The 102,008-nt window shown below is 37.5% G+C and overlaps 2 protein-coding genes across 2 annotated transcripts; one reads left to right on the top strand and one right to left on the bottom strand.

Annotated features, from left to right (window-relative positions):
- Positions 1-24,846: 24,846 nt before the first annotated feature.
- On the top strand, positions 24,847-79,187 carry PLCE1 (phospholipase C, epsilon 1; the record flags this gene model as incomplete). Its single annotated transcript, XM_009874935.1, has 31 exons — positions 24,847-25,163; positions 38,222-38,367; positions 40,178-40,436; positions 41,117-41,325; positions 43,835-43,876; positions 45,527-46,193; positions 46,682-46,864; positions 48,319-48,436; positions 48,810-48,963; positions 54,329-54,451; positions 54,537-54,673; positions 55,545-55,783; positions 56,839-56,900; positions 57,021-57,186; positions 58,972-59,079; positions 59,506-59,622; positions 59,705-59,863; positions 60,860-60,983; positions 63,355-63,396; positions 64,154-64,278; positions 64,984-65,101; positions 69,238-69,369; positions 70,433-70,723; positions 71,515-71,678; positions 72,533-72,794; positions 73,687-73,805; positions 74,964-75,092; positions 75,849-76,058; positions 77,824-77,985; positions 78,153-78,371; positions 79,008-79,187. Coding segments are annotated over 31 exons (5,483 nt in total), but the record flags the coding sequence as incomplete, so codon positions are not given.
- Positions 79,188-85,825: 6,638 nt separating this feature from the next.
- On the bottom strand, positions 85,826-101,426 carry NOC3L (nucleolar complex associated 3 homolog (S. cerevisiae); the record flags this gene model as incomplete). The annotated part of the gene is made up of 20 exons (XM_009874934.1): positions 85,826-86,070; positions 87,395-87,479; positions 89,343-89,440; positions 90,237-90,365; positions 90,587-90,768; positions 91,649-91,720; positions 91,809-91,872; positions 91,950-92,022; positions 92,487-92,587; positions 93,116-93,196; positions 93,565-93,696; positions 94,142-94,270; positions 94,477-94,652; positions 94,857-94,950; positions 95,654-95,815; positions 96,448-96,578; positions 97,602-97,658; positions 97,775-97,932; positions 100,705-100,828; positions 101,222-101,426. Coding segments are annotated over 20 exons (2,382 nt in total), but the record flags the coding sequence as incomplete, so codon positions are not given.
- Positions 101,427-102,008: the final 582 nt, after the last annotated feature.

Raw genomic sequence — 102,008 nt, 5'->3', positions numbered from 1 at the left:
TTCCAGCCTAGGCCGTTCTATCATTCTATGATTCTATGATCTTAAGAAAGCCTACTTCATTCACCCCTAAGTATTCATAGATTACTCTATTTCTGTAATCAGATTTTGCCATCAGCAAAGCTTGGACAGCAAACAGGACCAAAGTCTCTGTGTTACGACCATCTAGAATGAGGGAAAAAGCCAAATAAGCTGAGATTAAGACCTGAAAAGACAAAACATATCTCAGGCTGAGAATCTATGGTAGGAAGATGGGTCAGGCAACGCACGACAGGAGATGAAATAGAGTACAGGAAGTCAGTCAGACAGTAAGTAGATAATGGGACTTGGGGCTGGGGTGTGAGTCAGGAAACCAAGGGTTTCCTGCTACTCTGTGGGTTCCAGGATGTAGGTCAGGAAGACCGAGAACAAGTGCAGGTCACCTAGTTTGGGGTAGAATTAAGAGTGACATGGCAGGAAGCATAGATTAAGGCTAAGGTAGCAGAAAGGAGGAGAAAGCCAGGGAACACCTGGGGCCATCTGAAGCTGGTTACAAAGGTTGTCTCTGTAAGCTGGGAGAAGGGAAAGATCACCACAGTCAGTCTGGCAGACCTGACACCGTTTGGTCAGGCCTGGCTGCAGCCAGGTTCATCACAGCAAGGGCAGTAGGAGGGGGACTTAAGGAGGATCCTTGTCGACATTAATTTAACAAAAACTTTCTTTAATCCAACATATTTAATACATTGTAGGCATAAAGAATTAAGTTTTGCCAGCATAGCTTGTCTCATCCTTATCTTCCTCTTTCTGGGTTCAGTAAGATATATTACTGCAAGATGAAAAGACAAATAATTGTTCTGGGCAGTAGATTGATGTTTACTAGCATAAGCAAGCTAAGTAGAAAAAGTAAAAATATTTTTCCTCTGTAAAATTGCTTCTTTGGACAGAGCAGGTATCATACTCATGGTGCAGGAAGGTACATGTTTGTGTGGATCTGGATATCCTAGAGCTAAGCAGTTAAGAAGAAAAATTGAGTTTCAGGTGGTTTTGTTTAGATTTTAGGTCCAATAGTGTTATGTGGCAGTTTGGTACGCTGATGATCCTTTAACTTGTGTAGCTGAGTCTCTGCCTATAGCAATATTTTTGTTGGTAATCTATAGCTGCTGTTTCCACTGGAAGAAAAAAGAATTTAAATTCATAGAATTAGTCTGACTGCTATTAGAGCTTTGTTGTGAAGAACAGGATGAAGGACATACTAATGTCGGTGGATGAAGGCTGCGAGAGCAGAAGTTTGTGTGATGCTAGTTTTAAAGTCAAACTTCTTATTTTTTTATGAAGAGTAATTAGTCTTCAGGAAAAATGAAATGGGATTCTAAGTGAGATAGTTAATCCCTGAACTACTTATTATTGTTTATTATTTTAAAGTTCTCAACATTTGTTTGAATGGACCTCGTAAAAAGTAGTGTCCATGGGAACTTTTAAAGTGTAGAATGGAACTTTTTTGGTATGTTTATGTTAGCATGTCATTCATAAGCAACAAACCCCAAGGATATCAAGCCTCAAGATGAGTCAAGAGTCATCTCTTAAGATTCCCTTGAAGTTTTGTTTCTAGGAAACAAATTGGAACAAAAATCAACCTTTGTAGGGTAATGCTGTTTATTTATATCTAGACACATTTTTTGTTAAGTTCTAAGATACACTGTAGAGTTTTCTTTGTAAAGTCAAGAACATTTCGATTATTAGCTTTAGATTTTCAAATATTTCCTTGTTATAATCAGTGGAAACTTCTTTAGTATTGAACCCTATAATGATGAGAAGTGTTTAATCCAGTGGTTTATTTTATATTGTTGTAGGGAGATAGCGGTAATGAAATTCCTATTTATAAATAAAAACGATTTAAAAATTCTACACTCTATCCCCACAGGAGTCCTTACATTATAATATTGAACATGAATTGTTCAGAAATCTAAGCATACTGGTTTTCACCTGGAAGTTTGAAATGAACACTAAATTGTCATTCTTCCAGTTAAGAAAGAATATGCTGGTATTGTCAATGAAAAAATCATGGTACATTGGCCACGTTCCACGATCGTCCCTCCGGTAGAGGTTTTTCAGACAAGACATATCCTCACGGTATAAACAAAGTGACTCGGCGTGTACTGCTTGCATTCCAGTTCTGTACGGATCGCTCTCTTGGACTTCCTGGGGAAATGGAGAAAGGTTTCTTGTGGCAGCATATTGTTTTTCACTCTCGTGTACTCTAGCAAATTTCGTAACTAACTTTTCAGTGATGTAGTCCTGCTGCTTGTAAAAGTGATGTAAACTGCGTGTAGGCAAGGCTAGGGTCAGAATGAAGAAAAAAAGTGATAAAAATGCCAGAGCCTGATATTAACGGCTTCTGGGATCAAGGCAGAGTTTTGGTGTCAACTTAGTTTATGAACATAGATGCAGTCTGAAAGGCTATGGTGTCTTCTTAGATCCCTCTATTTGTAATTTCTTTACGGTTAATCACATTGCTGGAAGCCTCGGAGAGGCTTTTTCTGTCTTTGCCTCAAAGAAGCTTTTTTGGATTGTTGCCTAAGTGATAGCCCTTTGTCCCATTAGAGCTATTGCTATTGCCTTTTATTAGAGCCTCTAGTGCAGAGTGCATAATAGCTGTAAAGGTAGGGCATTTGCTAATAAAGTAACCCATGTTTTTGTAATGCTTCAGCTAAGTTTCCTAAAACAAAACTCTGTTTATTACTTTTGGCCTGTTTAAACAACACTGATATAAATATAACTCGTACAAAAGCTTGGGTGTAGGCTACTTTATTTCTTAATATATTTCAAGACAAAAATCCAGCAGAATTTAAATTGCCCTTGTTTATAATTCTGCTGTCAAAATCAAATGCTTTTAGTCTTCGCAGGATGTGTGCTTGTCCTTAATTTCTAAACTTCCTTCCATTCGAATCCCAGTGTTTCAGCTTTTATCTGGGGAGGTGGGTAACCTGACCTTTCAGTGAGCCAGCCAAATGCGTGTCTTCTTCATGGCTTACACAAGGCACGTCAGTTATGCATTTTGCCACACTTTGTAGCTTTAAACTGAGCAGCTGTTGCCTGACTGTTAGTTTGGACAAGTGCAGCGTGCAGACTTTTTGTGCTATTGGAAGTACCTGCTCTTCTGGCATTGTAGGAGGAATGTAAGATTCAATGGAAGACACGTTTGCTGGTAAGATTTGCATTTCTATCACCTATAGTATGTCATTCTGATTAAAGCCATAGTTTTATTTCCAGAGTTCGAAGCAGATTAGGTGTCTAATCTAATGTTGGATCTATAATGTCTGTGTTTAGTAACAGTGCTTTAAGGACGCTTAAAACTGTTGCTGGGTGGAAAATGAAGGAAGAATTTAATATAAACAATATGAAATATAAAGTCCCCTCTCAGTCTTAAGTGTGTATTTTGTACTTCAACTTGTTTGAAATGGAATGTTATATAAAATTTGTAAGTAATGTAGGTATGCTTTGCATTTATTTTGTTCACCTTGCGACTATTTTGATACCAAATTATGTCGTGGGACATTCCTGTTATTCTACAAAAGTAAGTGACTGTTACAAAAAATGCTGCACAAAATATAAATGTCAGATATAATAGAAGTTTTTAAAAGTAGTGCAACCACGTAATTATTTTTTTCCCCTGAAGTTTATAAACAACTTAAATGTTATAAATTAGTAGCGTATTTTTGAAGGTGAATCCACTGCTGCTTTTTCCTTTAGCAAGCTTTGTTCTTGGATCTTCAGTATAGAAGTTTATAATTTGTAACTAATTTGCGTTTTGTGGATACTTAAGGCAGTTAATTTTTTACCCTTTCTGAATGACATGAGTGCACAGCAGCAAGTAAAAGCAATGTTTTGCTGCTAACTGGTCATAAAGAAACACCTACATTATTTTTTTTAACTGACATATGTAACTTGGATGAATGTTCATAATATTTTACCTTGTTAAAGGAATGTCTTTTATGTGCTAACCCTCCCATTTCCCTCATCTGGCTGTTAGCTATAGGCTCTGACAAACATTCACCGTTCAGAGAGGCAGTATGCCATTGCAACAGAAAGACTGTATTGCTTGTCAGCACCTTTATTTTCACCCCAGTGATGTAGGCAGCACAGAAAAAAACCCAAACCACAAACCCCTGACATCAAGTGTATCTGTGTTGCAAAGTAATTGTGTTTTTAGTCACTTTATTCAGTCAGTGATAACCAATCTGAGATAGCTAGCAGGATTACAAGATATGGGGGGAAAATTTAGATAATTTCAGAAATGGTAAAAGTGTAAATTCATCTCCGACTCTGCCTTTGATAAGCTCTTTCTTTGATTTGAAATGGAACAATGCAAGTATTTTCTGGAAAATAAGCTGATATGAGAGTTTTTGTTACTACATAATGTGTTTAGTTTTTAAGGGACTTCATATTGACATAGTTTTCTAATGTTTAAGTAGTCATTTGGAAATAGTTGATATATATAAAAATGCATTATTACACATTTTATTATTTGCGAAATAAATAAATTACCAGTGAGATTTGTCAAGCACAAATTGGAAGTATTTTGCCTGCAAAATACCAAAACAATGATAAAAGAACTAGAAATACAATTTGATGCTGAAGGTACCTTCAGTTACTTCTTGTGATTAATTTGATGCACTTTGCACAACTGTACAGCAATTAGATATTTTTAGACTTGGTATAACAGATTTTGTGCGTATTTTCAGCTTTCTTTATAAAGTGTTTGTCTAGAAAGGGGATAAATCTCTCTTCCCTGATCCATCCCCCGCTGAATCACCATTTCAGTTTCTCTTTCCTCTGATAATTTGGAGTAAAGCACTGATAGATAACTTTTCTTAACTATATTGCCACAGGCAGAAAGGTGTCTTTCGGGAGTATTTTTCTTTTTGGGGAAAAAAGAAGTCCCATAGTAGAAAAACTATAGTTTTGAATGCCTTTTAATATGTTTTTGTTGGATTTGGAGAAATTTGATCTGAAGTTGTTTGCCTGTATTTGCTTGTTTAAAACTAAATTGCAAAGCTCTGCAGAGAAATGGAACAAAGATTTCTTTAGCATGGCTATTTCCTTATAAAAGTGGAGTAGTTATTGAAGTATCATAAATATGTCTGACATTTTCTAAAAATTTTTATAATATTTTTTTTTTCAAATAAATTGCTCTTCTTCTGAGTTTCTGGAAGTTTCAGATTAGAATTCAGAAGAATTCGGACTGGAAACATTCTTGGTCTTTGAGACCCGATCCTGAAAATAACTATACCTATTATTATACAACTGTTAAACAACATGGATTTTTTTTCCTGCTACACTTTGATTTGTAGAATATTCGTAGATAATGCTAGCATTTTCTACTACCTCCAGCTGTGGAACTGCAGCCACTGGAACCATATTGAGACTTCTGCAAATCTCAGAAGGGTATAATATGCTGAGTGTCCAGGTTTATTTTCATGTACCCAACCATCCTGAGCTGCACAAGGTCATGCTAGAATTTGTAGGTGAAAGACATATTTTTAGAGATCTTCAAAATGTCTTGTTTATCGATGGATAAATTAAACAAAAATTGGGTTAACAAAGCCCACAGTAAACCATTATGGCACTAATAATTCAATCTAAAAAAAGGTACAGTAACTAATTTGAACTTTAAAAGATTAAGAAAATGGTTAGTGTTGTCAAAAAAGAATATTTTTGCCATATTTGCTGAGAAGAGTTACATCATAGTAATTAGTTCTGGTTTTGTGTCAGTGTAGGAACTTTCTTGAATGAGAAGACATAATTAGTATTTTATGAACTTATTTTTGATGTCATACATTAAAGCACCGTGAAATAATTTTGTTATGTAAGTTTAATAATGTCTTCAGTTTGAGAGAGAAAATGAACCTTAAAAGCAGAATTTTTCTTCTAGGTTTCAGATCTTCGTAATATGCTGTTCTGTAACTGCCATGAAGTGAAAAGGATCAAATTAAATCACATAGTTCTTGTGAATGTAAAACCTCATAAAAACTGTCAACATCCATTCAAATATGTGCATGGAACACAGAAAGAGGTGCTGGCTTCAGGTACTGAGTGTTTTGAAGATAATGGTAGGATTTTGCATACAAGCCTAGTGTTCGTGAGGAAAAAGCTTCATTTTCTATAACCATATATAGAGTGAATTGCTTAGAAAAACCAACAGGGGAAAGCTAAAATTATTTAAAATTCCTGTATGCAGAGTGTCCTGGATTTGTATCTAGGATTTCTATTTGTTCTCCAAACCAAAAAGCATACTAGCTTTCTTACTTTTTTTTTAAAGAAACAGCCGAATCCCTCCAAAACCAAAACTTCTTTTGAACATCAAGAGGAAGAAATAGTCTTGTTTTGTGTATGTGGGACTGTATGATTTTAAAAGAGCAAATATTGATATGCTTCAGAATGAAAAGTTGATACTTTTGAGAATGTAAATTTTGCAAAAGCTATCAACTAGTTGGCCAAAACATTTGAATAAAGTCTCTCTAAATTCATAAACATTTTAGTCACACAAATATGAAATAACTTTTATGTAGATTTTGTGTTCAGATTTGATATTTAACACGCTCGCTTTTGCAAAAATATGTTTTTAAAATTCTTTTTATGTATAAAATGTTATATCTTTAAAAAAATAACTGTTTTCTTTGTGTTTTCTATAAGCCATGTAAAAAGAATGAAAATTGTAGTTTAACATTCACATTTTATTTGACTTACAGCAGACTCTTGCAGACTATGTTGCTGCATATTTGATATTCTCTCATATGACTGAAAGTTAAAGAACTGCAAACATGCTGGGTTTCACAAAAAAAACAACCCCCCAAGATTTGCATAGTTTAGAAGTTCACTACTGTTTTTAAAAGGGAGACAAAATTGCTCTTGTTACATTACTTTTGGCCACCACAATGAATGGAAGTTGCAGCCATCTGTTTGATGGTAGAATAATAGCTACATAGAAATTTGATAATTTGATGGTAAAGTAATAGCTACAATAACAAGATTGATGGAGTCATGAAAGTAACAGAAAATTTTATTGGTTTTTGTGCCTGTGTGGGAGAACCAGTGAGAAACAGCCTGCAAAAAAGCACTTGTTAGTTACAGTACATCACAAGCTGTTTGTTGCTTAAGTATGTCGTATTGTGGTAGCATGTTTGCTGTTTGACTGGAAGCAAAAATAAGCCATATGTAAAAGCCATGCAGCAGTCCTCTCAGTCTTGTCATTGCTTACTATCCAGCTTTGAGCACTTCTGTAGAGGGAAGTTCAGGAGATACCTGGTAACCTTCAGCTAGATAACAATTACTGTAAGGAGAGAGTAAGCAGTTGTCCTTTACACCTACTGGGAGAGGGGCAAACACCTTCCGTAGGTATTGTGTTACAAGAGAGGATTGACAGGGGACAGAGGGGCCCAGTCAAATTGAAGAACTTCTTTTAAATGTCGCGTGGAGAAGGTGGACACTGGTGGTGTTGGCTGGCATAGAACTAGCAGGATAAAAGCAGCAAAGGTGTTGAGAAGAGGTGGATGTGACTGAATACAGAGGGGCTAATTTCAGAAAGATCTGACAGGAAAGGGAAGGCTTCAGAAGCAAAAAATAGAGTTTAGTGATTGCATGGATGATGACACACCAAATTTTAAGACAGGAGGGCAATAAGAGCATGTTCTTTGGGAAAGTAAGACAGCTCGTAGAATTGCAAAGCCTAATGTCAATGGATTCCTCTAGGTATAGTCTGACATCCCTTTCAGACACTATTTACTTAAACCCAGACACCTCTATTTTAAGCTCAGTAGTTGAAAGGCAGCAGTACTAATGTACAGCCTTCAGAGGATGCCTTAGAACTATCACAGCTTTTTCCAGTAGTTAGTGACACTCACAGTCAAAGGGGAGTGACTTATTTCTGGTTTGAGTTTGTCTATCATCAATGACCAAGTGCTTGTTCTTGTTACGCCTTTTTAGTGCTGGATTAAAGTCTTTAAAAACTGATGCATTTTCCCTGTTGGGGATACTTACACATCGACTACAGTCAGGTCACCTCAACTCTCACTTCATTGAGCCGAAGTTACGCATTTTTGACATAAATATATTCCTCCAGATCTCACTATTTGACCCTGGCACAATTTTATAGCTTTATTCAGCATGCTTTGTGGTTTGTCTGTGCCTTTAAACACATCTAAAAGATTATTGGTGTCATTGGTGATTTATGTGGGGGAGACCTGTTTTCACCACCTTCTTTTGGCCACCTCCCCCTCTTAAAACCTCCTAGAAAACATTTGGATTTAGTGTCCTGTTTCCGCGTTGTCACCTTTAGGAAAACAGAACTCCATCCCATACCCAGGATCCCCATTTCTTGCGTCTAGAGTGCTTCCTATTTCCAATATCTCTAAAGTGCATGCGCTAACGTGACTACTTTTCGCTTCGTGGTTAAAGTGATATTTAATGCTTTGTAAGGTAGAATGCTAATCTGCCATGCAGCAATCCTGGAATAATTTGGGTTGGAAGGTACTGTGCAGGTCATTCAGTCCAGCTTTGCTCAAAGCAAGGCTTATGTATTTGATTTTCTTAGTTGTTTTGTTTTCTTACTATGTGAACAAAATTATTGACAAAGTTGGCCCTAATTCCTTTTCAAACCTTAACCACGGTATAGGGAGCAGTGACACCACAAGGACGGGAAATAAAGATAACTTAATTTTCACTGTGTACTTTTACAGAAGGAATTAGTTGCATTTGAAGTCTTCATATTAAAGGAAATATCTTAAAATCTGAGGAAGTCATCTCAGAAGGTGCTTATTTTGCATTTGGTTTTGGATAACAAAATCATTAATTTTGAAAGTTTTCATGTTAGAAAGGTCTGCAAACACCTTTTCTAGTATAATCTGCTAAAGCTAATGACAAAGACACAATTCATTACAAAGTCTTGTGACTATTTAAAAGAGCTTTTATGTAGTAAGGGTATTAATCTTGTGAAAACCAAATGGAATAAATGCTTTCATTTTTAGACCAAGATAACTAGCTACAACAGTATAATACATATAGCTATGCTCTGTTTGCTTGAACACAATATTGTGTAACAGTATCTTTGTTAATTTAGCTTACACTAATTCCCAAGTGACATGAACTGAACAAATACAATTAGAGAAAAGCAGGATTTAGTCTAGCAGAACTATAGCAGTTCACTAGTGAGGCTGTAAAAAAAGTTTGCATGGATAAATAAGTATTTAAAACATTTCTATTTGAGGTAGGAAGAAGTAAGTGATATTGAAGCAAGTTGTAGATGTTGAAATCTCTATTATGAAGTTCAAGTTGATTTAATAGTGTGTGTAGTCGATTGTTTTACTTCTTTCAACTTCCAGACGTGCTTGTCCTGTCCTCTGCAGTCAGCTTTTATTCCACTAATCCCTTTATGGCTTGAGCTCCTGAGTCACTGCCCAGAGTTCTAAGGCTAAATCACGGGCTTCTCCACTCTGCAATTTAAACACGTCTGACGGGAAGAAACAAAAACTTTCCAGCTTTGACTTCTCAGCAGGTGTTGTTACTGTAATGTGTGCTTTCGTTAAGGACGATAGATTCTTTCTTGAACTTCACAGTTTTATTAAGCATACCAGCATTTCTGTTGAGATAGAAATCTGAGCTTTTGAGGGCATCAAGGAATTTCAGCAGGTGACTTACTTGTGTCTGTTTGTTTTGTGTCTGTTAGCCTGGTTAAATCTAACCGATTGGAATAAACTGAATTGAGAAGAGCTAACAGAAACAGAATGGAAATTTCATAAGCTAGTAAGAAGTGGCAAAAAAATGGCAATGTGGCTAACTGCTAGGTCATATCAAGAAAATATTATTAATATTATTTTTTAAATGAAGAAATAACAAATCAAGAGATAAAGACATTTGCTGTATTTTGTCAGGAAACTCACATTCTTTGAGACCAGACCTGTGTCACTTACTAGAAAACTCTACTGTTCAACAAATAATTAGTTTGAAGTATTTTTTCTCTGTTTCTTCTAAGAATTTTGCAGATCAATTTTTACCTGTTGATGTATAGCTCTAGAAATAATTTAACCAAAGAAATTACATGTACAGGATGGGAATGTTTAGTAATCTAAGAAGCAGTATCCAATAAAGTTGACTGGTGGTTCGTGTCATGCTCGCCATGAATAGTGCTTTATATAAGTGAATGCATGTACTTAAGTTCATTTGGGGCAGCTGAGAATCTTATGCCTATTTTGTTGATAGCTATAATCTACAAGAATCTGAGAATTTTCTTAAGTGGAAATTTTATAAATATATATACAGTTTATTTGTAAACTTTGTATATGTTTGTATATGTATATTTGTATTTGTATATGTTTATTCAGTGAATAGGTTCTTGGCTTTGTGAAACATTTTAAAATGTTCTAGATAGTTCAAATGGCTGTGGTTTTCACACAGGGACGTTTACCTTTTTGTAGAAAAAGATTCAAGGATTTCTAATAAGCTTAATTTTAGGTCACACCACCATATTTCATGGAAGTTAAAAAATGATCTAGCATTTGCTAACATAGGTACAGGTGAATTTTCCTTTCAAATGAGGTAATTTCATGTGCAAATTTATGAAGATTTACCTGCGCATGTTTACCAGTGCATGTTTGCTGAGATTTTTCTGCAAAGAAAGCTGTTCTACTAGCCCATCAAGAAAAACTTAAAGAGTCAAAGAGCAAAAGACATTGCATTATATAGGACACGTATGTTCAAACCAAATGGTATTATGAAGTAAAATACTAGAATATTATAGAAACTATTGTTTTTACTAGTCAGAACATTTATTTTTTTAGTTACTTGTTTGGAATAACAATTATTTCTCCTGGAAAAGTATTTTAAATGTATGCTAAAAGCTTTAATTTTCTACAGAATATAGGTAATAATTTCACAGAGAAATCTTTTTGACCAGTTACATAATCACAATGAATAATAGATTTTCTTAATATTTTCTGTGTTTCCATTTCTAGACTTGACTGTGGTGTCAAGAAAACTGTTTGGTTTGATGAATACTCTTTCTGTCATAGTTGGACACACTGAACATGAAAATCGGTTGCTAATACACATGTGCAAATTTTGCCTTTGACCTGACCAGTAACTAGCTCAGTGAGTCCTGTGTTATCCCAGCTTCTTATATGTAATTTTAGAATTTATGCTAAATTTTGAGTTGGCCTCGGTAAATTCCTTGGATACCTGGTAGCTCACCTGGCCATGTCTGTACAGCACAACAGTCGCGGCTCTCCCTGGAGAGGTGAGGTAGCCCAAGATGGCTAGGTCCTTCAGTCCTGGTATAGCCACTGAAATTAAGTGCCCTTGTGTTTGATGGATTTCTGTATGTCAGTGGAAGGACTTTGATCATATCAACCTGTGGTTTTGCTGAATTTTGTTTCTCTTTCCCCTTTTGAAATGCCTCCCAGCATCCTTTAAACTAGACTCTTGGCACAGAATTTTTGATTCTAGAAACCTTGCTGAGAATAGCTAGCTAGTAGCAATACTTTCTAAAGAGAAATACTATCATGATATAATATTACAGAACATCATAAACATGACTAACTGTGATGGGAAGTTGTAAAATCTTTTATAAAAATATTATATGAATTCCTTTAGCTTTCAATCATCCTCCCCATGGGAGAAATGGGCTTGTTAAGGATGCCTGCTGTTATAACCCTTTTGCAAGTTTTCAGGTAATTGTTATGATTAGATATTTGCATTAAAATATATGTTTTAAAATTAACTTTTAAATTGGAAATTGCATTCTAAAATGAGGAATAGCTGCTTTCATTTAATTTTGTAAATTCATTGTGCAATCCTTTTCTTCATCAGTAAATTTAGCTGTGGTAATTTGTCTTTACCAAATAGGTGTTGTACGACACTGAAAACTTGCATTCAAATTGCAACATAGGAAAAAAACATGAGACTAAAGGTAATTAAGAGGTTTGTTGCTGTTCTAGGCAGGGAGATTTGTTTTACTTTCCCAAGTTAGAGGGGAAGTAGTCTACATAAGAAACGAGCTGAATTACTTCCCTTCTGAAACAATGCTATGGGAAAAGAATTTTATTCCCCTGTAATTACAAGCTTTCATTTTCTCAGGCTGGATTCCTGGGTTATAGTTTAGCCCTACATGAAAAATACTAAGCTGACATTACTGTACACTTACAGCAATGTAGTTTTAAAAGATACTACATATTCATGAACGAGCTTGGAGAAAAGTCTGTGTCTAGGGGAAGAAGAAAAGAACATACAGTAGTTTACCCCAAAATAAGCAATGACTCTGTATGAGGAACACCGCCTGTGCTTTTCCTACCCTGATCCCTTTGCAGGTCAGGTATTGTAGTTTTATACGTGAGATAGTCTCCTGGTGTCCATGGCTACGTGCACTGGCAGGCACCATGAGTGGCTTTCAGCTTGTGTCTGTCTCCAACTGCTTGTTTCTGTGGTATTGCAGAATGTGCATGGAAGAAACATGTTGCATTACTGTGATATTTTTAATTTTTTCTTTTACATTATTTGTTAAGTAACAAACATTTTGACCTGAGAGAGAAACTTAGCCTACAATGTGGTATTTCTCAGAGAAAAACTCATTTCTAGTTCTTTGTCTTCAATTTATGCTTTTTTATTTTTTCTTTATGCCTCTCCATCACAATCAATAAATGAAGACATAGCATCAGTTTTTAAAATCACTTTTAAGCCAAAGTATCTTTTATACTACCTCCAAGTATAGTCCAATAAAATATACATGTGTAACTGCATGAGACTATGCCTCTGTAGACCAGTATTGTTTTTATGGTATTTCACGAATGCAACTCTATTAATATTACCTTTGATGATAGTCCATATTTAACTCCAACTACAAGAGAGAAATGTAAAACATACCTAGAATAAAAAATTAACTCCGCCTACAAGAAAAAATATAAATGATATCTAGAACAGAATAGTTCAAAGTAGTTCAGTTGAAAGGGACCTACAACAACCTCCATTTCTTTTAATCCAGATTTAAGAGATTGTACCTGTGTTTATCTAGGTATGTATGTAAGGATTACAACAAGGACATTGGCCCTGATTTTACCTCGGTGTTTTTGTGTGCTCTGAACAGGATACAGACAAAATAATCTTTTGAATGTAGAAACCAGACCTGGGGTAGTTCAGCTCTGGATGTGTGGGGGTAGAGAGAGCTGCCCTCCATGACAGTGCGCTGTGGGACATGTGAGAAGAGCTGAGCATCTGCTGCACGGTGTTCCCACTGGATGTTGTGGCTGCATCCAGGTTCATTGTCAGTTAATCATGTGTTCATTTTCACGTCTTAAACATCGTTCTCTCTGTTTGACCAGATGCAGTGAATACTCTTTTAGCATGTCATTCAATAATTGTATACCACTTCTTAAATAATGAAATGCAAATCCTAAATGGTTGTGATTTAAGAGTATTCTCTTTGCACTTTACCCTGTTTTGAAACCCATCAGTTTATTTCTAGTTCATCATTCTTCTCCGTTTTTGGCATATTTTTAAGACTGTATAGATCCTTGGTTCATTCATTTATTCTTATATGAGAGAGTCTTTTCATATTTTTCTTTACACAGTGTATTTTGAACTTGGAGGTAGAATTACTGCACTGTAATAACTCTTTATAGAAGTGTAGAATTCAGTGCTCTTATTAACTCTTTGTTAAGTAGCTTTCTAAACTCTGGTACTTTCCGTAACAGCACTTTCAAAGTCCATACTGGTCTTGGTAGGTTCTTCCTGCTGTACATGAATACTTTCTGCTGACATGAATAATACAGAAATACTATCACAATAGTTTTGTGATATTCCCATACAGTTTTTTAACTGATGCCTTAGTATATCACGCTACCTTCTTTTTTTGTGTCTTATGGCATTTTTTCCTGTATGTTAAATTTGCATTTTTCTAAAATGTAGATATAGTTTTCCAGGATTTTATTTCTATTTGAAATCTAAAAATCTTGCATATCAGATTAAATTATAACTGATACAATAATTCTCTCTTTCACAAAATGTCATAATCAGGGAGCATTCAGAACACACAGCAGAGTGAGCAACAGAATCCTCACCAAGGCTAAGTGGCGAAGGTGCAGACTGAAGGGTTTCTGCTGCAGTTATGCACATAAGAAGTTGAATTTGTATTATTCAAAACTGTAATATAAAAAATGTGAACAAGATTCCCTATCAGATCACATAAAGATAGTTTGAACACAAGTGTATGATCAGTGGTATTTGCTGTTAGTGGTTCTATTCTCTGCCCTTTTTCTGTGAAATAATTATGTGGCGAACAGACCTCAAGCAAACTAGAGTTATGGTTGGATTCCACTTAGGTAACTGCTGAACACAGGCCAGAATGATGAAACCTCTGAATTGATCAAATATTTTTCAAGTGCATTACATTCCTTTAAAATTCTTTTGCTGCTAAGCTTCAGGGCTTAAATTTGGAACATTTAATCAAGTGTTGTTGTTTTTACTGGATGTGACTTGGATTAGTTTTTTTTCCAGTAATCAGTAAGAATAATAACCAAAATACCTTATGCAGCAGATTTGCCTCTTTGGATTTATGTGGAAAATTTGGTAGCATCTTTCATGCATCAGATTGTCTTTTATATGATTCAAAAGGCAAGAATCATTAGTCATAAAGACTGTACACTTATCAGACCTTACTTAATTCTCATATTATTTCTTGACACGATTATAATTAAATTTAATTTCTCAGATTGGCATCTAGTCTTCATTCTGTACTGCTAACATATACGGCAGTTTTAGTATTTGCTTCACTTTGTATGACACTGAAACCATAGTGAACATTATTACTGTTTTTACCTTAAAAGACTATATTTAACGCTTGTTTTCCAAAGTAAAACAATTTTCATTGAAACAGTTCTCTGAATTTAGGCATTGCTATTTTCTGCAGTGTTGGTAATTGGACAAGATGGGAACGGACATTCCTCTTTCCCCCTTATCCTTGAAGGGTCTCTTGTCACATGTAATCTGGGCTGTAGAGTGAGACCAAAGATGCTTTTTTTAAAAAAAATAATGTTTCTGAGGATCTTAAAGCCAAAATAGCAGTTTGTGTTTTTGGTAATTGTTAAAAATTGGCGCAGCTGAGAAGCAAGATGCAGCAGATCATTGACTAAATGGAGTGTCCTCAGCCTAGCTTCAAAGCTGAAGTTCTGAGACATTGAAAATGTCTGTTGTTGCAGTTTTGCAGTTATTTACATTACGAATGCTGTATTTTACTGCAACTACAGTTTGTATAGTCTTCCAGATTTTAAAAATGCCTAGCATAAAAGAAGAAAATGTGGCAATTTGGGATCATGAGCCTCTGCTTTAATGAGTACTTAACTTTCTATACATGTTATTTTTAACATCCCTATTTTCCAAGGATATGCATGTATTCTCAAATTACAGTTTTGTTTTACTTTTCTCCTATTCTCACTGATTTGTAACAAGAGTTGTTTTGTCCTTAAAACTCAAAAATTACTTAATTACTTAAAACTCAAAAATTACTTACTTCATGCAAATGGGAAAAAAAAATTTTGATCCATCTTGATCAAAGTAGTCAAATATTGAACCTCTTTTGAGGTTCTTATGATCTGTTTAACCACTGGATATTTCCTGTTCCAGAATTAACACAATGTTGTATGCATTTTAGTTTAATTCTGTTCTGTCAGTGCACAGAAACTTCTAATTTGATTTTGGACATGCTTTGTGTCAGTTTTTGTGAGTGAGGTTAAAGCTTGGCTTCTGCTTTAACTCAGGCAGTAATTTGTTCATTTTGTGGTAAGAACTGTACAGTTCTTTTTCTAGAACACTTTTCTTCCAAAGTCAACTCATAAATCTTCCCTTCTGACCATTTCTTTCTTATGTGCTGGAATTTATCTGGTAATTTATATGTACATTTATATAGCATTTGAACTTAACATTTCATGTGCCACGCTGTATTTATATTCACTATTTTGGAAGGTCTTGAATATAGATGCTGCATAGAGGATCCTCCTGCTGGTGTGTGGCTCAAGTCAAGAATTCTGGTAGACTACCACTGTGAAAACCTTCAGGAGGAAGACTAGTGAAGAGTATGTGACAGTGGAATATTTCTGAAAACATCTCCAAGAGATGGCAGAGGGATTCATTAGGTGGGATTTCATTGCAGGAAAATAACGAAAAACCTGAAAACAGTTCAAAAGCAAATTTCTCACATTAACCTCTTTACAGCTTTTCTACATATCTATGACATCGTGATATAAAGGTGTAGATTTACAGTCAGCTGTTATTTCCCTTAATTCCTTCACGCAGGCTTCATGATGATAGTTGCCTCTGAAGCAATAAAACCTTGTGCGAGCTCTTGCAAAGCACGGGCTGTGACATGTCACAGCAAGACTGGTGGCATGTTGGTATCAAAGAGCTTTTGAGGTCTGATTTTCAGCCAGCCAGACAAGGCACTCAGTGTCTATCTACCAAATTTGTAATTAAACCTTCTTCTGGCAGGTGTTCTGTAATCAGGATATAGTTTCATGAACTGTAGCAATAGGTGAAGGTCCCCTAAAATAGCAGGGCCCAGGTGACCCGTTGCCAAACATGTGGACTGGAAGCAATAAGGCTGCCTTCTGACCAGACATGTAGGTGGTGGATCTCTTCTAGACTTTTGGCAATACACACTGCTGATTCATCTCTCCTTAATACCTATGAACATGTCTCTATGTTCAGCCAAACCTTGCATAACACGAGGTGCCCTTTGTGGCTGAGGTATCCATTTGCTACTGCTGTAGCCTCAGGGGTGATTTGTTAGGGCACTGCCTTCAAAGCTTATTATTTCAGGTGCAGAAGAAATGTGCAGATACTACGCAGATATTCTGGAGGCATTGCTAGTCATCCTGTGTCTGCATGAGGATGCAGTCCCAGCGCTCTGCTAGTTACCCTGAAATGGAAAGGAATTGGGAAATCAGCATTAAGTGGGGTAAATTTGGTTTTAACATCTACTACCATTTTTGCAGAGTTGAAATTACTTTTACAGCGCTACTGTCTGCATCTTCTCTTCTGGTGAGTATACAGCCAGAAGGAAAACCAATGCATCCATTTATAATGGGCAGGTTGGTGATTGTTTCTGTCAGCTGTAGCCGGTACCAGACAAACCGCATGAAGTGCAGGAGGTGGTTGGTTGAATGTGTTGACAATATATGGTAATTCAGAGACAAGCAGCCAAGTTCTTGTTTTGTACGCTGCAAAATATTTCCATGAATGACTCAGGCTCATGGAGTGGTAAAAGCCATGGGATACACTGCCAAAAATCTGAGCAGCAGCATAGATCTAATTACATGGGGTGACGTGTAGCTGTACACTGAGGATGATGCGAGGCAGGCACAGCAGTCTCAGGTGTGGTGAAATGATGATGATAGTTTTAATTTCTTACATATATTATTATGTCAGTGCTCATTTATATAGTTGACTAAGAGAATCTTTTGAATCCAACCACAGAGTTTAAATGGGTTTTCAAATTAATACTTGGGGGTAGGAACTTCTGAAAAATGTAAGGATTGCTATGTAATTGTTAATTTAAAGTTACTATGTTAATAAATACTTTCTGTTGATCTTCTTTAACTCAACTTTAAATTCCGAATGAATGTTTCTCTGTGCATAGCTTATACCATGTGAGAGTATTTATCCATAACTTCTGTGGTTAAAAAATTTAAATAATTCTTTCCCATGCCTTACATCTCAGATGTTCTGATAAGTGTGTAATTTGTTTTTTCAAATATTATATAGGCATCTCTAATTATACAGGACTTACCTTTTTTTTTTCCCATAGGATTTCATTTGCCTGATGCTATAATTGCAAAAGATAAAAAAGAGTGCACAGTTCAGTCTGGTTTTCAAAACTGAACCCTAATTTCCTAAAGAAAAAGTGATTTTTGCAGTAAGTGGTTGTTACAAGCCCTCCATATCTTTCTATTTGCTGACTTCCACTATGCCACTCAGTTTATGAGTCAGGATTTTGCGGTACATAATTGTAATTTAATTCAATGATACCTTAACATGATTCCTACCTTTTTTTTTAAATCCTCTCTAGAGATTTCATAACCCTACTCAGCAATAAAATGTCAGACTTGATAGAAATATCTGTATGTTATAGTTTCATAGTGATCTGCTTCTAGCAAAATTCTGTTCTACAGGTGATTTCTACATTTTTCTTTTTTCCTTTGTACTGTAGAAACACTATTGTTCTTTTCACCTGGCCCATTATGATGACTTGTTGGGTCTCCACCAGAGAAGATCAGCTTCTCCTTCTTGCTACTACCATGATCAAATTAAACTCAGAGCAGGTATTCTTAAACTAGCTGTGAAGTCTGCTATTTCTATTCCAAACCTGGAAAAGATTTGTGCCCCCGGAGTGTGTCTGTAGCATTACTTGGTGTAATAAAATATGATTTTCTGTACAGACCCTAAATTAACCTAAACAAATCTTCTTCAAGTCATCATCTGGGAATATTCCTTTGCTCAGTTTATTATCTTCTGCTTACCAATGCTCAGGTCATACTGAACTCCAATTTTATTTAGTGCAAAGTACCCTGTAGCTCCACAGCTCCCATGCTAGTAATTCACAGTGCATGTGGATGGCTTTAAGAGGTAGCTCGTATTGCCAGATTTAGGAATGTGGGGAGAGAGCATGTGCTGCTTCTGATTCTTTTATTACTTGGCTCATAATTAAATTTGAAGAAGAAATGGGATCTAATAATTTCAATGGTTTCTACAGTGAAATGGAACTTGATCTTGTTCCGTGGCAAGCGTCCCACTGAGGTTAATATCAGGCCCTTTGATACTGGAGTGAGTTGTTTGCAGTCAAAATTGATAATGGTGAATTCACGGTCATTAAAAGAGAGACAGATATGGTTTTAATTATATGGAAGAGGAACAGGAAATTAACAAATAGTTATTTGGTTTGGTTATTATGGTACTAAGATATGTTGCATCCAAGGGACAGCAAAACAATGTTATCCCACTTAACGCTGATCTGTATCTGAAGCTAGTGTTCAATTAAACTGTCATATATTACCTGTACAAGTGTCCTCTGTTTGGGGGAGTTTTTTATTGTATTCTTACTCCTTTTTTTTTAACAAAACACTTTGCTATATATATTATATATAGACAGTTGTTCACCTGTGGCTCATTTTCTATTTTTACCATGCTTTTATTTTACTGCTTTTATTTTCTCAAAGTAAACATAATCCATGTGTTCTCTGAAAGCATATGAACAGTTTGGATGTTGTCTGTAGCATGACTTGTTAAAAAGGCTTCTATTATAATCCATTTACTGTATTAACTTTTAATACCAACTGAGAAAAATAATCCATTAAGATTTTTGTGTAATTTCATGGAAGGAAAGTCTGTTATCAATAAAGCAACTGAGTTATAAGATGTTATAGTAGGCTGAATAACTACTTCTATTCCTACAGCTTATTGAAATCTGTCTTCCACTTTGGAACACACAGTTTGTCATAATATCAGGATCTTCCCTCAGTAGCCTTCTAGAGAGTGACTGCAATTTTCACTTTATGCCTTTCAAACTGCTGGGTTTTTAACGCAATACTTTTTTTTTGAACAGAATACTTTTTTCCCCCCCCCAAGTAAGTGTAGAAAGAAAAGCAACCTAGAAATAAAATTAAGATACAAATCCAGTTATCTCATTTGTGAATTCATCAAACTTTGTTAAAAGTCAATTTTCATCTTTTTGGCAGGTTTACACTGGAGATTGTATTCATTTAAAAAACATGGTGGCGTTTCCCTGAGTGTATTCCCATATGTATATCTCATTCCTGCAAGTATCAAATGTAAGAGCTGTGCCTGAGTTGGGATGAAAGTAATTCTGTGCCCCAGTCTTTACTTGGTCACAATTCACATGGAAAGTGATGTGATTTTATCAGAGTGTGTATTAATAAATTATCTGTGTGCATGATGAAATATAATTTAATTAAAAGGCATCTCTTAATTCCAGCTTTACAAGGAACGTGGTAAATATATAGACAGTTTTGCTTTTATTATCATGTCACTACTACTGTGTTTAGTAGAACATACAATTGTGGAAAAAATCTGTGAAAGATTACAGATAATTAATACTAGCCTTCTAGCAGTATTTTTCATGGGTTTATTTGTAAAAGTTTATTTGCATTTTTCTTTAAAGTGAACTCCCTGGGTTTTATATTAAAAAAAAATGAATCAACCTCTTGCTAATACAGCAAACACAAATGGAACGCAGTCCAGTAGAGAAAAACACCAGAAAAGCAGTTTTTCAAGACTGCCTTGAAGCCTTTTTTTATACACGCACAAAATTGCGCACACAGTTTTTACATACTTACATAGTTGATATATATTTTTTGAGTATAGCTTTTATAGACCCTATACATATACCAGATGTATGGAAATTTTAAGTTTTCTAATAATAAAGGGTGAGTTAATTTGAAGTTAATCTGTTGACAGAAGAGCTCCTTACTAAACCTTGAAGAGTTTTTAAAAAACAATAAAAGGAATAATTCTTGTGACAGTGTTTTTTAGAGTTTAGGCTGAATAATACCCTGAAGCAGGGTTTCCTTATTTTTCTCTCATTCTTAAAGAGATTATTCTTTTGTTGGAGGAGACCTTTTTCTTCCCACGTGTATCAGCAATGATTAAGTCAGCCCATGAGTCCTATTTTTAAAGCTAGGCACTGGTTATCTTGTTTTGATTAATAAAAGCAGTGCTTGCTGTTTAAAAGATTATCTGCTTCAGCTGTTTATCAGAAGGATAAGCAAAGCTATCAATTCCAGCTTTAGACAACTTGGAAATGAAGAGTCAGGGTCCTCATTTTCTTCCACTAGTTTTAGGATTAACTTGATGTGGTAGAGTGCAAAGAATAATACCATTTACTGCAGCAGCAGCTAAATTTAGTCCATCAAAATCTACTGTGATTCTGGCCTGAAAGCAATTCGGTTCTGCAAGTTTAATCTAAGGTCTAGGTCTTTCTTTGAAGCACAGAAGAGTATGATCTATTTCTTGAAAACATAAGCTGACATAAAACTAGAGGACTTGTGGGTAAGACTGACTATGAAGTTTTATAGCAGAAGCAGAGAAGTGCAGATCAGCTCATGGCTTGAAAAATGATACAAGTCTCAGACATGAAAAAGAGACAAAGGAATAGTCCAGAAAAACAAAAAAAACACTAGTTCAGTACAGGCAAACAAAAAGAGGGTAGAATTTACATTGTGTAGAGTGTAAATCATGGAGGATGGTGACGCTGAGAAAGGGGATCCTGGATTTTCGGTGATGAAACACAGACAACTAGAATGAGGGAAGATAAAAAGTCTTTTTAGATTTGGATCTAAAGAATCTGGAGACGTGAAATACGTCCACAACCAAGACTTGCAAAGATGTGAATTAGGGATGAAAGAAATATTTATAAGTATAGAAATAGTCAACAGAAATAAGTTATATTTCTACTTCTTCAATATTGATATCCATACTTTAGCCATGAGCTGTGAGCCTTTATAGTTCTGTTTGGCCTGTGTGCCTCTCCTTGGATATCAGCTGCACTCTTGCTGCAGCACCTTGCTCCATGGTTACATTAAAGGATCAGCACGTGTTTGTTTCTTCCTGTTTAATGGAGGATAAGAAATACCAGCTTGAAATTCAGATTTTTAAATCAGGAAAAGGATTTTTTTTTTATTTTCTACCTTCTTTCTTTTATTTTCTACCTTCATTCTTTTCCACCTTTATTCCAGCAATGCCAGTGGCTGATCTTGGTTAGCCTGTGACTTGAATCATTTTGACTTAGCTTCCACAAAATATTTTCTTCTTGACAGCTTAATTTTATTGCTGGAATGAAGCTGGCATGTGAAGCCTTTGTTATGGAAGGTGATGGTTTTGTAAAAGGTGATTGGTTTAAAGGCTTGCAAAATCCTTGCATTAGCTTTCTGCTGTAGCTGATCAACGGGCAGCCAGTCTAGTGAAATAAAATTGAAACAAAGTATTTGTAGTAGGTTCTGGCGATCTGGAGATAAACTGTGGAGCCGCCTTCTTACCTCTGGTCACTTCCAGTGAGTTGAACCTTTCTTAGATGTGAGGGATTGCTTCAAGTGGAGCCTGAAGGGTGGTCATACTTGGGCAAGGCAGTGTGCAATAGGATCATGAGCAATGCTCTAAGCCAGTTGTTGAGGTCTTAGAGCAAAGCTAGAGTTCTGAGACAATGTGGAATGTAGCTCTGTTGAAAACGTGAATGTGGGCAGATTTGTAGTCGATACTGCGATGGAGGAGGTGTATTGTTGAGAATGCACCCTTAAATCTCGTCAACAAGCAGTGCACTGGGGAACAGCTCATCTTCACTCAAATGTTACCTCTCTTCCATTAGCCACTACCTGACTGGGCATTCTGTGAGTTATGCCATCCTTTTCTACCATATTGGTATATATATAAGATGTTTATAACTGTAGTTACCAAATAATGTTGAATTTGCAAAGCACTAGTTTTTCTGTGGCATTGCATTGTCCATGCTGTTTGCTCTCATCTCCTGCATTATATGATCACCCACAGCCGAGTGATGATGTGAGCTGTCTGGTCCAGCTGTCCTTTCTGACCTTAGTGTCCTCTCCTGAGCTCGGGTGCCGCTGACAGCTGTGGTTTGTTAGCAACTGGGATGTGTTAGGTGCCTTCTGGGAGCACATCTTGAGGTGCAGTTTCATCTGAAAAGGATCCACTTTGTGTACTCCAAGACCATAAGCTAAAGGACAGTAAGTGAGGATGTTTGGGACATTCACTTCGAAAGTATTTGTGATCTAAAACAGAACTATACACCCTCAGTTTCAGCAGCAGAGCGCAGGAGCGGCCGGTACAGGCTGTGCTTTGTCTGCCTTCTCGTGGCTGGCACAGTGCCTCCTGTTTCCCAGGAGAGTCCTTGAGTGAGAAGAGCTGTCACACACATGGTGGGGTCAGCGAGGCACTGTGACTTCTGGTGAGCAGATGGGTGGCAGCGGGTGTTTGTATCATGCTTTCCATATCCTCCTCTGTCTGAGATAATGGTGGTTGTGACCGTGGCAGTTTGGTCTGTATGTGCAGAGCACTATGCAAATATACGATCCCTGTAATATAAAATGAATGTTATATTTTGCATTGGTTTTACTTTGGCATAAGCTTATGGCCTATTACAAAGTCAAGAACAGTGCAAATGAGCTTTAAGAGCTTTTGCTTACAAAACCTTTCAGAGCTGTTCCACACAGACTGAGGTAGAAAACAGAATTGGAGTCACATTTGGAGAGGAGACAGGACAGAAAGGAAGCCCAGAAGCTCACTGCGCTTCACCTGCTGCCCAAAACAGAATTGACGTATCAGCATGCTGTTCTTACCTGTCTATTTTCCCCCTAATCTTTCTTGAAGGATTTCAGGGACAAAGATTTCTTGGTATCTGCAGGTGTTATACTGCATTACTTCACTCTCCTTGAAGTTATACCTGTTCCCCACTATGAAACCAGGATATTGCTTGTTGCAAATCAAGTCCTTTACTTCGCTTTCTCTCCATTCGAGATGCAGCAACAGTTACTACTTGGATCATTCAGGAGTCTTTGATGTATCTGAAAATGTCTCAATGGGTTCTGTTAGTGCAAAGGCTTTATTTAGAGATGCTCTAATTTGTCCTTTGCCTTTTAGTAGAATATATTAAGAAAAGGCAATTTTCTGGTTTTTTAATTTCCCACTAATTCATAACAGAGTTTGCATAAAAAAGGGAAACCTTATGTAGCATATTTTATGTTTATTATAAGAACTAGAGTTGTAATCAGTCATTATGAACTTGTGGGGGGTACTTTAGAGACCAGAAAGGATACTTGCTCCCTCTGTGAACTGACAGTTTGTTGATATTAAAAAAAATGAAGTAAAAGAGAGTTTTGGACTGTACCTCCATTATATGTGAAAAAAATCTTTAAAGATATTTTGTGAAACTGTGCAAAAACATAAATTCCTTTTCCTGGAAAGGGAGAAGAATACAGAGTGTACTACTATGGCCGTCTATACATTTCAGTAATTCTTGAAAAATTACTGTTCAGAGAAGCCATTCTAAACTTATCTAGTCAGAAGACTCACACTCACTGTTTTGGAATCATTGTGTTGATGTTTCAGGCTTCCCACACGATCTTATAAAAGCTTCTTCCTTCTTAGGAAAAGTTTTATTTTTCAAGGGACACCACTTCTAGGATGTTAAAAAACTACCATCAAAGTTTCATAATAATGGATAAAGCAGGCGTACTCCCAAATACATGCATTTTCCCAGAAGAATGAAAAATGTTTTTTAACTTCGGACATCTAGTTTCTGAATGCAGTGAGCTCATATAAATTGTATCTTATGGCAAGAGGAATATGAAGAAAAATGGGGACCCATGTGGATTTTCCTTCTTGTAGCAGCAGAGTCCTAATGCCACAGTCAAGGCCTCAAACCCCTTTGTACTGCGGCCTCAAATGTGGAGGCAAAACAGAGGCACACCCTGCCTAGATGATGTTTTTGTTCGAAGTTTTGGCAAGACTGAAGCAAGCGTTCCGATAATCAGGAAGCAAACAGGTTTTGGCAGGTAGCTTAACAAACTCAGAAGACCCAGTAACCAGCTATCCAGCTAATACCAGATACAGAGATATGCAGAAAGACCCCGACTAAAAGAACATGTTAGAGTGTTTAAATACAAAGTAGCTAGGGTATAATGTCCAGCTGAATAACTGAATGAACAATTTAACAGAATGAAAAGAACAAGTTGTCTTGCTTTTGCGTAGCCCAGTCCAAGAGTTAAAGGCAAAACCTAATAGTTTTTTTTATTTGTTTTGTTTTAGAGCGCCAAGCGTGTACATCTATGGCTGGCTCCAGCGTCCTTCCCTCCAACGTGGCTGGTATCAGCAAAGAGCTGATCGAACTGCAGCACCTCATCCAGTTCCCGGAGGAGGTTGCCAGCATTCTGACCGAGCAGGAGCAGGAGCTCTACCGGAAAGTCTTACCCATTGACTACCTCTGCTTTTTAACCAGGGATTTGGGTAATGCTGAATGTCAAAGCAAGCTGCCATCTATTAAAGCTTCCCTATCTGCTACTCTTCTTTCTTCCTCCAATGGTGAACATAATGCTGTAGAAGATCTTGTGACAAGGTTTAATGAGGTAAGACAAAACTTTTAAATTACTTTTAATAAGGGTTATTATGTGATTTGTTTGTTAGTTAGTTAGCTCTCAGAGCTGAATTTAGACATAATGACAAATTTTTAAAACCGTAGTTCAGATGACCAGGGGATTTAGATAAATGACTTCCACTGAATTTAATAGGAGTTATGTGACCGATTTGCTCAGTGAGTTTGGGAAGCTGCAACCCAAGTTTTTATTGCACATTGTAAAGTAAACAGGAAGAAAAAAACTACGGACTAGTATTTCTGTGTATTTATACTGACAGTATGGGATATATTCTCAGTCAATTTATTATTTTGTTCAGAAGCTGGAGTTTTATTTATTTGTTTGGAATTTTTGTGGACTAAGCATGATCTTAGGAGTCAGCACAAAAGTATTATAAACTAGAAGTTTCATTATTCTGTATAACTACACTAAGCTACACTATTTATATGTTTATTTAATCACTGGGTATGCCTTGAATGTTGTACAAAGAAGTGTCATTTGGCATGACACATTTTCATGAGCCAAATTGTGAGCTCTTTACTAAGATTTTCCTTTATTTTTAGTAAGGTGATCTGCTGACAAGTTTAAAGATTGAGAAAACTGTAAAAAAAATCCATCCAAAAAAACCAATCCAACCCAAACCAAACAAACACTAATTAAAACCTAATAGGTTTTAGCTGCAGAAAAATTAAACATTTTTTTCTTACTTTTTTTTTGTGTGAATCACATAGAAGTGGAATGAAATGAAGCGAGTCTTCAGTTGTGCTCTTTTAGTTTATTAACCACTGCATTCTTATGCTGTAATAAGAGATTAAAATTGTGCAGGTATCAAAAAACCAGCACAAAATTAAGTTCATAGAGCAGAATATGTATTAACCCCAGTGAACTTCCTGCTTCCTGGGCAGCTGAGATCCAGTGAATGAATAGTTAAAATGTTTCGAAGTTTCCTGTTTCTTGCATGTTATTGCCATTTAGGAACTCAAATAGTGTAAGTCTGTTGGTTTCTCTCACCTAATTCTATTATGGGAATATAAATAAAAATTGCAACTATGATGCTAGGTCTTCAGAGAGAGCCTAAAAATTGTTTACATTAGCTCTAGTTGCTGTATTTAGGAAAATGTGGCTGGTGCAGAGCTGGAAAAGAATCCAGCTTTTGGCTCAGCAAGGGTCGTCCTGCCTGTGGTCTTCCTCTTACATTGATCACCATAGGGAGGGCAGTGGGAAAAGGTGACGTAGTCAAATTCTAGGATGACCTGGTGAGGCAAAGTGCCCCAGCAGTTAGTTAGCACGTTTTGCAGTTGGCTGTACAGACGAGGCTGGCGATCACGTGTTCTGACACCAAACAGCCACAGGATTGAAGAGCAAGTAGGTGGAGCAGAGTCTTGTCAGAAACGACTGAGACTATTCCGGTTCAATGAGAATGTTAACAGCAAAATTGCCTTTTGGTAAAATGGTCAACATTATCTTTTAGTGTTAGAAGTTTGTGACTTTGCAATTTTTGTAGTCTAGCAGTACTTGAGTGGCAATGCTACAGCATAATTTTTCTTATAATTTGAATTTATTCCTAAGTATCTGGTGCATAGGTTATAAAATATTTAGTGCAATGGATTATTTTAAGAATAATCCGGAATTTTTTTTTAAACATAGATTTTATGTGTTTGAAAGGAGTTATTGTACAATATTTACTAATTGTAATAAATCACTGCTTTGCTATCTGTTTTGTCTTATGGTGGAGTGTATCAGTTGCCATAGCCAATCAGAGGCATGAACTTTCAGAATGTCTTTGTTTATAAATGGCAAGAAAATTCTTGTGCAAAGAGTCATGCTTTTGTTGGCAAAAGTCAGTGAGCACTTGCTGATTTTTTTGGCATTGCCTATAGAAATACTGAAGTGTATTTATAATGTGGGAGCCAGAATGACTTTTAAGATAACAGGCTTCTCACACATAATGGGAAAAAAAATCATTTAATGCCTTTGTTCTGTTAAATGAGCAATTATAGTATATAGAGAATTTCTGATAGAGCAACAAACTTTTTAGTAATTTTTCTGACACTACATACCAGTGAGGAACACTTTATAACACTTATTAAAAATAATAGCCAATAATTGCTGGTTTGTGACACAAAAGAACTTTAAGAGAAAAAATGCTGCCATTTTCATGGCAGTTCAGATTGAATGAGGGCTGCAGGAGTATTATAAAATAAGTAAAAATAATGAAATTAAAATATTTTCAAATTATTAAAATATCGAGTGAGTTGAAGTGAAAAGTAGGGGAAAAAATGGCCTCAGCACTGGAACAGGCTGCACAGGGAGGTTGTGGAGTCTCATTCTTTGGGGACATTCAAAACCCTCCTGTGTATTCCTGTGTCACCTACTGTAGGTGATCCTGCTCTGGCAGGGGGGGCTGGACTAGATGATCTTTTGAGGTGCCTTCCAACCTCTGACATCCTGTGTGTGTCTGTGTGTGTGCGGTAAATTGTGCCTGTAGTATTTACTGTTTAAATTCCAGTAACTCCCAGAAACCCACGTTCGTGAGTAAAATTGCAAACTCCCATTGACTGCTGGGTGCAAGGTCGAGCGTAGATATTGGGAAACGTCACAACTTTCCCTTATACTTCAAATATATTTGCTGTTACAAAACTATTGTTCTCTAGCTGTGAATGATTTAAATATTGTTACTGGTGAGATACATAGAGTATGAATACCTTCTAGTCATTTGTTTAAACCTGTCTTTTTTACTATGGGTTAGTGTTGTCTAATATGAAATACAATATTTAGACCTCAATGGGGTCTAAAAAGTATAGGAAAGATTCACACAGGAGAAAGCACTTCTGGTGAGTGTTCAGCTTAAGCATTTGGCATGGAAATGGTCTATGAAGCATTGCAGAACTGAATCAGAAAGCAGTTGCCCTCTGCAGTAGGTAAAATCTGTACTTAAAGACAATTAACATGTCTCAATATGCAACAAATAACTGCTGTTATTTTTCTTACTTAATTCTCATTTGTGGAAAAGTGTGATGGTGGGCATACTGTCTAACCCTGTGTGCATTTTCTTTTGCTGTGTTGTTTTGACTTAAACTACTGGAAGTGATTCAGTTATCACATTAATGCTGGTCATCCATCAGGAACACTTCATAATTTATTTTTTTTTGTAGAAAGGCCGGATGACAGTAGCTGGAGCTTCTGCCAGCTTCAGTGTTTCATTATATCTGAAGCTTGTTTTAACATTTTGGATGTCTTGCAAGATTTTTGAAAATTGTTTGGTCTTTTACTATGACAGTGGAAATACATTTTTGTCAAACAATCTTGCTGTGAGATCACAGCATTGTGAGCCTGATGAGAGGAGCTGGAAAGTGTAAAAAGGATTTAAAAAAATCCATAACCAAGTTAAGAAGCATAGAGTGAGAAATATGCATCACAAATAATTTAACACACAAGGAGAAAAGTTGTGGTTTTGCCTCAGGCCAGAAGGACCTTGGATTGAAGTGAGAAGTGCGAGTCCATTTCTTGACAAAGGTTGAATAGGCTTTTGGCCAGCCAGGCGTTAACCAGTATCTTAGTGTTACCAAGTGACAGTGGAAAAAATATAGAGTGATAGGTGACATAAATTTAATTTGTGAGCCTTGCCTGAATTTTTATTTTTTAGTTAAATAGCAGCTTTATTCTCTGTAAGGTAACCAATTTAAATGTCTAGGAGAGCTCTTTTATTATGGTCTTTGTGGCAAGGTTTCCACAGCCTGCTTACACCCTGCCTGAAAAACCACATAATTTGTTTTTAACCTGTAACAATTTGAACATAGTTGTCATAATATCAGTGTCTGCTTGGAGTGTCAGTGAACTGAGTCCTCTATATTATGAAAGAGGTACAACTCATTTACCCCTGAGAGCTGTGCTGGTTACTGCTCCCCTTGCCCTGTTTGAGTGACTTTAGGAAGTGCTTTGAGCTTCAGTTAAGAAAGCAGCTGGAGATACTGGATAAAACTCGTAAGTGGGTGGTTTAGGTTTTTCATATATGAAGATCTTAAAAAAATGAACAACAGAGACTAAAGAAATAGATTAACTTTGTTAATATTCACAAAAGATGGAAATTACAGAACTTTAGATCTTCATGTATACATTTTTTCTTTTCACTGTCAGTAATGCTAGGGTAAAAAATTGTAGTGGCGTAAGTAGCATAGAGACATGAAAGGTGGGTAACACAGATTAAAGCTACTGTGAAGTGCTCGGTGAATAGTAGCACAGACATGCAACTGGCAAATCTTGTGGTGCTGAAACAGAAATTGCCTTTGTTTAAGAGAGCATGGTTACAGCTTAGACCTGACATACAGTTACTAGAGGTGATTTTGGCATTATGTATTTCTCTTGTGTCTTTTCTTGTCATGAGTTTCCAAGTATCAATTTATTACATAGTGTGTTAATCGAGGTGACTGCCATGGCAAGGATGTTGAATACTCAATGACTTGTTTCACAAATATGTTATGGGAAATGTCAGTTATGAATGATCTACTTGAGTTCCACAAAAATGGGATGGAGTATGTGATTCCAGCTCTCAAGTCTGCACAGAAATTCACAGGGAAATAAAAAATTCACGGGAAAGGAAGAATCTTATAATGGGCTAGTGTTGCAGTTTGTCTGCAGGTTTTGCTGTCTCTGATGGAGTTTTCAGGCAGATAGAAGTTGATGTGTCATAAAGCATAGTCACTAAAGATTTGTAATGTTTACATATATAGACATATTTTTTCTGATTTCGCTCCCCTAGAGGTACTATAGAAAGTTGGTGGTTATGGTGGAGATTGCCACTGAAATTTAAATGACTTCTATAATGCCGCTGTAGAAAGCCTGGTCACTACTGTTTAAGAAAAGCATCCTAAAACTAACGTTAAATTAAACATAATCACAGAATTAGAGAACTTTTCAACATATGGAGTTGATGCAGTAGATTTGAAAAAGGAAAAGTTAAAAATGGTGAATAACCACGGAAGGAGGAGAGGTACACGTGAAAGATATTATTGAATCACTATGATTATATACTACAATGCAGAAAGAGTACAGATTGCTATGTAGTAATTATCAGATATTTAATGAGGAGGAGAACACAAATGAGAGAAATTATACTATGCTCCTAATGGGTTTGAAATACACATGCTTCAGAATTAATGAAAATAAATAAATAGGTTTGTCTGCTTAAGAGCAAATGTATTCTGCTTGTTCTGCAGTTAGCAAAGTGCTAATTTCTGTGTAAAGAGCAGATCCAAGCAATCACTTCGTTAGAGTAATGTCATAGTGAAAACCAAACCAGGAATTTTCTTGGATTTAGAAAAAAAGTAAAGCAAATTATATTGTGTACACCTACGTATATAGCTCTTCTAGGCAGTGCGTGCAATCTCTTAAACTTATAAATGTGGCTGAAACTGGAACCTAATTTATCAAATGATCTGTGATTAAAACACAGCTTTTTTCAGTTGTTCCTTAGTGCTGATGGTTTCATCATTCGCTAAGTCATTCTTCTATTCAGTGAAGTTAATTAAAAAATATGACTGTCTAGGACACTAATTAAGGATGGTTTTATTTTTAATGGTTTGAATTCGTATGTTTTCCTCATTGTAAAGTCAGAACAGAAATTTAAGCCCTCACTAGCAAAACAGAGACATATTTTACTGAAATAATGGAATGTAAATAAATATTGCTCTCTGTCTCTTAGTTCAGCATTTTTTTGCAATGCCTAAATGGGTTTGCATAATACTTTTTAAAAGATTGTGTTTGTACAAATATCAAACTGTTTCCAGTCCTTGTTTGGAATAGTGTTTAATCAGATTTAAAATTGTAAATGTTCTTTGTAAGGTTATATAATTTCACTCAAGCGTGTAAAGTGAACCATCTGTTCATAAGATATGCAATTTAAAATACTCAGATTTTTAAAATGCATCTGAAAGTTATCTTGCATATTATACCAAAAATTAATAATGAGACTTCAGTGAAATGCATGTAAAATAAGTCCATTCTGTGTCATGTACCGTGATCTTTATATTCCTCACTATGCACTGATGGATTTGTGCAGGGTTAGCAATGTGAAGAAACCCATTGTTGCTGGCTATTAATATTAATGTTTCATACTGCTGCTGTTTTAAAAAGTCTCATAGATATAAATCTGCTCTTTACAGGTTTATAAAGAATGATATCGCTCAACAACACTTTTATGGTGTGGAAAGACTTTGTAATGTTACGAAAGGTAGATTTTTAATGTGGTGGGGTTTAATTTCTTTTAAAGAGGGAGAAATCAGAGTACACTGATCTACTAAGAATTCTGCTTTTACATGAGATAATGTAAGTTTTTCCCTCTTCCAATAAATACTGCAAGATAGCTGTTGAGGCTATTAGGGTTTTTTTACATGGATTTTTCATGTTCTTCAGACTTAACTTAAATTTCTTAGTTTTATCAGACAAAATCACTAAAAACAGAATGGCTTGTTTAAATGGTTTATGGATATTCATGCTTATCCTTTGGATGCCTGAAAAATCAACTTCTTGGTTTGTATTCAGAGACTTCTCATACACATATTTCATTTTTCATTTAATCAGTATTAAAATTGCTTGCTTTCTTGCTCCAGTATAGGCAGTAGTTAAATAAGCTAGAATTTATTATAGAAAGATATACATGGCTGATTTTTATATCTGAGGGGTTAGAGAAGCTATGTAGTGTAATACTACTTTGTGGTAAGCCAAAAAAATTTATTTTATTTGCTGGCAATGGTAAGGATTCAACTTCAGGTAGACAGCTGTGTTTTCCAATTTCACCTCTGAAAACTACATTTCTGATATATTATGAAGTTTCTAAGAAATGTAATATAAAAATAGAAGACATCATTTCTTCCATGTAGCATCACCCACTGAAGTATGTAGCTTGGGAATTGCTGTAAAAGCCTTATAAACTTAAGAACTGGGGAAATGAATATAAAGCATTCTGATAAAAGATAAACAATAAATTAATGTCCATTGGAAAAACCCCCAGAATAAAATCTCTAGCAGTTATATAAAACTTAGTAAATTGTTTATATCTATATGAATTGCTATAACTTTGAATATTATAAGACTAAAATAAGAAAAAAGTAAAGTAAATGCATGGCAAATTTAGGCATACACTTAATAATTCAACATGCGTTAAGCACTGTTCCATCTTCTGTACTACATTTAGCAGGTTTCACGTAGAGTAAATGGTAAACCATCCTGTTCACACTTGTAAGGGCTTTAAGGTCATGTGCCATACCTTGAGTATCAAGTTCCATCATGGGTGTCTCTTTTACATCCTTATTTTATTAGTAAAAGCAGCTGAGCATCAGTAATAAGCTATATCCTGCCCTTGACAAATTGGAAAATTTTTTGCTTGCATGTACACATGACTTTAAATCAGTGGTAGTTCAGTGACTAGGTAATCAAAAACATAGCCTCATATTATTGTTTGAATGATTGATATAGCCTGCCCATGTTTAAAAGTTAGGATGGGTTTGTTTAATTTTTGTTAATAAAATGCTGTAGGTTTAAAAAAAATTTGTTCCTACTATTAATTCTTACAGTTAAGCTATAGAAATTTTTCTGTCTAATTGCCTTTAAAAAATAAACATAAATAAAAAGGGAAATCTGAAAATTAGAACAGAAATCCCTGGAGCCTTCTGGGAGTGTGATATACTGAGGAAGGAAGGTTTGTCTATGCTAAACAAAGATCTATCATTGCTACAGATGTGAAAAATTCCAAGTTGAGTAAGTTGAAACATTGAACATGTACTATGCTTTTCCCAAATGCATTAGCAATATGTAACCTGAATTTATTTGAAAACTTTGATCAAAGTAAGATAAGCCTAAAAACCTTTAAAAAAAGTTTATTGAAAAGAATAGCTTTTAATGCAGTTAAAATACTAAGAGGTGACATAAAAAGAAAATTTAAAAAACCCTGAAAGTGTATAGATTTATTTGTACTTCTGTGCTCATTGCTCAGCTACAGTTTGCATTTCCCAGACATCTGATGTGTGCTCAGACTCATGTTTGAAGGGTACTCCTATACCTCTGAAAATTTGCAAATAGGACTACTTTACAAAATATATGAAATTAATTTGGCACAATACTGTCAGTGCTTCAGTGTATTAGGGCACCAGAAAATATCTAAATCATAACTAAGTATCTATCTGATTTGATTTTGCTTGTTTACTACTTAATATTAGTATGTGGTAATCCTGAGGGACACTCATTTTTATATCTATTGGAATGAAAAGACGGATGTTATTATCAACTTGTTTAAGTGAATCATGTTTTAATTTATGAGTTTTCTTGTGTCTTTCAATCATGTGGATTATAGTAATGAAGCCAGGATATATTTTCTCATACTTTTCAGGCTCATCAGCAGTGCAACGGAAATCTAATTATAGATTTGCTGTGATGATTTCTGTTCTGAAGGGAGTTTAAAATGAATTACATAAACAGACCTATGTAAGTTGAGTGTGATAAAAGTAAACTAAGGTGATAATATTTGATACGTTGATATGTAGATCGTGGTCTGAGGTTAAAAGTGATATCTAAACTAGCAACTGGTCCAAAAAGCGTTACTACCCATTCTGAGGAGAACTCGCGATACATTTTCAGCTTCTTGGCAAGGCTGTGGGCTCCTTGGGCTGTGCTTCCTGTGCTCCAGGAGCTGCCTGGGTCAGGCCCTGCCTGAGCCCCAAAGGCCTGGTGCTGCGGCGGCGGCACGGGGCAGGTGGCCTCCTGGTGGCACCTCATCCTTGGGTTGGGCGCTCTTTGGGGGCGATGCAGCTGGGAAGGGAGCTCTGCAAGCCAACTGAGAACGAGCTGCTGGAGGAGGAGGAGGTGCCGTTCTGGGTCCAGCCAGCTGGAGCGTCCGGAAGTCAGAGCTTGCCACGATGGAGCTTCCCTTTGATCCCTTCCTCCGATAGAAAACCCCCTTCGGAGGTAGAGATCCCACCTGTTTTTAGTGACAGAGAAACAATGCCACTCCAGAATACCTCTGTGCTACTTGCTTGGCGAAGTGGTAAAAACAGGGGTTTGAGTTCAACTTCCAGGTGAATTCCATAGCCACAAAAAAATAAGTACAGAGTTGTTCTCTGCTTTCCTTTTCTGGGAGGTGCATTGCTCAGGAGCACACAGACAGCATCCGAGGAAACCCACATGTGACCTTTCATCTGAATGAAGATCTTGAAAAGTTTGTTATTTCTTGAATACTGTCTGTACAGAGGAAGCTTATGCATCCCAGGCAGCAAAAACGCAGTAATGCATTCTCAGATATTTTGAGGATCCAGCAGCAGCTCTACAGTCATTTGGGAATGTTGGTGATTCCTGTGGAAGCACGCTTTTGAGGATATCTTTTCAATTGCTCACATATTTATCAATAAATCACAGAATTCAATAGTATGTTTACTGAGTATTGTTTAATGAGTGTAGGTTTTGATTAATACACTTGTTTTCCTCTGAGCTATGGTACATGATTTTTCCTGAAAATCACAGTCTTTTCCCTGTGTTTGTGTTGCTTTTTTGTTGTTCATTTTAGCTGTGACCATCATATCCAAGTTATTCCAGCTCTATTGAAGAGCTTTAGAATATTGTTCTTCATGAGAAAGTTCTTGGATCCATCAGTTCAATCTACCTGGGCAGAATAAAATCTTCAGGGAGTTCAGAGCTTGGAAGTGACCTCAAGTCAGCTGAGATTCAGCTTTGATTTTCTGCTCTAGTAAAGCCCAGTTGTTCAACCAGATCGCCCACCTTCAAAAATTCTATAATAAAAATCCCCCATGGCATTTTAAGCGGATAATTGGTAGTTCTGGTTGTTAATTCTGTATTGGTTTCCTTGCTGGACTCCAGGGCCACATCTAATTTTGGAGGACTTCCCCCAAAATTAAATGTTATCTGACTGAATTCTCTTCCCTTTCCAGCTGTATTACTTCAAAAAGCTAGGAGTAAAAAAGCTGTTGCACAGCACTCAGCAAAAACCACGCTGAATGATAAAATATGACCTTTGTTCACAGCTCTTTTCTTCTGCTCCATCCTTTCTTGCAGCCCTGTTAAATTTTAATTGTCTCTCTTCTAGTCTCAGACTGATGAAAGCTTCCAAGAAATCAGTTTTGGAGTACTATCAGCATGTAAAATGCTATGAATGAAATTTTACATTATCTGAATCTGATTCAAGTATCACAGCCTGTTCTTCACACTTTTCCTGATCTCCAGGAAAAAAAAGGAGACCCAAGTTTCTAAACCAGACATGTTCATTGTTTTTCAGAAGTGAGTTCTATCTTTAGATGCTTAGTTCTGTCCCCTGATTCTACCCAGTCCGTTATAGCTGCATTTGCCCATTCTGTTTTAAAAATTAGAGATTCAGACATTTTATTTTTCCTTCTTGTTTAGTGCAAGATTTTTTAAATGTTTTTTTACTTTTCCCATAAGTCTGTTCTAGTCCTGCTGGAGGAGTGAGCATAAACTTGATGGGAGAACACTACCTTTTGCGCTCTTATTTTGCTCTTACATACACATACACCATCTCGAGGCTGCAAAAGCTTGCTCATACTGACCTTTGTCATTTTTTGTTTGCTTTTACAGAGTATTTGTAAGAGTTCACCATAACTGTTTATATCAGTCCTAAACTCACTATTAAATAAAATTTCAACAAGTGACTGTCCTAGTTTCAAGGTTGCTTCTTAGTTGGGAGTCTGAATTCAATTGCCGTTTTAGACATTATCAATTTAGATATGATTTTCTCCTGACAATTACATCTTTACTACCTCATATTAATACAGGTCTGTTTAAAATTCTATTATTCTTTAAAATGTTTAAATATGTGTTAATCAAACTGTCATTACCACACTTGGTATTTCATACCAAACAGTTTTTTTTTCCCTGAGATTGCATGTTTAGCATTTGCATTCCCTAACAGAGCCATTTCTGGAAAACTGGAATAATAGCCAAAACCAATATGTAATTTTATTCCAACATGCACAAGAAAATCTATGCCAACTCTGAATCACAGATTTAACCGTTTTGGTTCACAGTTTCTGACTTTTTAAATTAATTTATTTTGTTACCTTTTATTCTGTTTCTGCACTCATTTGACTCCTGTGTCTTGCAGTGCTCTTTTTTTTTTTTTTTCATTTCTCCATATCTTCATGCTCTTCAGGTGTGCATTTCTTTGCTGATCCATTTTTTACATTTTAGGAATCACCAACTGAGAATTTAAAAAAACCTCAAACTTACAAATTCAAATTCTCATTCAGAACTGATGCAACACCTAGTGATATCTTGTAGAAGGCAGCCGATATTCTTCGTTTTTATTTATTTATTTTTACATTGTGGCCTCCACAGCAACAGTGCATTAAGGTTGTGTTTGGGAAAGCTTCTTGAGCATGTTTACATGTATGATATTGAATTCTGGTACATGCTTTACCTTTGTTGAAAACTCTGTACTTACCTGCTCCTATTTTTTTTCTATTGTTATATGTAGTTAAAGAAAATGTACAGTAATTACTGAAGCAGTAGTTTACCTGCTTTCTTTTGACTATCACTAGACTTTAAGTGGGTTTATCCCAGCTCTTGCCTTGCATACCTAAGTTGTTCGATGAGGGCTGGAGCAGGTGGAACACTGTTTCTTAACAGGTCCATTTCCCCTTGATCCTCACATCCCATGGGACCATCCCCGGACATGCACTCCTAAGTATATCCTCACCACATGAAAAACAGAATGATTTTATAATCTAATTTTTTCAAGAATTCAATCTTAAAAATGTAATTTTCTTTTGTACACACTTACATGTTGCATATATTGGAGCTATGGCTTGTCTTATCTGCACATCTGTCTATCAGAACATTTAATCAGTAACTTAGATTTTTCATCCTCTTTGACTGTTCTCCCTCAGGAGTGAGAGACTTAGAACACTGTGTCTGTGTAGACTTGCATAAATGGAAACCCGATATATTTACCCTATGTATTTTTAGGTGTGTGTTTTTCCTGTTAGTACTAATGCATTTACTTTTTTTTTTGCGTGCTTGGTATTTAAATAAAAGCCTTTGCCCTCTGAGGGGTGAGGCATCATTTTCTGATTTTTATAAGCCTCTCCTCACACTGATATTGCCTGTAAACACTTGAATCCTTCAGGACCAAAGAAAGGAACTCAGTGTCAGTAAACAAATAACGTTTATTGCTTCTTAAGGGTTTACACAATGACAAAAATCAACCCCTCAGGGAATCGTATTGTAAAAAGGAACAGTTGGTTTAAATTAGGTTTCCATGTGAAATATAGCTAATTTTTCTGGATGTTGTGGGAACATAAACTGGAAAGAAAGTCTGCACACTGATAAAATGAAGTTTTGATTTTCATTTGTTTAAATACAAACAGAATCATGTACTAGGTTAATTTCTGATGCTGGCATTTATTAATCACCAAACACAAGCTGGTAGTATAGTCACTATTAGGAAAGGGAGTGTTTTTTTGTGTATTTCATTTGTTATCTTGCAAATAGATGGTAAGAATTATTTGAAATGTTCAGATTTATATAGGAATTCGTAAACCTGTATGTTAAACACAACTACTAGTTTTTTGAAATTAAGCAAAAATACAAATTCCAATTTGTCAATTTTCACTATTCACGTTGAAAGAACAAGAGTTATTCAGTGTGAGGCTGAGATTTGTAAGTGATGTTAATGAGAATTTACGCTGCAGATCTCCATGGTAGCTTTAGAAATCAGTGTTATCTTAAGTTGTCCATTTTCTTCCATGGCCTGAATGCATATTCAGAATATCTTGTATTAAGATACAATAGTTTTTTATTTAATATAAATATTTCTAGAGAAGTTAGTGCTATAGCTGTTGTAATGTGAGTATGTCTGTGTGTAAGGTGTGTTTGCAATGCATACGTGGTTTGGCCATGAGTGTGTAAGTAGAATTTTGACTGACACCCTCCTCCCAGAAGGAAACAAAAAAATCCTGTTATCTGTCAAGTATGGAGGAATGCTCCAAGTGACATTGCTTTGGCTGACTGTACTGTTCATTTTATTTTACAAGGTGAGCTCATGGGTTACCTGGCTGATCCTGACTGCAGGTTCTATGGAGGAGAAACGAGAAGTCTTCTCATATTTAGTGCATGTGGCAAAATGCTGCTGGAATATGGGCAACTACAATGCTGTAATGGAATTTCTGGCAGGGCTAAGGTATTGGCAACTCTTTTTTTAAATGGCTTTTCAGTGATAGATTACACTGCAGCTTCTGTTAAGCAAATGTCTCTGGAGAACAATGGACTAAGCAGAAATCCGTGGCTAAATTGCATAATCTCACCCTGTGACTTTCTAGTAATCCCTTTTGGAAAAATGAAACATGCTAAAAGGCATTTTTTTTCAAAATGCTCCGGAGACAACATCAGTTTTCCTGGTACATGCTAAGTATGTTACATTAGAAAACATACTCTTTTTTTGAACAGAAGTGTTTAAAGTGTGAAAAGAAGATATCAAAGCAGTTGTGGTTCATCTAATTAACTAAAACTAATGTAAATTGGGGTTGGAGTTGCCAGAACACAAGTGAAACTTAATCATGGTAATTTTCTAAGAGGATCAGTCTTGCATTGTTAAAAAAAAAATCTAAAAAACACCAACCCAAAAGAACAAAAAAACCCAATCCAACCAAACCACTAATCTTTTTTTTAACCCCTCCAATTTACTTATCCTGACTGATGTTGTGATCTCATGCTGTCATGGTCTTGCATAGCCAGGCCTGCAGTGTCTCCAGGAGCAGAACAAGAGTATGTGGTTACAGATAATGTGCCACAAACTTTCCTACAGGATTGTGGGTTTGTATGGGCGGGGTGAGCAGGAAAGCAGAGCCTTTGCATGGGCAGTTCAGAGGTAGCAAACTGGAGAGGGAAGAGTTAAGGTCAGATTTCCCATCTCTTAGCTTTGACCCTCCTTGTATATTGTGTTTGTGTAACAAAGCCTTAAAGTGCTTGTATTGTGATCTTTCTGGTTTGGTAAGCATTCTCATTGAGATATTTGTTTACATTTTTGGTATATAAAACACATTTGAAACACTGTAGGCATGAGGAGTCATTCTGAGCAGAATGCATGCACAGTCTCCAAGCCATCTAAGTTGGAAGAGAAAACAAAAAGCCAATTAAGGGCTTAATTTTCTCTCTAATGCAGCTGCACAGCACAAGAGAAATAGAGGAGAGGAAGGCCAGTGCTAATTAACGGGGCTTGGGGACAGGGACAGAAAGAGAGGTTCTACTGTTAGTGTTTCTACAGGCTTTTTAGTTTGACTGGGGCCAGGGGTGCATAGAAGGCCACGTCATTGCGTAGACATATAGCTCAGAAGGTGAGAGGACTCCCAGCAGTACTTACAGTCCTTGGCCAGAATCAGGAGCTGTTTTGGTTTGAAATCAAAGTTTATTTCCATGTACAGTCCTGTATTAGTGCACGAGAGCTGGAACATGGTCCCAGCTTATGACCCTGAAAATAGATAATTTATTTTGTGAGTAAAATGGGGGAAAAAATCAATGTAAATTGTTCCAAGTAAATACAATTTAAAAAATAACACTTTTGGTAACTTTATGGATTGTTCGTAATACAACTAAAGGAATTTATAATGAACCATCTGGTTTATCTTTATGCCATTTACTTAGTCTTTTCTTATTTCTTCCCAGGCTCTTATAAATTTAAGGCAATGACAATAAAAATGTTAGAACACCTACTTGTATGTCTTATGCAGCTGGGCTTTTATTAAAATGTCAGATGTTACTCTAGCAGATCAGACTGCTTGCTTCTCCTTTTTAGTTTTGTTCTTTAGTAATTCAGGAGGGGGAAAATTGTCCACTAACCAGAATTTTCATAAAAATTATGAACTTGATTTCATTCCTTCATTTCTCTGTAATGATGATAATTTCCCCATTTACTTCTATGCTTTAGGTGTTGAACTTGAATATAAATCGTTGTGTTTTTTTTAAATAAATGTCATGATGCTTTTTTGCAATAGGTCAAGAAAAGTTTTAAAAATGTGGCAATTTATGGACCAGTCTGATATTGAAACCATGCGAAGTCTGAAAGATGCTATGGCACAACATGAGTCATCGTCTGAATACAGGAAAGTGGTGAACCGGGCACTCAATATTCCAGGCTGTAAAGTTGTTCCTTTCTGTGGTGTATTTTTAAAAGAGCTTTGTGAAGTTTTGGATGGAGCATCAAGCCTTATCAGACTCTGTCCACGATATAACTCCCAGGATGAAACATTAGAGGTAAATGAGATTCATATTCTAAGAGGTTATGTTCATAGCCATCCAGTGTTTTATTTTATTTTATATTGTTTGTTGTTTTATATGAAGCATCATCTAATTAAAGTTTTCTAAACCAGACTGTTCAGTTATATAGACCTCAACTTATTTCCCATAGTTACTGTAGCAACATAGTTTTGGTTGTTTATACCTGGTTCAATATCGAGTATAGAGAAATTAACATGAAAGGATCATGTTTATACTTTGGTTGAAGTAAGTTTGTAAATCTTTAAAGATTTAACTATTTTCTGTTAAATACTCTGACCTTCCACTTAAGTCAGCTGGGAATTGGAAGGTTTTCATTCCATAAAAACAGAGTTCAGAAGCTCAGTGGATCAAGCTTCTCTTCTAAGAAAAGAAACAATTCTTTTTTTACCATACTGACTTTAAAAGAAAAATGCCATTGTTACATGAAAAGATTAAGACTGAGGCTTTTAAAAAATTTCAGGAGTTACTGTAAGTTAGGTTACTTGATTTCTGCAGTGATTTGATCTATTTAGAATTGTTAGTGAGTACAAAATTCTGTTAGAAGCAAATAGGAAATATATGATAAAAATTCTTAATTTTTGTAAAAATTTCTCCAGTGAGAAGTAGATGACACAATATTCTTTTTATTACTGCACTAATCTTTTAAATATCTCTAGTTTGTTTCAGATTACAGTGGACAAGATAATTTCCTGCAGCGAGTAGGCCAAGATGGTTTAAATAATCCAGAAAAAGAATCAACAGCAAACAGTATCTTTCAAACTATTCGAAGCTGCAATCGCAGTTTGGAATCTGAAGAAAGTGAAGATAATTTTAGTGAAGGGAGCAATTCAAGAAAAAACTCTTTGAAGGACAAAAACCGGTACCAGTAGGTCTCATTTTATTTTCTGTTGTCACCTGTATATTTCATGTTTGTAATCTTTAACTTCCTTTTACCAAGACTTGCTTTTAGAAATAAGGGCAACTTTACCATCTTCCCTTGTATTTATCCTCTTCAAATTCAGATTTTCTCCCCTGTGATTTTGTTAAGTATCTGATACTCAAATGCTTTGAAACTCTCTGTATAGTTATATTTTCCCTCATGATGTAATTACTTCCTCTCATGATAAGGGTAAATCCTTTTCATCTTACACATAGAGCTTTAAAAATCCACAGTTACGATTACAATTTTGATCTGCGGTGACAGGAATAGCACCAGGACATATCTGTTATCAGAGCTCAGAACATTACATTCTGCATGCTTGGGAAGTGTTCTGCCCCCTTCAAAATAAAAGTTATTTATTATCTTTCAGAAAGGCTCTTCATTTAGAGACACGTTTATTTGAGGCTTTCAAATTATGTCCAGAAAACATCTGTAAGTCAGTGCACATTTTGAATTTTCTACTTGTGCTCCTGCTATTTTGCATAGAAGTTTACTCAACTGTGCTGCATGTAAAAATGCCCAGTGTTCAGTCATCTCACATTTCCACTTCTAAGACCTGGTATATTCCATGCTATTCACCAGCAAGAAATGTCGTATATGTTAAATTTAAGGCACTGCTTGATCTTTTAGGATGTTGCTTTGCAGTGAAGCTGCAGCCCATAAAGACATAGGTTGGTCAGCTTTAAACTAACTGCTAGAGCATTGTCAAATTAAGTAACAGAACTGTAGTGTTCAGAGGTGAAACACTATAAAATTACATGAGGCCTTTCATAAAAGAGCGTGCTTAGGTCACTGAGTTATTTTATTAATAATCTCTATCAGAAATATCCATATATTCAGAAGTATTTGAATTATCAGCTACTTACACATAAAATCTAATAAGTGACTGCCTGAGAAGGAACCTACCATCTTCCTGTTTTAAATGCATTTATTTCATTAACATGCAATTCTAAATTTCATTTCAGATAAATAATCATTGTTTCCTGAAAGAATGGTTTCTAATAGAATTATTCACATCTGGCTTTAGTTGCTTCTGGGAAGTGGAGCAGTAGATTAAGCTAAGAAGGACAGAGCCACTCCTCTGTCCATTTATGTTGTCTCTTGATTTACTTCAAATATTTTCTTCCAGGAGTTATTTTTCTTAATTAGTATGTTTTAAAATTGGCTTTCCAGCTCACAGTTCAAATGGAGAATAAGCTAGGGAGATCAACATTTCACTTGGATGAAGTAGAATTTAAATATAAAAGAACACTATGGAGAAGATTTAAGTTTTGTTTGTTGCATGTTTATGAAATCAGTTCTTGGTAAATTAGTTATTTATGGTTTTTATATTTAAATATAATGTAGCAAGTTCCATTCTAATTAAAGCAGGAATTTAATGGAAAATAAAAAGCTAATATGACACCAAAATGAAAGTTTAAAATTTAAAAGAACAAAACTGCAGATAGGTAATTAAAGCTACAATTTCTGATTCAGATTACTAACTGCTCAGTTACTAGTATGTGTAGTTCTGGTGCAATAAACACTGTTTTTAACTGTATAATGACTTGTAGGAAAATATTCCTGAAAGTATTAATTTAGCCCAAGTATCTCATATACTTTGGAAATTCCTTATTCACCTGCCATCTCCTTCCTACACATTCAGAAGCACTGGAGCAAATTGCTGCAGAGACAGAAGTGCCATATTCAGTTGTCCCTGTTGTATGGAGACTGCAATATTTGGTTTATTTTTAATGCTATGAACCAACTAAAGGGTTCAAAGGAAGAAACTTATGTTTCATTCTTGCAAGACCTAAGCCATATTTGCATACAATCCAAATTATATAATAATTTTGTATTGCCTGATAATTGCAGTACTGTGGTCATAAAGGCAGAAAAATACACCATGTAACATGTTTCTCATTACTTTAAAATTGCAAGGAAGATTTTCAATTAGTTTGACTTTTGCTGATTTGGATTAATATTGTGGAACATCAACCTACCAAACCTGGCAGGTTAGTTTGATTGAAGAAGATGAAAGACATCCAATAAGATCAGAGGGCAGTGGGTTGCACTGGCAAATAAACTTTTATCACAGTGTAATCAGTTGCCTGTCTAATCAGCCTGAATTTCTGGTACATGCCAGATAATTATCAAACTTTAATCTTTAGTAGAACTCTGTCTTTACAGTTCTCAAATAAAGGTAGGTAGGAAAAGACAAAAAAAATCAAGTTTGAAATACAGTTTTTATAGAATTGTTAATCAAGTGACCTATTAAGATAGTCTAAACTTTGATGCATTGCTGTATTAGCCTGATTTCATCTTCACATTTAAGCTTTCCTAATTGTGGTAAATACCTTTTGAATTAATAAGGGGAAACCTCAAGTTTTTTCCTTTCTGTATGCCATGCAATTATAAAACTGCAAACTGTTTTAATGTTTTCATTATCCTTTCTTTTCATTTCCTTGCATCTTAGTGCAGCACATGTAAAGAAAGCTTCTGATTCGAAGCGAGTTCTGTAAGTGTGTTCTCCATACTGGGTAGCTGTGTCGCTTTTGGCAGCTCCCGCCAGAGGCTGTGTTTCTGTGTCTCGTTACGTGTGTGTGCTTGGCTTATCTGCTTCTTGTACATTTTCATGTGCAGCATGCCACTGCTATCAAATGTGAAATGAGGCATAAACAAAGCTCTGTTGTTTCTGCCTCCACTATTCCAGGGTCCCCCAACCATGCACATCTAGTCTCAGAATACATTTTCTAGAATTTTGCAGAGACCTAATTGGTTGTTCTGAGGGCAAGGGGAAGAAAGAGCTGCTTTAGTTGTTTAACATGAAAATCATAATCACATAAAATACACAAAAATATTGTAATGTACATTTGTCTGGTAAGGCTCTGGTAAGGCAGTTTATACCAGCTCAGTTACAATACGTAACTTTAATATTTAGGAAGATTTCTTAAGGAGATAGAGCTACAGTTAAGACTGATACAATTTTTCTGCCTCTATCAGTCCCCTCATCCGAAGCAATAAATCCTTAGCCTCTTGGCCACTTTTTGCTAAATTTGGCAGAATGATAGAAATCTCACTGATTAATAAATTCATAGAGGAGTCATTAGAACTGACGTATGGAATAAGGGAAGAATTCAAATTAGTGCCCTGGGTAAAGAAGTGTTTGAGGAAGAGCTAAGGGTTATCCGTGCTGTTTAGCTTAGGGAGATGGTATCCGTGACTTGGAAAAAGTCACAACATGAATTGTCCTTTGCTCGAATGGTAGGACAGGGGCAGGAGCTGAGAGTATTGTGATGATATGAAAGGAGCGCACTGAGGGAATTAGGACAAGATGCAGAGGAAGCTGGTTTGGATTTTATTGGCCGGATATCTTTAGGAGAATGTGCTTCATTAGTTCCTCTGTACACAGAACAGTTTGCTCTTTTTTGTGTTCATTAAAGCAGTATCAAAATCTTGGTCATTTGTGCTTCTGCAGTGAAGAAATTTTATTTACACTACCTCATTTATTGTTACAGTATTGTTGCTCTGTATCTACTGTTTCTAATTATGGTAAAATATTTCAAAAATTTTGATTGCCGCATGCAAGTTTTATGTTAATACGTTGCTTAAGTAAAATGAAATTTTCTAATGGGAAGTACCTGATAAAATTCTTGCTGCATTCTTATTAGGAAGGTATGTATTTTAACCACTATTTTACAAGTGTTCATCAGAGAATTATGTATATGAAAGGTCTGCACATTAAATCAATAATAGAACAGAGATTAGAAGTACTGTCTTCAATCCACTAGATCCTGCTCACAGTTTTTGCATAACGGTACTTGATATTCCATCTCTAGCAATCTTATGCTGTGTATTGAGAAGCTAGACTCACCTGTCTTTAAGATCCATGTGGACTTTTTTTTAATTGTTAATGTAATATTTGAAAAGTTCTAGAAAATCTATTGTCACAGGAATTTTAATTAAATGTAGCAACATCTAGAAATTAATTCAAAATTGCAATAACATAAATTCTAATACTGTAAAAATTATAGTTCCTGTAAATGGAAATCATATAGTGACAATGGTATTCTTTTTATTTAAACTACAGAGAAAAAATATTCATCAGTCATAGCACAAATCAGCACGTCTCACTAAACACAAATTTCTCATCCTTGTTTACATGCAGATTTATAATCGGAGATCTTTCAGATTCTGAAAACGATATATTTGAGCAGTTGAAGGAGTGGGACACAAATTCAACAGAAGAGCAACAAAAAGCTTTCTGCCATGGGATAGAACTCATTCCCTGGTACGTGTTATCTATCCGGGCTGACGTCCATCAATTCATGCAACAAGGGGCAACCGTCATTCATTATGACCAGGAGACACATCTCTCAGCACGTTGCTTTCTCCAGCTTCAGCCTGACAATAGTACTTTGACATGGACAAAACCCACAACGGTTTGCCCTGCAAATGCTAAGGCAAAACTGAGTGTGCTGGGGAACGCTGCTGAGCTTGGTAAATACCAGTTTCTTGGTAATGCTGGGCTGGTGGAAGGTTTTTTGGACTTGTTTTCAGCCAAGGCTGTATATATGGGACACTCTGGAATTGATATGCACACTGTGTGTGTTCAGAATAAACTTTGTAATATGTCCCTTGAAGAAAATGGTATAACACTACTCTATGGACTTCAGACTACTGATAATAAGTTGCTGCACTTTGTTGCTCCAAAATATACTGCAAGAATGCTGTATGATGGGTTGCTGGAACTGACAAAAGCTGTAAGAAAAATGAGGAAATTCCCTGATCAAAGACTACAGTGGCTGCGGAAACAGTATGTCAGCCTTTACCAGGTAAAAGATACTGTGATTTTGTATAAGAAAAGTTCAAAGATGTCAACAACTTAATGTAATAATGTAATAAAGTTATAACTAAGCTAAGATTAAAAACGAGTACCAGATCTCCAACTTTGTAACACAGCTTAGGACAATAATATCTGAATCTCCACATAAAGTTCTGCCAAACCTTGCATGTTTTCAGTACGCTGAAGTTAAATCTTTTTTTTTTTTTTTTTTATTATGGAGCCCTTCATATATTTGGAGTTTTGGAGTCAGTATTTTATTAAAGAAAAAGCAATGACTGTGTTTGAAAAGGATGCAGTCAGGTGAGAGTGGTGAGAGTCAGGGCAAAAAAAATTTCCCCAAATAGCAAACAAAATAGCCCTTTGCTTCCTCTTGATGTTTTATCTTTCATTGGTTCCTTAGAGTCATCTAGATTATTGCTTAAGAAAAAATGTCCGTTCTTATTCTCCTTGTTCTGTTAATGCTGATAATTTTCGTAGGAGGATGGAAGGTTTGAAGGCCCAACCTTGGCTCAAGCTGTTGAACTCTTTGGAGGCAGACGATGGAGTGCAAGAAACACAAACGCAGGAACTCTCACGAAAAACACTGAGAAGCCCAGTGTACAGAGAAACAACACTCTGGGAATAAGTGCAGCAAAGAAAAAGAAGAAAGTACTCATGAGGGTAGAATACTTTTTTTTCATGTATTTTCTTGCTTATCATAGAATGATAGAATGGCCGAGGCTGGAAGGGACCTTAGAGATCATCTAATCCAACCTCCCTGTTATGGGCAGGGACACCTCTCAACTAGATCACGCTACTCAAGGCTCCATCCAACTTGGCCTTGACCACCTCCAGGGGGGGGCCAGCCACAACATCTCTGGGCAATTTATTCCAAAGTCTTGCCGCCCTCGTACTGAAGAATTTCTTCCTAAGGTCCAATCTAAATCTATTCTCCTTCAACTTAAACCTATTTCCCCTTGTCCTATCAGTGGACACTCTTGTAAAAAGTCCCTCCCCAGCCTTCCTGTAGGTTCCCTTCAGGTACTGGAAGGCAGCTATTAGGTCCCCCTGAAGTCTTCTCTTTTCACGACTGAACAATCCCAGCTCCCGCAGCCTGTCCTCGTAGCAGAGGTGCTCCAGCCCCCGGATCATCTTTGTGGCCCTCCTCTGAACATGATCCGACAGATCCACGTCCCTCTTATGGTGGGGGCACCGAAACTGGACGCAGTATTCGAGGTGGGGTCTCACAAGAGCAGAGTAAAGGGGGAGAATCACCTCTCTTGACCTGCTGACCACGCTTCTCCTGATACATCCCAGGATGTATTATTATTATTATGATTATCTGGCTGATTTGTTTTCTTTCTGCAGTAACTGTATTCTGAACCAGAGGAAATAAGTTAAATGATAATTTTAAAACTGTTTATTGCAGTTTCAGGGTTTGGGCTTATTGTTTTGCAGTAGTTTGGGTTTCTTTCCTCATACTTGAAACATTCTCAGGACATGTGGGTGCTGGGGCTAGCAGAAGGGGATAGAATCTTGTTAAGACCTTTTGTGCCACTTCAATACAAAGGTAAAATGTTAATAATAATTAAAATATTCATGTGGAAATTGTTGTTTGGAGGCTGTGTGTCTTTGTTTGTTGCTTGTTTTCACACTCTCAGAAACATCACCACAGTTATTCTGCCTCAGGTTAGCATGCAGTTTTATGTTACATGGGTGACAGAAACACTGGACTTGGGCAGTCTCCTCTCTGTTCTTGGACTCAACACTATTAGCAAGTGCCAGCTGAGAGGAAAAAGCAGGGACTAGCAGTTCTGTGCTCTCTATGTGTTCTAGTGGGCAGGTAGGGGAGCTCCACAAATGACAAGATGCATCCTCCCTAGGGCTCCTGTGCACCAGCGGAATAGTGTGAAAACAGCTGCAGCACTTTAGAGAGGTGCAGTCATTGTCATCTTCTGTGTGATGTAAAACTGAGGTGACACCTAATGGTCCCACATGTCGCTAGCTGTTTCTTTTCTAAAGATACTGGCCTTAGAAGAGTCTGATATATCTCATGGTCTTCTTAGAGATTGCACTGATAAAGAATAGATGTCGTAGTGGTTGGGGATGTTTATTATGATACTCATTATTTCTAGGGTGAAAGTGGAGAGGCCACTGATGATGAAATGGCAACTCGGAAGGCAAAAAGCTGTAAGGAATATCGTAATAGAAGTGGTTCAGATCCTCAAGATATTGATGAACAAGAAGAACCAGGTAGATATTTTGCTTCAGTCCTAAAAAGTCCCTCAGGGTTTTGCTCAAAGTCTTTGTATGCAGACATTTTTTATGGTGTTAAAAATACATTTATGATATAAAACTACTTTTGCAGTTGAAACTGCAAATGTCATAAGTGTTTAATTAATTTCTGTGGTGGTTCATTGTTGTTCTTTGATTTAGTTTCAGTACCACTTTCTTTACATTCAGATGAAATGGATATGTAAATGTATGTTTTTACTGTCTTGGGACAAATCTGGAATCCCTTTAGTGTCTTACTATGTGTTCATGAATTATGATATACATTTCTAATACAGAAACATTACTGGGGCAGATGTTGTAACTGTGCGCAAACTTTTTGTTTTCTCCATAGATCAAAGTATTATTAATGCTTCTCCATCTAACAACCTGCCATCAAGAAGAGCTCACTCTCTGACAGCATCTGGATCTCCTAATTTAGGAGCTACAACATCACCAGCAAGACCAGTCTCCTCTCCTGTAATGTCTTCAAACAAGAGTCAGTCTAGGTAAGGACAAAATTAATGCTTTGATTTAAAAAGAACAAAGTTATTGTTACTTAATTACCAACAAACATGATTTCTGTGCCAAACTGACTAAATCTGACAAAAACAATGCAAGAAATGTCATTGAACTTTTGACAGACATCTCAAACACATTGTAGAGCAGCATAGAACATTTCAGCTGAAATACCATGAGTCTAAGGATGGCTTTGTAACACGTCTCTGAGCAACATGCTTTAGTTTATGTCTGTTACAGAAGCAGATTGGAATGCTGTTCCAAAACTACACAAATACGGAGTTTAACTCTTTCTCTAGATCTTCTCCAAAGCATGGTTATAAATGTCTTCTGTATAATTAAAATCCATAGAAATGTTATTCAATGTGAACTGAAGTGCTGAGATTTCTCAGCACAGGTAATTTCTACCTGCAGGGTATTAAGTTTTGCTGACATTCCTGTTGATGATTGCAGTACTGTCTCGGGGAATTGGAGGAACAGATTTGAAATCTTTCTCTTACAGGCCTCTCCTTGAAAATTCATCCTTTTTGTGTTACTTAGGCAGTGAGAAAGGTTATGCTGTGGCTGTACAGTGACATAGTGCACAACTGTATTAATTCTATAAAAGTAACGGTGGTGGTAGTAGTTGTAGTAAAAATAATATAAAAATGCTAATATGTCAGGAATGTGAATGGTATGTTATGACATACAGAAGACAGTCTCAACAGAGGCCTTCCAGTGCATTTTAACAGAATGAATACTGAGGTATGATGTTACGGGCATGAAACCTGGGGTTTGCAGGAGAGCAGTTGTGAACAATGGAGGGGATTGCTGCTGCAGATGGAACATTATTTTTTAAGAGATATGTCTTGTGTAATGATTTATGTTGTGGATTTCTTCGGGATTTTTTTTACAGTTAAAACAGTTAGGTTTGGCAGTATGTGTGAGTAATAGAGCCACCTGTGGATATCTGTGGTTGGCTGCTTATTCTGTTCTTTACTTTTTGTTCTTCTCTGTCATTCATAACCATGGGATGAACATGCCAGACTAGGGTTTATCCCTGTAAGACATTTCTCTTTTTAAAGTTTGGAACAGCTTTCTTATATATTAAACTGTAAACATACTGCTTTATATTACCTCTGGAATATGCTTCTCTGTTCTGCAAATCTGATTTTTGCTTCTATGCCAAAATAATTGTTGTTCTCTGAGATTAAAAGGCTCAGCAGAGAGCTCGCATTCCTGGGGGAAGGACAGCTAATGTTCCTTTAAATCCTCTCAGTCCTAGATTTTTATACAGATCCCTGTGCAGCTTGGCACTGTGAGCCTCCCTGAGTTGTGACAGGTTTTCCCAGGCAAAGTTGTTTGGAAACTCCACAGCGTCGCTTGGTAGGACTCTCCCCAAATTGATACGACCCATCTTGCTAGAAGGATGTATCTGTTCCATCTGTCATGAGGAAATCTTCCTCAGAACAGAAATACATGTTTTATCCAGTAACTTGATGCAGTTTTCATGAGCCATTGAGAGACCTGGAGCACCGGAGAGAGTTTTATTCTTGATATTTGCCCTTCAGACCCTTGATAGATCTGAGTTTTGCTTGCCGATTTTCATGTGTGGACACTTCAGATGAGCTAAAAGAAATAAGTGTCTGTAGTGTCTCAGCTATGGTCAGTAAATCTAGGCTATCAGGTAGTTGGGACTCTGCTTTGCTGCAAAGTCCTGTGATCTAATCGAGAGGTGGCGTCCCTGGCAACAGGGAGGCTGGATTAAAATGATCTCTAAGGTCCCTTCCAGACTAGGTTATTCTATGATACATGTGTTAATTCACTCCTGGGATCTCTTTTAGAGTTACCGAGCTGGTTGCCTCCGAGATAGAATTTGGGTGCAGTTCTGCGAATATTTGCTACACAGACTTTTGCTGAGTAGATGGTGTGGATGGAGTCTTAAGCCATCTACAATATACTGTCTCGTAGGCACTCTCCCAGCAAAGATTGTACCTTCAGGCAATTCCCCCACAGTCATGACGTGCCCTATTGCTTTGTGTTACATGAACTAAATGGCAGTCTGTGAGGCAGTAACAAATGCCACAGCTTATTTTAGCCACTTCAGATAGAACACACACCAAAAATGAAAATGATATCTTAAAGACAGGCAAGCACCACGAGCGATCAAACCAGACTTGAGCCAGTTTCTGGGCAGTACAGAGCAATGTGGACTTGAGCCTTTCTGTCCCACTCAAAAAAAATATGGCAGAATAAAATGCCTTTAGCAATATAAATATAACTGGTGGAGGAGCTGACTGGGGCAGTGGTCCACAAGCTGTGGTGTGTATAGACTGCGAGTGGCACGATACTCTTCCTTCAGGCTGCTACCTTTAACAGTGATGATACACAAGCAAAATAAGTTTGGGAACCCACACAGGCTGAACACATATCCTTTGTTCTTTTTGCTCCATTTTTGTGGTTAATTCTGCAGTCTTATAATAATCAAGTTATATGTCAGTCTTATAATAATCAAGTTATATGTGTAATTATACCCAAACAGTTTTGTGAGTAGCATCAAAAATTAAGACTAAACGAAGTATCTATTCACCAAAATAACAGAAGATTGAAGTGACCTAGATAATGAAATAACCTAGGAAATACCAGATCCACTAGGAATGCTTGTAGGTATTTGCATGTCTCTGCACTGATTAGAACCAACAGAGTTTATTAATTGAGATTAGCATCTGGATTTAGACTCAAACACTGATGAGGCATCATAGTTGGAGGCAGTGTTGGAGGCTGGTTGAGCAGGTTGTGTGAGCACATGATCCCTCACAGAAAGCAGAGCATAGGAGAGTGCAGAGCAGAGGGTCCCACCGGGCTGCACAGAAGACTTCGCAGCACAGAAGACTGAGCTGGTAGCAAGAGGTCATTAGCTGCAGTGCAGCTGCTAGGAGGAGGAGAGCGAGAGAGATCTCTAGCTCTTTTTCTCTTTTTCTTGCCATATAATATGTGCATTAACTTTACCTGACAAGTACATTAGATCAATGTCTCTGCCAAATGAGAAGCACTAAATAAATTTCTTAAAGTAAAAAAAAATCTAAATATAATAATAGCAATTTAAAAAGAGGAGGACCTAGCTATCTTTGTTGTACATTTTAAATAATAGTAATTCTTAGAGGCAGAGAATGAAAAATAGTCTTTTTACATGTATAACTCACAACCTTGATATTCCTGATCTTCTTACAAATAATTTACACTAAGAATAAATCCTTGTACAATCCAGATGTCCACATAATTTCCAAACACAGATAGCCTGCAGCTGTCTTCTGTCATTCTTTCAAAGCAGATGTGCAACCAACAAATTCCCAAGTTCTTTGGAAATAAAATACTCCCTGTAAGGTGGAAGAAGCAGGTGAAAGGGTGGTAACACCACTGGGAAACAGATAACAGGGTATGGAAAATTAGAGATGGAGGCTTTTTTGCGAACAGAAGGTAAACTGCTTCCCTCATTAGCTGTGTATGCAGATATAATCCAGACTGCTACTAATTACGGTTTTGATTTTTAGTGGCAGTGGGATTTTCTTGGTTTTTTTGGCTTTTTTTATTTTTTAAACAACTATTATTTATTAAGCGTGAAACGATTGTGAAAAGTACTCTTTAGTGATCCCATGATCACTGAAGAGAAATGCTAAGCATTGCCAACTGCTGCTGGTCTTCTATTCAGTACTCTGCAGTTCCAGAGACTTTCCTTATCATGGTTTGTTTTTCTTGTCTGATAAAAATGTTAGGTATTATTTTAGCCAAAAAGTTATATGCAGTATGTCTGTACTTGCCATAGTGATGTCAAACAATTTGAACGTTATCAACTAAAGTAGATGGTATTTTTTTAATACTTTTAGATCACATTCGCTTTTCACTTGCATGCGTCTCTCCCAGGCCAGGAGTGAATTCAGGAATCTGATCTAGCGTATTTATGTAAAAAGTCACCTGCTTGTTGCAGATGTTGCAAATGTCTCTAGGAATACTGGACAGCAAGCTGATCTGTTTTTCTGTCACAGTTGTTGCAACTACTTGTACTGAACCTGATGACAGAATTTATAGATTAATGGATTTGTAGATTTGAACGTTAGAGAGCAATAAAGTCTGATACACAGTCACCTGGTCTGATATTTTGAAACAAATATTGTAACTTCTGGAGTTAGTTATGATTTAAACTAGACAATTCTTGATACTTGTGCTGGCTGCTTAGACCCCTCCCTTTTGAGGATGCTGGTGCTGTGAGATCCCATTCCTGCAGTGTGTGTTCATGAGTTTTTAGGCCCAGGAAGGGGCTGAAGAGCTCAGCACATCACTCCAAATTAGTACATGAAATTCACTAAGGAATTGTTCATGCTGCTCAAAGGGTAGTTCAAGCTGGAAGTTAACTACGCTTTAATCCTGTAGTAGCCTAAAGATTTTTGGGATGCGGCTTTTGGAAATGTAGTAGTTCTGCTTCAAAAACTTTGTTCAGCTGCACAGTTTAGATTAACAATCACAGTTATAAAGAAATTAACTCGAGTCAACTACAATTATTAGCATCAAACAACTTCTGGTTTCTGTGATCATTTTATGCCTTTGCTCTCAATAAATTCCAGTCTGCTTTTCCTTCCTTCAGCCCACAAAGCTGAAAGAAGGAAATCATTTGAACCTTGTTTTTAGAAGGAAATGGCCTTCAGAGGTTACTGTCCAGAAGAAGAGGACTGTAGCTTGGCCTGTCTTTGAGGTATCTGGTGGTAGTCCTGACTGGTTTTGGGAAATATCTGGGAAGCCCATGGGCTGAGAAACAATTGAGGGTTGAGTGCCAGCAAAGGCGAAGGGTTATGCATCTTAAAATCTGCACCTTTAACGCTTCCAGATAAAAGAAACTCCAGGTACATAAGGAAAACATTTATTTTTTCTTGCATATTCAGTCAGAATAATACTATTTTATTTTGTTAGTGCACAGCTTTAGGGAATTTATTTTTAACTTAGAAAATCTTCTAAGAACCTCATAAACAGCCTGCACTGTAAGAATACTGGCATTGATTTCTTCATAGAGAAAATGAGAATGCTTTCATTTGTGCCATTTGCATCAGGCCTGTTTCAACGTAGAAGAGTTTTAAATAGCATGCATATACATTATTAATTCTGGAAAAGTTAGTTGTCTTGAGGGGAAGGAATAACTGCTATAAAATCAGAAGGCACAAACTGTTATTATGCATCTTGGAAATTACTACTTTATTTGGTTCTTTCAGATATCAATAATAAATGCAGTGAGGAGAGTACAAATAAAGTGTTAATGCAGTAATGCATAATACTTTAATAACTAGAAATTTAACGTAACCAAATTACAGCAGTCTCTTTTTAATTTAGTACATGGAGCAGCAGTAGCTGGCATGGCCGTGTTAAAGGAGGAATGAAGGGGTTTCAGAACTTCATGGTGTCTGATAGTAACATGACTTTTGTGGAATTTGTAGAGCTCTTCAAATCTTTCAGGTAAAATATATATTTATTCTGTTCTAATCTTATTCATCCAAGTTTATAAAAGAGCAAAAATTGAACTTCTCAACTCTTTTTGCAGTGTCCGTAGCCGCAAAGACCTAAAAGACCTTTTTGATGTCTATGCTGTACCTTGCAATCGGTCTGGTTTAGAGCCTGCTCCGCTATACACTAATTTGAAGATTGATGAAAATAGCAGTGGATTTCAGCCTGATTTAGGTTTGTTGAAGAGGAAAATACAGCTGTTAGACTGCTGAACAGCTTCAATTATCGACCTTTGGAAAAAGTGTCTCAGTCTCATAAAGAATTATCAGTTATAAGTTTAAGTAGAGGATTGCTACCATACCTCCGCTAATACTTAGTTACCAGGATGTAAGACAGGTTTTTAGTTCAGAAATGAAGGGGTGGAAAAGTATTCCTGCTTGACATTAGCCAGATGTATTTGTAACCAGTATAGCAGAGACATAAACCTTGTTGCTGAGTGGCTGGGCCCGGCACAGGGATCTGCATCTGGTTGCAGGAGCTCTGGAAGGGGTAAAACACTGAGCAAATGTAGGGACGAGAAATGAGGAGGCTGTGCCCTGTGTCTCCTTGGGTTGTTTTTTTTCCTGTTTGTTTTCCTAGTAGGTCTGCTTTATGTGGGACAATTTTTTTACATTCCCCAGTTATCATAATCTAAGCCTGGAGCTTTGTCCACATTTAAAGACAGGTTTTTTGCTAAGCAGCCTGTGGGGAGGGTAGCGTACAATTAACAAATGGCATTGGAAGAAGATAATTGGTGATTGTGTGGGAGGGTGTGGGGTTGCACACAGCGAGGGAAAGGCTTTGAGGCTGTACATATTGGTGAGAGGAAGCAGGAGGGTCCTGGGTGACAGTGTGTGAAGCTTTGTTGAAAAAGTTCCAGGATTTTGTTTATAGTAATTGAACACTTATTGTCTGCTCCTGCTGTTTTCAAACATGCTTGTCAGCATTAAAATATTCAGTCAGATATTCATGTGTATGTTATATTACATTATGTTGTATATGGTGCATATGTAGTACACATAATTATGTAGCTTATAATTATATTTCCTTTTTTTTTCCTTCTAAGATTTGTTGACTAGGAATGTTTCAGACCTTGGTTTATTCATTAAGAGCAGGCAGCAACTATCAGACAACCAGCGGCAAATATCTGATGCTATTGCTGCTGCCAGTATCGTAACCAATGGTACTGGAGTTGAAAGCATGTCGCTGGGAATATTTGGAGTGGGAATCCAGCAGCTGAACGACTTCCTAGTGAATTGCCAAGGAGAACACTGCACCTATGATGAAATTCTCAGTATTATCCAGGTCTGTAATACAAACATGTTGCAATTCCTTTAACTCCTGTTACTTCTGTTTTCCCCACTAACATTGTCAACCTTGTCATTAGAATAGCATATCTGTGGGGATATCTCCTTTCACACTGATGTCACTACAGTTAACTTAAATTAAAAATTTTATACTATCATTCTGGACTTTGCATGATTTTTTTGTCCTTTTATGGACATAATTACAGATATCTGCATGATTTTATAGTCCAGAATGATAAAAATCATGCAGATATCTGTAATTATGTCCATAAAAAGACAAAAACATCATGCAAATACACAGGTGTGCTTTCTCTGGAAAGAGATGTTACCACTTGGGAAAAGTATTCATGGCAGTGCATTGTCTTCTCATTGTCTGTGACAATCTTTAATAGAGCTTAACCCTAATTTGGAACTTAAAAAAAAGCCCACCATATTTCCACATATTTTTATTTTATGATTATTTTAAAAAAAAGTCCAGAGCAAACATAGACATTTTATTCTCTCATCTACAATAGCTGAAGTAATTAGAAAATACGTAGGAAAAAATTTAATTTCTCCAAACATGCATAATTAATACATTTCAAAATTAAGCCCCATTTAGCAGTTAATAAAGGCTAAGATCTATGTATTTCAACTGTCAACAAGTAATACAAAATTGCAAACTTTAAAAGATAGAAATTCTATGGAAACATCAGGTTAGCATACCACAAGACTCTCTAATTCGAGATGGTGGTGTGCCGTGTTTAAGCACAGTAGGCAGGAGAAGGATGCCTCATTATAGATCCTTTTCAATTTCAGCTTAACTACGCTTTGAACAGGAGGTGGATTAGATGACCTCCCAATATCCCTTCTAACCGGAATGATTCTTTGATTTACAGTTATGAGTTTAGTATGTTTGTTTAGTGATTTGCAAAGCAAGTATTAGCATGCTGCAGGCACCTAATTACTTCATCAGCCAGAAGACTGGTTTTCCTTACCAGCTTGTCAGTTCTATGAGCAAAGCCATATTTCCAAGAATTGTTATGCATCTCTTGAATTTCTTCCTCTTCATAGAAATTTGAACCCAGTGTGAACATGTGCCAGCAGGGACTGCTATCTTTTGAAGGATTTGCAAGGTAACTGTGTGTTAATTTTTATATATATATATTCAGATGACACCAGTGTACTGATGTTTGTATGGTAGCAACAAAATCCTCAGCGCAGCATGAAATTTCCTCATATCTTCTTACCTCTAGATTTTTGATGGATAAAGACAACTTTGCCTCGAAAAATGATGAGTCCCAAGAGAATACTGAGGACTTGCACTTTCCACTGTCGTATTACTACATAGAATCTTCACACAATACTTATCTTACTGGCCATCAGCTTAAAGGAGAGTCCTCGGTAGAGCTCTACAGCCAGGTATGCAGGGTTGGATCATTGTGTAGTTTTCAACATGAGCTTGTTTGTTTAACTGGCAAGTCACAGAAACATGACCTTTTTTGCTTTGAAAATCTCAATGTCCTAAACCCCTGCTTGCAAAACGTTGGAAAACATGATGTGTGGGAAAGCTGCCTGTAAGCACAGTTGTGCTCAAATGTCTTTTCTGAGTTAAAAAAAAATGGGGTTAGTTTGAGATTCATAGCATTTAGACACCAGTCAGTCTGACCCAACCTACTAAAATTAGACTTTCCCACAGGAAAGACTGATCTAATATTTTAGTTCATTCAGATGTCAAAAACACTACTCAGATACTGTACATTGCACTGCACAACAAAGACAGATTTCAAATGGAACTGTAACTTCTAAAAACATTACTTCTAGGAATATTCTGCCATTTTTTTAGACTTTATGCCTGATTGGTAGTTAACAGGAAAAAAATTATTTCTCCCTAGGGCTTTTGGTTCTGTGTTTGTTTGTTTGTGTGTGCGTATATATATCTGAATTTGTGTGTCTGTATATTTACCAAATGCTAGAGAAAGCATTGAACTTCCTGTGAGTAGTGTTTTCGTTACTCTAAATGTTAATGACTCACCATTGAGAAGGACTCATCTGGTGCCCCATGTGCTGCTTTGCCTGGAATTGTAAGACAGAGGGGTGAGGCTGCCTTAGGGAAGCCCAAATAACGTGATTATGTTGAATAATGCAATTGCAAAGCATATTCCTGGTTATTATATTGGTAATAGACGGGAAGTGAGATAGAGCTCAGCTGGCTCCAAATTTTGCATGATGCAGCAAAGCTTCTTCCTGTCCCTCAAGTAGCTGTCACCAGAAGAGAAGGGGCACTTTGTTCTGACTCAGTGTTTCTGGCCCTCACAGAAACGATGGTGTGCCAGCTATGGACATAACTGCCTGAAATCTAATTATTCAGATTTTGAATAGGAGAAGTATTTTTTCTTTGTTGATTAATGTTTTTTCTGAAAATGGGTTTGACTGTCAAGTTTTTTGTTTTCAGTAAAATATTTAATTGTAATACAGATGTTTTCAATGATAGGCACGCTTGCTAAATATTAGTAGCAATAATAAGCTGGGCTGCCAACAAATGCGTTAGCTTATGTTTCCCTCCATGCTTCCTCTTTGCTTTCCTCAATGGTTGTAAGTAGAGTTTCATAAAATAAATGAATAAACAGATGAATACGTACATGCATACATCCATACATACATACATGGCTGGCACATTTCAATTTTAACTATCCTCATGAAAGTCACTCAAAAGACATTATTTTCAGACCTTCTTCTATTTAAAAAAACTAACAATAACAACAAAAAGGGCCGGTAAACAAACTGCAGATGCTGTGCCCACAAGCTGTCATGGCCGCAACCAGGAATAAATTGCTTTACAGCTGCCTTTGCAGGTAGAAGTAGGGAAGTGCTTCTCTCCCTCAGAGCATTACACTGTACATTAAGAACTACTTTCTGCAAACAGATTCCGTGTGTCCTGTAAGATACCATGGATTTCAAAGCTTTATGGTACTTCTCCTAAGAACCTAGATGCTTTTTTTCCACTCTTTCTCAACCTAGGGAATGCAGTTAGCTGAGGACTGTGGCTTCTGTGGGCTGTGATTACAGAAATCGCAGTATTCTTGCTGAATTACAGTATTCTTGCTGAATCATCAGGCTTTCATTTAGCTCTGCAGTGTCTGTCTTCTGCTTTCATGGCATGAGACTGTGGCTTACACATGCTTACACTGTTCAATTGCATTGTAGGTTCTTCTACAAGGCTGCAGAAGTGTAGAATTAGACTGCTGGGATGGCGATGATGGGATGCCTATCATTTATCATGGGCACACTCTTACTACCAAGATCGCATTTAAGGTATGCTGGTAATTGCACATACAAACAAAAAATGAGAAGAAAATCTGTAACTTTTTCTCTAAGGAAGGAAAAAAATCACCTGCTAGAAAAATACAAATCCTAATCAGCTAAATCTTAATAGAATATGAAATATGGGCTACGTCAGACATGAACTCCTCAATTGTAAACATTATGCTTTTCAAATTAGTTTTTGTAGCATATATACTGTAATTTTCTCTTTTTATTGTCAACATAAGTAGCTGTTAGCAGTTTTTTGTAACAAGATACTGGGCTGATCTGTAGGAGCTTGTTTTGAAAGCAAATTGAGGATTCTTTCTTCTTAGAAGGGAAAACAGATGCCTTCCTTTCTCCATTTCAACTAACTGTAAGTTAACTGAATGCTGTAAAATAATCACGTGTTCTTTCAATGGCCTTTCTTCCTCACAGGAGGTAGTTGAAGCTATTGATCGCAATGCATTTATCACCTCCGACATGCCAATTATCATATCAATAGAAAACCACTGCTCATTGCCTCAGCAACGCAAGATGGCTGAAATCTTCAAGGTAGACCATAAATTGTGGTAACTTACTCTAACTACATGCTTTGGGATTTTCCATAATATATCACATGTTCTCAACATTTCAGAATGTATTTGGAGATAAGCTGGTAACGAAGTTTCTGTTTGAGAGTGACTTTTCTGATGATCCCATGCTTCCTTCACCTGGCCAACTGAAAAGAAAAATCTTGCTTAAAAACAAGAAACTGAAAGCCCATCAAACACCAGTGGATATATTGAAACAAAAGGTAAAGTCCTTCCTTTATAACAAACAGTGAGACCTAACTTTTATTTGAAATAATTCATTTGTGCTTGAAGTTTTTGCCATTCCAGTATGTATAGCAGAACAATTTAATACATTTTCGTGCTTGGAAGAGTAACTGCAACACTTTCAAATAAGTAGACAAGATATATAATAAAGCACAGATATAGCATGACTAACTTCTAGTGTATTTTAGTTTTATAGTACTCATAATACTATGATTAGCACCGCATGCCTTATGTGATAAACAAAAATGAAGTTTCATTCTGAGGCCATACTATTTGCTGTTCATATTTGTTGAGAAATAGTGATATGCATTGAGTATGTGTGTATCTATACAGTGTGTAGTAAATTTTAGTAGAATTATGGTTTGTTTCTTTTTTCATATCCAAGCCAAGCAAATACTCTCTTTTTTGCTTCTTTTTCATGGAGATTCAGCTGTTCAAGTAGTGCTCATACATATATGAGAATTTTTTTTGTTTTTAAAAATTAGGGCTGCATCTCTGGTAGCCTCAATTTAACATATTTCTATGGTTAGCCAGTAATGAGATTGAATCCTTGAAAACTTACCTAAAATGTAAACACAATTGAATTAAAATGGAATTCTTGTATCATAGTACATAAATAATGCTGTTTGTACCAGTGTATGGACATTCTCCATCGTCTAAAAAAGTTTTAAACTGTTTACAAAACATCATACCTCAGAGTGGGAAAAGGTAGTCTCACTTCGAATAATGTACAAAGTGGACATTTTCCCATAATTAATTAGGTTTCATATTTATTAGGTGTTTTGCTACCAATACAAGTTTTCTTTATACTCAAACCCTTAAAATGTTGTTTTAGTTTGATCCTAACAATCTTGCTTATTTGTCACTGTGTGTATTCAGTGCTTTCATATGAATAAAATAAAACAGCAATGAAAACTCTTTTGTCTTTTGAAAACACTTAACCAATAATGTACTAAGTTGTTCTGTTGCTGTAGGCTCACCAGCTGGCTCATATGCAAGTACAGGCTAGCAATGGTGCTAGCAACCCCACACCTGCCACTGAAGAGGAAGAAGATGAAGAGGATGAATATGACTATGACTATGAATCTCTCTCTGATGGTAACAACATTTGTTTGTTTGTTTATTTGTTTATTACAGTGCTGTTGTTAGAGCAATAGGGCATGTAAATATTCTAGTTCAGGAATGATGTAGGTAAGTTGATCTTGTGAGAGGAAGATGACCTTGGTGGCACTTTGGTGCAGCAGTCTGTAATACTGTGAAAATAATTTGACTGTTTAGAGGACTTGAGTGCAGCATTAGCTCCAACCGTTAGATGTTTTAACTGTGCAGTGTATACTAAATTGTAGTCTTAATAAATTCTATTTTATATTCTTTATATTATGTAAAAATTATTGTGTTCATAGTGTGCTCTGTCTACATTCACCTGCATTGTCTTTCATAAGAAGTTTAGACACCTGAAAGCTCAAGGTTCACAACAGGCTTGGCCCTTGCATCTGCATGACTGCCGTTAAATTGACCTAAGATGAAAATTCTGCATAATTCTCAGTTACTGTCTAATCCCAGTGATGACTAAAGTACCTATTTTAATTACATTTTCAGCGTCAGTTGTTCATTTTATATGTAAAGGCAGTGAAGCCACTGAGTCTCTGGCTCAATCAGTTAAGGTGGCTTTATTAAAGCTTTAGCTGCTCAGTGAAAAAATGGCAAGGTGCACCTTACTGATTTAGAATCATAGAATCATAGAATTGTCAGGGTTTGAAGGGACCTTAAAGATCATCTAGTTCCAACTCCCCCGCCATGGGCAGGGACATCCCCCACTAGATCAGGCTGCCCAGAGCCCCATCCAGCCTGGCCTTAAAAACTTCCAGGAATGGGGCTTCCACCCCCTCTCTGGGCAACCTGTGCCAGTGTCTCACCAGCCTCATGGTGAAGAACTTCTTCCTAACGTCCAGTCTGAACGGATCCATCTCTAGCTTTAATCCATTCCTCCTAGTCCTATCACTATCCGACATTTGCCTTGTGAGTTCTCATGCTGTCTATGCTTCAGCTATCCTAGCCTTCAGGAACTGGCAGTTTAGCATAAATCCACCTTTAGAAGCAGTTTATAGATTGGGTATAATGATTGGCGTGCCAGAGGTGATAAAAAAAATGATGCAGTTAGTAACTTCCACTGCTTCTTTAGCTCTCCGGTTCAGTCAGATGCGTTTGATTCAACTACAGCTGAAGGACAGAATGTGCCACACTGAGGCAGCTGAGCTGAAGTCATGGATCTTCTTTTGCTTCTCTTGCTGCAGGGCCGGTAGATTCTGGTAGAGCAAACAGCTGGAATCAAAAACATTTAATCCTCTTGAGTTTTCTCAAAGGACATTTGTCAAAATCCCCATACGTGAATTGAACAAACTGGATGGGTCTAAATGAGTTACAAGTTACTTCTAATTGGTAATTTTCAGAGAATATATCAAAGTAGATCACAGTGCACTTACTCAATGAGACAGCAGTGATGATACAAGTGATACTGAGCTCTTTGGGTGGTTAAATGCTGCACCATTGTTAAACTCCATCAATGGGTCACAAAACTGACCGAGGGGTCAAAAAAGTTACCAGTGAGCTTCAGTGTAGATAGATATAAGACATGTGTGGGCGCTCTCTTTAAACAGCATCTTCTGTTGCCGCTGTGACAAAGAGAATGCCAAGCTAGATGGACCACTGGTCCGATGCAGTTGGGTGTCTTCTCCTAGGTAAACAGGAAATTACTTCACTCATTAAATCTTTTAAGTCTGATGGGTACCTGTTCCATGCTCAGAGAACTTGTAAGGCTCAAGCATGCCCTGCAGCACAGGACTTTCCAGTTGGTCTCTTATTTACATTGCTTGCTTCTGTGTTTAACGATTTTAAAAAGAGTCACAAAATTAATGAATGCAGTTCAGGACCTGACACTCCTTGTGGGATAGCAGAATTATTTATGCTAGTATGAAAATCTATGAATTTGGTGCCAGTGCTGCCTTCAGTTGTGTTTTGCTAGAAATTTGGCCCAACTGACTGAGTTCTCATTGTGTGAAACAGGGTGGAGATACTGTAAATTGCTATGAAAAATGTAGAAAATATTGCAAGCTAAATGCAGTAAGTGATGTGTAAGCAACATTCTGGGTAAGAGAAGGTTTGGGAAATCTAAAGCTAGCAAGAAACATTCACACCTTCCAGTATATGAAGGAGTTTGTGGCATAGTTTACTGCTTTATTACAATGATTATTCTTTTTGGAGATCTTTAATTATGTTAATATTTTGGCAAGACTAATCTAAATAATGGTCTGTAAACTTTCTAAATGGTTTTCAGTTTTATTTTCCTTACTGATACATTAGGTTTCTGTAAGGCTAATAGTTTTACGACTGACACTTAATTTTCATTTCTCTGGCTGTAAATCTTAATTTCCTTGACTCTTGTTCCCTCTCTGACTCCGTTTCCCTGTAGCTGATGTCCTTAATGCTTCTCCTGCTCCTAACAGCCAGGAAGGTAAAGGCCATTTGGTTGAGCATTTTAACTGCATGAAATCAGCACTGCATCTCCAGCCTGTTAAATGTGACAGTGTGAATTTATGATCTCTACTTCATAATAAAAATGCAATCAGATATTTTTGTATGCCAGTGTTAACGGGTCAGGAACTGTTAGAAGGCTGCATGTGTGACACTGGTTATGTATAACAAGTGTGGTAAAGCATCAGGAATATCAGGAATGAAATAAAACCATTCCTTTTGTGACAGTTACAATATTTTGGTCCAGAAAGACTGAATTAGTAGGTGTATTTTTCTCTGATAAATATGTAGCTTTGAAAAGGAATTTCTGTAGATGCGAAAAATAATTGTTTGGGGTGAATGTAAGAAGAGGAATGCCAAAACTTGCTGTACAAAGACACGTATATGTTTAATGTGGTTAATTGTGTTTGGACTTGAGCAATTTTTTGTTGCTCAGCAATATCGGTTGTTTTCAGATGGCAAGCTTAATTCATTAGATAATTTTGTCTTAAGCATTTTCTGAGCACAAAAGGATGGGCTTTAAAAGAAGTGCAACATATTAACCAAAGCTAAGCATCTACTTTTTAAGTAGAAGGTTACTACTAAAAGAGAATGCTTTGACCAGGAAATGCATTGTTTTGGCATCTGGCTATTCAGACAGGATTCACAGCATTGTCCACAAATACTTATTAATTCAAATTAAGTTTCCAGTTAAAATTGTTTGGCTTTATGTTTATTAAAATCTCATTAATTTTTAGATAACATTCTTGAAGATCGACCTGAGAATAAATTATCAAGTGATAAACTGCAGTTTGAATATAATGAAGAGACTGCCAAACGAATAAAGAAGACTGACTGTGCTACTTACAATAATAAAGGAAAGGTAGTTCTGCTTTTTACCCCCTTTCTTCTCAGCCACACTTTGATATATTACCAGCTTCAAAAGGATTGAGCAGTTTAAATAACTGAGACATCAGATGGGAAGTACACTTTAATGAAGACAAACAGTAAATAGCATGGAAACACACCAGAGAAAACAGATTAAATAGAAGAAATGCTCAACATACTGGTCAAGAAAAGTCCTCGGAAGTTATTGTATATGCAGTCTGTTTGGCTGAAAATTTTGTCATTGCTCTCAATGATATACCTCATTGAAGCTAGATCCAGAAGTTTATTTATATATATAATTTCTATTAACGTCAGTGGAACCAAAGGTTTCATCTGAATCGTCAGCATCTTCATGTATCTAAATAACTTTAAAATGCCGTGCCACATTACCAGTCACATTACCTTTTAGTAAATCATCTGACAGCTGAAGCAGTGCATTGCTGTTTAGTAAATCATAGTTTCTCCTGAACATGGATGGTTTTTGTCTAAATGTTTGTACTGACTCTGATTAAGGCCTTTGCACACTCCTGCAGTATCTGTAACAGTTATTCAGGCCTAAACCTGCACATGAAGATGTGTTAGATGAAGACAGAAACCACATGGGAAGAAAGAGATAAAGGATTTTAAGAACATAAGATAGGCAAGCATACTTTCACATTCAGTAATTTTATTATTCTATGTTCTTGGAATTGTCACTTAGGTTTATGACATGGAGCTAGGCGAAGAATTCTATCTTCCACAAAATAAGAAGGAAAGCAGACAGATAGCCCCAGAGCTATCGGATCTTGTCATTTACTGTCAAGCTGTAAAGTTCCCCGGTAAGTACACTGGTCTGTTTTATTGCTTTAAGCTTTCTAATTCCTGGAGACATTATGTTTATCTTTTGAATTAGTTAGCACAAGCATTTTCAAACTGAAGCAGTCGAGGAGCTTTCTTCTTGAGGATTTGGTAGTCTACATAATAATAGCTCCTGGCCAAGAAGTAGCATTCGTAAATTATGTGAAGACATATTGTTTGTCATATTAAAATGTTTACAAAAGTGAAATTTGCCAGTCTTCACAGCTTAGACAACTGCCTCATTGCTAAATAACAGACGACAGAAAACTTTATCTTAAGAGCTCTGAGTTTCCTTGTAAGGATCTACTGAATTAGGAAGGAAAATCTTAAAACCTTGCAGGAAGAACTTCTCTCATTTCTTTAAGTGACCTCAGTTCTGCCTGTTTCACCTTTACTTACCGCTGCAGCTTCTATTCCTTCCGAGGTGGACAGGAGGGAAGCCCTTTGAGGGGGTAAAGCAGTCTTTTCATGAGGTGGGCACAATCACACATGCTCTTTATGGAAGGGGTTAAGGAAATAGGAGGATCTTCTTTTGTGCAATGGGAAGAATAACATCTGCAGAGGACAAGGAGAGGGAGTAATTGAAGAGGAGATCACTGATAGTACTGAATCATGAGGTTGAGTATGTTTTGGCCCATAGTATGTACGTAAATGCTTTTAAATTGAGAATTTATTGTTTGTTGATGTGTTTAATGTGTTGAATGAAAAATCGGAGTTTTAATGGAATAGTGCTCTGTGGAAAAGTTAGCAATTCTGCCAGATCATGATCTTATACAAACAGAACTATAATCAGATTAGAGAAGTTAACCAAACATAAAATAGTGTCGAATAGGCAAGATAAACATGCTGAAAAATGGAGAAACATTCTTCCATAAACTTCTATAGCTTTAAGAATTGTAGGTGTCACTTGTAAAAATAATAAATTTCGAAAATTCAAATCTGATACTATTTTAATGAAATCTGCAATGAGATATCTTTCAAATAAAATATTTTCTTTTAAAGAATGTTATTCAAGATGAAACAGATACAGTTTAAGTTGATGTTCTAAGAAAACTTAAAAATATTTCAGATTTTTAATGTAATTTCAGTGATAAAAGAAATACCTTCTTTTCTTATCAGATTTCTTCCTCTTACTTTAAAAGGTACCTGTGTAGAACGATTAAGAGAATGAGTTCCTTTCACAGATGAGCACAAGAAGCTTTAGAAATTAGTTTTCCAACAAACTTTGTCTGCTTTGAGAGAAATACTACCTTCTCTGCAAGATATGTAGACTTCCGTGGCCACCATGCTGCTGACAGAGGGCAGAGCCATGTTGCATTGCCTTCCTCCAGTTATTGTCCGTTAATAATGAGAACAGGGCTGGTAGATCCATGACTGTGTAGCTCTGTTGACTGGGTTCCTAACCAGTTCAGAAAATGCCAAAGTTTTGGAAGTAGAGAGGTCAGAATTCATGTCAGTGGCTGTGAATATTTTATTTCTCCTGTCTTCATATATTTCTACTCTGTATTTACAGTTGCTTATGTCCTTGTATGTTTATCACCCATTTGTGGCTCTAAAAAAGAACAAGGACCGTTACATTCACTTATCCTAGCCCAGACTTCCTTAAGTGCTCCCTGGTCAAAACAGAATTTATCCTGTGGAAAAAAAAACCCCAAACATTTCTGTATAAAATCTCTGGCAACGAGGAACCCACTACAGCTCTTGTTTCAGTAGTTTTTCATGCTTACAGTCATTGTTTCACTTCAGTTTTGGTCTCTTGGATGTCATCGTACTGTTATCTAAGAAGGTGATGATCTGTTCTTTGGGTCACCCAAGATGAGAGCAGTGAAGCATACTTGAGCACAGTACTGGCACATGACTCATTGCCGTGGTGTGAGGATCCTTACACAATGAGTAGAGAAAGTTGAGTACCTAAAAAACAGGATCTGCATAATCAAGTGCAGAGAGCAGGGATTCACCTGACCTAACCAGCCTGGAATTCAATCACCATCTCCATTGTATCAGACTTTCTGCCCCTATGGTATCACTTTTCGAGAGGTTAAAGTGAACATAAAAAAGGGCACCCTACATACAAAAGTACCGTAAATTCTTTTTTGGGGTCTGCAGACTAACTGGCTGTTGATCTGAAACACATGCTGAGAAGGTGACAATTGCAGTTGAGCCTGCTGTTTTAGCATGGTTAGAGTAAGAAGGGCAGGGAAATTTGACATTGTCTGGATTAAATACCTAAAGGCAGTAAAGCAGTGTGCTTGTATCTTAACATGAGAGACAGACACTAAATTCTATAACTCAAAGGATATAGCATAGGGTTTGCAGGGAAATACGAAACATTTACTGTCATTAAAGTAGGATGATAGAGCTATGTGCAGTATGGTGGGATCTAAGCTGGTCCTGCTTTGAGTTGGACCAGGTGAATTCCAGATACTTGCCAACGTCCGTTATTTTATGAATTTATGATACTGTGACTAGGTGATACTATATTTTGGAGTAAAGTTTAAATTGGAGTGAAAAAATGGAGCAAAACCATGGAACTTGCCTCTGGGAGGAGGTGTGTCACATGCAAAGCATGGCCATGGGAAAGGCTGAAAGAAAACTCCCAGCTGCAGCTCAGCCTGTGGCCATCACGTTGCGTTCAGTTAACCCTGGGGTCTTCAGTGCACACACTGGTGATTTATGAGGTTGTTCTCTTTCCTCAGTGACTGTCTCCATAACAGGATTTTGAAACCTGGATCTTGCTTGCCAAGTCCATTTGATCCATTGAAATTTAGGATTAAATAGTGCTGGAACACACAATGTATAACTCCTCGTTCTTCTCATCAGTTCATATTCCTTCATCTCAGGTTCTGTCGTCTTCTGTGCTTTATGTGTATGCTTTGGCCCAAAGAGACAGTACATCACCAATGCTGAAAATAGTTATGTATAGCCTAGATTTTACTAACTTGAGCAGTTCCATTCGAACTATCAGCATAATTTTACTGAGTACGTGTAGACAGGTCATAAAGATCGAGAGCTGAAGATGTACGGCTGTAGACAGATTTCAGCAGAAGAGAGTCCAATGTATCCTCTTTGTGATTTACATTTGTAGCTGAAATATTGGTATTAAATCCAGAACTGTCTTTAGGCAGGTGTGAATGGATGTGAGCTCATGACGGTCATTTCATGAGTCCCAGTTAGGCAAATAATGATGTATTTACTGTGTCATATTTTATATCACAAATACATCTTGTGTGTCTGAAAGCATACCCACACCCCTCTGCTGTGGGTGTCAGAACAACGATTGCCCGTTTTGACTTATTTTAATTCTGGTCTCCTGCACATTCTCTCAAAGTCAACAGAAAGAAACTGACCTTATGGGGGGATTAAGTCTATTTACTTTGCTAGGATTTAGGTCATGGTTTTTTATTTTGCTAGGACACGTATGTTTGAATAATGGCTATACTTGAGCGTTCCAGCTCCACTTCTAGTACATGACGGCCATTAAATGCTTAATGGCTTTTGCACACCTACTGTACTTCCAATCATTGAAACACTAATTTTAAACAAGAAGAAAACTCTGAAAATATCTAGAGGTTAAATTGTCTAACCGAAAGCATTTGGACTTCTGCTTTTAGATTATATCTATAAATCATATTCTTGCATTTATTTAAATAGATAGGTGTCCTATCCTAGATGAATACCATGATATTCACTACTATACAGATTGTGTAGAAGTGTGTTTTGTTTTGTTTTTTTAAATTATTCTAAGGATGAATGCATTGGAACAGTCACTGCAGATTTTTTTATTATTAATCAGGATTGTTTGGTAGTTTGAGACCTTCCTCAAGCCAAAAAGTAATGTGGAGAAAAGTTATATTACAGAGAGATAACTGTATATTTTATTGCTTCATATAATTTTTTATGTATATTATATAGGTAAACATACATAATTTACACATATATAAAGGCATGTATGTATGTATGTAAAGATCTTAAATTATGGAGAAAAATCTGCTGCTTGCCCTATGTACTGTGTAACAGGAGTATTCATGTATTCAAAAATAATGTAAAATATGATGGAAAATGTCATGCCCTCTTGGTCATGTTTTTTGGCTCATTTATTTTACATTTATGGGAACAGGCTTGTCAACTCTAAACCCATCTGGCTCTAACAGAGGAAAAGAAAGAAAAAGCAGGAAGTCCATTTTTGGCAACAATCCTGGCAGGCTGAGCCCTGGGGAGTCAGCTGCTCTTGCCAAAGCATCTGGAAAAGGTAAAGTTAGCATCTTCTTTCACAAGTCACATGGAATGACTCTGTAATCCAACACGTGTACCAGACCAACTTGTTAAAGATCAAATACTTTACAATGTGTAAGATGTTGAACTTTGGAATGTTTTTTTGTTAGCGCAGCAGCTATTACAGTAACACTATTGTAACTGCAGTGTTGAGTGTGGAATGTTAAAATAGGATTACTTGGTCAGGAATATGAAGACCCTAATTCATACACGAGTCAAAACTAACATACATTAAGTCATGCATCTTAAAATATATATTTTTAAAGGAATGAATCAATATTTTCAAAGTGCAAATGGAAGGCAGAACCGCTGGGCTGGATCCAGAAAAGGTTTTTTAGTGTTAGAAGTAGGCCTTAGTTACCTCAAATTCAGCTAAGTCCAAACATGTAATCGTGCCACCTTGGAGGTGCAAGAGATTAAGTTTGTGAACTTGGAAATTGTACTTCTCTGTATAAACAAATGTAAAGAAATACAGAGAAAATACAGAAGATATTCTGGAATGGGGAAGAGACCCAGATCTGCCTTTCAGGTGAATGCCATAAACAGAAAGCGTTGCATTTCTTTCAGTCTAAGGGCACAGCTGCAGCACACAGGTTAGATTCCCTTCTAGAGGCCAGTGTCCTAAAAATTTAGAAATCTAGTGCCTAATTGTAAAGGATGTTTTGCTGGCTTTATCCCGTAACTTTTACAGCCTCTGTAGACTGTCTATCTGGAGACTTAGCAGATGGATTTTAATCTTGCCTCCCTTCCTCGTGTAAAATGTATAAATGAGAATTTTATTCCTTTATTTTATTCAGGCAAATGCCAATTAAGTATATGAAAATTGTTGCCAGCGCATCTCATCACAGTATCATTTCAATAGTTAGGCAGTACATAGATTGTTCTTACTGTATGGAAAGGAATGTGACACACTGAGTAGTGTAATTTTCCGCCTTTTCCTACCATAACCAAAGCATACACACCCAGTTCACTAGAAAACATTGAATTTTTGGAGTCTCTGGATCTGCAGCTCTAACTTGAGGGTGCTCTTTATTTTCCAGGTCCTTTCGATGTGATGCGTCAGACTTGGGAGGATCCTTGCTCTCCTTACAACTCTCCAGCTTCTCTCAGTGCCATCATAAGGACACCCAAGTGCTATCATATCTCCTCCCTGAACGAGAACGCTGCCAAGCGGCTGTGCCGGCGCTACTCTCAGAAGCTGATCCAGCACACCACCTGCCAGCTCCTGAGGACCTACCCCGCTGCCACCCGCATCGACTCCTCAAATCCCCATCCACTGATCTTCTGGCTCCATGGCGTACAGCTTGTGGCTCTCAACTACCAGACAGATGGTATGAGCATGCGAACACGCATTTTAATACATTGTAAATGTGGAATAAGTCCTTAAACTGTGAATTCGGATTTAGACATTTGCTATTACCTGCTATCATGAGGGGATGTACCTGTCCGTGCCTGCCGACACAATCGGATTTGTACCATGACAGTGTGGTCCTTGAGAGTAGTGATCCCAGAGGTCAGGAGCTTTATGCAGGTCTCCTGATAGTACAGAAGTGCCTGGTCAGCAACACCTTCTATTTGTATTTTTATTTCACTACTGAAGATTGCTTTTTCCCCTCAGTTCAAATAGTAGCTGTTACACCTTTCTGATAAGTTCAAGTGTAAAAAGGTACTGAACAATTTTTTACTTAGAAGTGCTGCTTTGGATGCTGGTTTAATGTCGATCAAAACATGTCTGGACTATTTTCTGTCCTGTCTTGCGTTCCTTCACCTTTTTGATGGAGGATCCATTAGGTCATCTGCAAAGTTATGTAGTCAATGCTTTTTCATTCTGCAGTTGAGGGCAAATACCTAGAAACTTCTCAAAGTGTAGGTGTAGACAAGGCCCACAGTTGGATAAAGACAGCAGAAAGGGATAGAGAAGAATGAACTGTTCTTATAGTTTTGTACAATTAAGTATTGGATAGATTAGATACAAAAATTACAGCTATCTCTGAAAGCCAAGATTAAATTGGTAGTACAGAAATAAAAAAAAAAATACTTAAAACATGCCTTTGTCTGCACTGTTACAGTTTTTCCATTGTACCATTGCTCTTTGTCAGTTCTGGCTTCATTACTTTCACAGATCTTCCTCTGCAACTTAATGCAGCGATGTTTGAGGCTAATGGTGGCTGTGGATATGTTTTGAAACCTCCTGTTCTGTGGGATAAAAATTGTTCAATGTACCAGCAGTTTTGTCCATTAGAAAGAGATCTTGATAATAAGGAGCCAGCTATATATTCTTTAACAGTAAGTACATTAAAAGGGAATTTCATTCAGCCAAACAGATAGAAGTAGACAACTAACTAGTCTTTAACCAGCATGACAGTCATGCTTCTGTATGAAAAGATTAAAACTTTGTTGCTTGTACTTCTGAAGATCAGCATAACTAACAGAAAGAGGAAGGAGCAAATACTTGTCTGTATTTTATTTTATTGGCTAATTTGTAACCTGAGGCTACACAACTGTAAAATTATACATGTGCCTGGATATTTCACACATTTGTGAACACTTGAAAAGCAACACAAAAAAACATTATGAAAAGCTATGCTGAATCTGTAAAAAAAAAATTGAAGTTGTTATAGAACATATATAATTAATGGATTGATGAGGGGGAAAAAAAGTATTCTAAGAAGCTAATCCGTTCCAGGAAATGTTTCAGTAAAGTGAGATTCGTAATAATCAAAACTCTCCGAGCTGTGGTAATTGCACACCCAATTCTTGTGTTGTGTGTGCCAAAGGAAGCCAGAGGTCGGTGCCGTCACCCCAGAGAGTAATGGAGAAGAAAGTCTGATCCTCTTTGACTAGGCTACTAGTACATTCTTTCTGGATTAACTTTCAGATGCCTTGAATGGTTACACTCATGATGTATAGTGTATTTTTTTCAGGGGAAAGATACTGTAGCAACAGTGCAGGTGCTGGGGTGAAGCAGCTCGGCTTATGAAATTACTGCCCTGGCGATTACAAAAGCAGGGAGTGTTGTAATTAAATCAGCATGTTAACAAACTGTGCTTAGGAATGTGCTAAACAGTATTTAGCTCAGAGTCTTGATGGTAAAAGGACAACTCTGCTAATTGGTTTCTCTGTGTACTCCTTGGTATCAGATTGTGTCTGGACAGAACGTCTGCCCCAGCAACAGCACGGGCAGCCCGTGCATCGAGATCGATGTGCTGGGGATGCCGCTGGACAGCTGCCATTTCCGGACAAAGCCCATTCATCGCAACACTCTCAACCCCATGTGGAACGAACAGTTCCTTTTCCGGGTTCACTTCGAAGATTTGGTCTTTCTTCGGTTTGCAGTCGTCGAAAATAACAGCTCGGCTGTAACAGCACAGAGAATCATTCCCCTAAAAGCTCTAAAAAGAGGTACAGCGTAGTTTGTAGTGACACCCTGTGCCAAACTAGCCCAGCAGATTCTTGGGCCGAATCCTGCCGGAGGGATATTTTTAATCAACTGGTTGCCTTTTTCTGTCGGACTTCATACTTTTCCCTGGCAGTATGATGCTGATCTAGCAGACCCTGCAGCTGGAGGCTGCCCCAATGACTTGTAAAAAGTCAGGTCCTGTGCCTTTGCAGAGACTGGGGCAGCTTGTACACGGTTGCTCCCATCTTGAGCTGTGGTTGTGGGGGTGTGTTTGCCTTGAGACCTGCTGCTCCCTCAGAACGTGTAGGGTGGTGTCACTCCCTGCCCTGTCCTCTGCTTGAGAAACTGCCTAACTAGTGATCATGGGGCAGAGGGGAATTGCAGTACTCACAGCCATGGTGGGAGGAGAGGTGAAGCAAGGCTGAAAAAAGGTGAGAGAGAGATGAGGAAGCAGCATTAATTCTGTGACCCAGCAGGGAGGGAGTTTCTGTATTGCTAGCAGCTCTTTAGGAGACTAGTAAAAATACTTTCATGTTCACTTAGTACCGTAACACAGTAGTCTTAGCATATGGCAGGATCTGGTGATAGATATGCATTTTCCCAGTGCAAATTTGTCCTTGTTTCATTAATATCCTAATATTTAGCTATTTCTTGTATTTATATATTATGACAAAACAAAGGTAGGAAGCTATGTGAGCCACTCAGCAGTTCATAGCCTTTGGGTTACACTGTTGTACAAACAAAAAGTGTTTATGCAGTTTTATTACAGTACTTTAAATCCTATAGATGTGACAAATTGTAGCTACAAAAATAGCAAATTTTGGGTTTCCATTTATGAGACTTGCGTCCTAGGGTGTGGCAAAGTACTTACAGAAAGATTTTTTTTCTCTTTAGGCTATAGACATGTCCAGCTTCACAACCTGCACAATGAAGCATTAGAAATCTCTAGTTTGTTCATAAACAGTCGGAGAATGGAAGAAAATCCCTCTGGAAACACTCTGCCTGCATCTGTGGTAATTTAATTATTTATTTTTTTTGGTGATTGCTATGTATTCTCGTCTTAATAACTGCTGTGGTCTGTAGACTGCTAGAACCAGACTGGTCAAAGATGTTAGCCCCTGGACTTGCATATTTTTCAAAAGAACCTTGATGCCTAATTCTTTGGGGCTTTACTGAAAGTAAGGTTATCCCACCTGGCTGAAACTGTGGGAGGGTATATCTGTTCAAAGTCTGGCTTTTGGTGTGCTTAGGCACAGCACAAGAACACCTGTGCTGGAGGAGTGTGGTTGAGCAGCAAGGTTCAGAGCTGCCTTGTACATTCCTTTACGCATGAATCATAAGCAATGCATTTGCGACAAAAAAAATGAAAGTGCAAATTACCAATGACTTTGAAATAACAAGAGTAAAATTGAATTGTATTACAGGAAGAGATGGAGTCTGTATTTCCATAAATACGTACATATTTATATATGTCTGTGTGTGTATCTATATGTTTATATGTACAAACATGTACACGTACACAGATGTGTGTATAATATATGTATTAAAATATGTCTATATGCATGGGTGGATGTGATTAATTTTTTTTTAAGTAGCCCTTAGAGTAAGATTACCCAGGTTTCTTCTGTTTTATTAACTTTAAGCTTGCATATTATCATTTTACTTATTCCTAAAGTGTTAGATAAAACCTCGTGAGCTACTGTGTGTGCAGATGTGTTGTAAATGTTATTCTCCTGTGAACACAGGCCAGACACATCTTATGGTGAATTAGTAGGGCAGAGAGGAAGAACATAAGTGGTTTAGAGGGTAGCATGAAGCTACAGATTTTCATCCTGAGTCAAAATAGTTTGAGCTCAGCTAGAACTGGTTATGAGTGATGGAGCTCTACCCTTTGCCCAGTGGCAGTTTATGTATTCTCCTTGGAAAACTTCCTCTTTCTTATTGCTCTTCAGCTTCAAGGTAGAGTGGTTTCTTTTGTGGGGTTGGTTTGTTGGGTTTGTTTGTTGTTTTTTTTTAATGCCTTGATCTGTAGTGTAAGAGCCATGTGTTAACTAGATACCTTTGCTCTGTCAAGGTCCTTACAACCTGTGTGCACAGTTTCTTTTAAGCAACCTAAAAATAACATGCCTGTATAGAAACATTCAGTAACCTGTTGAATGTCCTCTGAACAGTTGTTTAGCATGGGGGAAAGGAAACCTTCCGTGACTTACAAAGTGACAATTCATGGAATTCCAGGCCCAGAGCCTTTCACTGTTTTTAATATAAGTGGGGGGACCACAGCTGCACAGCTTCTTCATCAGGTAAGTTGCCTGTTGAACTGCAGACTCTAAGGGCAAGAATCCACACTAACATCATTCTGGACGTATGTCTCCTTGCACCTCCCACACACAGGGTCGTTGTATTCATTCATCAGAGCAAGGAGGTGCTTTACAAATGTATTCCTGTGGAATTAATTACATTGCAAGCACAGAATATCATCAGTGACATTTTCCCAATCTTGCATTCAGAGAATGGGTTTATAATCATTAGAACATATTCCCTATTAGTATTTTAATATCTAGGCATACACAGATGAGAAAAACAGCCTTTCTGACTGACGGAGGCAGTGGGCTGTCCTTACAGCAAGGGCAAACATTTCTGTGCAATTCTTTGAACATGAGCACCATAGAAATACAGAGTAAAAGTTAGAGGGCTAAGTTCATTAGTAGAAAAGGCAGCTAACTCAACAGGGATTGTTATTCTAGCAGTGGGAAAAGACTGTACTGTCCTGGGATTATGAATAAACTGTCTGGCCAGCCAAACGGGACAGAAATAAGCTGAAATAGTGCTGCCTTGTCTGGAATAACTGAACTGCTTGGCTAGGCTAAAGAGAACAGTACATTACCCTGGAGTAAAATATGTGAATAATAAATAGCACATTAGAAATCTTGCCTGCACTATCAGAATAGTTATTGATTCTTAAAGCTTCCTTTATTCATTCTCATTTATAAATACTAATTATGTAACGTTTATATTTAGCGTTCTAATTGCTGTGTGTTTATTGTGGTCTGTCTTAGATCTTGGCTACCACAAAAGGCACCGAGTCATGTGCTGCAGACTATTTTTTGATGGAAGAGAAAAGTTTTATCTCTAAAGAAAAGAGTGAATGCAAAAAACCACCATTCCAGAGAGTGATTGGTCCTGAAGAAGGGCTAGTGCAGCTTTTGAACAGTTGGTTCCCAGAAGAAGGCTATGTCGGAAGGATTATCTTTAAAACCCGAGAGGAAGTAAGTCTGTTTTAGATAAATTGTTATTTACAAAAGTAGCTAAAAATAGCTGTTAGGACCAGGAAACAAAAGGGTGCAGTATTTGTTTCACTGTTTGGTGAGTAATGTCAGTGCTGTGTGCATCGTTTGAAACCAAACATAACTCTTGAGTGAGCACAACTAGACTTTATACACCTGGGTGACACTAAGTTGATTGCCTTCAGCTCTAGTATCAGCTATGTGGTGCTTAATCATTATCATTTAGTGAGCAGTTCAAAACCACTAGCTTACTGTTTGGATTGATAGTTCTCATTTCATGCAAATCTACATTTTGTCATGATAGGAAATTAATATAAAGAAAGAAGTAGTTAATACCAAAGCATCATAGATAACAGAACTCCAGAAAATTATCAGTTTAGGTGTCAGCAACTTCTTCTCTGTTCAGAAAAATTAGAAAGAAATCTAATATTAAAGAAGTCTAAAAACCTCAAAGGATTATTAAATTATCAATGATAGCCTAAAATAACAAAATAGGTGATTTCTTTTAATTTAAAGATGGAGCTATGGCTTCATTTTAAACTATGAGCAAAACATCCACAGCTTGAAAAATATGCTAGTGCCTAGGCTTGTGAGGAGGAAACAAAAAAAATCATGTTCAGAGGCAGTTCCTTTGGTCAATTCAGCATATAATAAATAATGCTTGCTTAGTCTGAAAATAGTAATATATGTACACATATGTTTATATACAGAGATTGGACATACACAAATGAGAGAGACTCTCTGGCATCCTTTAAAGTGAAAAATATTTTTAATTAATTGTTTTGATATAACTTTTGATAAAACTTCAATTTGACAAATATCCATTACATTACACAAATGTGTTTTCCTCGTACTAATATTTTGAGCAAAAATTACTAGGTGGAAATTTGTTTCTGGAATTAGTAGCCTACTTAATTCAGTTGACTGCAATGCTTGCTTTCTAAGTGTGTGTGACCACAACTATGTTACTGGCAAACCCCATTCTTTCAGAAAACATGGGTTAAAAGCTGCCTTAGCATATGTGAAAATTATGCTGCAGTTTTGTCCTGTGATTTCAGTGCCTGTAATTTTGAGCCTCTCTGCAGAGGGCAGCCTCAGATCTTGGAGCTAGAAATGAAGCTGCAAAGTTGCGTGGAAAAACAAGGAGTGGGGTCCACTTGCAGGGTGTGAGAAGCAGCCTGTGTCTGTAGCTCATGAATTCAAGCTGTTACAAGGGGTTGGAGAGAAATGCATTATCTGAGGGAAGGTGCAGGGAGGAATTCTCTCTAAAATCTGCAGTAGTCATAGAGCCTGAAAAAGGACAGAGAGGCAGCCTTCCTCTTGTTCCACAGGAAAATGTTCACTCAGCCTTCTTGCTCTCAATTCTTTTGGCTTTAGTGCAGGGACAAGGAGAGAAAATGACGCCTTTCACCGTCTTCCGTCTTAATGCCACCATTACATAACAAATCATAGTTTTGCATACATAAGGAAATAAAGTATTTAAGTGATCATTTTTGCATAATGTGGTACAATGAATATGTCTCCATTGCTTATCTACTATGAAAGGCATTTCAGACATGGGTATTTATTATTAGCAGTGATGGTTTCTCAAAACTCTTCTGCATAGGACTTGCATTTAATGAAATGGAGCTGGCGTAACAGCACAGTCTCCACATTTCATGTGATTAAAAACCTCGTGACCACCAGTTATTAGTTACCTTTCTGATGTAAATTAATTTAGCTCTCTTTTTTTTTGTTTTCCCCGTAGAAATTAAACGAGAGAAACATCTTTCAAGAAGCAAAGGAAGATGCAGCCATCAGCTCTGAGGATGACAGTTTCTTTGTTCAGGTACACGATGTCTCCCCAGAGCAACCACGCACTGTCATCAAAGCTCCCCGCTTTAGCACAGCTCAGGACGTCATACAGCAGGTAAGGAGCAAGATTCCATTTAGTAAGTCTCAAACATGAAGAGTGGCAGCTGTCTCAGCTGTTTCACGCAAGATAAGGTGGAGTTTGTTCTCAGTTCTAGCTCAGAAATCAGTTTAGTAATCTGAAGCTGAGGGAATGCCTTTTTTTTTTTTTCTGCTTTTAAACAGACTCTTTGCAAAGCCAAGTACTCCTACAGCATTTTGAGCAATCCAAATCCAAGTGATTATGTGCTCTTGGAAGAAGTGACAAAAGAGCCAGCAAATAAAAAGTCCTCAACATCTAAACCATCTCAGAGGATTCTCTCGGATCAAGAGTGTGTGTTTCAGGCCCAAAGCAAGTGGAAGGGAGCAGGAAAATTTATCCTTAAACTCAAAGAACAGGTTCAGGTAAGACTAACTACTTCGCAGCAGGTTCTATACATGGTACACAATCAGCTTCATGGGAACCTGCTTTCAACAGGAGGCAGACACGACTGGCACGGGGGTGGCTGGGAGAAGAGACTGCAGCAAAAAAGCAGCTTCTTTTCTCCACATCTCCCTTACTGCTATCAGGTTTTTGTTGTTCAAAATTTTCTGGCTCTGCATGCCATGCTCCTCATCATAGCAAAGCAGAATTATTCAAATGGGCAGAACTTAAAAGCTACTGGAATAAAATTCCCTTTATTCCTGCCCAGTGAAAAAGTATGTGCCTGCTGGGCAAAGAAGCCTTGTGCTCCCTTCCAGCAGATGCCACCAATCCACAGAAGCTGTTGCTTTAAAGTAACTGTGTTCTAAGCACAGATTTTTTTTTTAATAAAGTTTATACTAAATGTGCTAAACATATCTTCGACAATGTGTAATTTTCAATTAATTTATTCAGAACAATCAGAAGAATGTGCTTGGCTATGAAAGCATAGCCATGCTGAATTTCAGGGAGGCCTGCTTAGATATACATTAGGTCTTTTCATATTAGTTCTGTATTTCACCACTAATAAACAGCCTGTTAAACCACGTTTATGATCTTACTTTTTTTTTTTTTTACAGGCAGCACGAGATGACAAAAGAAAAGGAATTTCCTTTACCAGTGAACTCAAGAAGTTAACCAAGTCAAGTAAGCAGTATCGGGGATTCATATCGCCACCTCTGCAGGTCTCACCGGACAGTCCGCAGGGCAAGGATGACAGGTCTGCGTGCGGTTTGACTTTCAGTGACATTATGGACTAATCACCACCGCTGCCTACAGTCCCGGCCGTTCAGGTATGAGCTACTGATTCTAACGCTGAGCAACCATTTAATATGTAATTTACAGAGTATTTTGTTCAAAGTTGTAGCTGGTTAAACCATGGTGCAGTACAGGGGACCGACAGAAAGATCCATTAAAATGTTTATGTGGGTGTGCACAAGCACAGTGAGATCAGGAAGGTCTCCACTTATTACAGCATTTGCTACAGTGACCCAGAAGAGTGTGAAGCCTGGAGTTTCAGCCACTGTCCCTGCCCCTTTATAAAACAAAGCAAAAATGGTGCATCCCGGTTGATTCTGTAGTACGCATTTTAGTCAACTAACTGCACTTACCTAATGATGTCCTGTTACTCTTTTGCTCTGGGCCGAAGTAAATACAATTATCCAGTAGAGCTTTTGTTATTTTTTTCTTATATGCATATAATAAAGCCATCAGGATTTACAATCTTTTTTAGCTAAAACAAGCTTATAGTATTAATTTCTCTCTGTGGAAGTTTTGTCAGGAATGTTTAAATATTTTTACTCTCCCTTCTGTATCTCTTCAATTTCTTCCATCTTGCTTGACTTAAAACAACAAATGAAATACATAACAAAAGACCATCCCGTTTATATGAAGACAGTATGTGTAACGTGTTCACCAATGTACACTAACCAGGTATTTGTGTGGTGCTACTACAGCACTGAGATACAATCTGAGATGTTACATCTCACTGTAAATGAAGTGTTTCTAATCCCATCTCATGTATGGCCAATCTAAGATTACATTTTTTTTCCACATATGCCTATTAAAGCATTATTTGACATGCACTGTCATACTGCTGCTAAATCATGAAATTAACAGAATTCAAATAATATTTGCATTTGCAAAATATTTCAAATATGAGGGGAAAAATTTCATACCTTACTTTTAGGGTGTTGTAAAAACCCCAAATCATAAACCAATCTGAATTCAAGAAAAGCAAAGTAAATTATGGAAAGATCCCTGTCACATTCCCTCTTTTCCTGCATTTGTTCTTTCCTTTTTTAAAAAACCTGGACTTTACATCACTGAACCCTTCTGCAGTGCCTCTGAAGGAAGCTGCTGCGGACTGAACTGGTCAGCAGTTGTGTGCCCTGTGCTACAGATGCTTCATCCAGGTATTGCTGCTGGATTCACGTCCAGTCCTAAAGCAGGAGGTCGTAGATTGGAAGATGCCCGTCAGCTGTCACGAGATTCTTCTCTTCCCGTATCTTCACATCTGCAGATTCTCCACAGGCGGGTGAAGTTCTCTTGGACTGTGTGTTGTAAACAAACATGTGTTGTCACCCTTCCCTTTTTAAACGAAGGTTAATTTTAGCTACTTGCCTCTGGGGAAGCTGAAAGCAGAGAACCAGAGTATTCTTTGATGTGTATTATATTAAAATAATGCACTTTTACCTGAAGATTTCTGTTATACACTGTGTTAATGTAAAGAGATTTAAATATACTGTAACTTCCTTCACGTATCTGTTTAACTTTGGTGGATATACACAAAACACTCAAATTATTTATGGTTTACCTACTTTAACAAAATAATGTACAATAGCTCAATCCATCTAACTGGTAGTGATACTTTGACAAAGAACAACATTTTCTTCTTATAAATTCTAGTTTTCCAGACTTGTGTTTAAAGAAATATTTATTATCAAGTTCCGAAGTACACGCCATTGTATAATATATTTATCATATACTACTTCGTAGAAAATGCAGAATTTTTACCTCTCTCTCGATTTAGAGGAAAAAACGTTTGAGCTTTTCTGATTGTTGCTTTTCTTCTTTTAATACCCCAGACTGACCAAACTCAAACCAATGACTTTATAAATGTAATTAACATTTCAAAAATTTTTAATTTAAAATACATTTTTCCATGTAGTCAGGAAATATCTTTTTACTTGTCTGTTAAACCCAGAGAGTACAAAGAACTCCTACCCGATTAACTCTTGTTTACATAGAAACACTGTTGTAAAGTTTTCTGTTTCCTGAATTCATCTTTTCATATTTAAGTTAGGTCTCTTAACCTCCATGGGAGTTACTAATGTGCTTAGTTAAAACAATCCACGAAACCTGCAGGGGCACAAATGAAACAACTGCTGAACTCAGTCATCCCTTTGCTTTCCCCACAAGAAGCGTATCTGTGGTGAATAAATTCCTCTGCAGGGGTTTTGTCACCGTAGAGCATTTCAGTTACCTGGTGTGGCTAAATCAAGAAAGCCACAAATATGGGGAGTGATTCAGACACTCCGTTATTTCACATCAACTTTAGTACTTGAGCACAAAATGCTGCTCCTCCCGAGAGAAGAGAGGCTGCATCTGGCAAAGGACACCCCAGCAGTGTAAATAAACCGAGGTTTACTTTTCACAGTGCAGGGGTGAAAGAGAAAGGAGTCACAGGCAGTAGTCCTGTGACAACTGACACTCCTCCCCTCCAGTAATTAGAAAATTAAATAAAAGAAAGCAAAACCATTAAGTGGCACATAAACAAGCACACAGAACCTGCATTCTATCACCAGAAGCCACGAAGTCTTTCAGGGTACACTGCAGAAAATTCCTATTCAAGCAGCCCCGTGCAAAGCAAGAAAGTGCCCTCTTGAGGTCATTTCCTGCTTTCAGGAAAAAATAACCACAGGCACACACACAAACCCGTCGGTTTCCCGCTGGCCTGTCCCCCCAGAGGCCGTGCACTTCCCACCGCTTGTCCTCAGTGCTGATGCAGCTAAACCAGCATTTTGCGATTCAGCAATAGGAGCAAAGGAAAAAACCCAACCACCTCCTCGCTCAGCCTTTTCCCTCTCGTACTGTGAACTCCAGAGGCAGCCCCGCAGGGAGGAGGGCAGCTCTCTCCCTGCCCCACCCGCAGGCACAGGCACAATGCACGGCTGGTACTGGGTGACACGCTGGAAGTGACAACTTACTTACCCTTAGTTCTGTCTGCATAGTTTGCTTTGGAATATTTTGGAATTACTGGGAAATACTTATATCAACGGACTGCACAATTCAACTAATACAATTTTTTTGTCGTAGTTTTAAAATGTTAGTTTCATTCTCTCTGTTAACACAGTGGCCGTTTCACATTGCTGAGAAGTCGTTCCTTGGGTGATTTTATGGCATTTTAGAAACAGTAAGTACTTTCCTACAGAGTTTGCCCTTACCTGTTTGGCGCTTTTCTTGTTTGCTTGTTTGTTACATCAAGCAGCACTGAAATTAAAATTCTTAACGTCACCTGTAGTATCACAGCAGTCTGGAAGACACGCTTGTTAATTCATTAAATTCAACACAGGAAGTCCTTACACCCATGTTGTCGTTTACTGATGATTTTCTATCACATCAATTTAAAAATGAAAAACCCTTGGGAACTCAAGGGACATGTGGTGTAATGCAGGTCTAGCCTGAAGTCCAGTGGCAATTAAAAAACATTAGTTTTGTACTTTTCTGCTAATACAATAATTTTCTAGCTGTGGGGGTAGTTTATTAATGCAAGTATCCTCCTCATCAAGCAAAGTCTAAAACTGCTTTTCTGTTTACCACAGTGAAAAAGAATAGAAAACTATTTGGCAAACAGAAAGCTATTTGGCTTTCCATTAAAACCCCTCAAATTCATAGGCATGTAGACAACTGGAATTGTTATATTACACTAATGAGCTAATTACAGTGGTTCAGTATTTTCATTAATGTACCTATATCAGTTTCAAGTTCAGGTGTTGGTAGAAATGTGAGTACACTTCTGTTGGTGAAATGTGGTACATCTGGGGGTACATTAGAAAGGAATACAGTCTCCTTTCCTGTTTGTTGGTTCTGAGTACCCTAATAATGAAAATGCCACACCACTCAAAGCATTAAATAGGGGCCCTTGGGGTTAGTTTTGGTGAAAGACCAGCTGGAGCTTTCATGTGCTCTTATTCAAATAGATAAGTTTATTCTGCTTAGCCACAGACGTTATTTCTGCAGGAATACCTGTCCGCACATTCCTATGGCAAGACTGACAAAACCAACTTTGTCCCCTTCTGTGCTTTTGGCTGGACATGGATATCAATTAGGAAAACACATTCATTTTTACATTACAAACTATTTACAGGAAGCAGCTTCCAGGATAAAGTTTGAAAGAAAGGAATGTAAATAATCAACACCTTCCAGAAACATGCAGCCTCTGAGCGGTAGCAGGCCTCACGCTGAACAATTCACAGGCAGAGAGCTTATATTCTGCTGCCTGTGGGCAGAAACACACAGCTCTTCTATTCTACACTATTTTAAAACCTCGGTTACTTTTCTACCCCTTTCTTTTATTGTCCTCATGTAGCACGTGCTGCCAGTGTATGGGACACAAGCTGGCAGCCCCAGATCCTGGCCACGCTATGTTTGCAAGAACTGTGGCACAGCCAGAGGTACTTCCTACTGCCTGAAGGGTTTTCTCTCTTACTGATCCCAAGTTTAGCAGTTAGAAGAATAAAAAAACCCCAGTATGTCAGTTTTGATTTTTTAAAACCTAGTCACATTATTTTTTATTACTACAAGTATTACTAGGTGAAGTATCTCAACAGCCATCTTTAGAAAGCTATCTGCTTCTAGAAATCACGTGTTTTCAAGAATTAAAGACATTAACTTGGCAATATCTAAGTATTTCAAGAACACAGTCTTTAACATTCATAGTTTGTCTTTAAAAAAGTACTTGCTGGTAGCTTTACATTTCAGCGAAAGGCTGAGTCTGCAGCTTCTGAAACTGAACTGTCTGTTCTGCTCTAGCTCTCTGAATGCTTCCATTAACATTTGGGTTTTAATCATTGGCTGTTACTATTCCACTATAAAACTCAGTTTACTTTTAGGGTAGCCCACTAAATGTAACAATGGTGGCGGTTTTGTTTTATTTTTTCCTGTCTGTGATAAATATTTTGTAACTTCAGTAGTAATAGACATTTGGCAGTGTTAGCAAATTAAACACAAAAAATAAATAGCAGTAACTAGACTTGGCTCCAATACATGTATAGGATATTTCAGAATGACTTATTTGTACAGTTGCCTTCCTCCGCCTCTTAAAGCATGTCAAAGTATTCTGACAATGCAGCATCACTATGTGCCAGTCTTTATATTGTTTGGAAACTAAGTAAAATGAACAGTTTTTAAAGTGTCTTTTCCACCTGGACTATTTTCTCTCTGCTGACTTGAAGAATAAATTTGTATTTGTATATGTTGTAAAAATAATAAATGGCTGAAGATGTTGACTCTTTTGCTTTTACCTTCCTGAACTGACAAAGTGCTTGCAAATGGCCCCCTTGGAATTTTTCAGCATTGAAATCACATCTGTATTTGCAAACACTTAACAACTAAACAGAAATACTTAAAAACTATGGGAATGGCAGCCTAAATAGACAGAAACACACACGTTACCATCAGTATTATGTAGACAGTTTTGTAATCTACATAGCAAAATAAGTCTTTTCTAATCCATTAACAGGTAGATGTCTATTCCAAAAATGTCTGTGCATTTATGTTTCACTACTGGAAAGTGAACTATCTAAGAACCATACACCAGGATAAAGGACTAGCTACCCTAGAGAAAAAGACATATTTTCTGATTATTGTAAGAAGACTTGAACACTGTAAAACATAAGTCTTTTCTAATCCATTAACAGGTAGATGTCTATTCCAAAAATGTCTGTGCATTTATGTTTCACTACTGGAAAGTGAACTATCTAAGAACCATACACCAGGATAAAGGACTAGCTACCCTAGAGAAAAAGACATATTTTTCTGATTATTGTAAGAAGACTTGAACGCTGTAAAACTTACAACATGCATCAATATCACATCATGGACTAAATGCCACAAAATGTATTAGCCAGCAGCCAGGGACAGGAACAGCCTACCACACTTCCCTGCAGAATGCAATTCACATCAACCCAATACTCACTTTTTAATTACTTCATGTATTTACTTACTTTTTGCAAAGCCAATATGCAAATGGATTCTAAAACAACCAGACAATAACTAATATTTGGGGAACGGGGAGAAAACTACTTCCAGGATTAAAAAAAGATATTTAAATTCTTACCTTGAATTTGTCCAGTACTCTCGATAGCAATTGTTTATTGAAGACACTGTAGCAGAGCATTCAACTGTGATGATAATTTAGAACTGGAATTCGGTAATCCCAGTTTGCCAATACCAGGATTCATCGGAGGGGGGAAAATTAAAAAAATGCCCCACCACATAAAAAAATCATTTCCAGATGAGGTAACTGATTATGAGACATTAGAAGAAAATCAGGAAAATTTGCAATACTTACTCCAAATCTCTCAGTATCTTAAACATGAAAGACATCGATATTATGTTACAATTTCCAAAATATTTATTAATTTATCAACACAACGCATTTGATTTCTCAGAAACACATATGTCTATATTCTGTTATAAAAATTAGAAAATATATAAACAAAAATGCTATAATGTATGGATGGTTGCAAACAATTTTAAAATGACCTGGGTTTGTCTCTTTTTGAATTATTCCTGCAACTGTTCACTGTGGTTCTCAAGTCCTGAGAACACGGGCTCAGTGGTTAAGTGGAGAGACCTTGTAACTCTGCGTGGAAAACTGCTGTTAAAATTGTCTTTGCGTTTCTATATTCAGAAGAAAACCTACTTGAATTCCTTTAATGAGTGGAAATTTCTTTCAGCCAACCTTTCTCCATAATTAAGAAGCCAGCTGAACATGACTGATAGACACAGTTACAAGGATGACTCCTTCAAGTGTTTAGCAAAATCCAAGGGTTTGTGAAGAACAGTCTCACTGACATGTTGTTGAAGCTGTTTGTTTAGCTCTTCATCTATAAATGAATCCACTTGTGAGAACGTATCCTGAAAATTAAAAAATATTACTTGCGTTACTGAACAAGGCCAGTATGTATTTTCTGTGCATAACTTTGAATTAGCAGTCTTGTTTCCCTCCTGTGCCACAGGTCATCTAGTCTAGACCTATGGAACAGGCAGCTCAGGCATATCTGGACAAATGTGATCCTCTCTTTAGTGGGGCACAGGGAGAGAAAACGCCGATGTGGAGCTTCTGTCAACAGCAGGGAGGTGGTGACAGGCAGTGGCAGCATGGCACACACAAATTACACATGGCAGAGAGGGTAAAACTTCGATAGTGCCAAAATTTGTTAATGAACCAAACTATCAGACAGTAGGCAAGACCCCAAGGTAGGTTGCCCAATAATGTCCAGTAATATAACGACCTACAGCCAGTCTGGTCTGTTATCTTCCTCTTCCTTTGTTTCGGCGACCTTAAAGAGCTTGGACATTTCCTTACTCAAGCCCTGCACAAACCTCTCTCCTATCTGCTGTTCCCACCCTTGTTCTGGCTGAGCTGCTAATCTAACGTTCTAGCAGGACAGACACATCAAAAAGTCAGTATAAAAGGACAGGATAAGTACATACAAATACATTTTCAGAAGATGCTTCTCTAAAATGGAAAAAAAAATTGTGCTCTCAAGCTTTAACTGACATTACAGAGTTAAAAATTGGAAGTACTAACAAGGTTAATAGGTTATAATGTTTTCATTAGGCAGCAAGAAAATTAATTATCACTTTTCAAAGGACATGTCATTCACTGAACATTTAATGGAGGTTGGCATCTGGAACACATCCAGTGCTGAGGATCTAAAAAGTGTTCACCCATATCTTCTCTTTATACATGAACTCTTTATTCCCTTCAGATTTACACTTTAAAGCTATAAAGTGACACTAATGGGATCAGTATCCTACATACTGAATCAAAGGCTCTGGAAATCCAGCTGTCCTGCCAACTACCCACACTGGGGAAAGAGCTCTGCGTTTTTATTACTGCTTTCTGAACGAGTATTAGTTTGTCATTACAGAAAAGGAACAAGAAATCTGCACTGAACTGCTGCAAAGTGCAAAAGGTAAGTAAAGTAAGAGCTTCTATCTTCGTCTTGCTACATTAAATGATGCTACTGAGGTGGAACTATTCATACAGCTTTTCTTCTTTATAGTCAGTGGTATCTTATGACAGTTTAAAAAAAAAAATTGACACAGAAGGTGCAGAAACCAGAAAGCCAAATTAAGTGTGCTAATTCCTGAGCACTGCACAGTGAGCCAGCAGATAGAGGTTATATTGGCATACCATGTGGTTAAAAAAGGACAAAGAGACATAAGCTGGTACCTTTCTTCTGGGCGTTACTGATGCAACAGGAGGATTGAAGGTCATTTCTCTCATACTGTATGCCTCAAAAAGTTCTCTAGCAGGCCTGTAGCAAAAACCACAGTGAAGGAAAAAATGGCATTAGATGTATTTTCAAATAATGTATCCCCAAACCAAGAGCAGCTTCTCTCACACACATGCCATTCAACCCCTCCACTGTGCTTCAAGAGAACTCCTCAGAGTAATGAGCATCACCTGGAAAAGATGGGAAGCCAACAGCTGGGAAACAATGCAAGCAAAAGTAAGTAAAATGTGTCTAAATACTCAGTTGCGGGCAGAAGAAATGGGAGACAGCAAAACCGTTCTGCTGGACTGCCAGAGCTCCAAGCAGTCACTGCTTGCCCTGTACATATTTGAAAAAGTTAAAATAAAATATGTGGATAGAAGTTTTCTAGCTGATACAATCTGCTAGAATTTCCAACAGTTCTTTACCAAAGGGTTTTATGAAAACTAAGCAGCCATGGGAGAGAACAGGGAAGACCATCACATGGGAAAAAAAACTGTTTAAAGAATAGGAAACAGAGGACAGGAGTCTATGACCAGTTTTTGCAATGTCAGGAAGAAACTATGGATTTCCACAAGGTCAGTGGCCAGGACCTGTGCTTTTTAACACAGAGATGAGCTGGAGAGTACAAAGTTATTTGTGGTAGTCAGAATGAGTTGCTTGCAAAGAAATGCAAATACAGTCTATGAGATAGTCAGTAAAATGGCAAATAAAATTTAGTGGGGAAAAAAAAATACAGCGAAAAGCAGCCTCAGCTTCACACAAAAACAATAGGCTCTGAGCTGACCGCTACCACTTAAGGAGAAAAATCTTCTTGTTATGACAGATACTTTCGTGGGCTTGTGACCTTAATGCTCTTTGGAGTTGAAAAGAATCAGAGAGCAGTATAGAAAACAGTTACATCAGCGTATAAATGCACAGATCATCCACATCTCAAATACTGCATCTAAGTCTCCTGAATTGGTAAAAGTTCAGGAACAGGCAACAAAGATGATGAGAAGTACGGAACGAATCCTGTCTGGGCCAGATCACTTCAGCCAGAAGAGATGCCAGACAGAGGAACAATATGATAGAGGTCTACCAAGTCACAGGAGGCACAGAAAAAGCCCATTAGAGCAGACAGCTCATCTCACCTCCCAGAGCAAGAACCAGGGACTTGTTACATGCCACATGCTGGCACTAGGTCCAAAACAAATGAAGGTAAGTCTTAATGTAACAAGCTGTGGACTCACGGAACCCTTACCAAGCAATGCTGTATTTGCAAAATGTGTGCTTTGGTTCAAGGGACACGGAACAGTTTTGAGAAGAATTCCATGAAGAGGTACTAAACAGAGACTGCTATCAGGTTCAGGAAATCCACCAGGCTCAAACCTGCCAGAGGCTAGGACACTGCTCAGGGCATGTGTCTTACAGGCTTGCTTACCCTGCTTTTACTCTTCCTGAGGCACCTGCTTTCAGCCAGTGCTGAAGACAGGACACGGAATCAGATCCTTAGTCAGAACCAGGATGGCTGTTCCTCTGTTTTAACGGGCTATGAAACTTATCCTGCAGCTTGGTACACTGGACAACCACGGTTCAGTGACCCTAATCCATATTCAGATCAGGGCTGCTACTGAGGAAATGCAGATACTTTGCTCCCGTGGGAAGAAAGCACATTGCACTTCGAGATTTTTACCCTTGTCACTGCCTGGCAATAAGCCTCAAAAGAAAAAGAAAAAGGAAAAAAAAAAAACAGAAAAAGGCAGCCAACATTCTGTACTGGCAGAAGAATAAAGAAAGGGAGTTTGAAGAACAGAATCTTTTAATTTTATGGATAATTATTTTTAGAGATTCTTTTAATAAGGCATGAGCATCAGCTTCCTTTCAGGGCACTATTTTTAATAACGGAACTCTTTCATAACTCACCTTTGGCTCAAATCAAGTGGAAGAGCTCCTGAGCCTTCAGTTGGAGCTCCGGCAATAAGGTGAGCTGCAAATTTCTGCACTGTTGGATGATAGTGTCTCTGAAAGAAAGGAAGAAAAAAGGTAGTTGACTGAGGGATAAGGGATACTGTATTTACCTATGGATTCTTGTGTTTATTTCCATTTCAGTAAGATGAAAAGTTCTGCTTTTGGTTTAGATAGAGAAACTGAGCACCCCAAAATCTGTCTGGTTTGGGGGTTAGGAATAAGAACAGCCAGTCATACGTTTATTCACTAGTTTGTCATGCTGTGAGCAGAATTCTCCATAATTAATCTAACTCCTGCTCCCAGAAGACAGGAACTCTAAATCCTAGCTGGGATGACAGATCAAGGGGTCAACTTCTCCCCAGAAAAGGTCTGGACTGCAAGGGAACTTTACAGATCGAAAAAGCCTCCAAAAGAGTTTTATGAAGCAACCTGCAGTTAAGATCCAGTGTGGTACCACCATACGCAATCTCTAACATCTCCTTTCAAGCTCATTCCTTCCTTGTACCACTGTGCTGCTCTTCCTCTTTGTAAGGAATAGGCTCACATGGGCTAGATTTTGTTCATAACCCTGAAGACCTCTGTTCCCTATTTGTGTAAAGCACATAAACATTTAATCATAGAATGGCCTAAGCTAGAAGGGACCTTAGAGATCATTTTAATCCAGCCTCCCTGCCTCCAAGGACACCTCCTGTCAACTAGATCAGGCAACATATGGGGACCCAACGGGAATCGAACCCGCGGCCTTAGCGTTGTTAGCACTATGCTCAACTGACTGAGCTAACCGGCCCCCTGTTTAGCAGCTATTTGCTGCTGACTTCTACTTCCCAAATCACTCAGCTACTCACTAACCTGCAGTAAATGCAGCTCCCACAGAGCTGTGTTCTGAGCGTTGCAATGCTCTGGTTCCTCTAGTTCTGGGAGATAGACTCCACTGCCTTGAGATTCGTTGTCTAGTAAGAGGTCCATCTTTGGGAATGTCTACAACACATAAACCAAGACTGACTTGCTTATATGACACATGCAGTTGTAACATGTTTAAGGTCAGGATTCATTCCACATGATTCAGTCTCAGTAGCATGTAAGGATACTCCGCTTTCAAGATTTTTGCTTAAGATGCTTCAAAATATTTTGTATTAAATCGATTTGTCTAAAAAAACCCCTTAAGCAGCAAGCTAAAAATTCAAACAAGTAAAACTTACTTGCATGAATACCCTGTTTGTCGCCAAGATCCCAACACTGGAGTTCGGAAGCACATGAAGAGCGAGCGTGGAAAGTCGCTTTAGGAAAGCAAGAGCTCGTTGCTGGGAAACTTGCTTCCTCCGCTTGGCAAACATAACGTCCAGGCACTGGAGCACAATCTCTACGTCATCGTTGGTGCCACCTCAAAAGCAGAAATTCATGCAAAGAGTAAATAACCATTCTGAGGAACAGCCAGGTAAGTACTCTGTCATCAACTATACACAGGGACCTGAGAAACAGCACAAAAGCAAAGAGGTTCAAACACAGCACTAATGCGAAACAGGCATAAGCATCCATTCTTGTTTGGTAAAAAAAAGTCCAGCTTTGAACAAATAAAAAAGTATCACTGCTCCTGTGCCCCTTTCTAAGAAAATATTTGTTCCATCAAATTCATTGGAATCAGCTAGTGTTTTAACCAAAGTGCAGTCATTATATCATCTCTTATAAATTGTTAAATGGTGCAAAGGTTTAGCCTTCTACAAATCCAGAACTGTAGAATGTTTTTTCTCGATCTTTCTTCCTTAGTGAATATACATTTGTGAAGTTAATTTAAAATGTTAATTTCAAACTTCATAAATATCTTTCTTCATCAGAATTATTAGAAAACTAGAATGTCAGAATTACAAAAATCAGAAAGACAAAGCAGAAGATTTTAGAAAACAATTAGAGAAAAACTAGAAAATTTTTAATTGCCAATGAAAGGAACAATTGTAAGAAGACAAAAAATTTAAAGTGAAGACAGGATAAATGCTTATCCAAGATCACATACTCAGCATTCGCTAACGAAATGGCATGATTAGAACCTGTTATGTATTATGATAATATTTCTAGTATTTGTAGTGCAGTAGTGCAATGTGCAACTTGAGAAAAAAGTACATTAAACCAGACAGACAATAACATTTTCAGAACTCAGATGTCTTAAAGCAACTGTAGTTTATTTACATGATACTAAGGCTATGATACCAAGCAAGCAAAATAAACATTATCTAGGTAAACACTGAAAACAAAAAATCTGGAGTTACCTGCATGTAGGCTGAAAAGTGTCTTGTAAAGGTGCGTGTAGAATTTCATTGGATCAATGTTGAGAACATCACCTGTTAACATAATCACAAATAAATACATTTACTCCATTAATTTATCAGACAATATATAAACAGAAGTTTGGTTTTAATGATTTCTTACCTTGACCAGACAGTATATGAAAAGCACTGAGAACACAATGAAGACTCTCACGATAGCTTAAACCCTAAGAATACAAAACTGATTAAGTACCCAAAAGAACGTAATTTTAGGGAAGCTGTAATAAAAGTAAGCTCAACTTACCCCAGATGCAATAAGAGAATGAAGGACAATCACTAGGTCATCAAAAAATTCCACATTTATGAGATGAGCAAACCTTGAATCAAAGATATTTTTATTTTTAAGCTACAGACAATACTTTCAAACTCATTTTGAAGTATTTTGAATTGCCTGAACCCACACCTTAAAAGCAAAGCCAAATCAAATGCTAAACATCTATTATTTTCACCTAGATTTATGATTTAACCCCCAACTGCTAATCACAGCTTCCCTAAAGCACTAGAGATGTGCTCCTGCTTTTCAGAAAGTCATCAGACAAAATAATGGAATCACATCCCACCCTGCTGGGTTTGCATCACATCAATTCTATTGTGGGAAATTTCACATCACATTGAAATGTTTTTTGAAGTAGGTGAAAACTTCAGCAGAGAAATAAAGAATTTCAAGAAATTTGTCAGGGACTGTCTTCTCTCACTGCTTATAAATGCCTTTTGAAGTCAACCCCCCCTTAAGTGCTTTACATCTTTTCTAATACACACAAAAGGTGGATTCAGTTCTTACTTTGCAAGGCCTTCTAGCACAGCTGGCAACAGTGGAGACTTCTGAGCTTTCTTCAAGATTCTGAAGTAAGTTACAAATACAATATTCAATGTCTCTGTGTGCTGAAGGAAAGAAAAAGAAGTGAAATATTTAAGCACAGAAAATAGACGTTTCTAGTTAAACTCAACTGAAAATGCTTCTCTCTGTCCAAGCCTGCACTCAGGCTTTCCAGACGGGTCCTAGCACTGCCAGCTCTGTTCTGCTGCTGCTCAAGAGCCAAAGGTCCTGCTCCCTCACCCCCCCGCACCCTCCAGGCTAAACAGCCTCTCTTCCCCTCGGTCCCTGCTAGCCACGTTCCATTTCAGCCAGGAGGCTGGTAACAGCCATTCCATGGTCTCCTGTGGAGCAAGGCACCTGACGACATAAGGCAACGGGTCCAAAGCCCTTAAGCCGGCTTTCCTGGGTAAACCGAGAGGGCCTGGTTTACTAAAACCTAGACCTCTGGCTCAGGCAAAATGTTTGTAAGCTGCCAGCGTTACTGAGAGGTGTTAAATGCCGACACGATTGGACAGGGTGGGAGACACTTGGTTGCAAAAACGTTAGGAGCTGCTGCTTTTCAAAAATAGGAAAATAATCTCTATATTACTTACCAGTTTCAGTTTTTTTTCTTTACTTTCTGATGCTTCTGCTTCCAAGAGTTCTCGTTCCAGCTTCTCTTCTGCTTTCTTCCACTGAAAATACAGAGTTGATTTTAAGACAACAGATTAGATGTTTCTGACCAGTCTGGCTAGCCAGTTTCCAAAGATACCCAGAGAACAATTATTCCATGCTTGGCGAGTTGCTTAAGTCGCCCCGTGACGGTGCAGGGTAACCAGCTTAGATATATTCCTTCCTATCAGAAATCAGAAAATGAAAGTCATTGTCAACACCAGAAAGAGAAAAATAAATGAAAAATAATTGAATTCCCTGTAGAACCTCATAAATATTCAAGTGCAACGCAAACTTTCCCTGATGCCCAGAGTTAACACTGGCAACGCATGTGCAATTTCTATTGCTAGAACAGTCACTGAAGCAGAGCACGTGAAAGCACACGTCATACCTTTCTTTGCATTCTTGAAAGATTTTTTCTTTTCTCTTTGTAGGTCATGAACTTTTTTTTTGGTGCAATATCTTCGGAATCTTTTTGTAATTCTACTTCCTTAATTCGTAAGTGAAGAAATACTTTTAATACCTATTGTAAAATAAAATAAATACAATGAAAGGAGATCCACAACAGAGGTATGGAGGGTAAGAAATCCTGAATTCCATTCTAGCTAGTGGGCTTTGCTGGTCAAAAATTGTTCTGTTTGCTCCCTTCCTGCTCCTTAACATCCATCTCTCATCTCTGCTCAGTTCCTTCCTCAGCACCATCCGTTTCTCTCCATTCCTCCACTTGACTCTCACTTCAAGTCTCCCTGCCTGACTTCACCCATGTCTCTGTGGGATCTGATCTCCTCCTCCCATTCCCCTTCCCTTGCCCCATATCCCTCTAAACCTCTGGTTCAGCCAAATAAGCTGCCTGTGCTCTGACAAAGTGAGGAAATCCTGCTTGTCTGTAGCCAGAAGCTGCAATAACTTTCAGATTATTTTTTAAACCACTGACAGAAGAAAATTCTGTAGTACAACAAGTCTCTTACCTCAGGTCTGACATCATAATTTCTACCCCTTACAAGGCCAGAAATGACCTTAACTACACCAAGTGAAGCAGAGCCCAGTTTGTCCTGTTTAAAGAGTTTCTTAACTGCCTCACAGCAGAGTTGAGAAATCTGAAAAGGGAATTCAAATAAATTCTGTAAAGCCAGGTCTGCAACAACAGCTAACAGGTAATACTGATGGCATTTACTGATTAGAAAGTGGACACACTCTGTAACAGAGAAAAAAACTATGGCCGCAAGATCTGGATATTGTGGAATAAAGCTCAGAAACAGATTATTTTTCATTTTTTCTTTCCCCAGTCAGAAAAATCACCTACCATTTTTGATGTGTCGTTCATAAGCGGAACAATGAGCACAATAATGTTATTGTGGAAGTTAAAGTGGGGTAGGGCCACCAGCAGCTCACACAGACACTTCACTGCTATCTCTGCCAGACCTTTATATGCTTTTAATGAGATGACATTGCTTTTCTTCAACTTCCTTTGTTTCCAATCTGCACAAAATATTGAGTGATTACTGTTCAGGATGCAGGGCAACTTTGAAGCATTCACATTTTCAGTTGCTGCAGGCATTCTCCTGCATACCTCTTGCACGTACTATTTCAAAGACAGCAGGCAGCATCCAACCAGAGGAGGCAAAGTGTGATGCCGCAAACAATTTTGCACTTACTACAAAAAATAGGAAGTGTTGGCTGTACCTTTAATAGTTTGTTCCAGATTTTCCAAGTAAAATTTATACTGGCTTACAAGGCCTTCTTCAAATTCTCTCAGTTTCTGAGTTTCTTTTTTAACCTGTAAACATAATACTAATGAGATTTTATCTGCAGAGCTAAATCCTGAAATTAGTCAATGGTGAAAAAAAAAAAAGAAGTTTTAAAACAAATATCAGATATCTAAGTAGTTTCTTCTTCTAGACAGACATTCCTAGAAATGTATTAAAAATAAAGTACTTCTACATATTCCTAGACATGTTCTTGTGCTCAGAGAGTCTTTTCCAACTACACCTATTTCATTTATAGAGAACGAAGTGAAATTCTCAACTGGATGTTTATTTTAAAGCCATGACTTTAAAATGCACTACCTATATTCAAGAAACAAAAGAATTGGTTAAAAAAAAACTCCAGAAAGCAAGTTACTCTGCATTTGTTCAGCAAAGTTCAAAGGAATCTGTGCCAGTTAGGTGACAATGTTGCCGAATTTGTTTCTTTTTTAGTTCCCTTCCCTTTACAATGAAAGTCACCGAGGTTTGGTATACTACTGCCATATACTACTCCCTCCATTACCACCACCATATCACCTATTATTGAAAGAAGTATGTTAGAATTCAAGGTTCAAAACAAAGGCTTCTGCCCCTGAAAGTGCCATTTTCAGAACTTCCTCAAGTACTTCTGCATTTGTGACCCTTTGCTCAAAAATATGAATTCATATTAAACCAAGCATTGCTTCAAAAAATCTGACCTACTTAAAACACTTATAAAGAAATTTGGTATTTCACCTTGGTAGCCTTTTCTGCTTCAGTCAGAGGACGAATTTTGTAAGAAGGCACAATATCTTTGAAAACCTCCATCAAAGAAACCATGACCAGCTTCCGAACAATCACGGCCACATTAGGATCCTGTTCCATCAGCATAGCACGCAGCTCCTTCAACTTTTTGATCTGATTAAGAAAAGAGGCAAAGTCAGCCGAAGATCACCCACAAAACAATGCACAAGCGCAACGTACATTTCAGCAAAGTTTTGCCACAAGAAATGTGCCTCACTTTTAAATACTAGAAAGATAAAACCATTAACTCAGCAGCTCGTCAGACTCTACTTAGCACTGCATGAAGCAGAAACACAAGTTAGATATCTCAACATATTTCTTCTTGGGAATGTTCAAACAATCCTGCTATTACAAACTTACATGGAATAAGAACTATCAGACACAACTCTGAAATCAGAGCTTAAGAAAAGGTCATGCTTAAGGAGAAAAGCAGTTTGGACAGGAAATACCACAGACAGCATTGTTCCTAAAACCACGAGTATTCAGAGGCATAAATCACTCCTGAACGGAGCAAACATAAGAACCTGGATCTTCATCTGATTCAAATACTTTGTATCCATCTATGGCAGCAGTTTCACTGTTTGCCACCACCTTAGAAGTGATATAGCACCGATCTTTTTCCTTTTTCTATACACACATTATTCTGCTTTTGCTATTTTTTGGTAACCACAAATCTTCATTTGTTGACATTTACTGACTGTGGAACGCAAACACACATAGGCATGCGCTGGATAAATGCTACCTACGTTGTTGTCTGGCTCGGAGAGAATGGCAGCTGCCAAGGCAGCGATGTGCATCTTCCTTTCCTGCAGCTTTTGTCTCCTTTGGGCAGCCATCTCCTCAGGAGTGAGAACAGGCAGGTGTTCCTCATGAAAGTCTAGCACAAGGTGTAAGAGTTAGAACAGAGGGTCACTAGGGAAGCTGCTTAACCAACACTGTACTGCAGACTACGGTCCTAGATGCTGCGTTTCAGATGGGTACTGCAATAACTCCCCCTGAGGGTAACACGTGTAGTTCCACGGCAAAAGAGGCTTTAAGAATGACCTTGCTAGAGCTTATATTAACCCAGAGATTAATTTCTGCTACAAAAATCTTATGCTTGCAAAAAGAAATAGGCCAAACGTTTTTGAATCTGCGAATGGTATTCCCTCTGCACAGTGGGAACGTATAAACTCGTATGACCCCAACTGTGCCAAAAAACTGCAGTGCTCTGCAATTTGCAGCAAATTATTCCGCATTCACTTTTTCTTCTAAAAATACAGTTGTTTTTACTTGTGTTTTCTGAGCATTGTTTTGCTACAAGTACATCCTTCCTCAACTTCAGATTACATTTAGAGAAAAATTACTCCGAAGTGGTAGAGTTACAGCTGCAACTGTTTGTTAAATATGACTCCTAACAGGATAGCAAACTGCAAATCAAATCCGAATTTCCTGGTATTCTGATGTTTTAAGTAAAATGTTTCAAAGACAGATGCTCAAAAGACTAAACAAGTCTGTGCTCTGAATTCATTTCAAAATTACCTCAGAGCAACCAAACTAGAACCACAGCTACATTCTTTAAGTAAGACCAAGACTTCCCTTCTCACTTGCAAAGATGACACAACTGATACAAGGAACTTCACACAAACATCAGTTCCAGGTGAGAATCAAAATAATTTTAAAGAGAGATTCTGAAGCCAGCTGCTCCCCAGGTCCTGGGATCTTAACAGCTAAGCAAGCAAGCGCTGAATCACCGTTATGCTTTGGGGGCAACCTGGTAATGAACATACTCAAAACCACCCTAAACAAAATACACTTAAATTACAAACTTCCTTAGGGAAGAGCAAAGTACTGTTCAGAAATGTTAGCGATTTGGGAAAAAAACCCACAAAAACACCAAAAAGCAAACATGTTTTACTACCTTCTGCTTCCTCCATTTCTTCTGTATCCTCTTCTTCATCCTCTGCAGTATTAAGAACTGCAAAAACAGAGTGTCTAGTAATGTAACAAGCATGTAATAAACATTGTGGAATTTTAAAAGAATAAATTATATACATCTTGGCTACTACACCACTTCAGAAATCTGTGTCTCACCTGGCTTTTCCATAGTTTGGGGAATAATGCCACCCTTGTCTTTGATGGGGAGCAGATGGATGAGTTCTTTTTCTGGCTCAGTCTGCATGCGCCTTGGCACCTTCTCATATTTGTCAATCACGCTTTCATGTTTTCGTTTCTTGACATGAACAGGTTCACTGAAAAATATAAAGCAAACTAAATGAATTAGCCATTTAATTAGGCAAGAACCATGCATGACAGTACACTAGCAAGACTTAATGTCTGCACTTAGAAAAATAAATAATGGTTGATCTTATCAAGTTGAAAAATAAACAATGGTTGATCTTATTGGGTGTGTTCACCATTGGCGGCACCAGTCACCGCTCAGTTCATTAATGTTAATGTGTATCTGTACAGGACCTTGGAATTCAGGACAATACAGTGCTTTCTACCTCCTTTCTACAGGAAACTAAATGTGAAATTAGCAAAGATAAAATTAGATTTAGTTAATCTCGCAGGTCAGCCAACTTCATGAATTTTGGAAAGTTGGCATATGAGTGTAAGCACACACACGTACAAAATGCTTGCATTGATTTTGAATTTACGAAAAAAAATTAGTTGAATGGTGTAACCACTTGTAGTACAGGCAGACTATGAAGTGTGTTATCTGTTTATCTTAAAAAAACTAAAACCCAGGGATCAAGAATTGAAACCACATGGTCTGTCTTACAACAGGAACATGCTTTTGCTCCTGGACATGTGAAGGACTCTGAAAGCCCTGGGCTCGGAGCCTGCTAAGCTTCAGAAAGTAAAAATCACTTGTATGAGAAGTAGTTTTATATCCCAGAGTCTACCCAGATTCCCTGAACAACGCACAGTCACTCCCGTAAGGGCAGTGCATCAGCCTCAGACCTTCCCCATGTACCCAAATCTGACCCAATGAGCACAGAGTGACCTGCTGAGCATGAGGAAAATAAAGCTGCTGTGAAAACAAGGGAAATTCTGGGTCATGCCGGACATCTGGAAACCCTAGTACTAGCTGGTGGGTTTGAGCTGGCACCACTCCTGTTTATGCAGCAGTAAGGGGCTTGGGGACCTTTCAAAGTAAGGCAACAGTGAACAAATCAGGTGAAGCCTGTAAAAGCAAGCATCCTTCAGAAATGTGATTTCAGCCTTAAAATACTAAAGATTTTGCAAGACACAGATTTTTCAGCCCAGCCTGTCTCTCACTTAGGCCAGAGTGCTGTTTTTATCTGCCTTCCTGGGGCTGTGCTGCCTCACCACAGGAGCAAGTGCCCTGGAAGGGCTGGGACTCACTGAAAAGCTAACCCTGAGCAGCCCCGCCATGAAGGGCTCCAGCAGCACGCAGCAAGTGGGGCGAGGATCCTCTCACTGGACAAACAGTCACAAAGATGTCCCACAGCCTCGCTCTCCCCTACTGCTCCTCAACCTCCTCGGTGATGCTTCATCACGACGTGACAATGAGTAAGTCAGTCATATTTTTGTTTATTTATCCCTGCTTCATGTTGATTTTTACCACTACTACTATCACCCTTCTACTCTGCTCACTAGAAAAGCCCCCTCTCCAAGGGTCACAGGAATAACGCAGCACTGTGTACCACCCCTTCACGGGATATGCTCCCAACCCGCACATACATAAAAGAACATATTTAGTCTGTGCCAGTATGAACAAGTACTTTATAACTGAGGTAATGTTTAACAAGTTATTAAGAATTACACCTTATCAGAGTAAAGCAAATTAAGAAGACAAATTCTCCAGTTTAAGGGAACACTATGAAAGGAGCTAAGAGCTGGTAACAGTAAATCAGGTAAAAGAGCAACTGCTTCCATTGTGTTTTTCCACCATTCTTAAAATGCCTTGTCATAACAAATGCAAGACACATAGAACCTTATTTGCAAAGTGTCTCCAAATAAAAATGCACTATAAATTTGGAGTTTCGCAAGACTTTAAACTTATGTGACACCCGGTTATTTTGGTTCAAAGGGAAGGTTTAAAGTAAAATTCTTTTAATTTAAGAACTTGCAATGTGGCTATAAAACACCACATGGTAGAGTACGGCACAACTGCAGTTTTGGAAATGAAAAGCCATTTACTACTTTCCGTAGAAACTAGACTAAATTATTAATTAGTAACTATAAGCAGCATTATAATTCATACTGGAATCAACAACAACAACAAAAAAAAGCTAGAAGAAATGCTCACTCTTCTTGAAAACAGTAAAAAATGCTTTTTGATCATGTCAACATTTAGTCTGAAACAACTGCTTCAGAAGTAAAGCGAACTTTATAGGGAAAATTAAAACCATGCTAATGCAGCTAGGCATACGAGTCTTTTCATATTTATCAAAAATGGCAAGTTAAGATTTAACTTGACTACTCTGTAGAAGTGTATTTGTAAAGACTTACAGTTCTACACCTAGGAGCACTATCCTTCTGTTAATTTCATTGTGAACTCTACCTTGCTTCAGCAAAATAGTAAAGAATTTCCTGTACTAATATTTTGGTGTTGCATGTATTTACAGACATGGCTTCCAGAGCCCCTTTTTTTTTTAATACAAAACTTTGCAATGCAATATGGAAAGAACAGTGGCCCAAAGCCCAGGGAATGTCCTGAATACTCTATATAGAAAAAAAGACGCTGTATACAGATTAAAGGATTTCTTTGATTTTGAGGAATGCTCCTCATCTCACAGCCCAGGACCTCACAGGAAGGAAAACCGTGCAGCAACTGTGTCCTGAAGGTCAGGCAGAGCTGGTGAATGTATTGATACACATCGATACATTAATAGCGAATGCCCTGACAGACTAAGGAAACACTCAACTGGAACTGCAAAGAAACCCCAGACTGAAAGTGACCTTCTCAGGTACGCATCCCATTACATACTAATTACATACTAACCACACAAAGCTGAATTAGTACGAAAAGTAGACATCACACCACCACTCACTCAGAAGAAAGATCTCTGGTTAAAAAAGAAGCCTTTTGAGCCAAATCCTCCATTAATTGTAAGTCATCTTCATCCATCATGTCCAGAGGAAGAGCATCTTCTTCCTCTTCTTCCCATTTCTGAGCTGTTTTAGAAAACAATGTGTGCAGATTAAGATCCTGTACCTATAAAAACTTGAAAACCTAAGCCTGCCTGCATTTGTGAGATCATATTACAACTTATTTCAACCTAGAGCTCATCAACCCTCATGCATGTTTTGTGTTATCCCAGAAAATCGCCCCTTTACTGTGACATCCAATAATGACCAGAGCAAACACATTTCTACCATCTCCAACTGTCAGAACTTGTTGCCAGAATGGCTTTCATAACTCTTTTTTTCCTTTAAACAAGAACAGCAACTGTTTGTACACAGAAAATGAGATGTTTAACTTACATAATTTTACAACACGAAGCAGCAGGATATTTAGTAACCCTCTTACCTTTTCACCTAGAAAAATACCTCAGAGCAAACTCTTACCAACTTTTTTCTTGGATTCTTCCAGTGGAAAAGGTTTTTTAGAGATAGCATCTCTGACAGCTTCCCTTAGCTTCTTTTGTTCCTTTCGATACTTCCTAGCAGCACTCTGCTGTTTGTACTGTTTATTCTTTAATTTGTTGTCAAGTTTTATTTTACTAGTTCTCAGTAACTTTCGAAAGCTTGGAACTCGTTTGGTGTTTTTTCTCTAGGAAACAAACAGAAAACTACAAGTAACTGACATGTTCATAGCCTTTGTGAATTTTTTTTCTTTTGGTGAAAAAAACCCCAAAACTCCTTAAGTTCATATTTCTATCAGCGCTGAACAACATATTTCTTCCAAACAGTATCATCAGCCAGCTCCAAATTTACCCGGGTTGTTTTTAAGAAGACATCTGTGAAAAATGTTTTGCAGAAACACTGACAACTTCAGACACATGAACACAGTAAAGAGGTTGTTAAGGCACAGTTCTTTGCCCTGTGTGCTCCCAAACACTCTGTGGCCACTCTTCAGGATGCTCTCCTTGCCCAACACACGGTAAGTAAGGCACAAGGTACCTTAGGGTACCTTACAGTACCAGTGCAAGGTGGTAGCCTCAAGCAAATGTCACCCCTGTCCATGCTGAGCTTTGGAATCACAGAATCATAGAATGGGTTGGAAGGGGCTTCTAAAGGTTGTCTAGTCCAAACCCCCTGCAGGGAGCAGGGACAGATCAGATGAGGTTGGTCAGAGCCTCAACAAGCCTGACCCTGAATGCTTACAGGGATGGAGCCTCCACCACCTCTCTGG

The sequence above is a fragment of the Apaloderma vittatum genome, unplaced genomic scaffold (genome assembly GCF_000703405.1).
Source record: "Apaloderma vittatum isolate BGI_N311 unplaced genomic scaffold, ASM70340v1 scaffold35168, whole genome shotgun sequence".
NCBI classification, from domain to species: domain Eukaryota; kingdom Metazoa; phylum Chordata; class Aves; order Trogoniformes; family Trogonidae; genus Apaloderma; species Apaloderma vittatum.
The sequence above is the reverse complement of the archived record's forward strand: the minus strand, read 5'-3'. Positions and strand labels throughout refer to the sequence as shown.